This window comes from Chenopodium quinoa, unplaced genomic scaffold (genome assembly GCF_001683475.1).
Source record: "Chenopodium quinoa cultivar QQ74 unplaced genomic scaffold, ASM168347v1, whole genome shotgun sequence".
Lineage (NCBI taxonomy): Eukaryota > Viridiplantae > Streptophyta > Magnoliopsida > Caryophyllales > Amaranthaceae > Chenopodium > Chenopodium quinoa.
This window is the reverse complement of record NW_018742204.1, coordinates 17,419,073-17,530,279: the sequence shown is the minus strand read 5'-3', so window position 1 is coordinate 17,530,279 and position 111,207 is coordinate 17,419,073. Positions and strand designations below refer to the sequence as shown.

The window sequence follows — 111,207 nt, the reverse complement described above, 5'->3', positions numbered from 1 at the left end:
TTAACAACCTATGAGTTAAAAGCCAACAAACATTGGCGAATAAAGGGGAACAACCGGTACCAACCGCTTGATACCTCTACTACTCTGTTACTTGGCGACTAGGTAACAATCATGTTTACTTGGTCAAACCACTTTCCTACTTGGTTAATTTTACAAATGACAGGACCGCCTGCCTAAAGGGGATCCAGTCTTTAAAATGGTTCGAATACCGATTGGATAAATGGCCGACTGATCGTCTAGCCTGGAAACAGACAACCAGTCGTCCAGGGGCATAGGCGGCGTGACTAACTATCCGTACCTGTCTGCAACTATCGGCCATGTAAAACAGTCGGTATAGTGTACAATTGGATATCAGAATATTCAATACTTAAACAAATTTGAAGCAAAACAAAAATATTCATTAAAAGGAAGCCGGTCATTAAAGACCGGCAAAATATTCAGAGCCCCGGTCCCCTGGCCGGGTAAATACAAACAAACGGCACGCAGGCCGTGGAAAGAAGACATAAAGCTTAAGAAGGGGGCAGATCTTCAATATTAGCAGCTGCCGCCTGGTCAGCACTCTTCTTGCTGGACTCGGCTTCAGCTGCATCCTTCTTTGATGCATTACCCCCAAGCGGCACAAGCGCCACTACCGGCTGCTCCTCCTCCTCCAACGCCTCTTCCTCAGCAGCCGCCAGGATCTCTTGATTATATCTATCAGAACACTGGCGGTACGTTTTTTCCCATGAGGCAAAGTCGGCATTGGGGAAGAGGCGGCCCCAAGTCATGCGCTGGATTGGAGCAGAGTCTTCCATCATCTCCCGGACCAACTCTTTCTTTTCTTGCTCGGCCTTTTCCAGAGCTCCTGAGTAAGACTCTTCTCCTGGGTCACCAGGCGTACCTTTACGCTCGCCAAGGATTTCTCCAAGGTTTCGTATGAGGACATCTTTTGGCGAAGAGGTCTCAGCTCGGCCTTGAGGTTGTTGATGGTCGCCTCCAGCTCGCTATTCCTCTTCTGGGCCGCCTCTAACTGAGCCCGGATAGCGGCGGTAGCCTGCGCCTGATAATAAAGAATATCGATGGTCAGAACTTCATTTTGGGAAATTTGAAACATTGCCTTATCACAGTCAGAGGCGGCCATAGCTTTTGCAGCCTTTACCTCTTTGTTCTTCCGGTCAAGCGGCTTGCGAAGGTCGTTCACTCGGAGCAGGGCCTAAGTAAAAAGGGGAACAGGCGTCAGTTTCCAGATAAAAAAGAAAACAGGCGTCCTGGAATTCAAATACTAAAAAATATGCTAAGTATACCTCAGCAAGGACCCCTGCAATCCCGTCTAGGTCAAGGGTGCCGACACCCCTGACCGCCTCCCTTTCAGCTGGAGGAACGACCTTGAACATAGACTTGGCCACCTCGACCAAGTCAGGCTCCTGAGGGCCGCCTGCATCAAGCATAAACAAACGGATTAGACCTAGTAAAGGAGGGAGCAAGTCTAAAATTTACAAGGACAATTTCATACTTCTAGGTGGCCCAGCTGGAGTTTTAGAAGAAGTGGCCGGCTGTTTCTCAGCCGCCACATGTTTCCTGGCAGAACCAGGAGAGCTCGCAACAGTCGTCTTCCGGGCCTTGGTGTCCGGCTGTTGGGAAGAAGAAGCTCTTGGAGCGCCCGTCTTAAAAAGAAGAAAAGAGTCAGTATATGCATAAACACAACTCCAAAAAAGAGGGTGAAAGGTTCGAAGCCTACCAAGGGTGCCCCCTTGTTGGGGGAGTCGGTTGAAGACTGTTGCATGATGGAGGCCCGCAACATGGCCGCCGCAGTCTTGGAGGCGGTAATTTTGCTCATGGTGTCCGCTGCAAAAAACAAATAGCAAAGTTAATAAAAGTCATAACAAGAAATGCATGGAACAACAGAGTATTCGACAAGCCGGCTACCTCTTGAGCACCGACTGCTGAGGCCACAGGCGGCCAAAAAGTACTCGTCGTAGAGCCATTTGAAGCTCGGGACGCAGTGCAGGGGTACTTGCTCTCGTACCCCTGAAGTAGAGTTCACCTTCGACTCTACTTTGAAGAGTCCTTTATCTAGGATCTCTTTCTTAGCCTTGGGGGGAACAGGCGGCATGCTGCGGCCGCCTGCAAGAAGGGGCGGATTCCTGTTCCACCTGTTGAAGCGCTTGTTCAGCTCTGTGTCTGAACTCTCAATGATAAGGAAGGTGCTCCGCCAGTCCTTCCATTTGTTTGCTTTACCTCTCGTCATGAGGTAGCCCCTGTGGCTCGTCAATTGATACCAGCCGGTACCGCCTGCCTTAGGGGTCCGGCTGAGGTAGTTCATGTGGGCGAAAGCATCGAAGTTCGGCTCCACCCCGTGCAGTTCGCACCCGGCCACATAGCCGAGTACGTTGACCCAGGATTTTGGGGCTAACTGCCATAACCCCAACTCATACCCATCCAAGATCCGCTGAACAACCGGATGTAGTGGGAAGCGCAGCCCAGCCTTGATGGCTGCCTCGTAGCAGCCAAAGCATGCGCCATCATAATTGGTACCAGCCGGCCAGACGACTGTGTCTTTTGGATTCGACACGAACACTAAAAAGTCGGGGCCCATTGTGTGGTTTGCGATAAAGCTCTCCACTTTCTCTTGCATGGCCGTGATCCGGCCCCGAGGTACCGTGCAGTAGTAGGGGGTATTTTGCTCTCGGTGAGAGGCGGATGGCTCCGCCCAATCGTCCCCCTTCTCAACTGCGTGAGAAAGCCTCGCCTCTTGTAGGCGACTGTTTTTCTCTTCTGTGTCCAGGGAAGCATGACCAGAAGAGCTAGACTCGGAATCGTCCTCTGACGAGTCCGAAGAGGACGACTCCTCCCCTCTCCGGAGGGGCCCGCCTCCTCTCCTTTAAAAGGAGCAGGAGAGAATGTAGAATTGTCAACTGTAAAATGGGAAGGGGTCACTTTGACTCCTCCCTCAGAACTGCCGGCTTTCAAGCCGCTTTGTTTCACTTCCACATTTGGCGCCTGGTCAGATGTTTCACTAATCGGCACCCTGTGGGAGGAGCCGTCTGAGTTTGAGATCCTAACAGTCTTTTTTGTTCTGGCCATCATGCTCTGCATAGACACAGATACAGTCGGACTTTGTATAAAGGGAAAAGATGGGTCCAGAAAAGGGCAGGCGGCACTCCTAGTCCTAGATTCAGCCGTCCCCGGTGACTGGCTGATCACTAACCTAGGTCGTGTCGTGTGCTTCCGTGGTGCCATTTCAAAAAAGAATAAAGTAAAGAGAAAATTAAGAGTAAGAGAACCGACGGTTACCTGAACGAGTGACGATTGATGAAGTTCTGAAAATCCTTTGCAGTCGGCTTGTCAGAGCAGGCGGTAGGCAGAAAGGGTCCAAAATGTCAGAGCAAGTTCAGGGGTCCGAATGTTCTCTCACAAAGTTTTCAAGTGTGAAAATGACCGAAGTCAACACTCCTTTATATAGGCGAAGTGAGAAGGCGAAGGGTCACTTCCAGAATTCAAAATTTTGGCGGGAGAATCTCTCGGCCTCTCGCCGAGTGACACCTGTAGCAGGCCGTCGCTTGTTACAGGGCGATACCTGTCACAGGTAACACGTGACCAGTCACGTGCCACCTGTGAGGGGCAAATGATTAGGGGATTTTTCCCACCAATCACCATCTGACAAGTGGACCAATCAGGTTCCGCCATGTGTCCGTCACATGGGCCAATAGGAGCCTGCCACGTGTCAAGCAATGATCCGTCCACTATGGACCAATTACGACACGACACGTGTCCTTCCCATGACACCTGGGATAACCGGTCACCTAGGCCCAACTTCCGAGGGAAGTCCAATCAGCCCAAGGTTAACCTAAACCTAGATTGGCACGTTTCCCGAGGTTATAAATACCTCCCTTAATCCTCATTAAGGGGGATTACGCAAAAAAACGCAGATTACACACCTTAAACACTCTCACCTAGAGAGACCCAATCACTTTAATTTCCGCATTAATTACTCCTTAATCAAGTACTAACTTGACCGTCGGAGGCGGATCTCCAATCATCCGGAGCATCCGTTTGTTTTGCAGGTACAGGCGTCCGGTTCCAGTCTCGGAATTGTAACTCTCCCGCAGGACATCAGAAAACCCCGAAACACTAGGGATGACAGTGGATCGGGTTAAATGGGAGACCCGCCAAGTGGGGGCGGGGATGGGTATAAAATGTGTACCCGCCATGAGTGATGGGGTGGGTATGGATTTTAGAGTAGACCCGCCCCATATCCGCCCCGCCCCGCCCCGTACCCACCTTATACCCGCACTATATTTCTTTTAGAAGAGTTGAGAATTTATGAAACTTGATACCCCTTGAGACCCAATAAGCTTGAATAGTGAAAGTCCTAATTTTCTTAACCTAATTTGATATAATCGTCATTAATGTAATACAATAGATCATCATGGCAAAAGGGTTTGAGACAATTTTGGGGCGTGTATGATGTGGGTATGAATATCCAAGTGGGTGATGGGGCGGGGATGAATCCCATGGTGTACCTGGTGGGGCGGGTATGGATGTGGATATTGTACCCACCATGGGTGGTAGGGCGGGGATGGGTATAAGATTTTTAGGCGGGTATGGGTATGGAGGTACCATCATTCGCATCCGACCCGCCCCATTGCTATCCCTACGAAGTACTCTACATAATTTTCCAGATAAAAAAAGTATTGTATATATTTGTGTATTTATTTTCTGTCTAGTTTTTATATGAGTAAGCACTTAAGATTGAAGGTTGAAAGAAAGATTGAAGGTTTGTATATAATTAATTACAAGTCTAAATTGTTTCTAATCAACACTATTCAAATCTTTAATGGTAAATTGTTGAATCATACATTCATATCCAAGGTATTGAAATTTTTAATTTTTCTTACAATTCATTGTACTCCGTATAATAAAGAGAAAAAAAAATGTACTACGTATGTCTTTTAAATAAGCATTTTATATCTATTTTGGTTAACATAAGTCAATGTGAGGTGAACAAAGTATAATATACCAAAGGATAATTGTCATTAAAACCCCAATAAATTAGTGTATGAATGTCATTCACTATGCTTTACCTTCAAAAGAATTAAGTTCAAAAATAGTTAATAATATAAGGAAAATTTCACAAGAATAATCCCAACCTTTGTCTAATTCTCCCAAAATAATCCAACTTTTCGATTAAATCTTTTTAATTAATTTAAGATTTTTTTTATATGAAGATCATTCATCGGATATTTGAATATAATTCCTAATATCATAAGATAATTTTTTTTTTAATTTTAACACTAAAGTTATCTTTCGTAGATTTATTTATTTTACGTGACGCTTGAATTTAAAATGCCAAACCTTATTCTTTAATTTTGCTTAATATAAAATAAATGACAAATCATTTTATTTATTGATTAAAATAAGTCCTTTGTAAATGCGTTTTTTTATATACTCGTTCTGTTTCCAAATGTTAGTCTCATCTAAAATTTTTTAACTATTAAAAAAATTAGGGGAATCTTCTAAATTTCTCTTTGTGTATAAGGAAAAACATAGTGATATGAGATTTAGTTTTATTCGTTTCGATGAGTACATTTTTAATATCTAATTTTTATAATATTTGCTAGGGAGAGATTAAAGATATTTACGATCAAAGATTTACATCCATATATGTAAAAAAGTTAATTATTAGTTTTTTAAATAATTTAAATTTTAATTGTTCACTATTCGTTATTTTTACCTAGGTGGCAAAATTCTTAAATCTTATTTGTCACTTTTTCCTAGGTGGCAAGTGAATTTTTTAATTCTAAAATAAATTAGGAAATTTTGTTTTTTACCAAATCACAAAAACACGAAAATCTGTTTTACCACCTCCAAAAAAAAAATATTACTTTACCACCTCATAAAAAAACACGAATATAGGTTTTACCACCACTTATCGGTTTCCATCCAAAAATTCCGTTAAGTGTGGCCCACAGTAACACGTGTCAGCATTTTATTTGTTAAAAAAAAAGAGAAATTAAAAAAAAAACAAAAAAAACCTAAAACTACTCCAGCCACCACCACCCGCGTCGCACCACCATTCCCAACCCACCTGAACCCTCCCCGTCCCTTTCCCGCAACCAAAACACCCCCAAAAACCACCAAACCCAAAACCCTCCTTCCCTAATACGGTCACGATTTCAGCCACAAATGGCCGAAATCGGCTGGTTTTGGGGCTGAGTGGCCTTAACCGGCTGATTTCGGCCATTTGTGGCCGGAATCGTGGCTGTTTTGGGGGAATTCGTGGTCATTGAAGGTTGTGGGTTGGTGGTTTTTGGGTCGATTGCGGTTGCGGGAGAAGGAAGGGGGCGTTCAGGTGGGTTGGGAGAGGGAGGGGGTGGAGCCGCGCCGCCGGTGGTAGGTTCGGGGGGGCAGTCGTGGGTTGGGTGGTGGCGCTGTGGTGGTGGCTGGGTAGTTTTAGGTTTTTTTTTATTTTTATTTTTTTTTTCTTTTTCTTTTTTATTTTTTTTCTTTTTTTGGCCAATAATAACACGACACGTAGCTTTATGGGCCCACTTAACGGATTCCTAAACGGAATTAGTTAAGTGGTGGTAAAACCTATTTTCGTGTTTTTTATGAGGTGGTAAAGTAATACTTTTTTTTGGGAGGTGATAAAGGAGATTTTCGTGTTTTTGTGAGGTGGTAAAAAACAAAATTGCCAATAAATTATTAATCTAAAATTTCATTGATCAAAATAATACCTTTTCTTATGTGATGCGTCGAATGCTTCCGAAAAATGCCTACTTTATTTATATAATATTAGATTTTCTCCTAACAACCCCAGCAGGTCACCTTACCCTTTTCAACCGGTTACCATTCACGTGGCAATTTCTGATTGGTCAAATTTTTATTTTTAATTTAAATAATAAATTTAAATTCTAATTTATTTTTTTTAAAAAAAACAAAAACTTTTATCTCCTTCCCCTCTGTTTGTTTCCCTCTCCTCTTCCTTCCTCCATTATCACCCACCAACACCACTCAACAAACCATCATAGTACTACAAGCACCACTACCTAGAACCACCACAAACAACCACCGACATCACCACTCACCACAACATCCATGACCCACCCACAACCGAAAACAACACCCACAACATCAATGGCTTACGGCCACCCAATTCAGCCCAAAATTCAATTGAGAGGGAGAAAAGAGAAGGAAATTGGTGGGAGTTGGGGTTTCGTGTTCTGGGTAGGTTGTTGATGTTTAAAGGTTTTGATGATGAGGAACTTAAGTTACAACAAACTCATCTCATAAAGACTTTTCAAGTGTTTGTGCAGCCTAGGTGAAATTGATCTTGGATATGGAAGAAGTAACTAAAGCTGAGAAGACTTGAAGGAGTTCTTTATCAAGAAAGTTATTCAATATAAAAGAAGAGTTCCCTAACAAGAACTGAGTTCCCTCACAGGAACGTTCCTTCACAGGAACTTGAAGATTGCTGACTAAGATCTTTGGAGGAACTTAGTAAGCGTGGAGCCCAAGTAAACCTACCAGAACAAGAGTACAGCGCAGCAATGTTTTAGTTAAGATTTTATCTTCTAGATTCATTGTTAAATATGTTAAGTAGGATATGTATGAAACTTATTAGAAGCGTGATAGTTAGCTTGGAAAATAAATTAAAATCGGAAAAGATAAAAGATAGAAATCGGAAAAAGATTTTCTTTATATATTTATCTCTTAAAATCAGTTTGTTAAAAAGATATTATGCTTTTTAATTCAATATTTCTATCTTATTTTCTGAAAAGATTTTCTTCAAAGGATTTAATTAAAAAAACCGTGTTTTAAGATAAGTTAAGTTTTACTTATTTATCTTTATGAAAACCTACTGTTTATACAGGTAATACTCGTATAAATAGTAGAGTATAACACGAGCCTAGGTTTTTGTGAGTTTTATGCGTGAAGAATTTACAGAGTGATAGTCGTATAAGTTTTCCAAGCTTATCATACTGTTATATTAGTTTCGGGTCTCATGCATAGCTTGCCTATCATATACTAGGTGTTAATTCTTGTATTTGGTTTCGGGTTTATTAGGGTGAGAGTATTTTTTATCATTGTATACAGAGAGAGCTTCTGGTGAGAAGGGGGAAGATCTGTACTTAGGGAGTACGAGAGAGCTTCTGGTGAGAAGGGGGAGATCTGTACTTAGGGAGTACGAGAGAGTTTGAGTGTGGGACTCAAACTGGGAAGAACAGTGATCTGTTCTGTAGCAAGTTCACTTGGAAACTTGTGAGTAGAGGCTGAATTATAATAGGTTGTAACTTGGTGTTTGCCCTATTATAGTGGAAGTATTTGTGTTTGAAATCCCTAAGGTAGGGTCGAGGTTTTACTTCTAGTTGGGCACTAGAAGGTTTCCTCGTAAAATCTGTGTGCATCGCAAGTTCCTATTTTGTTCTGTTTTATATTTGCAAAATTATTATTTTAGGAACTCAACTACAATTCACCCCCCTCTTGTAGTGTTCATCTCAATTAACAATTGGTATCAGAGCACGGTTCTCACGTGCAAGCAGATAATTTTGTTGAGTAAGTTCCTGGAGAGATGAATTACAAGGAGAAACTTGAAGAAGGGTACTCTACCCAACGTCCACCTATGTTCAACGGTAAGTTTTATGCCTACTGGAAGAACAGGATGGAGATATTCATCAAGGCCGAAAATTACCAGGTTTGGCGTGTAATTGAAACTGGTGATTTTGAAATAACTTAAACCATTGACAAGCATGAGGTAGTTTCTAAATCTATTTCTGATTATGATAAAGAAGATTATCAGAAACTTAAAATGAACGCTTTAGCTATAAAGTATCTGCACTGTGGACTTGGACCCCATGAACATAATCGTATCATGGGATGCAAGTCTGCCAAACAGATTTGGGATTTGTTACAGGTAACTCATGAAGGTACTAACGAGGTAAAACGTTCTAAAATAGATTTATTGATGTCTAGGTATGAAAGGTTTGAAATGCAATCCAAAGAAACCATAGAAGAGATGTTTACTAGATTTAATGATATTATTAATGAATTGAACTCCCTTGGCAGGCAAATTCCTATTGACGAACAGGCAAGAAAAATCCTGAGAAGCCTACCACAAGATGAACGCTGGAGATCCAAGGTTACTGCCATGCAGGAAGCTAAGGACTTTACTAATTTCAATATGGAACAACTAGCTGGATCATTAATGACTCATGAACTTCATCTGAGTTCCAACACTGAAAGTTCTAGAAATAAAGGTTTGGCACTCAAGGCTGAAGACTCAAAAGGATCAGATGTTGATGAAGAAGAGATGGCTATGCTAGTGAGGAAATTTAAGAAGATGATGAACAATAGGAAGTTTGACAGGAACAAGAAGTATACAAGTTCCAGAAACACAACGTGTTTCAAGTGCGGATCAAAGGATCACTTTATCAAAGATTGTCCCGTTCAGGATGGAGAGAAAGGAAAGACTAAAGGCAAGGAGCAATCCAAGGAGTCAAGAGTCTACAAGCCTTACTTCACCAAGGACAATGTTAAGAAAGCCATTCTTGCTGCTTGGGGAGATACAGATTCAGAAGAAGAAGAGGAGGATCAACCATCAGAAGAAACTGCTCATTTATGTCTAATGGCAAAAACTGATGAAGATGCCAAGCTAAAGGAGCTTGAGTCTGAGGTATGGTTCTCTTACAATCAATTAAAACATCTGTCTAAAGAGAATCTAATAGATACTGTTTTGGAAATCCAAGAAGATCTAAAAAATTGCATAGATCCAAACATCTAAGTGATAAAGCTATGATAACTTACAAAGAGAACAGTGAATGGGTTGATAACATGAAGTGTGACATTCAATACAGGTTCTTCAGTCTGTTTGATGACAATAAAATTCTAAAAGAGACTCTAGAGAACTTAAAACAAGATAACATACTCTTGAATGTGGAATTGTCTTTGTTAAAACTAAGTGTTGATACTCCTAACTCTGAAGTTCCTCCACCGACTGATTATCCGAATTTTGAAAAATTGAAACATGATTTGGAAGAGTTAAAAATGGATAAGGCACGTCTTGAGGGGGAACTTGAGAGGGCTAGGAAAGGTAAACAACCAATAGATTATAGAGTTCCTAATTGGATCACTAAGGCTCAAACTAAGAATACTGAAGGTTTAGGTTTTAAAAAGAAGTTCCAGAAAGAAAAGAAGTATGTCAACTTGCCCAGTAGCATTGTTTGTTATTTCTGTGGCAATACAGGGCATAAGCAAGCTAAGTGTCCTAAGAAAGAACAAAGTACTCAGAAGAATATCAAACATGTAAAACAAATCTGGGTAAAGTAAAATGAATCAACCCATGTTACACAGGAACCCAAGGAAACCTGGGTTCCTGACTCTAATGTTTAAATTCTTCTTGCAGGTTTCAGTGAGGGGGAACAACACTTGGTACCTCGACAGTGGTTGTTCTAAGCACATGACTGGAGATAAAACTAGATTTCTCTCACTGGACGCCTACTATGGTGGAACTGTGACCTTTGGTGATAATATGAAAGGTGATATAATTGCTATTGGCAAGATAGGAAGGTCACGTTCCCATGCTATTGATAATGTATTTTTGGTCGAGGGCCTCAAGCACAATTTGTTAAGTATTTCTCAGTTTTGTGACAAAGGTAACTCTGTTAGCTTTACTTCAAATAAGTGTAGAATCATCCACAATGACACTGGGAACATTATTTTAGAAGGAACTCGAAAAGGGAACACATATGTTGTGGATCTTAACGAGGTTCCTAACAGTAGTTTAACATGTCTTAGTGTTATTGAGGATGATCCTCTTTTATGGCACAAAAGATTTGGCCATGCAAGCTTTTCTTTACTGGATAAATTAAGATCTAAGAACTTAGTGGAAGGACTTCCTTGCATTAAGTTCATGTATGACAAAGTGTGCGAAGCTTGTGCTAAAGGTAAACAGACCCGAATTTCTTTCAAGTCAAAAAGGATGGTAAGTACCAAAAGACCTTTGGAACTCATTCATATGGATCTCTGTGGTCCAATGAGAATCCAAAGTAGAAGTGGTAAGAAATATGTAATGGTTATTGTTGATGATTTTTCAAGGTTCACTTAGGTTTTCTTTCTTGTAAGTAAGGATGAAACGTTTGACGAGTTTGTTGCTTTTGTTAAGAAAGAACAGAGAAGAACAGGTAATCAGTTGATACATCTTAGATCTGACCATGGAACAGAATTTGAGAATTCAAAATTTGATGAATTTTGTGCTGAGTATGGTATGAATCACAATTTCTCTGCCCCAAGAACTCCACAACAAAATGGAGTAGTGGAACGCAAGAATAGGAGTCTTGAAGACATGGCAAGAACAATGCTGATATCAAGCAGGCTGCCTAGAAATTTCTGGGCTGAGGTAGTGAACACAGCATGTTATATATTGAACAGAGTATCTGTTAGGGCCATCACCAACAAAACTCCTTATGAACTTATGAAAGGGAGAAAACCTAATATTTCTTACTTTAGATCTTTTGGTTGTAAATGTTTTGTTCACAATAATGGTAAAAGAAACTTGGGAAAGTTTGATGAATGTAGTGATGAGGCAGTTTTCCTAGGATATGCCTCAAATAGTAAAGCTTATAGAGTTTATAATAAAAGAACAATGTGTGTTGAGGAGTCTGTACATATTATATTTGATGAGATTGAAAACTTGGTTGATGTACAGGATTATGATGATGATTTCGAGATTGGACTTGTGCGTAAGCAAAATCCAGATGAGGAATCGGTATCACTGCAGAAACAACAAGTTGAAATTACAGAAGTAACAAATCCTGAAGCAAATGTTGAACCAGAGTTGGAGAATGCACCAGGAACTCAACTTCAAAAGCAGAGTGAAAATCATAATGAAGGCCAAAATGTGGAAACTCCTGAAGAAGTTCAACTTGAGTTCCAGAATCAAGTTCCTACAGAAGAACCAGTCAACAATAATGAAGAGAGGATGTATCCAATCAAAGATTTCACTCCAAGGCCCTGGAAATATCAGAAATCTCATCCAGTTGACACAATCATGAGTGACATCACAAAAGGAACTCAAACCAGATCTCAGCTTAGGAACTTCTGTGCATTCAATGCATTCCTTTCTTCCATGGAACCTAAAAATTATGTTGAGGCTTTAACTGACGCAGACTGGATTAATGCTATGCAAGCTGAACTAAATGAATTTGAAAGAAATAAAGTTTGGCATCTGGAACCTAGACCTAAAGACAAGAATTCCATTGGACTAAAATGGGTATTCAGAAACAAACTAGATGAACATGGTATTATTGTCAGGAAAAAAGCTAGAATAGTTGTACAAGGTTTCAACCAGCAAGAAGGAATTGACTATGAAGAAACATTTTCACCTGTAGCTAGTTTAGAAGCTATTCGTTTACTTATTGCTTTTGCTGCTTATATGGGTTTTAGGCTGTACCAGATGGATGTCAAATGTGCATTCTTAAATGGATACTTAAATGAGGAAGTCTATGTGGAACAGCCTCCTGGATTTGAAAATCCAGAGTTCCCAAACCATGTCTATAAGCTTGACAAGGCTCTTTATGGGTTAAAGCAAGCTCCTAGAGCATGGTATGAAAGATTATTTAAGTTCCTTTTGGCTAATGGTTTTAAACGTGGAAAAATTGATAAAACATTGTTTTTAAAGTCAAATGGAACTGATATCTTAGTTGTACAAATTTATGTTGATGATATTTTATTTGGTGCAACTAACGAATCTCTGTGCAAGTATTTTGCTGACCTTATGAGCGGAGAATTTGAAATGAGTATGACTGGAGAATTAAATTTCTTTCTTGGTTTGCAAATTAAGCAAACTGAAGAGGGAATTATGATTCATCAGCAAAAATATATTAAGGAACTGATCAAGAAATACAAGTTAGAAAATGCCAAAACCAACAATACTCCTATGGGAATTGCTACTAGATTGGATGATGATCCATCTGGAACTTGCATTGATCAATCTATGTATCGAGGTATGATAGGCTCACTACTTTATCTAACAGCTAGTAGACTTGACATATCTTTTAGTGTAGGTCTGTGTGCCAGGTTCCAAGCAAATCCAAAGGAGTCTCACTTGACAGCAGTAAAAAGAATCCTTAGATACTTGAAAGGAACTGACGATTTGAGTCTCTTCTATCCTAGAAGTGATTCTTTTAATTTGAATAGTTTTACAGATGCTGACTATGCAGGTGACTTGGTAAATAGGAAAAGCACTTCAGCTATGGTACAGTTTTTAGGACCTTGTTTAGTTTCTTGGGGTTCCAAGAAGCAAAACACAGTTGCTTTATCTACAGCAGAAGCTGAGTATGTAGCTGCAGCAGCATGTTGCTCACAAGTCTTATGGATAAAACAACAGGTCAGAGATTTTGGTATTATTTTTGATTGTGTGCCTATTTATTGTGATAATACAAGTGCTATATGTATTTCTAAAGATCCAGTTCAACACTCAAAGGTAAAACATATCCACATTAGGCATCACTTTCTTAAAGATAATGTGGAGCAAGGGAATATTAAGTTAGAATTTTGCCAAACTGAAAATCAAATTGCTGATATTCTAACCAAGCCCTTGAACAGAGAAAGATTTGAGAAATTGAGACTGGAACTTGGAATGATCAAGCTGAAGTACTAGCCTCTGAAGTTCCAAGATATGGCAAAGTCAAAAATATTGTAAATAGAGCAAAAAGAACTTCTACCACAAACTTGGTGTGATAAACATAGCTAAAGTGTCACCGTTGTTAACTGCCAAAGGTAAGTTCATTAAATTGCTCAACGGCTTAAGTTATTAAATTTGTACATTGCATACATGTTGAAAGCGTGTTCCAATTGTGTTTTATAGAAACTTCATTCAAGATTAACTGAATTTGGAAATTTAAAATTTTTGAAAGATTCATCCAGTGTTTAAATTTTGAAAAATTAATTGAATTTGTTCAATTAATAACTAAACAGTGAAAACTTCCTAAATTCTCTCACACCGCTTCATTTATTATAAAAGCAAATTTTCACCCACTTCTTTCACCTCACTGTCACATCGAATTTACTCCCTCTCAGTAAAACTTTGAAAACCCCTTTAAAACCCTTCCTTAAGCTTCAATGGTGATCATTGCTGAGTTTGTTTCCTCTGAAGAATCCCAAAGTCCAGAAAACTCCATTCAGGAAGAATCATCTCCTTTAGCCATGGTAAACTACAAAGCATCTTCTACCTCTCAAACACCTTCTGAAAACCCTAAGAAATCTCCTCCAAAACCAAAAGAAGTAGAGAGTAAAATCGATCAAGGGGATTCCTCTGTCTCGAATGTTCTTCAAAAATTAAAGGAATGGAAGGAAAGAAAACAAAGTGTAAAGTCTCTGGAAGAGCACATTGAGGAAGTTGATAAATTTGAGAAAGAGAAAAACCCGGAAGAGACAACAGAGGAGAACAGAGAAGAAGAAGAAATAAGCGAGGGAGAAGAGGAAGAAAAAGAAGAGGAGAACTACTCAGAAAAGGAAGAATCGGAAAAGGAAGATGAAGAAGAGGAGGTAACTGATCAAGAGGAACTTGAATCAATGGCAGGAAGGTATGTAGTAGGTCATCGTCTTGACGCTGTGTGGTGTAGGAAAGCAAGATTTTTAGAGTTTCTTGATCTAATTAAATTTCAAGGTTGGGAATTTCTGTTGACTAGGGTTTCATCAAATTACTTGTATCCTGCTGCTATGAATGAATTTTGCCAGAATTTTCAGGCAAAATTGGGAATAATAACGAGCATGGTGAATGATGTAAAAATTGAATTGGACCTAGAAACTCTAGGTAAAATTCTAAAAGCTCCTACTGAAGGTTTTGATACTTACTTGAAGGGAAAGGGTAGTATCAATGTAGGAAATTTCATGGCTGGGGATATAGTAGAGGAATTAGGAGGACAGAGGGGTAAGAAGGTCATGAGTCATAATGATCTAAGCCCTCTAAATAAGCTACTGTTTAATTTGGTGAAAAAGACTATTCTGCCTAGGACTGCTAAGAAGGGGGAGGCATGCTTAATGGATATGGTTGTAATCTTCTGCATTTCAAAGAAGATTAAGGTGAACTTTTCTTCTTTGATGTATCAGCATCTAGCTCATTGTGTTCCAAGTAGGACAAAAGTGGGGTATGGAGCCATTTTGTCTACTGTTTTTGAAAATGCAGGAGTGATCTTAAAAGGAAAATATGGGGCTTTGAATGAGAAGCCAGAAAATGTGATCAATGAGGAAACCCTTGTTGGGTTAAGTCTGGAAGTAGTACAGGGAAAAATTCAGAAATTAGAGAAAGGAGAGAAAAAGAAAGAGAGAGTTACAGGGAAGAGGAAGGAAAAGGCTATGTTAGAACAGCCTGTAAGGAAGAGTAGGAGGATTTCTGCCAGTAGTGTTCCTCAAACTAGCATGGAACAACCACTGGAATTGGATGTCGAGGAGAATATCCTTGAAGGGAAAGTTGCTGAGTTGGCCGACAGAATGGAGAGGGTAGAGAGTCAAATGAAGGACTCTGCTGGAAAACTTCATGTGCTGTCACTTGAAAAATTAGTCCAGGAGAAGGGGAAGGAGTTAAAGGAACTCAAGAGAATGATGCTCAAACAGACCAAGGACCTTCAAGAACAGAAGGAGTTCCAGGAGAAAGAAATTCACAAGGCTCTACAGGAACATAAGGAGGAGTTCCTGGTGAAGTTCAAGGGGGTTGAAGAAAAGTTGGAGGCCTCTGCAAAGCAAACAAAGGAGGACTTCAACAAGATTCTGGAGTTTCTTGAAACCTAGCCTACCCCATCTCAAATCCAGCCTACCCCATCTCAAAATCAGCCTAGCTTTTTCTCTCACTGTCTTAGTTATGAACATATTTAATTTTCGTTTTTAATATTTGAACAATTGATTTTGATTGTAAATTTTTAAAATTGTTCATCTGGAGGCTAAGTATTTTGGCTTTTAATGAAAAGTTGGAACTCTTGCTTATACTTGTGTGTTTTGTATATTTTGAACACTTATGCTGAAGAGTAGATCTTACTTGAGGTTGTTTAGCAGCGCTGCTTTTAGTTTCCCACACTCGATGAATTGCTTGTGGGGCTGTTGGTGGATGTTTCATAAACTTGAAAATACAGGACTTTTTGATAATGCCAAAAGGGGGAAAAAAAGAAGCAAACATGGAGGCTGAAGTTGTTCTGGGTTCCGGTTGAGAAAGTATCATAACTTTCTCAGTTTCGTTTACTTTTAGTTTACTTATCTTACTTTTTGTTTTTGTTTTATTTCTGTTGTGTGTTTATTTTCTGTCAATAAATTTAAAATACAAAAATACGACCTTTTATTTTGTTTTAACTTTCTCAAGAGTTTGCTTAAGTTTGTCATCATCAAAAAGGGGGAAATTGTTGATGTTTAAAGGTTTTGATGATGAGGAACTTAAGTTACATCAAACTCATCTCATAAAGACTTTTCAAGTGTTTGTGCAGCCTAGGTGAAATTGATCTTGGAGATAGAAGAAGTAACTAAAGCTGAGAAGACTTGAAGGAGTACTTTATCAAGAAAGTTATTCAATAGAAAAGAAAAGTTCCCTAACAGGAACTGAGTTCCCTAACAGGAACTGAGTTCCCTAACAGGAACTGAGTTCCCTCACAGGAACGTTCCTTCACAGGAACTTGAAGATTGCTGACTAAGATCTTTGGAGGAACTTAGTAAGCGTGGAGCCCAAGTAAACCTACCAGAACAAGAGTACAGCGCAGCAATGTTTTAGTTAAGATTTTATCTTCTAGATTCATTGTTAAATATGTTAAGTAGGATATGCATGAAACTTATTAGAAGCGTGATAGTTAGCTTAGAAAATAAATTAAAATCGGAAAAGATAAAAGATAGAAATCGGAAAAAGATTTTCTTTAAATATTTATCTCTTAAAATCAGTTTGTTAAAAAGATATTATGCTTTTTAATTCAATATTTCTATCTTATTTTCTGAAAAGATTTTCTTCAAAGGATTTAATTAAAAAAACCGTGTTTTAAGATAAGTTAAGTTTTACTTATTTATCTTTATGAAAACCTACTGTTTATACAGGTAATACTCATATAAATAGTAGAGAATAACACGAGCCTAGGTTTTTGTGAGTTTTATGCGTGAAGAATTTACAGAGTGATAGTCGTATAAGTTTTCCAAGCTTATCATACTGTTATATTAGTTTCGGTTCTCATGCATAGCTTGCCTATCATATACTAGGTGTTAATTCTTGTATTTGGTTTCGGGTTTATTAGGGTGAGAGTATTTTTTATCATTGTATACAGAGAGAGCTTCTGGTGAGAAGGGGGAAGATCTGTACTTAGGGAGTACGAGAGAGCTTCTGGTGAGAAGGGGGAGATCTGTACTTAGGGAGTACGAGAGAGTTTGAGTGTGGGACTCAAACTGGGAAGAACAGTGATCTGTTCTGTAGCAAGTTCACTTGGAAACTTGTGAGTAGAGGCTGAATTATAATAGGTTGTAACTTGGTGTTTGCCCTATTATAGTGGAAGTATTTGTGTTTGAAATCCCTAAGGTAGGGTCGAGGTTTTACTTCTAGTTGGGCACTAGAATGTTTCCTCGTAAAATCTGTGTGCATCGCAAGTTCCTATTTTGTTCTGTTTTATATTTGCAAAATTATTATTTAAGAACTCAACTACAATTCACCCCCCTCTTGTAGTGTTCATCTCAATAAACATAGGTAGAATTAGGGTTTCGGGTATGGGTTGGGGTGGGTTGGTGAATTCGGGTATGGCCGTATACAATTAGGTGGGATTGGTGGTTGTGAGTTTGACGGGAGTGGGTTTGGGTGGGGTTAGTGGTGGCGGATCGGAGGTGGTGGTGGTGGCTAAGTTACGGGCAGATTGCGAGGTTGTGGCACGTGGAGGGCTGGTCGACAGGAAGAGGAGGTGCTAGTGGGGCGGGCTGGTTGATGGGAAAATGGGTTAGGCTGACAATGAGGTGAGGTTGTGCACGGTGGCGGCAAGGTTGAGAGAGGTGAAGGAGCCATTGTTAATGGCTGGAAGCTTGAAATAGTGTTGAAGAGGGGAGAAGGAAGAAGGCAGGGGAAGTTAATTAAGGAAAATAAAAAAAATTAAAAAAAAAATAAAAAAGTAACCTGAAGTTCAGGTAACCGGTCAAAAAGGCTCGGTAAGAGAAGATAAGTAGTAAACTTAGGATTATTCAAGGTTATTCAAAAGGTTGGATTATTTTGGGAGAACAAGCTAAAAGTTGGATTATTCTTGTGAAATTTTCCTTAATATAATACATCTAATAAATTAGTTTTAAGGCCTTACAAGTAACGAGGGCCTGTTCTCATTCGTTTATTTTCAGTTCAGTTTAATTCAACTCTAATAAGTTCAGTTCAGTTCAGATAGCTCCTAATTTCCTTCTCTTATAAAGCATTCAGTTCAGTTCAGTTCAAGTCTAATAAATTTAGTTCAGTTCAGTTTAGTTTAGTTCAGTTCAACTGAGTTCAGTCAATGAAAACAGGCCCTGAGTTGCGAACGAAAATTAGGTGGAAAATTCACCATTATCTATTTTGCTTTCATCTTTTGAGTTTTTTTCTTCAATATACTTCCTCCGTTTTTTTAATACTTGCAACACTTTATTAAAATGGAAATGTCACAATACTTGCAACACATCATAAATAGAAAGTTATTTTAGGGAATAATTATACTATTTCTCTTATTTAAAGCACACGGCCCATTAAATTGCACTACTAACAAGTAACAACCACTCATCCTATTTTAAAGTGTATTATATCATGTGAGCCCCATATTTTTTAAATACCGTGAAAAAGTGTGTGTTACAACTATTAAAAAGCGGAGGAATTACTATCCACAATCTTAGGTGTCGTTTGGTTTCTATGGGAAATTACTTCCCATAGGAATTTGTATTTCATGGGAATTAAATTCCTACATCAAAATCATGGGAATTGTATAAAGTTGTTTGGTTGGCATGAGGGAAGTTGCAAATCATGGGAAGTTTGACTTACCTGGGGGGGTTAGGTAATTAATTTCCCATATTTTGTGGGAAGTCACAATTCCCATGAATTTACAATTCCGTCATTTACACTTTTTATTGTCAACCAAACAACTCATGTATTTTCAAATTCCTATAATTTTCCACTTCCCCCATTTTCTTTGTGTAACCAAACAACCCCTTACAATATTAGTCAATCCAGGCAAGAGCGCTATTTATTTCCCTTTATTCCTAAAAGTTAGTACTTTCTCATTTTTAAAATGTTGGGTATATATGGCTACTTTGAAAAGTTTTTTTTTTTGATAAAAGTTTTAATGTAACGTGATATGCGGGATGATGTTATTATTATAATAGTACTCTCTCCGTCCCATAATTACAAACAAATAATTCTAAAAAGTACGGTTGTTAAGGATAATAGAAAAAGTAGAAGAATATTGTATGAAAAAAGATAAAAAGTGAAGAATGTTGTATGGGGAAAATAAAAAGTAGAGAATATTGTATAGAAAAGTTAAAAAGTAAGTAATGATTTTTTAGGTATATGTGTATTTTGTATGAAAAAAGAAAAAGTAACTAATGATTTTTTAGATATGTGTGTAATTTGTATGGAAAAGCTAAAAAGTAAGTAATGATTAGGTGTTAGTTTTAGTAATAGGAAGAACATTTTGAGACATCCAAAATAGTATATTTGCCTGTAATTAAGGGACGGAGGGAGTACAATATAATTATTGGATCATGATTTGCATGATGTTATCATTATACTGATTGCATTTTAAAATGATGTTCCTGTTCCGTAAATCGATGCAAATTTTTACTCATCTTTGACCGCAAAAATCTTTAATCTCACACTAGCAAAAATTATAAAACTTAGATATCAATAATCTACTCACTAAGACGAATCAAACTAGATCCCATATGACTATATTTGTTATTATAGATTAAGAGAAATTTAGAAAATTTTCTCTTTAAAAAAGTCAAAGATTCCAAACAAAAATATCATTGTGGAACGGAAGGAGTAACTATCATTATATACCAAATTATTTATTTTTAAAATTGTACTCCGTATATACCAAATTATCTCATCCATTTTGATATGATTAAATTAATAAATGATTATCTGTTGGACATATATGATTAAAAATACATAAAACGTACGGAGTAGTAAATATATACTGTATTCTAAGGCTAGGTCGTCCATACAATCCGTATTTGTGTACAAGATTCAAGCCATACAATACAAGTATACAACTTTTTATGTCACACATCAATTTTTAACAATGTTTGCACGGATTCACCAATCCACATAATGTGGTAAAGCGAAATAATTAGCTTGGGTACATATTAGGGAAGAGGTATTGCGATGGTTGGGGACATGGAGCATGGTCCGGTGTAGTTCAAGTAGGACCATGAATTGGTGTCCACAAGTATAGAAAACAGAATCAGATACTCCCTTGTGACCTTGTGTGGATGGGAAGATAATGATCGCTGACCCAATGTTTTGTTTCGACTTTGGAGCTTTCAGGGACACTTTCCTTCACAACAGATCCGCAGCATCACATTCTAATTCAGGCCAAGCAGAACAATAATATCTACCGTGTCCACAAATCTCAACATCAGAGTGATAAACACGAACAAACAGTTCACAAAGCAAAAAGCGCATAGCATAATCCTACAATTTCTCCGTCTAGAACCAGGTAGTTGCCCATATCTATCCATCTGTATTAATATGATCCATAAGCTTTAACATCAATCTACCTGGCAAGACACAACATTAACATTGCAGCGACTGTCAAGAACCAATATACTAACAGATATAAGCTGAAATTGAAATGCAAAGTAAGGAGATAAAAGGAAAAGATAACTAGCCATTTTACTTTCATCAGAGGCTCTTTTATTTTTACAAAAATATTTTACGGTAATATGATTGGAAAACAATGAGCAACGGATAACATAATCTTACAAGTAAAACTATGGAGGGAATTGAAGAATAAGGGAGGAGAAAAAGGGGGTATTAGGACTGTTAAGAGTAGGAAGGAAAACGTGACATCCCTTCATTTCAAAATTTCAAAAGGAAAATGATTTCTGCTGTTTAGAAAAATATGTCCCACCTTTAAGAAAATTGTTTACCACCGTTCATAAGCCAAACAGCAAAAAGTGGGAAAATATTTTTCGTCAAAACAAACAGAACCAAGTGCAGCAACATCCACATTCCAAATAGAGCTACAACATCAAAATTTCTTAGCAAGAAAACAAACACGCATAATCAATGCTGGCTGTACAAAATTTCATGTATTGAAGCATATACCTCCATTTCTCTATATTTCAAACACCTGTATGCCAAAGTAACCAACCACCTTTTCTTCCAATGCTCATATGCTACGAGTCTAACAAATATAAGTTTCCTCACCTTCCCAGCAACTCAAATTTAATTATCTCCACATCAATCAATTTCAAACCCCAATCCCAATTTGAACACAATTATATTGTCCCGACAATAATTTAATTCTAGTTCCTTTTTCAGAAGCTTCTCCAACCTTACAACATAGCATTTCCTCATAACCCTCCGGTCCCATAGAACCTTCAAATCTGATAGATATGAAATGAGCACCCCTAACCCATATGAAAGTTTTAAGGATATCATCATATCAAGGAAAAAGAAGAATAAACCGAAAGCTGTGAAGACGGACAAACTGGAAGTAATTAACTTTTGAGGGGTCTTGATTAGCAGCTAAAAAATAAAGCACACAGAAAAACGTGAGCAGCATTAGAGAGAGCCCTCAATAAGTAATTTGTTTGACACTGTGACAATGGAAATAGGTATACAATGAAAGAGAGACATAGCACTGTTTGTACACAAAAGAGAAGGACGAAAGGGAGGGAGAGGAATCCAAAGGAAAGAGCTTGAGGTGGGGGAATGCCGGAATGGGAGGCTTGCTGCGCCCTATCCTAATTCTTGTAGTAAGCTCCAAGGAGACTACCAAGACTTTCAAATGCCAATAATGTAGGGTGGTGGATAGTATTCAAACCCACAAAGATTTTAGATAAATTTAAATGATCTGTAAGAATTCAAATTTGAGACCTTGTAACTTTGGAAGTGATAAATTTGGGGGCACTTAAATTTAAAGATTAAAAAATCAAATTAGTCAAAGTTTAATTCATCCCCCTCGGCCCTCACCTATAGTATCCCAGTCAGTTATATTTAATTTGCAAAAGTTATATGCACTAAACATCAACTACGTTCTACGTATATAAGATTGTTAGACTCGGATTTTTCAATAAGGGCATCTCCAATGAAATGTACACTACTAAACCTACCTAAACAACGCTTGACCTGCTTAAACCATTGGAGATGAATCTAAAGATTTTCTACCTTCAGCTATCCTACCCAAAGAAGCTAGATCAAAGCCCTCTACTTGGATTATGAATCAAAAAGTCTGTTTATTTTTGGAGATTCATACAGCTATGCAAGCATCAAGCATAATAGATCAATTATTATGTATTTAATTCATTGGCAACTTATGCTTCAGACATACATGAAACTTATGAATTCAACTTCATGGAATGGCTTCAGCAACAAGGTTTCCTAAAAACCAAATTTCGACCTAAGAATCCTCCACAATCACACTTCATAATTTCTTTCTAGGCCAACAAAGTCTTTCTAGATTGTAAAAAAAAAAAAGGGCATGCTGGAAATCTATGAAATTTATCCATCCATCAACCGGATACATGTTGAAAATTATAATGCTTTTAATTACTTAGCAACTAGCAAAGATGATGAAATTAGAGGAATCATCTACTCTGAAAAGGGTACACAAAGCATTGTACCATATTCATAAATCAACACAGAACGCAATAATCTTTTCACTTTCCATGCTTTTTATGAAATATGTAGACTTAATAATGGTCGTTATAATGGCAAAAATACATTCCTAAACCAATCTCTTCGCCTCTTCTCAATCACGAATTCATATTAATCTGATTTACAGTTGTTTGAACTTATTATAACAATAGAATTGTAAATTGGACATGAAAACCAGTATATTTCCTAAACTAAACTAATCTAATTTTAAGTTGCCGAACTAGTCTAATCTGACCTTGTGCAATTATACAGACCAATATTATATGAATTGATTGGGATTAGAGTGAACAGAAACACATAGTTCAACTTCAATTAATACAACTAAGATATACTTGATTGGTATTTCATTTAAATTTCTCAGCCAAAACCACAATGTTTGAATGGTACTTGTATCCAATAAAATGCAATAATTCGTTCACACAAACCACAGAATTGCAACTTACTTACACATTTACACAATTTTCAAACAAAGAATAAGCTAATAAATCACAAAATATTGACAATTCATCACAAAAAATATAAAGTTGGAAAATTGAATAAATGAAAGAATAGCGACCATAATTAAGGAGGAGGATTAGCAGAAGAATCACGGGATTTGTAGAATTGAGAATAGCGACGCTCTGGATTCTTGGGTTTAGAAGATTTTTTACGCAATCCAAAGATTTCTTGTACCAATGGAACATGAACTAGCACCAATTTCCACGCCATCCACCAACCTGCAATTTGAGATCATTCATCAATTAATCAATCAATTAACCTTAATATTGTAATTTCTCAGATGATTAATTGATCAAAATTCAAAAAATTGATTCTTTAATTGCAGTTGAATTGATATACCTAAGCAGAGGACGGAGAGAACAAAGAGAAGAGCGAAGAAAGGACGTAGGAAGAAGAGAAGAAGGTAATCCCAGGAAGAGAGGGAAATTGAATTTGGAGGAACCTCCATTGACATGAATTCTTCTTGTATTTTCAAAATTTTAGGCTTCAATAAATTTGTGATTTCAGATTTTTGTTGTCGAGTTGTTTATTTTTACACAATTGTTGAGTTGCTGAAGAACTCTAACGAATGCAAAATTTACACTAAAAAATAGTAAAAAGTTAAGAAATCATCAAAATATAAACACTAATAATACTGATTTACGCGTATTTTTGTCATGAATTTCTAATTTTATACAATTTCCAAGAGTATACTTAGGGCTACATATAACATTACCCTTTTATTTTATTTAATTTTTTTTTTACGGTTTTTTCACCATATACCCTGAATTTCAACGAATGCAAAAATATATATATATTTTTTATTACGGTTTTTTCACCATACACCCTTGAGGCCTTGAGTTTTAACTTAATTTATTATATACCATTGAAATTTTTTAAATTCATCATATGATCATCAGTTTCATGAAAATATCACCACATACGATTTTCCGTTAATTTTGTATTAGAGATGGGCATGGGTCGGGCTTTTCGCGGGCGGCCAGACACAAAAATGGCACGGCATGGCACGATGACCGAGAAGTGGGCCGTGTCGTGAACACAATTTTGAAAATTTGGCACGTGCACGAATCTGCGAGCACGACACATGACACGTCCAAGTACGGCATGCGGCACGCCAGGCACAGCGCAGCCCATGCAAAACGAATACTCATTTCGCTGCTTCAAACAAATTAATAATAAAAATAACATAAATAATAAAGAACTATAATAATAAAAAGAACAATAATAATATAATAATAAAATAACATACACATAAGTTAATAAAATTATTTAAATAGTGTATCCATTTTAAAAGTTGTTCAAAAAACTATATCGATTTTTTTAAATAAAAAAAAAACACGGGCGACAAGTGTGGCCTGGCACGGCACGATGCCCACCTCTACTATGTATGTTAGTCAAGTTAAGTTTGCTAATTGATTCTTATTTGAATTATTTAATTAAAATAATTAAAAAAATTTAAAAACAAATTTTTTTTTTAGAAAACCACGATTCCCCAAACCTAGCCACCCCAACAGTGCCTCCTACCCGCTGCTGGTGCCCATACCCTTCTCCCCGCGCCGATGCCGCACCCCTTCCCCTCTATATTTCCTCTTCAAAAAACAATTCCGATCAAAACTCCAAGCCTAACCGTAACCTCAAACGATGTTCAATTTCTTCAAATAAATCATAGATAATTTTTTAAAGTTGGGGAAAGAATTATCTCAATTTTTCTTCAATTTGAGAGGAGGGGAATTCAGGTTGTTTTGTTAAAGCAAGGGAGTGAGATTTTGTAGATTTCGTGGGTTAGGGTTTGGTTGGTGGCACGACGAGGGAAGGGAAAGGGTCAACTAAGGATTAAAGGTAAGGGGTGGGTCGCCTGGCGATGGAGGACCAGTATGGACGATCACCGGGGTGGGGAAGGGGTTGTTAGTAAGTGAAAGGGTGGCTAGGTGGTAAATTGGTGGTAGGGTTGTGGAGATCAGGGAAAGGAACGAAGGAAAGGGAGAGGGGTGAGGGTTGGGGTTGGGGTTGTCACTGGTGATGGGCGCCGGCCAGCTGGGGCTGGCTGGCAAACAGCAATTTGGCTAGGATGATGATGGTTTTTTTTAAAAAAAAAAAAAAATTGTTTTTTAAAAGTTTTTTTTTATTATTATTAAAGTAAGTAATTAAATAATATTAATAAGAACCAATAAGTGACATACTGACAGTCATGTGGCACAATTAACCTTAATGGCTAAAGTCATTAACTCTGGTATATTGTGACTTTTTCGTGAAATGGAATGATATATGGTGAATTTGAAAATTTTTGATGGTATATGGTGAATTATGTAAAAACTCAGGGGTATATGATGAAAAAACCGTTTTTTTTAATTGTTTTTTGTTTAACTAGTATTTAGGGCCGAGCGATGCCGCGGGTTATTATATGGGGTTTACTTTTAATAAATGTTTAATTAACGCAGCGAATCGGAAAAATGTGGGTAAAATTACTGTTTAGTGCTTATCTTGAATGTCTAATTTAAAAATATTCCTAGCATTATTATTTATGTTACGAAGGTTCAATTGGCCCCAGAATCATTGGAGCCTCGGTGGGGGTAAGGGAAGGGATTTTGTTCATGGTGAGGCTCGAACCTCGCACCCCGAGGATGTGAGGCAACCACCTAGGCCATTGCACCACGAGCTCTTCCTAGTATATTGAAGGTAACAAATTAAAAACATTATGAAGAATTAAATCCACAATTCTAAACAATAATATTAGTTTGGTCTAGAATATTTTTAAGCTTTTAAACTAGGTTAGGTCGAAGACCGACAATATAAATTTCTTAAATTGGAGACAGCTTCGATTATGATTTTTGAACAATCCTATTTTAGATTAGTGAAAATAAGGTCGAGGACTAAGGAAAAGTCAAAGTTATAAGATATAGATGAACTATTTTTACAATGTTACTAATTACTGGAATTTTAAATTCTGACCAAACGAATTAAAATTTATAAGAGTGATATACTCCACAAGGGGTTTTATCACAAATTTGCACATAATCATTATTTATTAACATCAAATTAGCCGTTAGAGATGAATACTAAGCATCCTAAAACATTATGGCCTGTACTGTTCAGCTTAATTTTTGTTCAGTTCAGTTTAGTTCATTTCCTAATTTTCTTCTCTCAAAAACAATTCATTTCAGCTCTATTCAGTTCAACTTAGCTCCAATCAGTTCAGTTCAGTGCAGTAAATCGGAATATGCCCTTAGTATTGCATATATACATTATTTGAAATGTAAGAAAAATTGCTCTATCGAACTTATATTCCACATAGTTAACCCAACCGAGTTAGTTGGCCAAACACCTTGAGAATTAGCGATTATTGTATCAAATTACTGCATACACTTTCTAGTAGATTACATTTCAATTTACGTACAAAAGTGTTGGGGATTTTCTAGTAAACAAGGGTCACAAAGAAATGGAAATGAAATTATAGGAAAAAAATCTTCGAGGTGTGAACGAGATCATTTTCTTAAAAGTATAATTCAGACCCTATACTACAACCGTGTATTACGCACGGAAATTACTTAGGAGATACAACAAAGAATAATTACTATCAACTGTAGGACGATAGCGATTCAATGTTATTAAAATGTTTGTGATTTTGTGAAAATGAACACCTTGATAAGATAGAAGTTATATTTCATCTGACAACCACCATTCATCATATAAGGAATTTCTCATACATATATATACTACCTCCACTCACTACAAGAAAACAGGTCATTTCCGACAGAACCCTTCCGACGGACAAGAAAATCCGTCGGAAAGTACGAAATTTCCGACGGATTATAACCCGTTTCCGACGAAATTTAATTTTTTTTTTTTTTTTAAAAAAAGGAAAAAACCCCAAAACCCTAATAATAAAACGGCGCCCCAACCCCCCTCATTCACAATCCGCCTCCCTCCTCTCATCTCTTCCTCTTTTGATCTTCTCCTCCCTTTCTCTCTCCTCACGCTCTCTCTCTCTCCTCCTCCTCCTACTCTTCTCACACTTTCTCTCTCCTCTCCTCCTTCTCCTTACTCTCTTCTCAGCCAAGCTTTACTCTCTTCTCAAGCAAACTCTCCTCCTTTTATGTCGTTTATGGTGATGTTAGTCAAATTAATGGTTTTTAAGGTCAAATTCGACCATGAAAATCCTAGATCTAGGGTTTTCGTGGTCGAATTTGGCCTTGTTAAACCAAGTTCGTGGTTAATTTTGAAGTTTTTTTATCTTAAGGTACGTTCTAATTTTTAATTTTGATTTTTTATTTAATTTTTGGATGATTTTCGGTGGTGGTGGATCTAAATTTGGGTTATTTTCGGTGGTGGCTGTGGTCTGGGTCGTATTATGGTGATTTTCGTGGTGGTTGTGGTTTGGTTAGTGTATTCGGTCAGGGTGGTGTGGGTTTTGGTGGGGTTTTTTAGGGGTGGGTAGTGTGGGTTCGGTTGGGTTCGGTTAGGGGTGGCTGGGTTTTGGGTTGGGGTGGCTGGGTTTTGGGTAATTAGGTGGTGTGGGTTTGGTGGGGTGGCTGGGTTTTGGGTAATTGGGTGGTGTGAGTTTGGTTGGGTGGCTGGGTTTTGGGTTGGGTGGTGTGGGTTTGGTGGGGTTCGGTCAAGGGTGGATGTGGGTTGGGGTTTTGGTGTGGTGTTTCGGTAAAGGTGGGTAGGCTGTGGTGTGGTTGAGAGGGGCGTCTTGGGTGGTTGGAGGTGGTGATACGTCGTGCCAGTGGTGGCACGGCGTATTTTTTTTAATTTCCTGAAATTATTTTCCGACGGAATTTCCGTCGGCAATTTCCGACGAATTTTAAATTCCGTCGGAAATTTCCAACGGATTATGCCGGTACAGGAAAATCACTAACGACGGAAAATTTCGTCGGAAATTCCGTCGGAAAAGTGTTTCCGACATTTTCGTCGGAAAAGTGTTTCCGACAAAATTTTAGTCGGAAAAGGTCATTTTTCCTACAAACACTTCTCCGACGACGACTTCCGATGGAATTCCGTCGGAAACAAGTTTTCCAACGGAATTAAGGGTGTTTGCGACAGATTTTTTCCGTCGGAAATGGACGAAATTCTAGTAGTGACTTCACATTACTCGCAACAAAGTACATGTTTGCGGAGGCCAAGGCAAAAGATTGAAAGGGTGATTATTGAAAAATAAGGGTATATGCTTAACTATTAATCCTACCCAAAAAAAAAAAAAAACAAATTCAACCTTAATTAATTAAATAACCCACCACCACGACACCACCACCTGGCATCACCGAAACCAACCACCACCCGACAGCACCGAAACCACCCACCACCTAGCACCACCGGAATCACCAACCACCACCACCGGAACCACCTACCACGACCCATCACCACCGACGCACCAACACCACCAACGCAACAACAACACCATCACCACCGACGCACCAACACAACCATCACTACCGACGCACCAACACTATCATCACTGACGCACCAACACCACCAACACCACTGATGCACCAAGCACCATCTACAACCGAGCACCACCACCAACCCTTGAACCCACAGGAAAACCCACGAAACACGAAAACACAAAAACCCTTGAATCCACCACCACCAATCAAAACTCCAAACCTTCAATCAAACCCAGAACACCAATTAAACTCACAACCGAAACCGAAACCAAAACCAAACCCACCAACGAAATCAAAACCAAAACCTTACCCTCAATCAAACCCACGAAACCACCGCACCCATGAACCTAGAAACCACGAACAAACCTTCGACGAACCCACAAACCATTCTCTATCATCAATTAAAGCTTTAATTGTGCAAATTAATCCATCAAAACTCTTCAAATCTCTAGATCTAGAGTTTTGATGGTTAAATTTGACAATATAACCTTCAAATTTGGGTTTCATCGCCAAAGAGGAAAGAAAAGGCAAAAGAAGAGAGAGAAAACAGAGGCGGCGATGTAGGTGGTGGTTGCCATTGAAGATGGTGGCTGTGGTGGTCGGTGGCTGTGTCGGTGGTGATGGTGGTGGTTGTCATTGAAGGTGGTGGATTATGAAGGAAGAGAGAGAAAACTTATGAAGGAAGATGTTGAATGTAATGGAGGAGGGAAATGAATTAGGATGAATGTAGTGTTAAGTTAAAATTAATTAACCTTAGGGATTATTGTAATAAGAATAGATTTATAAATTAAATAGGATTTTTTTTTTTTTATAAAAGTAAGGGTATAAGTGTCATTTTGTAGGTAAACAGTTACTAAAAAAGGAAAGAAAGTGAGTTGTTGCAAGTAATGTGAAGCGGCCAAAAAAGGAAGTTGTTGCGAGTAATGTGAAGCAGAGGTAGTATATAAGATAGTAGCTTAGTAACAAACGTAACAATGCATTAAGTCATGCATTAAACAATGCTTTAAGCTATGCATTGAACAATGTATTAATACATACATAATACAACGCATCAAACATCAAATTTTAAGATATGCATTAAACAATGCTTTAATACACTAAGTTATAATGCATTAAGGGCATGTTCTCATACGTTTATTTTCAGTTCAGTTCAGCTCAGTTCAGTTCAACTCCTAATTTCCTTATCTTATAAAATATTCAGTTCAGTTCAGTTCAGCTGAATTCAGTCAATGAGAACAGACCCTAAGTACGTAACCGCCCAACTAGTTCAAGAGAAATCAAAACTGAAACGGTAAGTAGTAACAAATTGCAATAATAGTGACGAATTAGCCACTTTCTTCCTTTCTCTTAGGGCATCGATCCACAATAGAACAAACCTTTAAGAGGATATGGGGAGCTCGCAACTCTCTTGTGATTCAGAATGAAGGCCAGAACCCTGAGCAAGTTGTCAGCTATGCTTCGAAGGTTAGTGAGGAAGTTAGTGATGAGATTAATAAAGGTAGTGTTCCTACTTGATTCTACTTCCGTCAATGTCTGAGGGCTGGTAATGGTTTACCGTCCAATTGCTCACCTACACAGCCAATACAAATTAGCTAACCCGGGGGTTATCCGGGAATAACCACTCCGATGCTAAAGTTAGTACCTTTGTGAGAAGAAAGTGAAAGAAGAGAGAGAAAATGTTTTAGAGAGAGAGAGAGATTCTACCTCAAAATGAGAATTTGTTTGGGTATTTATAGGAACGCAACCAAGCAGGTGCCACCTATACAGATAGGTGGCACACCGACCTTGGTACTAGCAGGTGCTTACGCGGCACTAAGCAGCCCTCCACGTGTCAGTGGGACATGCCACGTTCAGAGAAGCAGCTCTCCACGTGGTAAAGACTAATGCCGGTAAGGACATGAATTATTCAATAATTAACCATTTCTTTAAACTGCAAGGCACTCTTTTACCGGCATGTTATGATACTACCGGTATATCCCGTACAACTAGCCCCCCAAGTGAGGACGTTAGTAAAACTGGCGTGCTCACTTGTGATGGAACATGGTGGTGGTATGTACAAAGCAGCATACAAGCATGCTTAGAAAACAAACAGAAAATCTACGATTTGCCCCCCAAGCGAGCAAATTGACGGTAGTAATTTTTTCAATAAATCAACAAGAAAAAATCTACGATTTGCCCCCCAAGTGAGCAAATTGACGGTAGTAATTTACTCAATAAATCAACAAGAAAAAATCTACGATTTGCCCCCCAAGTGAGCAAATTGACGGTAGTAACTTTGGTCAATAAAGCATGGAAAAAATGTCGACATGGTTATTGTGAATTAAATATGAAACCGAAAATAGGCGGTAAAACGATTTGTTGTTTATTTAAAAATTTATCCCCCATGATTTGGCGGGAAAATGTAATAAGGTAATGGGGCACGTGTCAGTCATCGAAGCAGGTTAATTTTGAAAAGGTGTTTATCACAGCCGTTGGATTGCATGCAGTAAATGTCACATCAACCGCTTCATTTGGACAGTATAAATAGCTTATTTCGCACTTTGACCCTTCATTTCCTTTGCGAAAAAATTTCGAAAAATTTCTACTTCACTTCGCTCGTACTGCGCTTATATTTCTGCGATTCAAGGCTCATTTTGTCAAGGGTTTGTTCAGTTGTGTTGTGACTGGTGTTTGTAAACGGAGGACACTTAATTTCCGAGTTACGCTTCAAGAGTTGAGTTCAAAAAGAGGTAAAAAACCCTAACTCTCTTTTCGATTTTTCGTTGGTTTGTGGTTAAGTAGTTTTACGTTTATTTCATTGTTTGTGAATGTCTGGTTCTGGAATGCATGCGAATACGGGTAAAGCCAATGAGGCTGAACGCTGTACCCCCTTAACTTCTATAGAAGAAAGAGAAGCTTATTACCGTCATAAATTTCTGGCTGACGCCGAGAAGGCTTTGTACCCTACCAACCCCAATATCCCAGAGGACACAGAGATTACCGACGTTGATCCTATTAGTGTTCAATATCATTTAAGGTCAAACTTGGACTTGTTTAATCAATACGACACTAATATTGACAGGATGCCGAGAACCAAACATACCAGTTTCCAACGTGAGGTTGGTGAAAGCAGTATACCTGCTGTTAATGAAGAAGTTGGTGACCCTGAGCATGAAGCTTCGGATATCCGAGAAGAAGATATCCGGTCTGTTGAGGAAAGCCTAGACCGTCAAGAAAGTGGGGGTGATAGCATCGGTAATGAAAATGCAGAGGGATCAGAAAATCTTGAGGGAGGAGATGATGAGGAGGAAGGCGACGAGACCGACGAGGAAATTGTTGCGGATTTCAATGTTGCTGCTCAGATCGCAGACGAAGAACGTCTCGACGAGGAATATGACTTAGACCAAGATGATGCAAAATATCTGGTACCACAAGAAATCCCTAGCAGTTATGAGATAAATGACTGCGTCGTGGATCCAGTATGGTTGCAGACAGCGACCGAGAAATATAACTGTCAACATGGTAAACGCTTCTACCGTCTACCTGACGGATATGAACTCAGATTATTGGGCACAGGTCAAACGGCCTTGGACTGTCCTCCCGGCCATATCGTCGTATATGCCAAACATTTTGAATTTGGCTTACGGTTTCCGCTTCACCACTATATTGAAAAAATATTTCGGGCTTGGAATGTATCTATTGCACAGTTAACGCCTCCAACCATTCGCAACATAGTCTCTCTTGTCTGGGTAATGATCTTCATGGACTTTCCCCTTACCTTGAACCTTTTTAGGAGGCTACATTGGATAAAGAGAGACAGCCAATCACCTGGGTGGTGGTCTTTGTTTACTGCTCTCGGTAAATGCACAGTGTGGCCGAAATTGACCAGTTGCAAGAACTGGAAGAATGAATTTTATTTTATGAGTGTGCCTGACGATTTTACCGTCCGTAGGACATTTCATCATCCACACAGCATGTTCGAGACCATACGGTCGAGAGCGTTAGGACCGATGGAGAAAAAGGCTTTTAAATGGTTTAATTGTACATATGTTAGGGCTGGTAAGAAGAATAAAGCTGTTCCGGGGGTGTGGCTGCCCCATTGTAATTATATACTGGGCAACGCCCCTCTATCTCATGTCGGTCTCTGCCATACCGATGCATTTGGTATGGAAATGTTATTAAATTATCTTTACATGTATTTAAATTTATCTTTACTGTTTGCGCACTTTGTCGATAATAATTTCTATAAGTACCCTGCCTGTCCTCTCTTACCTGCATGCATGTTCCTTAACACACTATATATATACATAGTAATTCTTTCGTTTTCGTTTTTTTCGTTTTTTTTTACCTTTATAATGTTTATTTTCGACGTTCCTTATCGGTTGTGTCTCTCGCCAGGTATTGATAAACTCGACTTCAGCCGGCTAGGCTTGCATCCTGACGGGCGAGTGAAACAACAGTGCCCCGATCGGCCAAGGAAGTCATACGACACTCTCCCCGTCTTTGCCACTAGAGCCAGCAAAAGAAAAAAACAAGAGTACAAGACATGGCTCCTACTGACCGCGCTACCAAACCTCGCACCCTAGCTGTGAAAAAGGGTGGAGGAAATGCGTCAAAGGGGACATCTGAGTCCTCCGACCGAGAACAACAACAACAACAAAAAAAAAACAAAACATCATGACAATGAGGCGGCATCCTTCGAATAGGATGCACAAGGGATCTGGCCGGAAGGGGTAGTTAACCTGGAGGATGAGACCGAAACCCAACCGCTGAGATAACTGACAGTCACCTTAAGGGACCCGACTGCTTCTAGTGCCGACATCGACAAGCCTCCTCCCAAGGAGACTCCGGCGGTCGTTTCGACGCGCTCTGGCGGTCTCAGCAAGGGCGCTTTCGTCCCTGCCCTTGTCAGCGACTTCATTGAGATTCCACACGTCAGAATCCCGGAAGGAGTTGCTGAGGAATTAGCTGTACCGTTCGGTGCTGCCGGTGATCCATGGCATCCCCGAATTAATGTTAATCGTGGGGAGTCCGTTCTCAGTGACGACCCTAACACTGGCGGGAGCATGGGGTGGAGAATGCTGAAGGATTTGGCAACTCCAGCCGACAGGCCAGCCAATCGCATTGCCGCTCCCTGTGGCCAGATTATGAACAATATGCTCCGGGTAAGTCATCATTATTACCTTTAGGTGCCTGTCATTTCTACGTTATATCATTATTACTGATGAAAATTTCTGTTACCGTCAATTTAGACCGTCAACTCTGTTGTCGAGGTGGTGCACATGTACCAGCATTATCAGCGCGCCGCCGATAATGCCGAGACTAGGCTGAAGAAGGCTGATGACGCTTGCAAGCTCGTCGTCAAGGAGCGCGACAAGGTTAGATTTGATGTAAAGACCTTGCAAAAGCAAGTGTCTGAGCTGAACAGGAAGCTGACGGACCAGGAGCTATTGCAAAAGAAGGTAGCCAGCCTCGAGCAGATCCTGAAGGACGAGAGGGATGCTAAGGCTAAGCTGGCCAGCCAAGTTGAGGAGATGGAGCGCGACAAGCCGGGAATCAGGTGCCGAGCCGTTAATCGGTTCCTGCAGACCGACCTCTATGCCAACTTGCTAGTTGACCGGTACACTGCCGGCAGGGTCTCTGCGCATCGCTGTGTGTGCAAAGCGAAGGGGTGGGATTCGACGAAATGGCAGGCCGTCAAGAAGGCCTTTAACGAAGAAATGAACCACTCTCCTACCAGCTATGAGAGTGAGTACTTTGACGAGCTCCCCCGCATGCTGTGATAACCAATTTAGACCCACGTGAGTTGCCGGAAGTGGAGTTTGATGACACCCTTATCAGTAGCCCTATTGCCATTCATGCTGGCAAAGATGGGTCTGCCGGTCCCTCCAGTAAAGAAGCTGAAAAAGAGCCTGTTAACGCGGGTGAATCAACCAAGGAGGCCGACACGAATTAATCAGGAGGGCAGTCATCTCTGGGCTGTAATATTCATGCTTGTCTGTATCTGTTTTATGCTTCAAACAATTATATCCGTCTGTATTATGTCACATTTTTTCTTTCAATCGTTTTGAACATTTTATTTGCGTATGTATGTACTCGGTACAATTTATTTCTTTCAATCCTTACCGTAATCCTTACTGCCGTGATTATTTTGTTTATGCTATGGTCGTTATTTTACCTTTTAACTAACATTTAATGATTGCCCTCCTTGAATCGCGTTTTAGTTACTCCTTGATTTTTAACATGAATTTACGTTTTCGGCTTTCAAAATTACACTTTTTGGTATTTTATTTGCAATTTAAAATTTTTGGAGGACCTAAATTACACTTCTTACCAATAATACTTTATTATCAATATTTCTAAGATATACCTACATCTTACCAATAATACTTTATTATCGGTATCTCTAAGATATACCCTACCAATAATACTCCTCGAGTTTTTCGGCAGAATTTATTCGTAAACAAATTCTGGGAAAACTCTAGAATGCCTGTGCCGAATATCGGATATAAATCATACCGAGATAAAGTATCCTACCTTTGTCAGGCTGAGCAAAGGCAGTGGATCAGACCGCTCTTTCAACTCCCCTTGAGGTCCATTATCATTATTATTATATATTTTTTATATTCCCTCACTTGAACGACCGAGTCAGCTAGCTAGGCTGTGATCAGATCGTATCGAAAGTAGGTAATACGATTGTATTTCATAAGTGTTGAAATAGATTACAATACTAGCAAATGCCGTTAACATACGTGTGACAACATGGCATCAAATAGATACATAAAATAGAACATATTTACGTTTCACATGAAATATTTCTTTAATGCACTAGCGTTCCAAACATTCTTCAGGGGAACACCTTCAAGTGTCATTAGCCGATAAGACCCTTGCCTAAGTGTTTCATATATTTGGTAAGGCCCCTCCCAAGTTGCAGTGAATTTACCCTCTACGTTCCCTTTACCGGTCGCGGCTGTCCTATGCAGAACTAAATCACCATCTTCCATGGGCCGATAATTGACGCGCCGATTATAAGCATGGCTCATTCGGTTTTTGTATGCCGCAGACTTTATGGCAGCTGTCAACCTTACTTCCGGTAGGAAATCCAATTGCTGTCGAAGCAGCAAATCATTTTGACTTTCACAGAAGTGTTGTACCCGAAAAGAAGGTAAGCCCACTTCCGCCGGAACCACAACCTCGGAGCCGAAAGCGAGGTTAAAAGGAGATTCCCCTGTTGTTTCCCTTGTTGTCGTACGATTTGCCCAAAAAATTTCAGGTATCAGATCTGCCCACAAGCCTTTAGCGTCTTCTACCTTTTTCTTAACTGCCCCTAGTATTTGCTTGTTAGCGGCCTCAGCTTGGCCATTTGACTGCGGGTGACATACCGCCGCGTACGCAAACTTGACTTTGTATATGCTTAAAAAGTCTTTTACCGGGCTGCAACAAAATTGTGAACCGTGATCAAACACCATTGCTGTCGGCAATCCGAATCGCGTAAAGATGCTTTTCCAGATAAACTTCTTTACCTCACCCGTTGTAATCTTTGCTATCGGCTCTGCTTCTATCCATTTGGTGAAGTAGTCTGTCCCCACAATCAAGAACTTACGGCCACCTGTTGCTGACGTAAACGGCCCAATAATGTCCATCCCCCACTGAGCAAATGGGATTGGGTTAAGAATGGGTGTTAGATCATTTGGAGGTTGGTTAATCACCGGCCCGTACTTTTGGCATTTGTCACATTTTTTCGCATATTCCATGGTATCCGCATTCATTGTCGGCCAATAGTAGCCCCGTTTCATTGCTTCTAAGGACATTGACCGACCCCCCGCATGATTACCGCAATCACCCTCGTGTATTTCTTCTATCAGCCTTGCCGACTCATAAGCCGTTATACATCTTCGTAGCGGTAATGAAAACCCCCGCTTATACAACAAGCCTCGGAACATGATAAACCAAACACTGTCTTTCTGAACCTTTCTTGCCTCCGTCTTGTCAACAGGAAGAACATTATGTACCTTGTAAGCCAAGATATCATCATACCATTCTCGTCCCGCAGTCGTGCAACATACGTCTTTAGGAGGTTGTTCGTCAATACTTCTTTCTTTCAAAACCTCCACCATAACTGTCCTTTCTAAGTCATTGAAGCTTGAACTTGCGAGTTTAGCCAAGGCGTCTGCCTGTGTGTTCATTGCCCGAGGAACCAACTTGATTTCGAAGTATTCTAGACCAGAAGTAACACTCTTGAGTTTTGCAAAATATGCCGTCATACTTGGCTCTCGAGTTTCTTAAGTGCCGTTAAACTGATTTGCCACTAATTGAGAGTCAGTTGTCATCTTAATGCGCTTTGCTTCCGCATATATGCACATCTGTATCCATGCTAACGATGCTTCATATTCTGCCTCATTGTTCGAGGCTTTGAACTTGAACTTAACGGCATACTCGAACACATCTCCCTGGGGAGAGATCATAATTACCCCAGCCCCTGAGCCGGTTGAAGCAGATGAACCGTCAACTGATACCTTCCACGTGCCGGCATCATCCTCTTCTTCATAATATGACGTTTCGACAATGAAGTCAGACAAAGCCTGGGCTTTGATTGATACCCTTGGCTTATATGTAATAACATATTCAGATAATTCAATCGCCCATTTAAGCAAGCGGCCAGACGTTTCCATCTTTTGCAAAGATTTCTCTAACGGCTGATTCGTTAAGATATCAATTGCATGCGCATCAAAGTAAGGACGCAATTTTCGTGCAGCCACAACTACTGCATACGCGATCTTCTCTACTACCGGATACCTTTTCTCGACAGCATTTAAAACGTTGCTCACGAAGTAAATTGGCAGTTGGATCTTTTGCCGCTCTACTAGGAGCACTGGTGCTACCGTCTTTGCTGAGGCCGAGATATAAAGCTGTAACGTTTCTCCTTGTTCCGGCCTTGCGATGGTGGGTAAGGACCTCAAATGATTTTTCACAGCCTGGAACGCCTTAGATTGGTCCTTCCCCCATTCAAACAGCTTGTTTTGTCGCAAAATTACAAAGAATGGTAGGGCTTTATCAGCTGACTTGCTGATGAATCTTGTTAACGCAGCCATTCGACTGGTGAGCTTTTGTATATCTTTTATACACTTTGGTTCTGGCAAGCTAAGAATCGCCTCAATCTTATCAGGGTTAGCGTCTATACCCCTTTCGCTCACCATGAAACCGAGAAACTTTCTTGATCGGACGCCGAACACACATTTCTCCGGGTTTAACTTCATCCGGTAGCGACGAAGGGTTTCAAAAGTTTCTCTCAAATCAGCGACGTGATCCGTAGCCAAACGTCTTTTCACAATTGAATCGTCCACGTACACTTCTACATTCCTTCCTTTTTGGTTCGCAAATACCTTGTCGACCAGTTTCTGATATGTGGCCCCTGCATTTCTCAATCCAAACGGCATAGCCCTGTAACAAAAAACTCCGGAATCGGTAATGAATGCCGCCTTGGTCCGATCCGGCTCATATAAATTGACCTGATGATACCCAGAGAAAGCGTCCATGAAGCTCAGTAGCGCGTGACCGGAAGTTGAATCTACCAATCTATCTATCCTCGGCAAAGGATAGCAATCTTTCGGACAGGCTATGTTCAAGTCCGTAAAGTCCACGCACATTCTCCACTTCCCTAACGGCTTCTTTACCATGACCACATTCGCTAACCATTCAGGATATGTGCAGGGTTCGATAAAACCGGCCGCTAGCAATTTGTTCTCCTCTGATTGAATAGCCTCCATTTTCTCTGTTGAAAAGTTCCTTTTTTTCTGTCGAACAGGTCTTGCTCTCCTGTCGACATTGAGCTTGTGCACTATGACGTCGGGATGTATCCCGGGCATCTCGTCTGCCGAGAAAGCGAATACGTCAGCACTTTCTCGCAAAAATTCCACCAAATGGCAGCGCGTGTCGACATCCATATCGGATCCCACACGCACTACCCTACAGGGCACTCCGGGCTGCAACTCGATCTCGACAGTCTCGCCTCCCGGGGAAGGACGTGGAGCAGTTACCGGCCTAGTATCAAAATTTTCCATAGCCAAGTCATGCGTGGAAGGAATTCGTTCTCGCTTGGCTGGTGTCCGTTCACCAGCTGGCTGTCGGCCTGGTTGCTTCAGTGCCGATACATAACACTCCCTTGCCATATTCTGACTACCCCGTACGCGCTCTGTTGTTCCCGCGTTGGATACATATACCATGGTTAAGTGGTACGTTGATACCACATCTTGCACGTCATGAATTAAAGGTCTACCGACAATGGCGTTGTAAGCGGATGGCACATCAATCACCAAAAACTCTACCATGACATCTCTTACTGCTGGACCCTCTCCCATTCGAACCTGAAGAACAATGCTACCTTCAGGTCGTACCGTCGATCCGTTGAAGCCTATCACGGGATAGGACACTGGCGTCAAGTATTTTTGGCCAATCCTCATGGCATCAAAAGCCCTAGAAAATAGAATATTTGCGGAACTTCTGCCGTCAATGAGTGTCCGTTTGATATCTGCTCCATTTACCGTCAATATCAGCACCAACGGATCATCATGAGGGTAAACTATTCCCTTAGCATCCTCCTCCGTGAAAGATATCGAAAGCATGGAAGAAGGCCGAGGTCGTTCCTCTACGCTCAAAGCGTTCACTAGGTGCCGGTATTCCGACAAACTCTTCTTGGCCCCGCTTACGGAACCTCCGTATACCGGCCCTCCCGTGATAACGTCGATTGTTATTTTACGTCCTGTCGGATTACCTCCCTGTCTGAACGTTTTCGCATGATTCTGCCTGTAAGTATCATCTTGCATTGACTGTTCCCCCTGCTTTCGGTACTCGGTTTGCCTAGGCTGTGAATTTTGCTGTCGGCTGGGACCTACCTGAGTACGATACTGGGATAATCGTCCCTTCCTTATAAGATCCTCAATGTTCTCTTTTAGCTGAACACATTCTTCGGTGTAATGACCAACATCTTTGTGAAACATGCAATACTTCTTCACGTCCCGACCCTTCGTTATCATCGGTGCCGGTCGACTCCAATCTTCTCTATTCTGGTTTATTGAATATATTGCCGCTCTCGGGGTGTTTAACTGCGTATAACTACTGTAACGACCCAATCCCCTTGTCGGCCTTCCGGATCGCTGCTGGCCTTACGGCAGCGCCCTGCTTACCCCACCCATCTGGGAATTCGAGCTATTATCACCTTGCCTTCTGGAGAGCTCTGCCGACGATATCTGACGGCTTGTTTTTAGCAGCTCCTCACTTTTTATGTATTCGTGAGCTTTGGCAAATGCTACCCCAAAGTTTGGGAAACACTTTCGCGACATATATTTTTTGAAGTCGTTGTCACCTAGCCCATTCATCAATGCCATCACGGCAATCTCTTGCTGCAATTTCGGTATAGTGTTAGCTTCATTATTGAAGCGTCTAATGAAATCTCTGAGCGACTCATCCTTTCGTTGTTGAATAGCCATGAGCTCGCCAGATGTCCTTTGTCTCGCACTATTACTTATGTACTGACCTGTGAACAACTCCACCAGGGTCTCAAAGCAGTCAATTGATCCCGGCTCTAAGTTGGAGAACCAATCCGAGGCTGCGCCGGTAAGAGTCGTAGGGAAAACTTTACACCACACAGCATCGGTGTCTGTATAAAGAAACATATGACTTTCAAACGCGGCCACATACCGCTTTGGATCCCCCTTACCGTCATACGTACAGGACGGCATCTTTATTTTCTCCATTTGCTGGTCGAGTACCTCTTGTGTGAACGGAGATATTCTGGGCCTGATGATTGCCCTGACTGCCCGCCTTTCCGGGCCACTAGAGATCTCATGCCGATAAGAACCTGAATCTCCCACCTGGGCGCCTTGTGTGAGTTGGCGCTCGGTTGGTGTGGTCTCTTGGCCACGGCTTCTTGACGGTTGTTGTTGTCCCGCCTGGTTGAACTGACTCTCCAAATTGACTATCAGCGGCTTTGTCGGTACCTTATCCCATATTCCCCCTGCCGTTAACTCGGCTTCCTTTCTTTTCTTAGACATAGCCCGCATGACCTTGGCCGTTATCTCCAGCTCCTCCAGGGTAAACCCCTCCAAGGGATCTGGGGTCACTGCTCTGCTACGGTCAGGTGTTATGGGCCTATTCATTGTGTTACCGTGAAGGAGATGAGTTTCATCTTCGACCATGATTTTTGGTACTATGGTTTTATTCGTGTTAGCATTAAGGACATTGTTATCGTATTGCCGGTTATCAACTTCTGGTACCGGTACTGAAGTTCCCTTACTTCCTTCCATGACTGTGAGAGGTCCTGTTGGACGATAGAAGTTATTACTATCCCCTCCTTCTAGCGCCAATTGTTCCTGCTTGATTCTACTTCCGTCAATGTCTGAGGGCTGGTAATGGTTTACCGTCCAATTGTTCACCTACACAGCCAATACAGATTAGCTAACCCGGGGGTTATCCGGGAATAACCACTCCGATGCTAAAGTTAGTACCTTTGTGAGAAGAAAGTGAAAGAAGAGAGAGAAAATGTTTTAGAGAGAGAGAGAGAGATTCTACCTCTGAAATGAGAATTTGTTTGGGTATTTATAGGAACGCAACCAAGCAGGTGCCACCTATACAGATAGGTGGCACACCGACCTTGGTACTAGCAGGTGCTTACGCGACACTAAGCAGCCCTCCACGTGTCAGTGGGACATGCCACGTTCCGAGAAGCAGCTCTCCACATGGTAGAGACTAATGCCGGTAAGGACATGAATTATTCAATAATTAACCATTTCTTTAAACTGCAAGGCACTCTTTTACCGGCATGTTATGATACTACCGGTATATCCCGTACAGGTAGTTCTTCTGCTCTTGCTGGTGGCAGTGTGTATCAAGTGGCGTGGTCTGCTCCACCTAGGGGATGCCATAAGGTTAATACAGATGCAGGGCAAATTTCAGGGAGGGGAGCTGGTCTTGGGGCTGTAGTGCGAGACGAGAGAGGTGAGATTATGGCCTGTGCAGTGGTGCAATCTGTGGACTGCTGGGAACCGAGTATAGCCGAAGCAAAGGCCATTATGGTAGGGATGGATCTTGCAAGGGAGATGGGGCTGCGGAAGTTGGTGGTTGAAAGTGATTGCCTTCAAGTTGTTCAAGCTTTGCGTGAGAAGACGATGGGTGCCAGTGAGCTATTCTTAATTCTTGAAGATATTTTAGATCTTTGTAGTAGTTTTGATTATATTAGGTGGTCTTTTGTGAAGAGAGAGGGAAATAAGTTAGCTCATGCTTTAGCCCATTTCCAACCATGGGAATTGGGGAAGCGTATGTGGAGTGATACATTCCCCTCTCAGTTTGTTAATCTTGCCATGCCTGATTTAAGTAATTGAGTTTAGCCCTTTTGGGGTTTGTTTCAAAAAAAAAAAAAAAAAATTGTTTACTTAACACGTCATCATTACACAAACCTTTTCCCTTACAAACCTTTAATCAACAATAGATAAACCTATTTATAGATTTATGTAGGGGACCCACGACTATCAATACAACTCATTAAATTCATCCCAAAAAAAAGTAAAGAAAAAAAAAAGAAAAGCTTAAAATTTTTGCCAACTAAGCAAGTACAAACCGGTTTGTCTACACAAACCTCTCCACAACAAGAGGTTTGTTCACAAACCTCTAAATTGTTCCCACAAACCTCTTATTGCTATTGCCCTTAGTTAGTTGTATACTGCTACCTTAATCATATGTTGTCTAAATTATAATACCTTAACCAAATGACTTAAAATTAACATAACACAAATAATAATCAACTAAATACTTTAAATGCTCCAACAAAAAGTATTGTATATACTCCTCAATACCCTCCTCCAAAAAAAAAAATAAAAAACCTTTAACATTTCCACCCATAAAATCTTTAACAAATAAATAAACCCTTGGGGGTATAATGGGGATGAGGAAAGTGTAGGTAGGACTTGGGAGTAGAAGTGTAGAACTTGAGAGCAAGATCCGGTGGAGTATGCGTAGGGCCACAAAATAGAAGTGTAAAGAATCAGATTCTCACTTTAAGTAGAATTAGATAGGATGATGCCAAGATAAAGATAATGATACATGACTCACCTATTTGTTTGGACATTAAAGCTTTCTGCTACACTCTCCAGTCTCCACTATTTAAGTGATAAGATGCCACTCCCACTTTATTTTTATATTTTGTCAAATATTTGCTTTTTTTTAGTAAATCCTTTTTGAGTTTTGTGACCCCGTGTTTCCACTTGTTGCCCATTATATGCGGCTACTCTTTGTTTTTCATATCGTTAGTAACTTGTTTAGGGTCTGTTCTGATTTATTGAATTGAGTTGAACTAAACTAAATTGATTGAAGCTAAATTAAACTGAACTAAATAGAGTTGAAATGAATTATTTATGAGAGAACTCAACTGAATTTAAGCTGAAGAGAATATGCCCTTAGTGTTATTCACAATAATGACAACTATAGTTATTTTTTTTTTTTTTGAGACAAATCAATTCATTAATAAAAAGCCATCCGGCATCTACAAATGAAATCTAAATTAACAAGTACATAAAATTGAATCAAATTAGGTTAATAATGACAACTATAGTTAATTAGTTATTAGCTTATAGGGACTTTTTTTTTTCATCATTGTAGGGAGAGGGACATTACTTGGGAACTAGATCTTCACGGCTTTATGGGTTCTGTATTTGCAAGAAAGTCATCCCTAACACCTTCATTTTGGTGTGATTCAAATACAAACTTATAAAATAGTATATAAAATTATTAACTAATCATGAGGTTCAACCATCAGCTTATAAAATATGATATTAACATAGTTGAAATTCATGATTGGTTTATATTCTCTGTTAATTATGAAACAAATCAAATCTTGCTTGGTTGTGTATATGGGTGTTAGGGATGTGAACGGCCAAAACATTTTCTTTTTTAAAAAAAAAACTCTCCATTTGCTTCTAGTTGCAACACTTGACAATTTATACTCCCCTCCACTAGGATTTCACTTGATAAGCCTGGGTTTGGAGAGGAGTTCGATTCCGCACCATATTATTATCTCGGATGTTGCTTGGAAGGATGATGGGAATCGCGCGGGTTTGGGTTGGTCTTTGCTCAAAACAACACACAATGACAATGTTGGGAAGGGGGGATATGATTTTGGGTCGGCAGTTTTGGCAGTCCATGCGGAGGCTCTGACTTGTTTGAAAAGCCTCAAATGGGTGTTAAAGGTTCATTTAACTTCGATTGAAGTTTACAACGATTCCTTTAACTTGGTTAGTATGTTACAAGATGATTGCTCACAAGACATTCGGCTTGTCTGGACGCTTCAGGAGATAAGCAACAGGGGCAAGTTGTTTACATCTTGTACTATTCGGAAGGTGGACAGGGATATGGTGGTCGATCCTCACAATAAAGCTCAGTTAGCCATTGGGTTGGCTTTATCCTTTGAAGATATAATTGTAATTTAGTTAGTTTTCTCTTTTCTTGTTTGTTTACATGATATCAAAAAAAAAAAAAAAAAAAAAAAAAAAAAAAAAAAAAAAAAAAAAAACAATTTACATTATGTTCATTAATTGTTATCCCAACTTTAGAGTATTATTTTTAAGACATAAAAAATTCTAAATTAGTAGATAACAATTAAAGGACGTAATATTATTTATCATACAATATCTGGTGCATTGCATGGATACACTTTATTCATAACAAAAAAATTTCTTTGGATCACCATTCTTTATTCACTCTTCTTGACAGATTCCTACCACAGTACCACCCTTAATTATTGGCAATGAAGCTGCCAAAAATAGGTGATGCTTGCACCTTAAAATATTCATAGACACACGTCACACAAATCAAATCAATATAAGTAATCTAATTCTCGTATAAATAAACTAATAAAAAGCTATAAAGTAGATAAAATAAAAGATTCAAAGTTGAATAATGCACCCCTTTCAACAGTTGAACTTCCTAGAAGGATCAGAGTATCATATCACGGATACAAAGCTCAAGGAAAAGAGGAAAGCAACACAAGTCCAATCAGATTAGGTTAATTATTTTTGGCACAATCATGAAAGTTTTCCAAATACCATGTCACTTTCCTATGTTAAAATAGAAATAAAGGAGACCAAGAAAATATTATGTCATCCATCAACTAAAAACAGTGTTTAAATCTACATATAATAGAGTTTGAAAATAGCCTATATATAAATCGCTTGCACAAACTTTAAAAAAAATCGGGTGTATAATAATTATTGTACATCCACTATAAAGATAGACTAGATTAATTAAAAATTACCCCTAAAATAAATAAAAGTTACCCTAATATGCATAAAAGTAATCCAATACAAATAAAAATTGTTAGTAAGGAATCACATTTTAAATAACTAAAAATCAATTATTAGTGATTAAATGTAATTAAATTACCATTATAAAACTTTTCTTATTGTCTATTTATACTACCTCCGTTAATAGTTATGTGCAACTTTTGCCATTTTTGTCCGCTCGGGGTTATGTGCAACTTTCCATTTTCTTTCTATTTGTAGTAAAAAAAATAAGGGCAATTTTGCCCTTAATTAATTTTTTTTTTAATCAATACCCTTATTATAACCTAAATTAAACTAATCAGATTCACCTAATCTAATTATTACCTCCTTTTATCTTCCAATTCCCCCCTTCTCTCTTCATTTACTCACATTTCCAACTACCAAAATTAATTTCTGATGAATCTTTCTCCTTATATGTTCTGGAGAGTTCTTAAGATGAACCCTAGTTCATCTTCTGGGTTATTCTCTCTCCTCTGTTCTTGCGATTTTCTCAATTGTTCACTCCAGATCTACTCTCCTCTTCTTCTATCTTTCTCAATCAAAGTCCCTCCATGAAAATGGTGAACTTAGATCCTTTAAAGGATGCATATATGGCTACGGCTGACAAGGGAGAGGAGAATTTGATCTTAAACCTCATGCACTGCTTCGAGGTTGGATCTCCTTATCCTCGTCAATTTTACGAGTCAAGTGAGACGGGTCCCTATTGTTCTCTGTACATTTACAGAGCCCTTGGTCAAGTCCTCAAAAGCATTGATGAGGAAGAAAGAGCGAAGAAGGAGGAGGGTGAAGGTGAGTCCCGTCGTAAATCGCTTGATTTCTCTGAGATGGCTGTAGATCTGGTTGCTGAGCCTGGTGAGGGAAGTGCTGTTGTGCCCACTAAGCGTAGATCTAAGAGGGAAAGGCCCCCCCAAGAGTTAAGGCTACTAGGAAGGCTACGCGTGTTGCTCTGAGAAGGATGCGTGGCCTCCCTGACCACGAGTTTATTGTGCTGTCTTCTGATGAGGAGCCTGATGAGGAACCTCCAGCCAAGAAACTAGAAGTGCCCTCTTGTTCTGTTCCTGTTGTGACGTGCTATGTGAGGCGGATGAACCCTACGGTTCAACCCTCTGAGTAGCTGCACTCGTAACGCTTCCTAACCCTAACTTGTTTAATTTTTGTTACTGAGTACCTTTTTTAAGTTGATTGTGTATGCTTATGACATGAATTGTTTATGGTGGTTCTGTTATGCACATGGATTTGATTATGTTATGATGGTTCTATTCTGTTCTGATGTTGGATATGGTTTTGCTGCTTTTGTCCTTTTTATGTTGGATATTATGTTTGATATGGTTATGGTGCTTCTGTCCTTTTTATGTTGGATATTATGTTGGATTCTGGTGAGGACTGGGATTGCTTTCTGGTTTGGTTGCCTTCTGTGTTGGATATTGATTAGTTCATGGTCATGTTTGGTTGCCAAATGTGTTGGATATTGATAAGTTGATGGTCATGTTTGGTTGCCTTCTGTGTTGGATATTGATTAGTTGATGGTCATGTTTGGTTCCCTATTTTGTTGGATATTGATTAGTTGATGGTCATGTTTGGTTGCCTTCTGTTTTGGATAAATTGTTTTTAGATGTTCTGGTTTGGTTATGTTTATCATGGATATGATTAATTTATGATGCATTTTATGGGTTGGATAATGATTGGTTGATGTTGTAATCATGGCTTATGGCATATGGGAATTTGATTGTTGAATGATGACCCTTTATGATGGTTTGTTGAGTTCGGTGTTTGGGTAGTTGTGTGAAAAATGTTCTCAATTATCATAGTGTAGAGAACATTTTGTAATGGAGTTCCCTTCACATGCCCCTTGTTGTTGTTATTGTACAGTCCCCATTTTAATAGACTATAGTGTTGTAATTGAATCCAAATGATGAAAGGGACTCCTATGAAATACTATTTGAACAAAGGTATAGCTCCACCAATCACTATATTGTGATTGATGTTGAGGTAACCATGTTTGAAGAGTTGTGTATAAAAAAAAAAAAAAATTGATCTCCTGATGGATTCATGTGATTAAGTACTTCCATTAACTTGAAAATATGGCTACAAAAAGCCTGTTACAAATGCACTAGAACTAAACCACCACTGCCTTTTTGTTGTGTGTTTCAAAATCCTAGCATACAAAATACACCTAACCACTTATTGATTGGTTCCAAAAAATAACAAAACAAAAGTGAAATTTAACATATCATTGTTCACTCCTAAGTGGTTATGTGTGGCAGACTGGCAGTATTTGGTTGTTGTCTGTGTCTCTTTGTAACTAGTCTGCATCTACCTCCATGTCTTCTGTTTCTGCTTCATGATTTCCCTGGGGTGCTGGAACATTGTGTTCAGGTATTCCACAGCTTCCAACACTATACTCCTGTCCACTTCAATCTGATTTGGGAGAATGCCTAAATTCTCCAGCTTTAACAATGATGCTTGTGTTTCATCTTGTTGAGTTTGATTGTTGTTGTTAATGGTTGTGTCTTCTATTTCTGCCTCTTCTTGCATGTTCCCATTGTCTGAGTTGTATGCTTCAAAATCTGCATCTTGCATCTGCTCTTCATAATCATAGTACAACTCTGCAATTTCTTCCTCTGAAATTAAGTGTTCAATGTCGAAAAAAGGGTCTTCATCTATGGCTGCCATGTCTTCTGTTTCTTTTGTTCACTTGTAGATTGCTGTAGATGGTGAAGGGGGGTGGGCTGATGAAGGTTTTTGATGAGATGATGCTGCCCTCAAGCTGATGCCTTGATGATTTGAAGACTAACTTTTGTTTAGCACTAATTTTAGATTAGGAGTAATTTTTTGGGTTGTATGTGGGCTAAACGTATGTAATTAGTGCTAACTTTTGGTGGATTTGATCTATCTTTTGAACAAACATGGTTATGTAATTATTGAGAAGCATTCAATGCTTCATGAATGATGGAGGCTGCTATTTATAAGCCTCATAAATGTTGATATGAAATCAGAAAACTTGGTAGTTTAGCATTATTTTTTTTTTTTTTTTTTTTTTTTTTTTTTTTGTAAAGTTAGAGGGAATTTTAAATTTCCCAAATTCAAAATTTTTGTGAAATTTTGGGGGGGGGGGGGGGAATAAACCCCTCCAAAAAAATCTGATTTCCCCTCCATATTTGCAAGTGGGGGGAACCAGCTTTATCTCTCCACTCACTTTAATTAACTCCCTTAACTCCCTCTAATCCTTGCCCTCCATCTTTTGCCTTGGTAACCCGTAAACATGTGCAAAGTTGCACATAACTATTAACGGAGGGTGTATAAAAATTGTATTATGTTAAACGTTATCCAAAAAAAGGCAAAATGTTACCCTAAAATTAGGTAAAAGTTACCCTATACTGCTCGATGTACAGTAAAATTAGTGTAAACCGGGTGTATACAAAAGTTTTTAAATCTCTTGTATGAGCTGAACAATTTGTTCAACATTCATCAGATCTATGCAATATAATATGGGTCTAAGCGCCGACAGAATATTAGGTCGAAAATATTATTAAGTAATTAACTCTGAAATACAAAGCTTAGCCCTCAAAGAGAAGACATTTAATTTGTTTTGGGAGGAAGTATAAGTAAATTACCTTTAAAATTTGAGGTGCTAAACAACATGGGTATAGCTCAAAACATGAGATGATAACTGAAAAATGATATGGATTGATTCGGCTCATACAAAGAGATTGCGATGATACAAACAGGCTAAGCTTAATACTAGCAGAAGCAACCCTATTGCTGTTTTTGCTGTGGCTCACAAGTCACACCAGCACTAAGCAGGAAAGCATTTGGGCAATTCGGCCACCCTAATTGACTAAGCATTTTTATATTCCTGAAACCTAATAGCATAAGAATCTGATCTACAAGAATCATGTCTGATAACAAAATGTGTTGAAAATAATATCACAAGGTGTGTTTAATCTGTGTGACCCTGCTCCATAATAAAACTTGTTTTTCATGATACATACAAATTCATAGGAACTATACAAGAAAAATTGGTTGTAGATTGTATCCATGATTTGTAGAGTGATTGAACTACCATTTCAGGTTTAGTATACACTACAACTTACAAGTTATGACATAGCAGCCTCACAGCAGCTGTAAATAGATACTAAAGTGCATTCATCAGCCATCTCGGCAACGCCAATGATGCCTTCATCCCAAGCCTACTCAAGAACAAGGCATATAGGATGTGTAGAAGAAACACGAAGAAGCAACAATTTAGCAAGAGCTGCCAGAAAAAGCGAGTGTAAGCTCGATGGCTATGTCATACAGAATTAAGAAATGATTTTTTTTTCTCTTTATTTGATACTTGAATGGATCTAGAAGTCTTACCAGAGTACCAAATATAGCATATATAGTATTCATTGATGGAACTGTATTAAATCCTAATGAGTTGAGTATCAAGGTGAGGGTAGCATGTACATTTACTGTGATCTGCAACACAGGATAACGCTGTTAAGGTGCACTCTTTTGTCTGACCACAAGAAGGAGTTCTATAGGAAGGAATCACCTAATAACGTACCAAAGCAAGTATGTTTTCCCTTATCAAGAACGAGGTTGTTACAACATAACCCAAGGCTCCTATTGCTCGCACCTGCATCTCAAACAAAAAAAAGTTTTCCTTATCAATGCAACAACTGAAAGTAAAGCTTAACAAACTCGGAAACAAAACTTTTCAGGCAAAGGTGGGAAAGAGCCATACCAGTGTGCACAAGAAGATCGAAAGCCTCCATTTGACTTGTAGCCTAAGCAACCAAATCCCGAAAATAAACGTAAAAATACAAAGAAAAAAGAATGACAAAAAGAAATGGGAATGCAGCAGACACAAAAGAATAGAGACAATAGACTAAAGCATAGTTACTTAACGAGACGCGCTAGTATGAGATTGTGTAAAGCCATAAAGGTTTGAAATTCTCTATCTAATTTGTTAAGTTAGGCAAAATTGTACTACTTTTATGATATAATTCGTCTTTATCGGATTGTGGTTTGTTGAAAGGCCGCTCAGGGGGGGGGGGATTAGGTAACTCTGGACCGAAGATACAGGAGTTTCAACAGACATAAAAAAAATAGATTAATACAGTAATGCCTAAAGTAATCGCATTCTTTTTTATAGCAAGTGTTGTATAATAGAAAAAAAATGTACACCAATAAAAGATGTCAAAAGTAAGAATTAAGCACCTAGGTAACATGACAATACAGCATCAGTTCCTAGCAAGCATGCTAAGCAAGAGTATTCTGATACCTTTTTTATTCCAAGCCAAAAATATTGAAGCAAATTTGCAAAACCAACAAAAAGAATGGCATCAGGAAATTGAAATGAACAATCTTATTTTACTACGGAGTACTTTAAGAAAAAGAGTCTTCATTTTCCCCATTCCAGAGAAGCAATGGGGTATTTTCAACAGTCGGAGCATTATAGAAAGCTAATTTTTTTGTCGTTTCCCTCAGTTCAACAATAAATTCCTGTATCTGTTCTTGATTCCGCCATTGCATTTCTCACCAGAGAAGAACAATCAGGGAAGGTACTTAAGTTGTCTACCCAGAGTCCCAGATACAGTTTTAATCTTAGCGATGCTTATTGGCTTGCGGATAACTGGATGCATATATATGAAAGGTCCAACAAAATGAACTTTTATCAGCCAGAAAGAACAATGAAGTCTCTTCCAGTCATAGACCAGAAATGGAGCAAAGTCCAGGTGAAGGACAGATGATAAAGCAAGGGGTCAATAGTCATGAGAGTGCCGAAGAAAACAAGATAAAGCCATATACCTCCACAAAGAGCCCATGGTGAATCCAAGTAATCCATGCATTAACTGCAATAAATGAAACCATAACTTTTTGTATTAAGACGCACAAGCCCATAAGCACAGTATCATGTATAATCGTTAAAATTTATGAAAATTGACCACAGTGAGTACTAAGTATGGTCTTTAAGCTCCTCCAACAAAAGTACACTTGCAGTCATGCCAAAACATGACTTGACGGTGTCAAACAAGGTTGGTTTCCCCTCCACCAGCTGACACCAAGTCGCCAAGTCAAATGCCGGAAATGTCTACCACTTTTTGCAGCAAAATTGACACATAGTTTCTTCAAATCACTTGGATTTATGGTTTCCTCATCTTTATTTTGTGGGTTATTAGTTTATTATACTATCCTTTGATAAAATTTGTTGAGGGGTTATATTTTGTTGGGGAATCTTGTGAACTGAGGTTTGTTTCATAGAGCTGTCAAGCATCTCATATGAATTATAATCTTGGTGAAAATGATACCAATGAGCAATAGCCAAAAGATGATGAATTTTCTGCAGTTTAGAGATGACAAGTGATCAGATCGTGTAGTTATGAATAAAACAGAGAAATTCCTTGTGTAAACAAGGAAATAATGACCAATCTTTTGAGAAGTAGTACAGCTGTACAAGCAATCAAGTTTCTTTCTTTTATTTCAAAAGGAGGAAAAGCCATATTCTGCATCTTATGATTCTTACCACAGCTTTGAACTTATATTTAGCTATACATGTGCAATCATGCTCAATAATTTGTCAAAAGCTGTAGATCTTTATTTTCAAGTGTTGCATATTGATTATTACAACGCTAAAGCAATTATATAAAGCAATTCAGGTTTTCTTCAATTGGCAACCTTAGAGAAGGCACACATTGACATGTTTATTGTAGTGTTTGGAAGTTGAAAACAGTGGTAAGGGATATACAAAGTGTTGAGACTTGAGAGTTTCAAAAACAAATACAAGTCACAGAAGATTCAGAGGATGATGAAGGTGTAAAGATGAGGGAGTGACTAGCACACTCTTATTGGGTAAGGTAAGAGTAGCAAGGATTTTTTTTTTTTTTTTTTTTTTTTTTGCTAGTCTGACAAGTATGGGAGTCTTTGATGAGCTATCAGGGCAAAAGAATAAAAGCATCTTGAAGAGTTAATCATCATAATGGATATAGTGGATATTTCCAGCGAGGGTGGAAGCAAGCAAGAAATAAAGATAAGTGAGGTGCGGGAGATGTAGGCTCAAACAAACAGATGATAAAAGGTGGGATACACACGCAGACCACACTTATATTACAGAATGAAAATGATAGCCTCAACAATTATATTGTACGGGAGGATTCAAAATGTAAAAGTCCCCAACCATGTGTGTGGAAAGGGACAGTTTACAATGACTGCTTGATAAGTTATGAACCTCCCAATCTCAAGCTTGGTTTCAGTAAGTCATCAAAGAGGGATAAAAAATGAGTTTAGATATATACACAAACTGTGTATTTTGCAGGGGTCGAGGAAACAGAAATTCTAAATTATTATACTAAATAAAGAAATGTGATGAGGAGGAAATCAAGAATCACTTCTCTGATAGTAACAAGACTCATTACATTACTAAGCTCCTTAGCTTGTAAAAGTGACTAACTGTTTCACTTAATTTGCATTAGTGTAACTAAACAATTAAAGGAGGAAATAAAAGAAAAGCTGATGGAAGAAGTAAAACATATCAAGACAAGTCCGCTTTTAAAAGTTGTAGCCTAATCCAAAGGATTACCTATTACGGTATTACCCTATACTTTAGAATCTAGGTCATCACAATTTTAATTCCGCAGGTGTGAATACAAGAAAATAAGCAGGTACAAGTACAGCAAACATAAAAAAGAATATTTGATTTTACCACATAGGTTAATGCTTTCACAGGCCCTGACAGCACAAGTAATAGCACTGCTGTTGCAACCTATATGAGCAAAGAAACTAAATACATTACAACTGAAAGATAGATCATCAACAGCAGAAAAATTTACAATAATAAGGTGCAAAACTGCAAATGAGATTGTACCATTGTTTTACGCCCAGCAGCAATACCCCAACGCATGGAAGTGATTACTATTGGCAATGCGAAAAAGCATCCAAAATAATTCTGCACAAACCAACAGCGAACTGAGAGTCTCTTTGGATAATTATAAGAATATAAGTTTAGAGCATGCTGGAGAAATTGTTTCAAGCATTTTCCAAATGAGAAGAATCGTTTACAGACAAAAGTAATTCTAAGTAAACGTTGACTACAACACTTAAGTGAGAAGAACTCGACTGGAAAGCATTAGAGTAAGAACTGAGAAGCCACAAAACAGAAACCACTTGATGGGGATATGACCTTTTCTGGCTGGGAGAAAAAGTGGTGTGTTAGAAGTTGAATATGATAGATGATATCATACTGAACTTAGTTCGACAAAGTACAACTTTCCTCATGTCTACTCGATTATGGATGCATCCAGATACAGAATCACCAATTTAGCAATAAATTACGCAGCCCTTATTTTGATTGCCAGTACTCGTTGGGTTATAGATCAATGACAGGTTAGTTCAAAGAAATAACTGAATATCTCTCCTCTCACATTTTTCCTTTACTATTTATGCCCCTGCCTCGCCAAAAGGCCATCCAGTCCTCCTTTACTTCCCCTTCTCACGATCAGCTTCCCTGTAGTAGTAATTTTGTATTACTGGCTTACTGCAAGTCTCAGAATTTTTATTTCTTCTCTTTCATACAACAATTCTTTGTTTGATTCAGCTTATCTTGTCAAAACCTTGTCTTATTTTAACTCATTTTATTAGCAATTATCTTATCTATGTACTTTCTTTTTTCTATTAAGTTACACCATTTCTCTAAAATGGAAATATCATAATAATTGCACCATTCATTTTATTAAGTATGAATTTTTCTATGGAATAACCTATATACTCCTACTTTTCACATGAGACTAATACCTACTTGCCATAATTCATGTACTTTTCTTTGTTTACAGGCCCCTTCGTATGCCCCTACTTTTTCTCCTAAATTATTGTGCCAAAAAGAAATAGTGCAACTAAATAAGAAAACAAAGGAAGTATGAAATTGTTTGAAGACAATTTATTTTGACTGAAAATAAGTCTAAATAGATTAAAATAACTTGAACCAAACGAATTAAATGGGGCCTTACTCTCCCTTCTCCAGGACAAAAACCCACCTCATACTACCTCTCTTTAACTTCATATATCCCTTCTCAATCTGACAGAACTAGTAATCAAGCACAGTAATGATGCAAAATTTACCAATAATGAGGAAAGCAACTTAGATATATGCTTATTTCTATCAACATGTTTGTAACATTAAACTAAAGAATGCTCACAAAACGCACCACAAGAGGTCCATCTGACTACAGCCATACAGGACTAAGTAGCAACTTGTTCAGCTTAACATCACCATCGCCCATAGAAAACTGTAAACAACCGATTCTGCAAGAACTCATGCCATAAACCCTCTGGACTACATATGCTAGCTCTTATCTCCATTATAACATGTGTTTGAACTTCTTAACAATCAATTGTAATGCTTAAATCATGATGGATGATTGGATGCAAGAGTTTACATGCATTATTGCAATGTCAAAGTTATGGAACAACACCCTAAAATATACATTAATCCTATCTACCAATGTTTGACTGACAGCACTTTTTACAAATGATTGCATAAAACTGAAGGCACACTAAGGCAATTGGGTCCTGCACTCTTGCTGTGCCTAGGTGCCTCTTGTACACGCTTTAGTGCACCTCATTGAAGAAAGGCCACAACAGACCTTTTTAAAACCTGACTAATGCGCTTCACCAAGACAAAAATAATCGCTCTACCCCAATTGCCTAGCACATCAGCACCTAGGCGCCCCTTAGGCACACTTCTTCATAGACTGGGAGCACGTGTGTTTCAGACCATTGATAAATCATAATACCATTACCCTAGTGCAAGTCAATTTTCTGAACAATATAGGTATATTAAAAAAGGTTGGTATAGTAGGAGTGTCTGCTGTGGTACACTTGTACTAACTCTTTACGGAGGTTTTTGGCACAAGTACACAGCTAGCCATTGAAATAGTAAAGTAAATTAAAGAACCACTATCCTAAATAGCTTTTAAAACACTACCCCAAAAGCCAAACTCAGCTTAAAATTACTTTGCCCAACACTATTAATGGTATGAACTTTTGAGTCATTTGATTTACTCCAAAGATAATGAACGAAAACAACCATATTCTAAATGTTTAAGGGGAGGGGTCATTAGATTTAACATGTTGGAAATGGAATGAAATGGAATAGAACCTCACCCTGATTGTGCGATTTAAAGAACTCCATACCTATTTGTACATGTTTGGTTCAATTTTAGAACTTTTTTTGTTTTCCCCTGTTCCTAGTGTTTGGTTGATCCGTTCACTTTTGAACACGCTTGATAAGGGGTGTTTTTTTTCTTTGGTTGGAAAATGGAAACATATTCAATTAAACCATTAAAGTATCCAAGTGTTTGGGTAACAATTACCATTACCTAGGGCCTAGGGGACATGGTTTCCATCAATTTGTTACCTCTATAAAACCTAAGGTAACAATTAGCCTTACCCTCCTCAAACAAAATGAAAGAGTTAAGTTTAAGTGATTCATTTTCATAGTTAAATCAAACAAATGGAAAGCTAAGAGTTAAATGGTTCCTTTTTCCCCCTCTTATTTGTTTCCTTTCCATTCTGTTCCAATGTTCATACCAAACGATCTCTTATGATGGAACCCATATATGCTTACAGGAAATATAGTGATATATTCTAAAATTGAGCAAACATTTTTTCCTGGGAACACAGTCTAATTCATGCTTCCAATGAAGTGATAAAATAAATTCACAGTACAACAATGAAATTGATAAGACTGAGTCTAATAAACTGAGCAAACACTCCTATGACCAATGGCCGTTCTCGGCGACAAGAATCACAAGATCAATCCACAAGTGAATTAGATAGTCACTGCAATTCAGCTCTGTCAATCAATATAATCACCCCAGAATCGTATAATTATTCAAATAAAATTAACGTATGTATAGCACTTGCATAAATTCGAACTGAACTGATAATTGTTTATTGCATAAACTTCCAATTACACTATACCACAAAAATAACCTGGAATTAACACAAATTGAAGTAAACCCAGAACACAATTACACAAATATGCACAGCAAACCAATCTCTAAATTCAGGAACAATATTTACTGCAATAAACAATCTTAACATAATCGTAAAACCCAATTAAAAAAAAAAAAAAAAAACCTAACCTCAATAGCAAGAGAATTACTGAGAAGATAAGTCAATCCAGCAACAGCAGCAAACATGGCACACTCCACTAATCTCAGCGTTTTCTGATAAACTGGACTATCAGAGGCCAAATCTTCAAGACACCCAGAATCATCTTCATCATTTAACCTTTCTTGTTCATTGCCCCAGAAAGAAGGAACAATGTCTTCAACCTTGAAAGCTGCTCTGGGTTTGAAGGAGGAAGAAGAGAGAGAAAATGAAGCTGGAAAAGCATTGTAATGGCGGAAGAATTTGATGGGTTTGGGATTGAAAGAGGGGAATTGAGAGTGAAGAAGGAAGGGAGGAGGTGAGTAGAGAGGAGAGTGATAATGGTGGAGTTTCAATAATTTGTTCATTTTTAAAAATTTGATGAAAATCTTCCATTATCACAACAAAGTAATGCTTGGTTCCAGTTGAGGGAGGAGGGGTTCGGCCCGTTTTAAGAATGTCGTCTTTCTCAGCTCACTAGGCGAACCTTGTATGGAACAACCCGACCAGGTTAGCGGGCTAGACACTTTGTGAATTCAATTGTTTGATTTTTTTTTTTTTAACAACAATTGCTTGTGTATGCATACATGAATTGCAAATGAAGACCCTTCTTTTTTTTTTGAATTAAAGGTGCTATTAAATAAAATTAGTTAATTACAACAGCAGTGTTTGTAGCTAGTACATCACCAGCAAAATCAGTAGCATAACTACCAGTTGCATAATTACCATCTTTAGCAAGTTGTAAGATACAGACAGGGGGGGATTAATCAAAATACATTTTTCGTTCAACACCCCTAACAAGCACCTAGCTTCCTTCGCCAAAATGTCACCACTTCATTCGTGCTTCTCTGTTCAAAGTGCATACCCAGCAGGTGGAGCTCCTGTAGCAGGTCCCTGCAATTTGTAATACAATTAGAGATGTTCGCACTAATTTGATCCTGTTTGATTTCATCTACTGCTCTTTTTGCATCCGAACACAACATGGCGTTCTTCCATCCTCTTTCTTTGATCCATTGAAGGCTAAGTTGTATGGCCTTTAACTCCGCATCATGGCTTGAGGGAGCATAACCCTTCCAAATGAAGCCTTCCACCCATTCCCCAAGGTTGTTGCGGCATACTACAGCACATCCTGTTTGGAGTGTGGCTGGGAGGAATGAGGCATCACAATTGATTTTTAGCAAGGGGGAGGGAGGAGGGGACCATGCTATAGTCGAGGGCTTTTGACTTTCTGGGATATTTCTAGAGTAGAAATACTCATAAGCAGCCCATGAGCATTGGCGGACTGTGAAGGAGATAGGAGAGTTGATTTTAGAGAAGATCCAATCGTTTCTTCTCTTCCATATGTGCCACAAAGCAAAACAGAAATTAACATCCGAAGGGATGTTATTATTAGCTGGTGAGCTGCACTCCAAATTTTTTGTGATCCAATCAGCCCAGGATAGGTTTATGTGCAGCATTGTCGGGCAAGGCATGAGATCCCAAAATTCTTTGGCTCTAGGACAGTGTATGAAGATGTGGCTACAAGATTCTTCCATGGAGGGACAGAAAGTACAGGTTGGCTGTATTTGTGGGATACGGTTATGTAGATTTGAGTTACTTGGTAACCTTTCCCAGAGCAGCTGCCAGAGAAAGTATCGAATTTTAGGAAAGGTGGGAGCTTTCCAAACCCTTTTCCAGTTAAAGGAGGAGAGTTGGAAATTGGGCTTTGTTAGGTGTAGTAGCTCTGTGTTTGCTTTGTTGGAATCAAATTTGTTTCTGTAGGTCCACAACGAGAAAGAGGAATCAGGGGAGTTGGATAAAGAGATGGTAGAAAGAATATAGAATAGAGACTCAGGGATAGGGAAAGAAAGAAGTATTTCCATTTGGTCTTTGGTTTGAGAGCTTAAGGAGGGGATATCACCCAGCTTTAGAGGTTTGTGGATTGGCCCAATGAAATAGTGACGCAGAGGTTTGTTATAGAGCCATTTGTCTTCCCAGATATCAATGAGGTTTCCATCTCCAACTTCCCATGCTAAGCTTCTTTGGAAAAGATTCCACCCTTTCCCAACTCCTCTCCATATATATGAACCTTTGTGAAAAGGACTGGGATTGGTTTTCCTATCTATGTATTTTTCTCTAAGGATCAAAGAAGCCCACCCCTTATTGTTATAAATAGCCCAACAAAGTCTTGCAAATGATATGGAATTAAGGTGTTCATGCTTGGTAAAACCTAGTCCCCCATAATCTTTTGGGAGATAAAGTTTCTCCCAAGCAATCCAAGAGATTTTCCTCGAGCTAGTTGCCTCCCCCCCCCCCCCCCCAAAAAAAAAAAAAAAAAATCTTGAACAGATTGAATCAAGTTGTTTGCAAATGTATTGAGGAAAAAGAAGAGATTGCATGTAATATCTTGGGATGGCTTGTAAGGTAGACTGGATGAAAATGGCTCTTCCCGCCTTTGTCAAAGACTTTGCTTTCCACGAGGATAATCTTCCCCCAACCTTATCAATTATGAACTGGAATTTCCTTTTTGAGGGCTTTTTTGATGAGAGAGGGAAGCCTAAATACTTTCCTAGGTCTGAAGTGGCAGTTATGTTTAGCTCTTGTTCAAACTCATCAATCATAGCTCTCGGGGCATTTGGTGAGAAAAATATGGAGCTTTTCTGATTATTCATTCTTTGCCCTGAGATTTTGAAGAAATGATTAAGAGTGTCGGATAAGGAAGACCCTTCATTCTGTATTTTTGCAATAGATTTGGAAAGATTTCAACATAATCTATCCATTTAATTGCAATGCATTAGTTTGACCTAAACATATATAGCTAAAAAAGACTAATTATATATACATTTTTTTGATATTGTGTATTTATGCTAATAAATACTCCGTATTAAACAACATTTTACAAGATAACGTTTGTTTTTAATTCATCAATGTAATACGATAGTGGAAGTGAGAATAAAGAGTGAAAAAGGCATATTGTATTAATTATTATAAAACGGAGAAAGTACTTGTTTGTAAGAGCAGAAAAAAGAATTTTATGCAATTGAACGTATTTTGAGGTATATTATCGTATTTCAATATTTTGTTTGCATGTTGGAAAACAAATAAAACCAAAAAAAAGTACACATTTTGCAAATGACAACCTTTTAATTCTATTTTGCAATATACTTCCTCCGTTTTCTTTTACATGCAACACTTCCCTAAAAAGGAAATGTCACAATACTTAAAGGAAAGATACTTTAGGGAAAAACTATACTATTTCCCTTATTTAAAGCACATGGCCCCACTAAATTACACTCCTAACAACCACTCATCCTATTTTTAAGTTTGTTATATCATGTAAACCCCACCTTTCTTAATTACCGCGCTAAATAGTGTGTTGCATCTAAAAGAAAACGGAGGAAGTACAACTTAAAAGTAAACTCAACCTTTAAAACTAAAACCAAGAACCGGATTTTGGATTCTAGTCATTTTAACAAAAATGTAAATATTGTATGAATAAGGATGTTATTATACACTGTAGTTTCTTGAAATCATATAATTTTCAATGTTATTTTGCAATAAACTGAATAAATACAAGTAATACAATTTGGTTAAAATAGTAAGATTAGACTTTCCATTTTGTTCTTGTTGCTCTCATGTAACATCCTAGATACTTCCTTCTTTTGAAAACCTTGTTTTGCCCTTTAATAATTTCGAATAAGGAAATGAGTAATACATTATCGCCACCGTGATAACGGTTAATGCATTTTATCAAAGACACACAGTGAAAGTCTTTTCAAAATAATTCAAAACAAAGTCAAAATCCAACAAAATAAATTCAAGGTCAAATCATGTCAAACAAAATCCAAAATAATTTAAATCAAAGTACAACAAAGTTAAACCTCCAACTTTGAACTATTGGAGGCCCTTTAAACCAACCAAATCTTCAAAAACGAGTATGTTAGTACCAACCGTCGAATAAATATTTATAAGTCATAAAATTCACATAAACGAGTACGTAGTTTAGAGAAACATGATTATCTCTTTGCTCAATCCCCAATAAAATATATGCAGCATGAGCTTCCCCCTGTTAATATGACATATTAATGTTATATGTTAATATGATGGCATTTTCGTTATTATTGATGCATCTTGCATTATTTTATTGTTTTCTGGGTTTGTAGCTGACATGGCAGAAAACTTGCGACGTTAGACATCGTTAGTGCAAGGTTAACGCTGAATTTCAATTCCGTTTTGTCTTGAACTTGGGAATCACAAGATCTCCTCTTGGAGGAAGTTGGAGAACACGACCACCAAGCTCTCCCCCTTTCTTCTCTTCTCCATTTTTGTCAAAGCCTGAGAGAGTGACTTATGAATGTGATGACTGGAGTCCTCAACCCAGCTTGAGAGAGCGTGCTGGGTGTTCTGAAACTCAATTTATAATCACTTATCTAACTAACTATTTCAATTTAATGTACAATTTCAACTCAATTTGTTTCCATACCTGTTAGTGCAATTCAATTCATAATTACCAATTAAGTTTTGTTAATTACTACTCAATCTACTTAATTACACGGCAATTAATTTCAATTCAATTCACAATTATTCATCTAATCCCTATTCATGCCCGAATCATGCCACAATTATGAAGCCTAATAATGAAATTAACAAAACTTAATCAACGCAACCTATACAAAAGTTCATGGAGAATCACAATTATTCAACAAAACCAATCCAAATTAACAGTTACGACGAATTTCATACATCTACCTCATATGAACAAATTCAGGCGAAAAATCACACAAATCGAGTATAACCCTAGCTGTACATAACTCCCAACACCTACCAGTGATGCATTCAACTGGCCTAGTTATTCCAACCAGTACCGCCGCAAGTCACCCAATTCGAAAATTCATAATCATTCCCTTAGATCGCCTCCAATTGTTGGGTAATCGATTACGAAACTGGGATTGAAATTCAAAAATAAAAGACAAAACTGAAACGGTGTAACTGTCAACGACACGGGTCTCCAAATAACTACGTCCATTGGAACTTTCTCAAACCCCGTACGAGTTAACGAACGTTAGTGCCCAATTACTCCCCTTTCTTATGTTGACGTTATTACCCTTACTAAAGGATTTGAAATGTTGTTTACACCCCCATATAAATGAAACTCGTTTATATGACATATTAACAAGGCTTTTCTCTATGCAGCATCACCTGAAATGCTTCACTTTAATTTATGATGTCCCTACCACTCGCTATAATTGGGTCATCGTAAGGCCAAGGTAAAAACATGACTTAACACACAGTACGAAATCAACAAAACTCACTACAAAAATTTGGCCTTTTAGCAACAGGTGAAATCCGTTGCTAATTGCTAAAAATCTGTCGCTGGACATAGCTAGCTACGGATATATCGACGGAATCACTCCATTGATAAAAACCTTGTCGCTAAATGAATTTAGAGACGGGAAAAAAAATTCGTCGCTGGACTTGAAAAAAAAAAATTCGTCGCTGGATTTAGCAACGGAAAAAATAAATCCGTCGTTAGACTTAGCAACGGAAAAATAAATCCTTTGCTAGATTCAACAACGGAAAAAAAACATTTTGAATCTAAAAAAGAGCTGCTATTTGAGTCGACCTCACTCGGGTCAACGCGACTCCGCTTTCCATGTAACGCTCCTTGAATCTCCTATCGCAAGATTGCTGTTAGTAGGAGTCGAACCCGTGACCTCAATGTCAAATAGTGAAACTCTTACCAACTATACCAAATGTTATTTGTTTACTTTTACGTACATAATTGATAATAAATGAAAGAAATATTAGAGACGGAATTTAAAATCCGTCTCTAGTTTAGTAACGGAATTTAAAATCAGTTTCTAATTTAGTGACGGATTTAAACATCTGTTTCTAGTTTAGAGACGGATTGAAAATCCGTTTCTAGTTTAGAGATGAATTTAACTTACATAATTCGTCTCTAATGTAATATTTTACATAATTAGTTTTAAAAATTATCTAGAGACGGAATCAAAAATCCGTCGCTCATATTAGCAACGGAAAAAAAAATCCGTCTCTAACTTAGCAATGGAAAAAAAAATCCGTTGCTAACTTAGCAACGGAAAAATAATCCGTCTCTAAATTTAGCAACGGAAAATAAATCCGTTGCTAAATTCAGCAACGGAAAAAAAAACCGTTGCTAATTTAGTAACGGAAAAAAATTCCGTTTCTAATTTAGAGACGGATTTTCAATTCCTTTGCTAATTTAGCGACGGAATTTTTAATTTCGTCTCTAATTTAGAAACGAATTTTTAAATTCCGTCTCTAAATTAATTTAGAGACGGATTTTTTGATTCCGTCTCTAATTTAGAAACGGATAAAATTCCGTCGTTAGAATTCCGTTTCTATATGGACATTTTTTTTGTAGTGATTGAGTACATAAACATAAAGGAAATCACACTTAGCAATATAAAAAACTTACCAGAAAACTTTAAGTTTAACATACAAATCACAATCTACGACTAAACTAAATTATTTATTTATATTCAATGATTTACGCATCGAATGAGTTTTCCACTCAAATTTTCCATAACATGGGAGCTAATCGTGCTAGTACCAATATAGGTCGCTTATAAGTGACGGATGTCCTATGCATAATATAAAAGGAAATATAGCGTTTGTACCCTCAGGATAAGTTATGATAAAATATTAAGTCACACAATACCCCCCTAAGTTCACATTCAAGGTATATATATATATATATACGTTCCAAGAGATTTGGTGCGTATCTTCTTTTGCTTTATGTGATTTACATTTTAACAATTGTGACGTCTCATACACAAATAATTCAATCAACTGAATATAATCGTTCAAGCAATCAATAATTCCAAATTATTCGTGTGATAAATAATAAGTTAATGTTGAACTATTTTTAAAGTAACCTCGGTGTATAAAAGTACTCTCGATTATGGCATCTACAATGCTAATTTATCAAACACAAAAAAAAAACATTTATATACAAACATAATTAAAAAAGACAACCTAGAATCATAAAGAATGATCGCAGAAAGAGAAAAAAAAAATGGCTGAGGAACAATTGGGTACATTGGTGAATGGTGATCAAAGGAAAGAAAAATACAGAGTATATAATTAAAAAATAGTACTAGACTATATACGAAAAAGAATGAAAATTGTAAATACAAAAAGGCAAGGATGGGTCGTGTGTTTAACTGGGCTTCAATCAAGGATGGGCCGAGCTTGATGTTTTAGTCCAGAATCCAACTTCATTTCGATGTATTAGATACATTTCTGTATTGCTTTCGTAGACTTTTCTTTATGTTTTCAAGGCTTTAATTAAACGCAATTATTGTGCTACTATCAATCAAGTGTTCACTAGAGATTTTTTGTAAAATCAATTAAGCTCTAATTGAATGAAATCTAAAGGTCTTCTACCCGATGTTGTTTTGCTTTTATGTTTGTGAACGTTTTGACTTGATCGCAAGCCTCAATCATCCACACTCCGTGGCCGATAGACGTGAGCATCTTTTGAGATACTGTTGTCCGCTTGTGTTGCTTTGTGCTCACAAGTCTCCTTTTCGCACAACGCTTATGTTTTCAAGGCTTTAATTAAAAGCAATTATTGTGCTACTATCAATCAAGTGTTCACTAGAGATTTTTTGTAAAATTAATTAATCTCTAATTGAATGAAATCTAAAGGTCTTCTAACCGATGTTGTTTTGCTTTTATGTTTGTGAACGTTTTGACTTGATCGCAAGCCTCAATCATCCACACTCCGTGGCCGATAGACGTGAGCATCTTTTGAGATATTGTTGTTCGCTTGTGTTGCTTTGTGCTCACAAGTATCCTTTTCGCACAACGCTTGCATCTTTGCTGCCAAAAGGCAGGAGCGTGTCACACGATCCGATGTCAAAATACTTAGACTATGATACACATGTTGGGCTCAAGTGGGCCTAAAAATGAGTGTAGGGTCTAGCTCGACTCATATCACCAAAACTAGGCCGAGGCCCAATACACAATCCAATATTGTACTAACCGTACGGGGCTTGGCTAGTATTAAAGTGTGGCGGTCTAAGTTTGACAACCATATTTAGTGTTTGATCAAGTTAGGACATTGAATTGAAACGAAAAACGTATGGGGATGTAAGTATTTCTATCTTACACTGTTGTATGTTAACCAATGAGGTAATGACAAAAGGGATTGATAGAGTATAAAACATATTCCTTGACCTTAACCATCAGCTTAAGCTTTTGGTTGAGATGGTCATCTAACATGGTATCGGAGCCAGCGTGACACAAAAGTCACGGGTTTGAATCTCATCCGCCCCTCCTTCAAAGTGGAATTGATTTGCACCAGGTATGAGTGAGTCGTGTTACATACACATTTTTAGCCCAAAAGGTCTTTCATGTGAGGGGGAGTGATAGAGTATAAAACATATCCTGAGTCTCAACCATCAACTTAAGCTTAGACGCCTCTTTTATATATATATATATAGGGGGAGGCTCTCGTGAGAATTTTTCTTATGTGAGAACACTCTTTATGTTCTAAATTTTTACTTGTATGTTCTAAATTTTAAATCTGATGTTCTAAACTTTTCCTTAGGTGTTCTAAATTAAATCAAATGTTCTAATTTAGTATTCACATGTTCTAAACCATAAATTAGTTAAGTTTAATATCATAAATTTTAAATAACTTGTTCCAAAATTTTAACTTATATGTTCTAAATTTTAAAATGTGTGTTCTAAGATTTTTAATTATATGTTCCAGATTTTAAAGCGTATGTTCTATATTTTTACTCGGGCTAAATTAGAAAAAAAAACACCTGTTAAAAGACCTAATTTTGTTTTTAACACCTTAAGATTTCGAAGTTTAATTATAACACCTGTTAAAAAATAAAAATTTTGCTTTCACCACCTAAATTGGAACAACGTTAGAGGATCTGTTAGCTGGGCCCACAATAACGACTATTTTTTCCAAACTGCTTTATATAGTTACGACATCCTTCACTAATGTAGAATTGTTGAGCTGATTACACAAAATTGCTTCACATTTTGCGAATTCTAACAAATTGGCGAAATTGTTTGATTTTACCATCATTGTTTGGGGGACGAAGATATCAAATCAGGTAATTGCGTCAATAGCACTTTAGAAACCCTAATTTATCTTTCAAAAATAAGGCGTAAATTAATCTATATGTTGTTGACTTAAATGCATAATTCAGGTCGTATCTGGCAATAGTCATGTAATTCGTAAATAGTTAGGGTTCATTGTGTGTTAATTGTGCTGTAATTTGCGAGAAAATGAAATTAGGGTTCATTGTAGAAATAATTTGGGGGTTTTGATTTGTAGGAGTGACTGTTTAATTCCCTTGGTTCAATTGTATTTTTTTCATAGTACGAATGGTTTTGCTTATTATGGATGGCAAATTGGTGCAGGAAATGTCTTCTACAAGTTTCTCACCTTCAAAGGAGAAGAAGTGCAAATGTGGTGTTCCCTTTGCAAAGCTTACCAGTTGGACAAGGGAGAACCCTGGTCGTAAGTTCAGAACATGCAAGTTCTACGATCCTGTAACTGAGAGCAGAGGTTGTAAAGCATTTGAATGGGTGGATGAACAAGATGGGACAGCCTGGCAAACAGAGGTGATCAACAATTTGTTGCTAGATAAGAAACTGTTGAAGGGGGAAATTAGTGATTACAAGAGGGAAGTTGATGATCTTGGTGGACAGTTGAGGTGTTTGCTGAATGAAGTGGACAGGCTGAAAATGAAATGCAAGGCTTTAAACTCTGACAGGAACAAGATGAACAGAGAGATGCATGGAAGGAATGCTAGATCAGATCACTCTGTTCTTAGTCTTGCTGTTGGGATTAGTTTGGTCATATTAGTGATCCTTCTTATTAGGGGGTTTGTAATGCATTAAGTATAACTTGTAATGCTAGTAATTGCATGAAACAGTAATATGGTAATGTAATGATTTATAAGTGGCAGTGAACCACTATTGCAAGCAAACTAATGTACACAATTATGAAAGCAAAGAACTAAGTAAGTACCTAAGTAGTTGATATTGCATTTAAGTTGTTGATCAAATTTGTTGTTGCAGTGCCTAACAAAATTGGCTGGTAAAGCCTTAAAGCAAAGTATTAATTTAACAAAACAGGATCCTTGTCCTATACCCAAAAGTAAAGCTACAAATATTGCAACTGATTGTTCAGAAAATACAACCAACAACTAAAGTTCAGAAAAACAATTCAAACATCATTGTGTCAGCCCTCCTTGTCTGGAAGTCAGCAGCTTAGCCCTCCTTGTCTGCACTCCAGTAGCATTGGGTTCAGGTTGGCTGGAAGAGGGGGTGGTGTGATGCTTGGCTTGTGGCTGCCCTTGTTGACTGTGTGAACCTTTCCTCTTACTCAATGGTTCACAGCCAGGTTGCTCTTGGGGAAAAGTCCTATTCCCAATGCTGTTTGGACCAGCCCCTATTGCACTCTGTTTATTAAACACAAATACCAATAAACAAGTATCAACATCCAATTTCATCATAAATTTTAAAAGAAAAGTTACAAATCCAACAGCATACCTTCTTAGCAGCTTTGATCTCCCTCTTCTTTCTTTGCTCAACTACCCAAGGTGAATTTAAAGGAGGCCTTCCTGCAGTTCTCTGCTCAGTTGGTTCAGGTTCATGTGGGCCCTTGCAAGTCTTGGGATAGTGGCCAAATCCACCACAAATCCTACACTGACTTTTCCTCCTCTTTCTTCCCTGCTCCCCTCCTGTTGCAGATGTTCCCTCCCCAGGTTCCAGCTTCCTCTTCTTCTGTTTAGGTCTTCCAGGCTGCTGTTTGAATGCTGGTGGATGAGGCTCTCTCATGTTCACTCTCTCCCAATGCTTTGGGCCTGGCATAGGTTGAATTGCAGGCTCATATGCTGCTCTGTAAGTGTCCATAGTGTAATAAGGGTGGACAAACTGCTCAGCATCAACCCTCTGATCCATTATGCATGCAAATGCATGAATACATGGGATGCCTGTTAATTGCCAGTGATTGCAGGAACAAGACCAATTTGGCAAGTCAACTAGAACCTGGTCATCATTCAGCTGCACTTCATAAGTGTCATCCCTGGCAGCTTCAATTATGCAATTCCTAGCCACATAGCTCATCCTCTGAAATAGCTTATGCACATATGGAGTGATGTTGGTTGTGATTTCCTTGGAGTCCTCCCACTTCTCATTATTTCTCCTCATCATGTACCTCCTCATCCATTCCATTTGGGTGAGGATAGGTTTGTCTCTTGCATCTCTGATAACAGAGTTGAAAGTCTCACACATGTTGTTTAGTAACATGTTGGACCTGCAACTGTCACTGAATGCATGTCTGCACCAGTGATGAGTGGGGATGTTCTCCAAATAATTGTAAGCATCCTCATCAAGCTCCCTAATCTGTTGCATGGCTATCTGAAACTCAACCTACAACCACAACAGGAACATTATCATGAAAGAATAACATACACAACTGTTGTTGCTCTTATTTTGCTTTTATACACAACAGGAACATTATTACATGAAGTAGGTACATGAACAGGAACAATATCATGCATTTACTTATTCAAAATAATTTAAGGTCACCTAGAGACTTACAAATGTTGTTGCTCTTGCAGCACTCCAAAAGAGCTCTTTGAAAACTGATCCAGTGAACTTCAACTTGAAATTTGCCCAAATGTGCCTAACACAGAACCTAGTCTCTGCATTAGGCACAACTTCAGACAGAGCTTCAACCAGTCCCTGTTTAACATCATCAACAATTACTTGTCACACTTCAAACAATAAAGAACAGGACAGAAAATAAGACTACAATAATCAAAACAAAATATTACCTTCTGCCTGTCTGACATGAAGGTGAAGCCTGCCCCATCTGCACTTCCAATGCATTGCATCAAGGATTCCAGAAACCAGACCCAAGTCTCCCTGTTTTCAACCTCACAAGTTGCCCAAGCAATGGGGTAAATGCTGTTGTTCCCATCCTTGGAGACTGCAACTAAAATCTGGCCTGGATAACCTCCTTTCAAGTGGCAACCATCTACCCCTATAATTGGCCTACAACCCTTCAAGAACCCATCCTTCAAAGGCCTTAAACAAATAAACATCCTCATAAACAAGGGAGGCTCAGGCTTTTCAATGCCATCAATCACAACATTACAACCAGACCCAGGGTTGTATTTCAGTACAGCCTTCCCATAATCCCATACCCTAGCATATTGCTCTCTTGCTGAACCAAAAATGATCAACTTAGCTCTACATCTTGCCATCCAAGCCCTGTAGTAGGTCACCTCTACCCCCAAGTCATGAAGCACCCTATCCTTGATTTGCTTAACCTTCCATGATGGGTTAGTTCTGAAATCCTCAAGATACCTCTCAGCAATGAACTCTGCTGTGACCTTCTTGTTCTCCCTGCTTCTCACACATTTATGCTCCAACTTCATGGTTTTTATTTGCCAAGTCTGTTGTCTTTTTAACTTAGTAGCATGGATCTTGAAACTACACTTCACTCCACCCCTGCATATACACAAAGGCATCCTACTTGTCTTTGTGTCAAACTTGCACCCACACCTATTCCTACACTGAATAGTAATCCTAGTACTATCATTGTGTAAAAAATAGTACTCATACCTATTATGTATGGCATGCACTCTTAAAGTTTTCCTCAACACTGCAGCATTGCTAAACCTAAGCCTATGAACAAGTACAACAGGCTTTGAGAAGTCAGATTTGTCATTAAACCATGGACTTTTGTCCTCTTCATCAGATGAACCATCCAAGCTCCTTAGGTCATCTGATTCTCCCTCAATTTCTTCTTGTAGTTGTACCTCATTCACATCCAAGTTATCTGTCAACCTTGCCTTTGGATCCTTGGAAACCCCCTCATCATGTACATCAAACTGCTTCCCAAGACTTCTTGTTACCTTAGCTAAAATTTCTTCAGAATTCTGCACAAACCACCTCTCATCCCCACTGTCATACTCCTCCTCTCCAGGCTCCCAAGTTATGTCAATCTCACTCCCATCACTTGAAGAAAAATCATCTTCCCTCCCAGTCTCACTGCCCTCACTACTATCCTCAAAAATCAATCCTTTGCCTACAGATTTTTTTTTTCCCTTTCCCTTATCCAACACCTTCACACTGCCAGAACCCCTTTCAAGCTTAGCTTTACCCTTTTGTTTCCCCTTACTCAACAACTTCCCTTTACCAGGAACCCCCTTAATCTCAGCAGAAACCCCTTCAACCCTTTCTATCCCCTGTCTAGATCTAGGTTTAGGAGATTCTTCACCCTCCCTCACCTTAGGCTCATTTTTGTTAATTCTTGGGCTCTTCCTAACTACAGCAGGCTTACCTGAACTTTTCTTCCCCTTTCTCTTAGCCTTTACTGGAGTGGACTGGGCCTGGATCTCATGTATGGGCCTTAATGTTTCATTAGCAGTCACAAATACTTCAACATACCCTTCCCCATTCACTGTCTCCAGCAGCCCCTTCACTTCCTCTTCATTTACTAACTCCCTTCTCCCTGTGTTAAAGGTCCTACCTCTTTCTTTATACCAAAGTCTGTAGTTAGGTGGGACATGGACATTAAAGTTCACAAACCCATGCACAGCAGCTACCCTCAAATAATGCAAATCTATCTTATCCACTACCACATCCCTCCTCCAATAACATAACCCACCACACCAACAAAGCAAATGCTTTGATTTTGACACTTGTTTAGTAACAAAAGCACCCCCTACTCTAAATACTATATCAATTAATCCATCTTCGTTGTCGGCCATTTTTCTACCTAATAAACAAATGCAAAGCAAATTTATAAAACCCAACATAGCTAACCCCATTACACAGTCAACCGCAATACTTTAATCAACAAAATCAAACATATTTAAACCAACACAATGACAAACCAGTCAACAGTCAATAAAATCAATGATTTAAACTAAATAATTCACACATTACACTAAATCATACTTAATTTAATCAAATTCAACTTTAATTACAAATTAACCCATTTTACTGTTCTTAGGGTTCCTAATTTTTTTTCCCAAATTACCCTACTACACCCACACAAATGGCATAATGCAGCACACAGTACTTGTTGAAAACTACCTTAAAGGGTTCGAAAGGTACCTGTATTGGAATCTTACTCCTGTTGCTGTCAGAATCCACGAAAAAGTCCAAGCTTTTTGGATGTTGGAAATGGCTGACGGAATCTCGCTGACTTGTTTCGCTCCAATATTGACACCTCCTCTTCCAACTCAATTTCTCAATCACAATAATCAGTATAGGGTTTGAATGTTCGCAGTAATTTTGGTTGTTCAAGATTTGCAGACGAAATTCAATGAAGCAAAATTAGTTGGGTGGTAATAAATGACAGAGAAGATAAATTCGAATTGAAGGGGATGGAATTTGGAGGGTAAACGACTATGTGGGCCCCACCAAAAAATTCCGTCACAGTTTCTGTTATCTGGTGGTGAAAGCAAAATTTTTATTTTTTAACAGGTGTTATAATTAAACTTCGAAATCTTAAGGTGTTAAAAACAAAATTAGGTCTTTTAACAGGTGTTATTTTCTAATTTAGCCTTTTTACTCGTATGCTCTAAATTTTTTACTCACACTTTCTATATTCTATATTTGTTTGTTCTAAATTTTTATTCACATGTTCATAATCTTAAATCAAATGTTCTAAATTTTACTCATATGTTTAAAATTTCATAAAGCAGATTTTATAAATTTTTAATCACTTGTTCTAATTCTTAAATCAAATGTTCTAAACATATTACTCACTTAGATGTTCTAAATTATTACTCAGATGTTCTAAATTTTAATTTCAGACGCATGTTCTAAATTTTTACTCGTATGTTCTAAATTTAAAATCAGTTCTCATATAAGTATGAATTCTCACATATGAACTTATTCTCACCGGATCACTCCCCTATATATATATATATATATATATATATATATATATTTATTTATTTTATTTTCCTTTTCTTTTGTCACGGATATATTACAATAATAATATGATTAATAACATGATTGACTAGTTTTTCCAAGCAAGGAGATTAACTTCGACAAGCTCCTCCAGTTACACATACAGTCACACACTGTATAACAAGTTACCAACTCATAGATTACTTGTTAACAATTTTACTACTCCGTAGTATAAATCAATTGTTTTTTGTAAGAATAAAGTTTAAGTGATACGAAGTAACTATTAACGCAACATTTTCATAGAATATACGTAGTATGTATATAGTAATTGGTTTTGTAATACGGAGCAATGGGAGCATACATAGTTTTGTTAGATTGCAACGTTTCAATAACAAGACTAGCGTAGGATCATGCGTGGTTCTTGGGCGTGCGGATCCTGTAATTTATGACCATCATGTCAATTATCAGAGCCACAAACGTGCATCAGCTACCTGAAGATTGCCCTACCATTTATTTTTTTAAAAGAAAATTATAAATAGGTAGTAAATTAATTTAATGTAATTGTCCAATCAGCTTTTTACTTTTCATAAATAAATCAACAATTGGACATGCTAATTAGACAATTAAGCTGATTTATCAACAAACTTGTTACGGAATACTTGATAAACATATAAGCAAATAAGCTTATAATTATTGTACGTCGGATAATCTTAATTTCTACTCATATCTTTTATACCCTTTTGTAATCTATGTTGCTCTAGTTATGGAATTATGAATTTACCATGAATTTATAACTCTATTCACTTCATCTTTATACAATAAGACTAATTTATTTCAATAAGCTTATATAACACCTTGTATAACAATATACTTCGTATAAAATAAGAGTTGATAAATTAAAACGAGGTAAAATTAGATAAGTTTAGGACTTATAAATACTCCGTAAAATAATACGGAGAACTTTATATAAGACAAATGAAATTAAGGGGAAGAGAACATAACAATATAACAATATACATGTAACAATATACATGTACCTAACTCGTGGGTCTCAATACGATCCTATACCATGATTGATTTGATGACAAAAGCTTCATTAGTGCAATGTGATCCATCTTTTCTTGATTCATCAACTAATTAATTAATGAATAATAAATTTAACATTATAGTTCGTCAATGTAGTAGTTTCATTATCTAACTCTATTATTAATTGATGAAAGTACTCCGTTTATTGCATCACTAGCTAGGAGATGATTTTCTTTTGCAAAGTATTCATATTATGTTGTTAAGAAATTGAAAATTAATTATACATTTTGTTGATAGGTAAGAAGAAAATATCTTAGAAGACCCTCCTCTTGAATGCTACACGCTTACACCTAGCAAATTATTAATTTATTAGTACAAATCCAGATAATTATCATAACTAATAACTACCCTTATAGCTTGTGTAGTTACGTTTTGCCAAACGGAGCCATTAACTATCAAATCTATAACTCTATGCTTCCCTAGACCCTATATAAATGTGTTGAATCTTCCATTAAAGTGTTTTAGCTTAATTAATAAGTTGAAAACAAATTTGGTATAAAAAGAGATTTAACCCTGTAGTTAAGGTTCTGGGTCACTTTGGCTTTTAAGAATTCAACTTAAAATAGTATTTGTAAAACATTACTCCGTAATAAATTTGCATGTCAATAAATATCTCGATATGCGTGATATAACATGGTATAAGACCAAGATGTTTGTGATTTTTTAATTTTATTTTATATTTGTTGTTGCCAATTTTAACTTCAAATTTGATCCTAAAGGGTCAAAATGATTTTAAAACATTAAACGAGCCATTTTCTCGACCTGAATATAATGACACGGAAATCAAGATATTTCTCAACACATTATAATTTTCTTTTATCGATATCGATAAAGAAAATGACCCTAATCATAACTCAACCAATCCTCAATCACAATTTTTTTAGCTTAGTATTCCGTATTTGCAAACCACACACTTAAAAGGCTTTGTGTCAAAACTTTGTTTGTGAATAATATACGCATAATATACGGAGAAGTACGTACTAGAGGTGTCAATTCGGATAACCGGATGGTGTTTGGGTCGGGTCTATTCGGGTCGGGTATGTTCAGATCGGATATATTCGGGTCAAAATTATTCTCTTAACTCGGATCGGGTCAGGTCAAATTCGGGTCGGATCAAATTCGGGTTATGGTCAATCGATTCCAGGTCGGATATGGGTCGGGTCAACTCCAGTTCGGTTCACTTTCGGTTCGGGTTCAAAACGAGTTTAACCAGGTTATTTCGAGTCGGATGGATTTGGGTCGGGTTGATTTCGATTCGGTCACGTTTGGTTTGATTAAGATAAGGTTTGATCCGTACCGTTGATTCATTATTATTTAATTTTAATTCAATTCCTTTTTTTGTTTGGCTGGATTTTGCTCAAGTTGACCAAATTCATATCCAAATAAGGTTATTTTTAAACTAGAGTTATTATTGAGTTTTTACCTTATTATTGGGTTAATATCAAGTCGTATAATATATTTTAATCTTTTGATTATTAATTACGAATTACGTAATTTAAGTTTTCTCATTTGATCAAGTTATGTGTAATTTTTATCTTTGAGGCAAATTGAAATTGAATAATTATCGATGACTAATCATACCTATATAAGTGAAATGATAAATAATGAGCTAGTGATATATTGACAAATGATAGTTACATATATGGTGGTATATAGTATACAAATAAGAATGTCATCTTTGTAAGGTTATTATAAATCTTCAATTGTACAATCTTCAATGTCATCTTTTAGATGAGACCCGAATATAAAGCTTAGAAAGTATGTTTATATAACTGGTATGTACATGAAGTAAACTTGTTACTCCGCATTATTTTTTTTGTAGTAAATAAGTTAACTTATTTAGAATTAGTAAATATAGTAGTATAAGAACTGGAATAAAAAAAGTCAATAATTAATTGTGGTCAGGTTAAATTCGGATCGGGTAAAAATCAAATCGAGTTAAAATCGGGTCGGGTTGATATCAGTAACAGATCGGATTAGATCGGTTATTTTTCGGGTTAATTTTGGATCAGGTTGAGCTCGGGTTGGGTAAAATCGATTCGATTTAAGTTCAGGTCAGATCAAATTGGATTTGGGTTGTGTTCATTTCGGATCAAATTGGAGCCGGATTAAGTTCAAATCGGGTCAGGTTCGGATTCAGGTCGAGTTCGATTCGGTTACAGATCGGATTTGAGTCTTAATTTTTTCGGATTAAATTGGATCGGTTACAACTCAAAACGGATAATTTTTTTCAGATCGGTTTGATTTTGACACTTCTAGTACGTACTTACGTAGCCTATCTATGTGGGCAACAACGATGAGGTGTTGTCTCTTTCTCATAAATAGACAAGACATATGTCACTTCAATTTAACTTTCAACCCACACGCAAAATGTTGCTTGGAATGCTTGCTATGCTATGCTGCTCAATTGCTCATGCAAAGCAATTCATGCATTTTGTGGCCTTGTGGGATAAGTGATGCTATTAAAGTATACCGCTATTTTACTAAATATCACTGAGCACTTTAGAACTACACCAAATGTCATCAGATTTTTCACAATTTACCAAATGTCACCCAGTTTTTTAAAAATTCACCGAGTGCTATTAATGACTAACGGCCGTTAACTCCGTTAGTCATTAGGTTTAATCATGATACATATCATGATATGATTGGATCATTTATCTTAATTCAAAAAAAAAAAATTTAAAAAAACCCCAAATTTTCCCAGCCACCTACCCACTACCGCCAAACCATAGCCCCTCCACTTATCTCGCCGGAAAACGGTCGGCAACCCCTTTAACCACCAACAATCGGTCGGCCGGTCCTTTAGCACCCGGTGAATCTTCAATTATGGGGTAGGGTTTGGCGGTGGTGGGTAGGTGGCTGGGAAAATTTTGGGTTTTTTTTTGTTTTTTTTTTCTTTTTAATTTTTACAAAATTTAGATAAATGAACCAATCATATCATGACATAACTGAGTTAACGACTATTAGTCAGTAATGACAATCGGTGAATTTAATAAAAACTGGGTGACATTTGGTAAATTTTGAAAATCTTGATGGCATTTGATGAATTATTAAAGTGCTTAGTGACATTTGGTGAAATAGCGGTAAAGTATACATTGTTGTCATGTATATTGTGCACTCTCTCCAGGATAAATAAATTTGTATTTCTATGATATTATCCCAATCATCATTACCTAACATCTTTCTTTAGGCAATTATTGTTCTTATGATTAATATACATATCAGTATTTTGCTTGAGTAGTATATAGCGATACACGTTATATATTGTAGAATTTTCGTAGTAAAGTCTTCTCGTATGGTCAGCATAAGTGAGAGCACAAGGAAATTCAAGTATATCGAGTTTTCTAGATAGAGAACGTGATATTTTGAGAGAATTTTATAGAATGTACAAAGCTAATTGCATTTCTGATTAATAGAGGATTGTACCTAGGGTATACTTATACGGATTAATATCGTTTGTACACATTATTTATTCCACCCAATAAAAGTGATATTATTACTTATTAGAGATGTTAATGGGGCAAGTGACAGAATGTACACATTATTTATTGGTCTCTCTCATTTACAGTGTTATAGAAGATGGAGGGCAAAGAGTGCCATTGCACGGGCCTCAATTTGATATTTTTTTTAAAAAATTTCTAGTATTTAAATAATACTATATCTCTAATTATCACACTATATTTAATACCAGTACTATAAACATTATGATTTTTAGCTATTATGAATGATTTGTTGAAGGTTGAATTGATTTTTAGGGATTCTTGAAGAAATGAATGGATGGTACATTATTGGTTGATTTTAAATTTTAGAGCTTTAATTTGCAAAAGAAATAATATCATGTTAAATTTTATGTAGTACGACTTTAATTATTAGGGGCTCAATTTGTGTAAATAGCATAAAGCCTCTAAGATGTTTAAGACACTCCTGTTCATCTTCACCTCAAATTTTCATCCTCATCTCTACTTATCTACCCTATTTATGATATAGGTAAACAACTTATTCCACCCCATCCCCTCTCTCACCCTCACCCTCACCCTCACCCTCACCCTCACTAAGTACAAAACAAAACTTATTCTTGTACCACTACACCACCCATATCTACCTTATCCGCCCTAATAAAATTCACCTCACGTGTCAAGTTTAATCTAATTTCAACACATATTATAAGAACTACATAAAAATTAAAAACATAATACATAGATAGATTTGTATTTCAATGACTTATACTCCGTATCATTTATTAAATTTTGATAAATAAAGATAAATATGTAAAATTAATAGATTTTAATAAATGAATTGATCTCACATAAAATTCTCCACCCGCCCTATCATCCATGATAGATAGATATAAATATGATTTTTATATCTACCTCCACCCCATTGATCACCCACCTAGTCTTCACCATCCCTACCTTAATGGGGTAAATGTGAAGCGGGTTTGTATTAAAATCCGCCCCGCTAACATTACTATTACTATACACAAACTATTTTTTTTTTTTTTTTATTTTTTTTATTTTTTTTTTTGAGGCCACTATACACAAACTATATAGTTAATAGTTACGACTAATTAGTTTTCTTAGTTTACAAAATATGGAATATTACTGTGTATACTCGTAATTTTCTAAAGTAGTTTGTTGCATAATTATGTTAATGATCTTACTTGAAAGTGTTTTTCTTTTACACTCTAATTTATAAATAGTAATCAAACACTATCATAATCTTCTTACTTAAACCACATAATAATAATAATAATAAGTAGGAAGAATTTCATGAAAAAAAGGAATTCGTTAATACATTAATTTCGAACCTATCAAGTTTGGCTAAAGTAACGTTTGTAAATTAAATTTTGTATACATCCGATGAACAGTAATTGGGGGTCATTTTTAGAATTTTTTGGGTCACTTTTATAATTTTTTGGGTAACTTTTATCAATAAAAAATAAATACGTTATAACTTATTTACGTCCGGGTAACTTTTATTCATAAAATGGTAAATTTGGTTAATTTTAGGGTAACTTTATCGGATTTACATATTTTATTCTATATATCCAATTTATTTAAAAGTTTGTTTTTTAAAAAAATTACTATATAACTAAAATAAATGAAGTTCGACAAAATTAAGTTTAAGAACACCACTTTCACTGTTTTACTCTACTATCCCTTTCATATTTTCCTTTCCACTTTAAAAGTTAAAACCCCAAATTCTCTGTCTTTTTGCTTTTCCTCTTTTTGATCATAAAATCTCAACAACCCATTTCAAAATCTTGTCTTAATACTCCAATTTGCAGCAGTTTCACAACCCAAAATAGTAATTTTTTCCATCATACAAACCATGAAAGACAGGGGAAAAAGAGAGCTAGAACCATATAATAACAATGGAGATTGCTTTGATGAAAAATTCCCAGATTTTCCCTGCAAAAAACACCCAACTTCATCATCTTCTTCTGGTGGAATTTGTGCTTATTGTCTTACTGATAGACTAGTTCAGTTAGTCTGCCAACAATGTGGGGAACAAAAGATAACTTCTTGTTCTTGTTCTGATATCATCTCAACTTCAAATTCAAGTTCTTCTGATGTTGGAAGAATCTCATTCTTGCTTGAGAATGAGAAGAAGGGTGGTCCTGAGATTTCGGGTTCGAAACCGAAACACGAGCAAAGGTCATCACAATTCAGCAATGTATACACTGATGAATTTGCCCATCTGAAAAGATGCAGCAGCATTGCTCTGAATGACAGTAAGAGATCAGAAACAGCAGGAAAGTTCTGGAAGATTAAGAGGTTGTTTAGGAAGAAAAGAGACAAGATTAATCAGATTAAGATTAATGAGGAGAATTATGAATGTAATGGGGTTTCAAGATCAAGATCACTTAGCAGTTTTAGAGGGTTTTATGATACTGATGAAATTGGAGGGTTTCCTGTTTCTTATTCTGCTGCAAGAGCTTCTAATGTAAGCACTGGAAATTTCATGTTAGATTCTGCTAAAAGAAGCTGTTTTAGTGAATCTGAAGCAAGAATTAGCAACTTTGATTATTGTGATTCCTCCAATTTGGTTGGTCCAAATAAGAATAGTAATATATTTTCATTAAAGGAGACTGAATTTGTGAGTTCTGATGATCCTGCATTTATAGATTTGAAACTGAATGATAATACTAGTATGTCATCATCAGATTATTCAAAGGTGCCTGATCTTGCTGCTATGAGGCGAAACGGGCTCGGGTTATCGATGAAGGAGTTCGGGTTTCGAAGGGTGGATGTTTTGGTGCATGAGATGTTCAGCAATGGAGGGGGATCATGTAGGATTAGTGGTAGTGTTAGGGAAAGGGAATTGAAGAAATGCAGAAAGAATAACAAGGTTTGGAAATGGTTTTTCAGGCCTCAGAATAGTTCTGCTAAATTTGATGATCATGATTTTAAGTCTTGAATAAATATTGTTCTTTATGTAAATCATTTATTTATTTCCTAGTTTCTATATTTCCATCAACAATCAAATGGGGATTGTTTTGTGTCATTAATTCCCCTGTTTCATCTTGTGAATGCATTTTTGTTCTTTGCAAGAATTTCATTAACTTTTTTCATATTTTGATTACTACATAGTTAGGTTGCATTACTTAGTCCAAGACTTGGATCAAATTTTAGATACAAACATATGTCTATATTTTTTGTTGTAAAGAGAGCTATGTAAACGAAATTAGATTCAAGCACCGTCCTGATAACTTTAATCAACTAAGATAATTGGCATCCACACATATGAGATATATTTCAATTTTGCTTAGCATTATTATACTATGTATCATTTGTGAATGTGTAAACGCTATTCATGGTAACAGTAAAGTCTTCATGTTGATACTCGATCAAGACCTGAGATCAAATTACGTCTTGATAGAGCTTAATCAAATTACGTCTTGATAGAGCTTAATAGTAAGTGGTCAATATATCATTTGAAATCATATTTTTGACTTTTGCCAATCTTTATATGATTTGGAGGGTGTAAAAGTAAGTAAAAAATTCGGTGAGAACAAAAAAAAGGTATGGTTGGCATACACATAGATGCTGGACAGCATTATAGTATAAGCTCTTAAATTATGACTTAAAGAGTTATGATTATCAGAAAAACACAATTATGAAAAAAAAAATAAAGTGTGTGTCTGAAGATTTGCTAAGGTAAAAGCATGTCAGAGAAGAAAAGCTCTTGCGGCTTAAGGTCTAAGGAAGAAGTTGTCTTTCTGTAATATGTCTAAGACTGGTCTTATGCTGTCTGTTGTACCACTGACAATGTAATTGGTTTTACAAAATTGAAGACAGAAAGACATGTATTATGTTGGTTGAATTTTCTTGCTGTTACTATCATTAATAGTAATCATGCATGCATCTAGTGAGTTTCTTTTATATGCTTTTTGCTAAGGTAGTCATACAATAGACCTAAGTCATTTCAAACAAGTGAAATAACGTAAATGTCGGGTTTATTTGCAAACTGACAATTTATATATGATTTGGGTGACTAAACCTGTTGTAAACCTTGTACGAAGTATTTGAGAAGATGGAGATGTATACTTCATATATCATATCTGTATTTTAATTGAATTTGAGCTTCTTTTTTTTTTTTTTTTTTTTAATAGAAGGGGTACCATTCTACCTTAAAATATTTTATTTTATGTAGTTTTCATATTATACTTATCAACTAACAAATAAAATTTCAGACATCAAAAAGTCAATATATATAAACTTTTTATTTTTCTACTGTATTACATCAGTACATGTAAGCAAGTTAAGCTGACTTATTATTATCATAAAACATTCAAACCTCAACCCTCTAACAACAGAATGTAGAACTAGTAATAAAAGTTCTAGCATGAAAAAGATACAAATAAATATATGTCAATGAACTAGTGGCTTGTTAATTTGTTATTATATGTTTAGACAACTTTGAGCTCATTCTCAATAATACATGATCAATCACAAATATATTGCATTAACAATTGTTTCACATAAATCTGTTTTAACATCAGCAAAAACAGAAAAATCGACGAATACAAGACTAATCAGATTGAGTTTAATTGAAATGTATGTTACAAGACCGCTTTCCCTATACAAGAGTCATCCTGAGTTACTGTCTATACCACCAGTAGAAGGACCAGGTTCTGGTTATTTAGTACTTCAGAATGATGAAGACATTGAGTATGTCCACTCAATTTCCGGTCCTAAGGCGTTACTTAAGGACTTGCCTTTTCCTCAAAACAAGATTCTTACAGTATGTTACACTTATTCATACGGCGGACCAAGTGGTGATCATACTGAGAAGCATAAGACCTTATTCATACCTATCATCAATCAACCCTTGTCTTCGAATTGCTACTATGTGATGATGGCAGATAGAAACTGCAAAGGGTAAGTTAACAAAGTTTTCATCATATTACTATTTGGTTAGAATATTATCCAACATAAACTTCTAGTCATACTATAACTCAAGTAGATTAATCAGATAAATTTTCTTGTATTATCTATGTTTTTTTTATCACCATTTAACATTGTGACTTTGCATTTAAATGACATTTGCTAAGTTCCATTCTGTATTTGAATGTCACCAAATTGTCAGTCTTGCATTTTATAACACGAATGACTATTAAGCTTTCGGCTTGGTTGTCACAACAACATAAAAGTTGAAACATAAGTTGTCTAATGACAATATATACAAAGTACGAGTATATAGATTTAAGGTCAAATGAGAAGAGTGATCTGATTTTAGTGAGAAACCTGCAAAAGTTATATATTACCAACTTCAAATAAGTTATTTTTTCTGAAATGTATAGATTGGCATGCAAAAGTTCAAAAGAGGAAGATACAGAAACTTGCTGTTTGTTCTGCAGTAGCATAACAGATAAAGAACCAGAAAAACTCAACCCCCATAACATCTGCCAAATGTTTGAAATCTTCAAAACAAGGACTAGCCGCTTTTCTGCAAGGTCTGTTCATCCTGAGGGTATTCCTCCAAAGTTCCTGAGGGAACAAGGATGGAGGATCAACCACTTGAAAACCAAGATTATGATAGGTGAGGCAGATGGCCTTAATTCAGTACTTCGATCTCAGCTTCCAGATTTTTATTTCCCTTTATCTACCGAGCATTCAAAGTCAGTGACAGTTGGAAAATGGTATTGTCCTTTCATGTTTGTTGTGGAGGGATCACTAAAAGAACAAATGGAAAGGTCGACGTTTTATGAAATAACACTAGAACAGTAATGGGAGAGGATATATTCATGTAAAAGAGTTGAAGTAGGAGGCGATAATTCAGTGTCTGTAAGTGTTGTACTGCCTACTGAACTTGTCAAGATATCTTGGATGGATGCTGTTTCTGAAAGAGATGAGGCTCACAACATAATGTGGTATTGGGTTATTAGTGAAATGGGATTGCAATCGAGGATAGGACTAAGTTTGGTGGTCATTGAAAGAATGAAGTGGGAGCAAGAACGAGTAGGGTGGGTTGATGGGAACGAAAAGCAAGTGATGGTTGCGAGAATTGAGACATATACCGGAAGTGATTTGTGGAAAAAGTTTGGTTGTTATGTGCTTTTTGAACGATTCGTGCTAAAAAGACTAGATGGGAGCTTAGTGTTAACCTATGAGTTCAAGCATACTCATAAGATCAGAGGCAAATGGGAATGAATATTCTTCACTAAACTTGATTGTTCTGTCCTTGAAAAATGATTAAGACAAGTACAAGAGACAAAAGATCTGTTAAGTATTATGCGTGTGGCAAATGGTATGAAAGATGTGATTTGTTTTCTTCAACTGTAAAATAGTAACTTCACTGGTTTTAATTACTTGATAAATGAATGTATAAGCATTGTGTACAAACAAATTATGGTTCAACTGATATATTCAAGCTCTGGTATATTTTGTGCTGCATAATGTCGTATCCTGTGCTTTCAAAAGCCACTGCTACTGATTTAGACAGGGAGGCTATGGAATTTACGAGCTTCACGCTGCAAGAGTAACATATAAAGAAGAGATGAGCAAACTTCATACAATGTCTAAAATTTTCCAAATTTACAATGACTAATGCTTCAGTTTTTTTAACCAGATCAATTAGCATGTCATTCTTCCTTGATTTGGTATGCTGTAAGATAAAAAACTGATGAGCCTTTGATATATTATAACAGGTAATAATTAACATTTGCTACGTATTTTCATTCTATGAAACGTTTCTAGTTGTTGTGCAGCAACAAAAATCGAAGTCTTTAGAAACAAACATACACGACGTGATTTATGAAGTGAATGGTGATGGTGGTAAGTAAAGGCCAATAGTGACAAACATACACGACGTGATTTTACAAAAGTTATATAAGACAAAGTCTATGTGCCATTTCCTTCTTCATCAACCAGGAAAATTAAAAATTCAATAATTATTATCATGACAAGTAATTAACAATATTCTACTTGTATAATTATAGCCATAAAGTTGTGAAAGTCATCTATTTACTTTATTTTTGTACAAATATGTATTCAACAGAACATCAGGTCCAACTTTGTTGAAGACAAAATGTATGTAACAAGGCTTCTGTCTCTGTATAGGAAGTCCCCTGAGGCTCTTGCTCAGCCACCTCCTGAAGGTCCAAATTCCGGCTACCTCGTATTGCAAGATGAAGATTCCACATCAACTACATGTTTCGGGTTGTGCAACAACTCGTTTACAACAAATCTCCCTTTTCCACAGAACAAGTCCCCCATTATTCAGCACAAAAGTGACAAAAATACCACTAACTACCCTTTGTTCTTGATACCTGTTATTAATCAACCCTTATCATCTCATCAATATTATGCCATCAAGAATGAAGGCAATCATAAAGGGTATGTATGGATTATTAAAAAAAAACCTATGTTATTAGCTACTAGATTGTTCAATCTGTCATTATTGCGAGTTTTGAGTTTCCACTTCTTTCGCAACAAGAAAAAATATGCCAATACTGAACATTCAGTACTCTTTGTTGTTTCTTTTTGTTGGATTAAATTGTTTGTTATATGGTTTTACTGTCAGGGAGGCTTATACAAGTTCGACGGAGGACAACAGGCAGACAAGCTGTTTCTGCATCAGCAACATCAGAGATAAAAAAACAAAAGAACTGAATCCTATTGACAAAAAACAACAGTTTGAGTTTTCATTCACTACAAAGTGTGGAAATTCTATGTTTCGCGTCAAATCTGTAGCATCTTATTGTCATCCTCCAACGTTCATGAGAAATGGAGGGTGGAGACTATGGAATTCAGATCAAAAAAATTTCACACTTGGTGTAGCTGATGGACTAAATTATGCTCTACGTGCTCGTCTTCCTGACTTTAACTTCTTACCATCAGAAGAATGTTCCAAAGTACTATTGGTAGGTGAATGGTATACTCCTTTCATGTTTGTCAAAGAAAGGACACCAAAAGAACAGGTAAAAAGGTCTATGTTCTATGAGGTAAAACTCGAGCAAATATGGAAGAGGATTTATTACCACAAAAACAATGGTACTGAAGGAAATATTGTGTCTTTTAATGTTACTATTCCTACTCAAAGAGTTAAGGTTAATGGAAAGGAAGCCGTGGAAATTAGTAATGAGACTAATGACAGGGCTAGTGCAGGGGTGCAGTGGTTTCGAGTAATAGACAACTACAACGGTGATGGTAGTAGAATTGGGTTAAGTTCATTGATTGTAGAGCGAATGATGTGGGAACAAGAAAGAGTTGGATGGTCTAATAACACGGAAAAGCAAGCAAATATAGCTCGAGTAGAGGAATATAGAACATATGATGGTACATATAAGATGTTTGCTTGTTATATGCTAGTTGAGAGATTTGTGTTCAAAAGAATGGATGGAAGCATTGCTTTAAGTTTTGATTTTAATCACACACATCAATTGAGGATTAAATGGGTTGATGTTTGGACCATTTTTGACAAGTAAATTGATGTGTTGTGAGTTTGAATTAGTCCATAGCTTACAATTGCACATACAATTTGTAAAACTGAGAATAAATTGAGGAATTTGTATAGGCTTATTTAATGATAATAATTCTTATCCTTCAATATTCTTAAGAGCAAAATCTTATGAAAAAAAAAAAATTAGCAGTTTCAAGAGAAAAATCTTATGATGTTAGTATAATTCTTAATTCTTATCCTTCAAAAATTTTAAGAGCAAAATCTTATGATAAGTAATTATGGTATAATGGCAGTTTAGAGCAAAATCTTATGATGTTCAAATCTACAACTAAAGGTTGTGTAATGGGCCGGGGAAGACAGAAGTCCAGAATCCACCGAGTGTTTGGGCTTTGGTCAACCTTTGCCTCATCATTTTGTATAATTTGTTACAACTTACAATGCTATAAGGCCTGTTTTGATCAGCTCAACCCAATTCCATCAGAATCCTGGCTCCCTCACACACCCGGTATCACACCTTATGAACCGACTTAGCTCACAGAGCTATCAAATCGAGATTGCAGGTTGTTAGGTTTGGGTCTAATAGAGTTATGTCAGCACGTCATGCTAAATCATTATGTCTATGCAGCAGCGCAGACCAAAATCCAATTTAGTCACTTCAAATCTAGAAGAGTAATTTTCAAGTCATTTCAGCTATTGAAACCTTCAAATTACAAACTAGTCGAGCATGGCCGTGTAAATTAGCTACCACTTACAGTTGGGTATGGGTCAAGGAGTGTTTGAGTCGGACATGAATATGGCTCGACATGACACATCCAATATAAGGTAGGTATGTTAGTGGGCCATGAACTATCCATATATATCATTTTTCAATTTTTGGCAAGATTTTGACATAAGCTCGAGCATTGCGGTCTGAGCACCACATCAACATGCTTGCTGACCAAAAATTTAAAAAATTATTAAGGGTTCATTAGCATAGCACAATGTGTGGTCCAAGTCATGCACAAGCCCCAATTTTGAAGGATCAACACAATGTTTTTTTTGGCTCTTATAAGTTTGATCGTGCACACAACTTGGATAAGCTCATCCACAAGCCTCAATGTTAGGCAGGTTTATTTGGATAAGTTCATGTACAAATATGGAACTATCCAATACCTACTATGCACTTTATAACCATTACTTATTAAGTATTTAAGTTCATGTACATAAGATATAAATTTCATCTTTAATAGCCATTGTAATCACAATTACATAAGTAATTTAAACTTGGCTAATCCATTGATGTTTGGCTATAGGAAGTCCAATGCACATATATACATGACCTTTGATATGGATAATTAGGTATTATACTCACAACTAAGGTTATGTACATAAGATATTTAATTTCAGACAATCCATTGATGATTTGGCTATAGAAAATCCAATGACCTTTGATATAGATAATTAGGTAGTATACTCACAATTAAGTTTATGTACATAAGATATTTAATTTTAGCTAATCCATTGATGATTTGGCTATAGAAAATCCAATACACATACATGACCATTAATTTGATAAATAAGTAGGCATCTTATAATCATAAGTTCCTCTTACAATATATCTTTTGGATAGGTGAATTTTTTTTGTAGGATACATAGATGATTGCTTGGTGAATTTAGTACCTTTTTACCTATGCACCTTTCTTTTTTTTTTTTTTTTAATTCATTTTAATTAACGTAAAAATAATATTAATTAAATACTAATTTTATACATTCTATTTCATTTCAATTATGTCCTAGAATTACAATACAACTAAAATAATTAGAGAATTATTAATGCTAATTTTGTATAAGTTATTTAGACTTAATAAAACTGTCAAGAAAAAATGGAATCAATTAAGATACCGTTTTACTATATTGAATTCACATCAAATTTAGAAAATGTTGTCAGTTTATTTAGTTTTTTTACACCTCCTAGCAAATTATATGTTGTACATCTTATAATGCCAATTTGTCAAATATTAGTAAGAACACATGCCAATGCGTGCCCTCCAAAAAGTTACCCAAATCATCACAAAAATAATTAATCTACCAAGTTTACAAATACTAATTGTCATATTATTATTTATATTAAATATAGGAATGCTTATTTTGTTTTATTACTTTTTAGCATGTCTTAGTAAGTTATATTCTGTAAATTATAAAATATCAAAATTACTTGAAAAATCTAGTATGATAAACACCACATGACAATGCGCTCTCTCCAAAAAGTACAAAAATCATCATATAAATGTAATATTCATTGTCATATTACAACACAACCCTCTATATAGACACTAAACACTCTGGAGGGGTAATTCGAAACACACTATTTAGTCTCAAATTATTCCATCCCTCAAATTAAAAAAAAAACACACTTACCCCCAAAGTCCAATTGCTCCCTTCGAATATATACCTTCTTTTGCAAATCAAAACAATTAAAAAAAAAACAAACATATGGAAGAAACCTTTGTCCTAATAGTGGGAGCAGGTCCTGCAGGACTAGGCATTGCTGCATGCTTAACCAAAAAATCTATTCCTTACGTTGTTCTTGAAAAGGAAGATTGTTGTGCTTCTCTTTGGAAGAAACGCGCTTATGACCGATGCCATCTTCATCTAGCAAAAGAATTTTGCTCATTACCCCATAAGCCCCATGCACCACAAGCTAAGAAATATATGAGTAAGAATGATTTCATAGAATACATTGATGATTATGTTTTCGAATTTGATATTAGGCCACGATACTTTCACTATGTTGAATCTGCATCATTTGATGAAGCCAAGGGGAAATGGCTAGTTGAAGCTAAGGACACTTTTGTGAAAACATCTAAATTGTTCGTCGCGAGTTTTTTGGTAGTCGCAACAGGTGAAAATGGCAAGGCTTACATCCCTAATATCCCCGGTTTGAAGGATTTTAAAGGAGATGTATTGCACTCTAGTGAATATAAGTCTGGTCGTGAATTTCAAGACAAAGATGTGTTGGTCGTTGGTTGTGGTAATTCTGGGATGGAAATTAGTTATGATTTGTGTAATTCAGGAGCCAACACTTCAATTATTATTAGAAACCCAGTAAGTTTTTTTTTTAATCACATTTTTTATCTTGTAAACATAGGAAACATAAATAAACCATACTCATGTATTATTCTTTTATTGTTGTTGGTTCATATATATAGGTTCATGTGGTTGCAAGAGAAATGATCTTTGTAGGGATGCACTTGCTAAAGTACTTTAGTTTATCAACAGTGGACGCTCTAGTCACTCTTGCTAGCTACTTGAAATACGGGAATTTATCAAATTATGGAATCTATCGACCAAATGAAGGCCCTTTTTTGCTTAAGGCAACAAAGGGAAGAAGCCCGGTTATTGATGTGGGAACTATTGCCAAAATTCAATCTGGAGAAATTAAGGTAAATTCTTTTAATTATTTATTTGTCAATAAATTTTTGTGGTTCAAATTTTATTTCATCCCTTGGATAATTTTTTGTTTCATTGTATGGGGACAAAATGGACAATCTTGAATAATGTTATATTGTTATTGTAATAAATTACTAAGTACCATGAATATCTTCATATATATAAAAAGTACCATCAAATTTATCATATGTTGTATTTTATTTGCAAATTTCTTAACTGTCTTTTTCAATATATTTGTGAAACTTATAGGTTTTACCGGGGATTGAGAGCATTAATAAGAGCAAAGTCATATTTGAAGATAAAGTTGAATTAAACTTTGATGCAATAATATTTGCAACAGGATTCAAAAGCACGGCTTGTGAATGGCTTACGGTATGCACACTTTTACCTCAAGTTTATGTAACTTAAGTAATAATCCAATCTTAGTATTACACACATGTATGCACACATAGATAGACATTAATCATATTATTTATGCATTATTTTTCTCTTGGGTTTACCTTATCAATAAGTATAATATATTAATTTAACATACACTTAATAATGAAGTTTTTTTTTTTTTTTATCTTTTTATTTTTACTTATAGGATTATGATTTTATACTAAAGAACGATGGTTTTCCAAAGAATCGTTTACCAAATCACTGGAAAGGAAAGAATAAATTATATTGTGCTGGATTATCAAGGATGGGATTACAAGGTGTTTCAAAGGATGCCATAGCGATTGCCAACGATATTGAGATGGTTTTAAGAACTGTGATTTAATCAGTGAAGATATTTAACTTTTATATGTATCTTAGTGGTTAGTGCTGAGTTTTCTAGAATAATTTATTTTCCTACTTTGCTTTTTAAGCTGTTACGCACTTACGCCCCATAGGCGGGTGCAAATTAAATCTAAAATACATGTTTCTATCAAATAAATTTCTAAATTAATAGATTTTTCTATTACATATTCATCATCTAACTTATGCTTTTAGCATTATTATTATTGTTAAAAGGAAGGATCTTAATCAATCAATCAATAATCAATAACTATATAGTAAAATACACACCAGCAATGACTCGTGTCAATTTCTGGTGTGTCTTTAATATATTTTTTTTAATAATTAATTACTTTTATTTTGAAGGAATTTATTTTTTAAAAAAGTTTGTTTTTGTTAACTATATAAATGAGCAATAATATTTACTAATTTTTATGCAAATACAAAATTAATTATGGAATAATAAGGAAATATATAATCTTTTTCAAGAAGGTGTGATTTTGGTGAAATATTTTTTAAAAATTTGATCTTGATAAAATATTCCATGTTACTTCAATTTTGTTCAAGATTAACAATTTTTATAATTTATGCTATAATTAAATTAATTTGTCAAAAGAAGATATGGGGTAATTAAAATAACCGTGTATGACACGGGCCTAACCTAGTTTACACTAAAGTATAAGCCACCTTCTTAATAATGTTTTAAAGATAAAAGTTGATGTAGGGATATGTTTTTCAATTTACTCAAGTTAATATTTGCTTATTTAAGAATTAATTTTTAGATCAAATTATATTATATACTACCTCTGTTATATATTAGTTGCAACTTTGGAATATTTTATATCTAAGAAATAATATTCCAAAGTTGCAACTAATTTTAACGAAGGTAGTATATTACGTCGAAATAAGTTGAGATTGTTTTTTTTTTATTTTTTATTTTTTATAATTAGGGCTTGTTTATCGTTTAAGATCTTTAATTTTGATGTTACTAAAATTATATATATAAAATCCATATTTGGAAAGTGCATATTATAGTGAATCTACTTATTTAACATTATATCGGATTAGAGCAAGTGAAATGAAGCACGAATACAATCTAGTCCATTTTATACAATAAGTATTTATTGTCCCGGACGATGCCCCATCATTATAATTTATAACTTTGATGTTTAATGCTATATATAGTCCTAAGGGAGGTAGTATTAATGAAATATATTCATTAATTATATTAACTTATATGCGATTTTATCCTGCATTCCTAAACTAATATATCAAGGAAAGATATTTAGTAGTTATTTATAGTCCTAATTAAGGGCTACATGTAGCATTACCCAAAATTTATTAATACTATACTTTGGCCCTGATTGTCATTGAGAGCCTAATTCATTAGTTGTTTGTATGAATTAATTGATTATAATAATTTTTTTTAAAATCTTGCATTAATAATGTATAGGATAAATCAAATATTTGTAATTTTAATGTTAATACTACTAAATATCAACAAAAAAAATACAATTATACAAAGTAGATTATATATTATTGTGCAAATTCTAATGAGCTACATTTTAAAAGAATTTAAATAGTGTGGTTATACATATGAAGAGTTTTTTTTCAAGGAAAGTAAAATATTATTCCCTCTTTTTTTTTTTTGCACTATGGGCAAACTTTATGTGAGAGCTGTATAAGTCATATGGTGCAAAAAAAAAAAAAAAAAAAAAAAAGGTATTGAGGGAAGAATGATGACACTTAGGGTGACACAAAACACTCATGTGGCACCTAAAACATATCAAGGGAAAAAGAATGACACATGGTTGTATCATATTAGAATGTTGTCTTTTTGAGTTTTAATAACGTTGTAGATGTTGTGCTATCAACCTCCATAAACAACAAAGGGATAAAATTGCATTATAAAGTACGTTGTATCCATAGTCATTGTTCATCCATCTGAGAGCATCAACAATGAATAGGATATCTCTCCTTTTAGCCTTCCTTCATTTTATTGCTTAAAGGATCCTTTGATCTTTATTAATATTGAGCATACTAAAAGGGTCATTTTAGCAAAATGAAATGTTATAATCCTCTTGGCGAAGAGGAAAGAACTCCTCAACATGCGTACAATCTAACGGGGAAATACTAGTTGATCTTCATGATCAACAAAAATTGTCAATCATAAGGGTGTAAATGAGATTTCCATCATTAAATTAGGGATGGTATGGTAAATTTGCCATTGACAGTTGGCATTCTTGCCATATCACTACTCCAGCTCACAGTCACACAATTCACGCCGTTAACATAACATTTTCCATAAACTTTCTCTCTCCTCACTCTTCTCAAACTCTCAACAATGGAGGTAACTTCCAAGAGAAGAGCTCACTCAATCGGCGATCGATGTCAAACGTGAAAGCATTCCACCACCATCACAACCACAACCATCATCACAACCACCGTCATGTATATTTCATCTCCTCTCTTTGCCATAGACGACCTCACTTCTACCATTAACGACCCATCTTCGAAAATCAAGCTCAATGGAGGGAGCTTGAATGGAGGACATGGTCACCCCTACCCTTAGGGGTTGACCATGCCATTAATTTCACCCTTTATTCATAGGGTTTTCGTTTAAGATTGGGGAAGGTTGGTGGATTTTGGGGAATCATCAATGGTGGTGTCGGGAAAGCTTCAAAGGTTGTGGAGATGGGAAAGCTAGCTTCAATGGTGGAATGGAGGTTGATGAAGCTTTAATGGAGCAAGAAAGAGTACGAAGCTTTTCAATGGTTAACCCAATTGCGGTTACCGCGTCAAATAAAATGATGTTTCATCTTGCCGATTCATCAAGTGGGGGTCACAAAAGCTGAGGTGGAGATTATGATTGACAAATTTTGTCAATCATGAAGATTAACTGGGCAAGCCCCCAATCTAACCCACATTTTGGTATCATAATTACCTTATAAGAACTACTCTCACTTTAACCTCCATTCTTATCCTCTACCGCCTCCACCGTCCTACCTTTTCTCAACCCCTGCTCGCCGGTGACTAGCGCTCTTTGCCTAGTCGTCATTGGCTAGCCCAGTTCTCCTATCCGTTTCCTTTCTATTTTTTTTTTTCATTTTTTCGTTTTTTGCTCTGTTGGTGAAGAATTTAGAGGTCCTCTTCGGTGGTTCCGTTTTATTAGGTTCATCGTCAAGTGTTTTGCGGCTAGCTTCAACGAATTAATTAAGAACCAAAGGCTAGTCTTAACGCCGCCGTCGAAAGGAATTTCGTTAATTAATTCCCGACGGTAAAGGTGAAGTTAAGGTTAGGGTTTCCTCGTGTATCCAAGGTTAGGTTAATTGAGGGGTTCTTTGTGTTGTCGTTGACGATTGTTCTTGGTATTAGGTTGAGTTTCTGCCGGTGAGGTTTTATTAATTTTTCGTTGCTTTTTCCTCTATTCTCATGTAAGTTTGAGCTTGTTTTGTTTTAGCTCTTGTTTTTGGTTTTGCTTTAGTTTATTTATGAGCTTGTTTCCTTTTAGTTGTTTTTGGTGTTGCTTTGTATTTATGTTGCTGTTTAAGTTTCTTGTTTTGTTGGTTGGGTTTTGGTTTTTAAATGATCCTCTTTCTCAGCTTGGCCCTGAGTTAGAGTTTCTTAGAATAGTTCTAGCATTGCAAGTTAATGAAGTGTTGTCGTGGTCTTTTGAGCCTTGTTGGTTGGCTTTATGGTTTGTAAGATTAAGTTTTCTCTTATTAGATGGATTGGTGGTCTTACAAATAGCCTTGTCGAGGTGTGTGGTTTTGAGGGAAGAGTTTGGTTTGCGGGTCTTGTTGCTAGGTTATGGGATGATAGGGAATTCAGGCAATTGCTATCATCCCTTTGTTAGTTTGGGTGATGACAAGGTCAATCATCGATGTTAATCAATGTCTTGAAGGAGGCTACCCATCTTTGATGTTTGGTTAAGCAAATAAAGTCCTCCATTTTCTTGCATTCTCTGTTGGTAGAGTTGCAAGAAGAGAACCTGCATGTGGATGCACTGTTTCTCATAGTGTCGTTAGGATATATGACTCTATAGGTTTGGTTCCGATCCCATACTCTAAGGATGCATATTTGCTTTTTAATCCCTAGGAGTGGATTGGTGTCACAGGTCTATTCTTTAGCAACAAGGTGCATATTTCGTGTCCTTCCATTTCCCAATAATTTCCATCACGATTTCCCTTCGCTGTCAATGCCAAGTTGGGTTCTCTTTAATGTTTATGATCTGCGCTCTTGGTCCATCTCGACTGCTTCAGCCAATTCGGCCTCTCTTGGTCCATAGTTTGGATGTGGGTTGGTTCTCTTGGTTGTTCGGGCTTCGCAGCTATTCGTATGCCACAAGACCTTTTCAGTATTTTGTTCTCTTCGTTCTTCTTGTAATAGTTCTTAGAGTGTGTAGGTTGTTTTGTGTTCTTGTATTAGTTTATGTTTAGGTTGTAATTCTGTTTTTCTTTAATAGTTTTTTTGTCACAAAAAAAAAACACACACACACACACACATTTTGGTGTTTAAGAAAATTCTAGAGTATATATTGAGATAATGGGTAGTGATGTGGAGGAAGAAAATGTGATGTATCAAACGGAGGAAAGGGGAGAAAATGAAAGAGGATATATATATCCTCCATTCCTTTCCATTGTTCATGCTCTTCCAAGTGAATTTTCCTTTTTCCTTCAATAGGAAATTAGCACAATAAAATCAAAAATAATATTCCACTAAGATATTCCATGTGCTATATTTTTTCAAGAAAGGTTGGCTTAGAAAATCACTTAAATATCTTAGTAATTAAGTTTCAATGCATGTTTTCCATATAAAGAAATATAGTACTACGAGTAGTGATCAATAAGCCATGAGCCATGACTATCAAGATACTTGGTAAAATAGAATTGTCAACTTGTCATCATCATATCCTTATTTTCCTATCTAACAACTCTTATTTCTTTAAGTATTTAGCTTCGATCAAACCTTAGCATTTACTAATATATAATTAAGCTACTTCTAATCTAAAACAGAACAAGTCAATTAAGCAATCTATGAACAAGTCACTGACCATCCAAGAAAAAAATGAGGCAGAAAATTAAAAAACTTGAAACAGCAACTATATAACATGGTAAGCTGGTACCTGATATATACAGACAAGAAGATGGTACACAATTTATACATCAGTTGAAAAGAATAGTTGATAACACCGTGAATCTGTTACAAAACAACCATGTATGTAACTAGACCTATTTCTTTTTACAGTAAATCCCCTGATTCGCTCTCAGTTCCACCCCCTGAAGGTCCGAATTCGGGTTACCTTGTTATCCAAGACGATGGTTCATTGATGCCTTCCTGTTTTGGTCAGTCTAAGAGCCTCGGCATCAACGACTTGCCTCTTCCATCTAACAAGATACTTTTTACTGATGATGGGGATCAAATCCTTGCTGTTCCTGTTATCAATCAGACACTTTCTTCAAATCGATACTACGTTATCAAGGCACATAAGAAGCACAAAGGGTAAGCATTAGATATGAATACATATAAAATATGAACATATATGAGCATATTTACTGTCATATTTGCAATGGTACTTCATAAGTTCATAATACTTTAGATGCTTATTTCTTACAAAGCTTGTTTTGCTTTTTTGGTTTGATTGTTTGGAAATAGAGAAGCGTATGCTTGTTCAAAGGAAGAAGGTAAAGGCATAAGTTGCGGAGGGAGTTATATTCAAGATGTGACACCTAAACCCTTGGATCCTATAGATATATATCAGCAGTTTGAGTTTGAGTACTCGATGAAAGTTACCTGCAACACTGAAAGCAGAGGATTTATAGTTAAATCCATTGCTCCTGATGGTCATGCTCCGAGATTTTTAAGAAACAAATCACCTACACTCATTCAAAGATCAACTACAAACTCCAAGGATTTCATATATGAAGAAGCCAATGGCCTTAATAGTTCACTGCGCGAACAACTTCCTGACTTCAACTTCCCCTTGTCTCGTGGAGCTTCAGAACCTGTTTGTGTTGGTAAATGGTACTGTCCTTTCATGTTTATTCATGAGGGAAAGATGAAAGATCAAATAAAGGATTCAGTGTACTATGAGATGACACTTGAACAACGGTGGGAGAGGATTTTCATAACTGACAGTAGTTATAACCAAGGCAATAATAATAAGGTGATGATGGATGTTGTTGTTCGAACACAAGAGTTTGCAGTAGGGGGAAAGGATGCTGTTATAGATGAGAGAACTTCAGACAATAAGGCGGTTTGGTTTCAGACCATTGGTAACGTGGGAGAACAACAAAGTGTTGGGTTGAATAAGTTGATTTTTGAAAGAATGTTATGGGAGCAAGAAAGAGTTGGATGGGTTAATGGGAAGGAAAAGCAAGTGAGGATGATTAGAGATGAGGAGTATGGAGGAATCGGATGGTGGGCAAGATTTGGGTGTTATGTTCTTGTCGAAAGATTTGTTCTAAAAAGAATTGATGGAACTGTGATTTTAACTTGTGATTTCAAGCACACTCGTCAAATTAAGACCAACTGGGAGTAGTAACTATTATGCTTAGTTTGTTTAAGCATCATAATATATACTATGTTCATGCAAAATATAAGTTTTAATCTCAATTGTATATTTCCTGCTCATGCAGATTATGCTCATATATACATACATAAAACTACTATTTTCTTTATCATCAAATGCTGAGTTGTGCTCGAGCTTGGGCAGCTCCGCTCAGCTAGAACAAATTCAAGTTTGAGTTTAACAGCTCGAGTACTCAACTTGAGTGAGTAATGATCTCCTAATGTTAAAGCTAAGAAAATGAACCTTAAAGCAGTAAAGCCATAAAATTACAGTTATATATTGGACTTCTCAGTTTCTCACCAACATTTTAAGACTTAATCTTACAATTACTCATATATCATAAAAACTCAGCTTATGTTGCTTTATGTATTACAAAGGAACTTGTTCAAAAGCTTCTCAAGCCGAACACAAGTAGCTCACTAACAGGGTAGGCTGACTATCATAGGTTGATTTTGGATTTGTAACTTCTTGAATCAACTAACATCTGCTAGCAAAATGAAGTCTATTCTAACCCATATAAGACTAAAAACAGGGGAACAAAATTATAATCTCTGAATCTACCCTACGGGATAATAATAATAAGATAAATCAAATACGGAGTTTCATTTATATAACAAACTCAAAAGTGTCATTTCCATATATTCATGTTAGACATCCAATAGAATCAGGAAAGTGTTCAGACTATACCTTATTATGTTCTGTTTGCTCATTCATCTTCACTACAAGGGGCAATCCCTTCATTCTTCACAGAGTCTTTGTCGCCGTCTGAATTCTGAGCTGGTTCCTCATCACCATGAATCTGAGTACTGAAGCCAGAGGCTGCAAGAGTGCAAGTTAGGTTGATTACCATGAATACCATCTGAAGTTTCAATTTTGCTCAAGTCGTCTTCATTTAATTACACATTGTCAACACATCTCCTGGAACAGGATGGTGTACAAGATTTGGATGTTATGTTCTTGTGTACTAAAAACAATTGATCAAAGTGTGATATACCTTGTTAATTTAAGCACACTAATAAAAAACTATTGTAACCATATCTGATTAATAACAGGAGAACAAAATTTTAATCTCTGAGTACCTCATGACTAAAGAAGAAAAATCAAATACTTCAATTATATAACAAACTCAAAACTATCATATTAGTCTACAATTTTTATTATATTCATGTTAGACATGAGACATCTAATAAAATCATGAAACTCTTTAAACAGTCATACTATATAGCACCTCATGTTCTGTGTGCTTATTCGTCTTCACTATCATAGTGACAAAGAGATTGAAGTCCACTGGCAGTATCTTCCTTCTTCACAGCATCACTGTCGCCGCCTGATTTCTGAACTCGTTTCCTCGTCACCATGAATCTGACTGCCGGAGCCTTAGACTGCAAGACAGGTTGCTTAACATCTGAAGTCACAAATTTACTCGAATCGACTTCAGAAACTTTCTGTTTCTTCACACAGACATTATCAGCAATCTCATCACTGTCATCATCATCATCATCAATCCGAAGCACATACACATCCTTCTCAGACCGTGCACCAAACATCGATTTAACAAGCGCCTCATCATCCTCTTCATCCACCATCTTTTCCTCACCCCTCCGCCTCAACTCCTCCAGCAATGTATCCACACTAACTCCCCCACGCCTCGCCTGCACAGACTTCAACTCCTCAACCCTTGCCAACAAATCCATCTCTCGTTTCGACTCCAACATTCTAGTCTCCAACCCCTTCATTACATCCCCTGTGTCTTCCGACTCCACATCCTCTCGAATTCGACAATGCTCGAAAAGCCGCGTTGCACCAGCCTCAATTACATAATCAGAGTTCTGAGGATCAGTCTTCTTAACAATTTCGGCCGAGCAATTCGTACAATTGAAATAGAATCTAAAACATTTAATCCCTAAATATGTTTTTTCTATATCTTCCTTCCTGGCATTGAATTTAGTGCCTGCATACATGTAATTCCCACAAAAATTGCAGCGAATACTCATTGGCAACATTGTTCGAACTTTCATTTGTTGATTTTTCGGTTTTCTTCGTCTTGGAATTTTACTGGGATCGAAATTTGGCGGGTAATACTTGTTTAACACTTTCCTTTCTCCCATATTTGATTATCAAATCAGGCTGATTACAATCAATAGTTGAATAATCGAGTTAAGAAGAACCCTAAATTGAGTGTAATGAGGATGAAGTTTGACTATAAAACCTAGATTGTGATTTTTGTGAAATTGAAATTTGATGGTTATAAAAAGAAACCTGACATCTTAGCTGCTTAAATAGTTAACTGGAAGATAGAAATATCAAAGGAAAACGTGTTGGGCACGAAACTCAGAGAGATACGTAGTAGATAAAGATTTTCTTTTTTGTTTCCAAAAAAAAAAAAGACAAATCAAAGTTATTGCGCGCTTAATATTCCACTTGAAAGTGGGGGGTGGATGAGATTCAAAACCGTGACCTTTATGTTACACTGGCTCTGATACTATGTCACGAAATGATTTTTCCGTAGTATCATTAGAGTAAAGGAAGCGTATATATACAATCCTAACAAGAGATTAGGGCTCATGAGATAGGCCCGTTAGCTATACAAAATACACACTAAATATAGGCCCTAATAAGAATAAAAAACACGATACAATATGATATAAGCGGTATAATTTTTGCAACCCCTACTAACACACATGAGAATGTTGCATCCTTCAATTCCTTAGAAACCTTACGTTACGAATCATCAAACGAACCATGAATTATATAATTACCAACATTCATAGAGCTTAGTATCAATACGAAGTCGATAATAAACATCGTCTTCAACAGCATCAGTCGTAAAGGTAGCAACACCCCTAGCCATGAAGAAGTCACAGTTCCTCCAATAACAGAAATGTCCCTAGTCTTTTTCGTTGAAGGGTTAGCCCCTGCAAAATTTAATGACCCTTTATGCTTAGTCGAGTTGAACACGAAAGAGAATCCAAACCAAGATGTAAACACGTCTTTCTTGTCGTAAAAGTAGAACCCTTGGGCGCGCCCTACTTGGGTTGAGTGAAAATCATTTGTAAGTGTAGTAGGATTGTCGAAAACTATAAAATCTCCAAAGTGATTTTGCCTTGCTAAAATGGTTTTGTTAGCCCAAGCGGGCGCTCCTATGATGGCTGAAGTGGCATTTTTGGCATTCTTGCCGTTGTAGAGTACGTCATGGAAGTAGTAAACCATCCTCTTGCATGGTTTCCTAGGCCTTTGGGTGATTTTTTGGGGGTGTTTAAGTGCATTAGAGAGATTTGTTAGTGAAAAAGAGAAAGAAAAAGAGTAGGGAAAATATAAATGATGATTTGAGTGCCATTTTCCTTGTTTTTTTAGGAATACATGGAAATGTGTATACAAGAGAAGAGTACCTATATTTGTGTGGAAAATCATATCTAGGCAAGGCTGTTATTATTTCCTTGTACTCCGTATCACCTAAGCTATCCCTAAGCTATACCCTATCAATACATTTCCTTTTTTTTTTTTAATTAGAAGAGAAATAGAGAATCAAAGCTTTCTTCATTTCCTAAACATTTAAGTAATCTTTCTAAAATTAAAAGATATTGAGTTCATGATCTTTTTAAAAATAATTATACAGATTCTTTTAAACCTATGTCTAAGCTAGTTTAGCATAAATTAATTATTATTGTTTTTTTATAAAGGAAATATACAAGAAGTTAGGCTAGTCTTCTCTCAAGAGTATAACCCAACCTATTTGAAGCAATAAAAAAGAAAATTTACTATCTAATTAAAAAGGGATCAATATCCTGGTGCGTTTGCATGAAATGACCTAAAGAAGCAACACAATATGCTGCTCTATTGCCCTCTCTATAGATGTGCCTAGACTTGACGGAAGAGAAAAGACGAAGGAGCTCCCTAATATCTTCCAGTAGTAACTTAATCATCCATGGACATTGAGCTTTACCCTGCAAAATATTAATTATAAGTAAGTTATCACCTTCAATAAAAATATGGGAAACATTGTGGGACCATGCAAGTAAAGGCCATTACCAAGGGCAGTAGCCTCGGCAATAAGAGGTGTATTTGTGCCAATATTATAAGACCCACTACAAATATGATTACACAAGTGGTCTCTGATAACTACACATGCAGCACCTGAGGCATCACGTATAGAGCCGTCAAAATTTATCTTAACAACACCATGACGAGGAGGAGACCAAGGGGCTAACTGATTATCCATAGAATCCAAACAAGAGAGCAACTTCCATTCATGAAAGATTTTTTGGGCACAGGATAAGATGGCCATAGAAGAGAAATTCATGTTCTAAAAGACAATTGAGTTTCTAGTTTGCCAAATACTCCACATAGAAGTAATAATCTTAATCCAGAAAAAGAAAAATTCCGAAAAGATGATAAAAATTAGGAAATTTTGTAAGAAATCACCCGTGAAAAACACATTTTTGTCAAAAACCTCCGGGAAAAAATTTGTTGTCTGTGACCACCCATTTAAAAAAAATTTGTTGTCAGATGCCACTAGAGTCTATATTCCGGCATTGACTCTCAACTCCGGCGTTGACCACAGCCTAATGACACCCTCCTTGCCTTTTTTCCTCCTCGAAATTTCTGGAGTTCCCTCCATTATCTCTCTCATCTCTCTCTTCTTTCTCTCTCAAGACTAAATCTTTCATTCCCATAACCTATTTCTTACCCCCTTTTACCGAATCAATTACCATAAAAAACGATTGCAAATTTTAACAACAAATTGCAAAATCAATAGCAGAAAAAGAAAAAAAAACAATTAAACAAATTGGGCAATCAACATCAAATTTCAGCACAAAACCTATAAAATTAGTAGCAAATTAAATACAAAAAAACAACGAATTAATATAAAATTGCATATAAGCATAATGAAGGAAAATTAGAGATACCCAGATGAAATTAAAGAGTAAAAAAAAAAAAAAAAACCAAACAAGGGAATTTTTGCAGCAAAGGAGAAACGACTTCTCGAAGAACCCAAGAAATAACAAGAGAAGCACCAAAGAGTTAACAGACCACAATAAGCAATCACGAATTCACTGTTTCAACTACTAGCAATTACTCAATTCACCTTCGCAATTGAGGAGGATGTCCAATCTTTCTGTAATTTCCAAAGGGATTAATGGTTGGAGGAGAAAGATAATGGAGGGAACTCCAGAAATTTCGAGGAGGATAAAAAGGCAGAGAGGGAGTCATTAAAAGTCACGTGGCTGTGTCCACGCCGGAGTTGAGAGTCAATGCCGTAATATAAACTCTAGTGGCATTTGACAACAATTTATTTTAAATGGGTGGTCACAGACAACAAATTTTTTTCCGAGTGGTTTTTGACAAAAATGTGTTTTTCACGGGTGGTTTTTAACAAAATTTTATAAAAATTATTATGAAGAGGAACATGACCTAGCCAATTAGTAGTAGGTCGGGTTAGCAGTCCAAAAACGTTTCGTAAACAAAAATGAAAGGAATAAATGATCCTGTGTTTCAAGATGGAAATTACGTAAAGGACATGTACTAGGAATGACCAACTGACGATGAACAAGATTAGCTCTAGTAGGAAGATCGTTATGAAGAAGTTGCCAAACAAAAATTTTAAATTTTGGGGAGATATCTAATTTCCAAATCCAAGCAAATTCTCACTTAGTGTGGGAAGATATGTTATGGGCTAACCAAGTAGCATATTTTACAGTAAAATCGACAAACCCCACCAAGGTTCATCTTCGATAGACGAGGAAGGAATAGGGATACTTTGAATAATTTGGACTAAATTAATAGAAACAAGAAGAGACAGGGCTGTAAGATCCCACTTATTAGTGTCCGTAATAAAATGAGTGAGATCTAGATTATGGATATCTGAAATATCTAAATTTTAACATAGAAATAATATTTTCAGAAGAGCGCCAATTATCCAATTAGAAAAGAACACTAGCGCCATTACCAATTTTCCAATGAAGTCCTTTAAGAAGAAGAGGGCAAATTTGGAGAATCTTTCTCCAAATCCAAGAGTCCTTCGGCTGAGGCTTATACTCAAAAAGGTATGTTTACTAAGATACTTTGCGGTCACCGAACGTACCCAGAGGTTGTTTGGGTTTGAGATTATTTCCATCCTAACTTGGCTAAAAAAAGCCGAATTCACAGCTTCAGTCTTACGCAAGCCTAAACCACCATAACTTTTAGGTTGCCAAATTTTATCCCAAGAAATCATGGGGATTCTATTTTTTTGTGGAGACTATTTCCAAAAAAAAATTCTATTAATCTGTTCCAATGAGATAGTGATACTTTTAGGAAGGCGGGCTTGACAACATAGTATAGGACACCACTCTAATAATTAGCTATGTACAAACAATATATAGTCGTAGACAAATAAATAAACAATAAAATTATGTGCTACAGGCTTACATCCTTACAGGTAATGTCCTATTAATAGTTAGGTTAATTCCTTATACACAAACAGAATTTAAAGTTTATCTTTATTTTTTTTTGGATCAAACAGGTTTTTGAAAACAAAATTTACGGTTTCTTCTCTATTCTCCAATTTGCCTCATGAACCAAGATTTTCGAAAATTTGATAATATATATTCTCAAATACATATAATATAATGGCTGATTTTGCATCCTTTGATTGTGGTAATCCGATTAACATATATTGTTTATTTTAGGATTAAAACGAACATGAATTTGTATGAACCCTGATTTTGAACTATTCAAATTTCGCATAGAATGCATATATTCATTCTTTATTAATTTAATGTGCGATTGTATTATAGATATTGAGTGAAAATGATTATGATGACGATGGTTATTTTCATTCATTGATGAAGACATTGAAGAACAACATTTTTTATTTAAAATTTCTTAATTCAATCTGTATTTTTGATTTTATTGATAATTGATTTTAGTTAAATGATCATGAAAAAAATATAGATTTTCGAAAATGAAAAAATAATTTTTGAAAATAAAAAATGAATTAAAGAAAGAAAAAAAAAAAAAGTTTGACCAAACATTAAAAAAATGAAAAAAAAACTCAACCAATGAGAATTAAGAATAATGGTGGTCATTTTAAGAAAGACCATTGAAAATCATCCATTAATATTTTGATTATGGATTATGCCATCTTTTTAATTTGCTGCTTTTGTCAACAAATGAGGGATGACTTCTTATAAAAAAAAAACAAATGAGGGATGACTATGTGATTAAAAGACTAAATTAATCTGCAACTAAATTTCCCATTGAATGGTCAGCAAATTAATCTAGCTGACTGTTGACACCGAAATTTTGTTAATTATTAGGTGTCAAATATATGTAAATAAGGAGATAATATCAAAAATTATAAGATATTTATCTTCTGAATCTCATAGATTATTATCTTTTACTCTACGACACTCTATATTAAGAAGGTCGTTTATAGGGTTTAAGGAGGCTTAGATGGAACAAGTCACAAAGACCCCATCTCCTCCCTACTACCAAACATTGTAGGTGTAAAGTATGGATTAAGCCGACAAGACCCCGTCCTATAAACAAATATCAAAACCTAGCCCTTTAGAGAGAGGAATCAAGAGATCTACGAGATTTGTAACCCACAAATTATCAATGAAAATCATTGTTCCCGTATATTTTCTACCTCTTTATAGAGGTGTCCACCGTGCGAGTCGTGCGAGCTGGGTTAGGGTTAGGTGGGTCGCGGGTTGGGGTTTCATGACACACGGCACGACACACGTAGGGTAGGGTGGGCCGGGTCGTGGGTTGGGTCGGAGAAGTTGGACACACCAGGGTTAGGTTCGTGGGTTAGACGAGTCGTGGGTGGGTCGAGCTGGGTTTGTGGGTTAGACGGATCGTGGGTGGGTCGAGCTGGGTTTGTGGGTTAGACGGGTCATGGGTGGGTCGAGCTAGGTTCGTGGGTTAGACGGGTCAAGGTGGGTTAGTGAGTTAGGGTGGGTCGAAGGGTGGGTTAGTGGGTTAGGGTCGGGTGGGTTTGTGGGTTAGGTGGGTTAGGGTCGGGTGGGTTAGTGGGTTAGGGTCGGGTGGGTTTGTGGGTTAGGTGGGTTAGGGTCGGGTGGGTTTGTGGGTTAGGGTCGGGTGGGTTCGTGGGTTAGGGTCGGGTGGGTTGTGTGGTGTTTTAATTTTTACAAAATTAACAATTTGATGGCTTGCTCTTAATTAAGATGCCTACGTATCCTTATATTATAAAATAAGGAATCAAAGCCAGCGTAGTTCTTATATTGTACTTCTTTTGAAATTTGGGGGGGGGGGCTTGGACCTATCTTTAGAAAACTAAAATTTAATTTTGCAATTAAATTGTAATTTTCGAAAAATAAGTTGCCTACGTATCCCGAAAGAATCAAAGCCCACGTAGTTCTTAGCGTACCTGATTTAGACTTTTCTAGCCACCCATGTTTGTTGCATCATCATCCCCGGAAGCTGCATCATCCGTTGACGACTCCAATATCATCACATGATCATCTTCATCGTCTTCGTCTTCCTTTAAACCTTGAGTTCTTCTTTCAGCTTGATCCCAATCTTTCTTACAAACACAAATTTGAATGCTTTCCGGAGTTAAGCGAGATCTTTTTTCATCTAACACTCTTCTACCTGCACTAAAAGCAGACTCGGAAGCAACAGATGAAGCGGGAACTGCAAGTATATCTTTTGCAATTCTCGCCAATATAGGAAAACTTTTTTTATGTTCTTGCCACCATTTTATAATTTGAAAGTTGTTGTTGGTCTCATGTTGATATGACAAATAATCATTAATAGCAAGTGTTGAAGAAGATGATGATGAGAATGATGTAGATGCTTTGTGTTTTTTTTTCATAACTTTATCAAGAAAACCAAATCTAGAATCGGAAGTGCTAGTAGTAGTTGGTGTTGCCAAATCAAAACCATAAATAGATGCATAATGATCATAAAGGTCTCCCAAAACAGATTTGCATTTGTTAATATATTCACTAACATCATAATCGATACTTAAACTTGTATAATAAAATTCTAAAAGATTTTCCAAACCTTCAGCTTTGACACCGGGGTCAAGAATAGCAGCAATTCCATAAATGATTGGAAATTCACTAAAATAAGTATGCCACTTACGTTTCATGCTATCAAGAACGGGACGAAGTCCATCAATCTTCATATGCTCTTCGATGGTGTGAACAACTTTAACACACTCAATTATGACTAAATGAACGTTAGGCTCATAAATATAAGAGAAAATATGAGTTGCACTATCAAAAGCATTTAAAACATCACGAACAAAAGAAGCATTAGTCCAATGACTTTCGGTTATTAACTCAGTAGGATCAACACGAGTCTCATTGTAAAGTTGGGTCAAAATATCACGATACTTTATAGCATCACTCAACAACTTGAAAGTAGAATTCCAACGGGTAGGGGTATCAATAGACCATTGTCTTTGCTTAAGACCTCTCTCTTTACACATAGCTATGTACTTTCTTCTAACTGACTGAGTAATCCTAATCCATTTTATAACTGTTCTAATTGGGTTTAGCAATGGTTGCAGCTCAGCGAGACCCTCTTGAACAGACAAATTCAAAATATGAGCACAACATCTAACATGCAAGAGACTACCACCCAACAACAAATTCAACTCGGAGTCATTTTTCAAATAGTCAATACACTTTGTGTTTGCAGTTGCATTATCAAGAGACAAAGAAAAAACTTTATTATTCAAGTGAAATTCTTTTAAACAATCCAAAATACGAACTTTGATGTTAAAACCGGTATGCCTTTCTTCCATAGCTTGAAAACATAGTATACGTTTTTGAATAAACCAATCATCATCCACCCAATGAGCAGTAATGCAAAGAAAAGGTTCGCCAAAACTAGAAGTCCATGTATCACTTGTAAAACTAACACGACCATCAAAAGTACGAAATAATTCAATCAAACCACTCCTATACTTATAATAAGAAGTTTGTGTATAACGTCTTAGGGTATTTCGGGGGACACGAGTAAATGCAGGTTGTAATGCAACTTTATTAAAATGCTCAACGTTTGCATTTTCACCGTAACTAAAAGGGTATTCATTAGCAATAACTAAAGTACTCATTTCATCAATCATTCTATCTTTATTATAAATGAAAGGTGTACCTCCGCCGGGTTGGTTCATGTATCCACCCAATTGTGTTTGGACTCCACCCCCCGAAGGACGGGGGCCATTTTCGAACAAGTCGTGTTTATTTTGCAAATGCCGACTCAAGGTTCCGGTTCCATCTCCCGTTTTCCAATTATATGACTTGACATTTGCACCTAGCGCCTTGCAAACTAGGCATGTACACGTGAACCTCTTTGGTTGACCAGGTTGCCATCCCGGGGGTGTGACCTCAACTCGTTCAAAATGTTTCCACACCCAAGAAAAATGTGCTCGACCTCTACTTTCACCGCCACCACCTTTCATAAATCAAATTATTAAAATTAATTTTTAAATGCTATTCATGAAAATAAGCTTTTAAATTTTAAATATTTTAATTATACTTATTTAAACGCATTTTTCATGGTAATTAACTAATTGTAAATCATAGAAAATTGGAAACTAAACTAACTTTATAATCATTAATAATAGTTTTTTTAAATATTCATAACAATAAAAATTTAATTAGAAATTACCTTGAGATGAAGGTTGAGATGTTGGTTGCGATGGAGGTGGCATAGTTGAACTTGATGATTGGTGGGACTCGTGGGAGAAATGTTGTGGTGGAGACGTTTGAATATTTTGCCTATCTCCTAAACCATAATCTCCATATTCATTGACAAATTGGTTTAAATTTTCCGTATTAATTTCATACGAAAAATTTGCACCACCACTCCTTTGGCTACCACTTCGACCACCACTTTGACTCCTTCCCATTCCTCCTCTTGAGCTCATTTTTTTTTTGTATGATTACTAATTATAATATGGAGAAGAACTTTTTTTTTTTAGAATCTTAAGAATACTAATAATAATATTAAGGAGATTTTTTTTAACAAAAATATAACTCTATATAACACTTGAGAATTTGAGAACAATAAGAATTTTTAAGTAAGAGAGAAAGAAAGCTTGAATTTGTGTGGAAATTTGAGTGAAATGGAATTGGTATTTATAGGAAAAATAGAATGGATGATCATACACTTAAAAAACTAGCCGTTAGATACAAAAAACTAGCCGTTAGATACAAAAAACTAGCCGTTTTTTTTTAAAAATGGATGTTAGGCCGTGCGGGCCGTGCGGGTCGTGCGAATTGTGCGGGCTGTGCGGGCCGTGCGGGTTGTGCGGGCCGTGCGGGTTGTGCCGGCCGTGCGGGTTGGGTGGGTCATGCGTGCGGGTTGGGTGGGTCATGCGTGCGGGTTAGGTGGGTTGGCTCGTGCGGGTTGGGTGGGTCATTCGTGCGGGTGGGCCGTGCGGGCTGGGTTGTGCCAGGTGGGTCGGGTTAGGTGGGTTCACGGGCTAGGTGTGTCGAATTAAATGAGTCAAAACGGGTTGTGCGATTTGGGTCGAATCAAACGGGTTAAACTGAGCTGGGTTGAAATGGGTTGTGTCGAAAATTTTGGACCCACGACACAACCCGGATTAAATCCGAGCTGTGCCGGGCTGTGCCGGATTGAAACCGGGTCGGACCCACGTGACCCACCAGCCGTGCGAGTTAGGGTGGGCTGGGTCCAACCCGGCCCACTGGCCACCTCTACCTCTTTATTTGTATATTGCAGGTTTGAATTTTTATGGTTTACAAATTGGCACGCCCAGTGGGACAATTTTCGCTCTTCATCTCCACTCTTCAAGTTTCAAAACTTGTAGATTTAATGGGGGCATACCAAATTTTCTTTCAAATTCTACAAGAAAATTTCGAGACCAAGTTGCATCCGATATCAAACCTCCACAACAGGTCTCGAGGGGGCATTTGTTGACACCGAAATTTTGTTAATTATTAGGTGTCAGATATATGTAAATAAGGAGATAATATCAAAAATTATAAGATATTTATCTTCTGAATCTCATACATTATTATCTTTTACTCTACGATACTCTATATTAAGAAGGTCGTTTATAGGGTTTAAGGAGGCTTAGATGGAACAAGTCACAAAGACCCCATCTCCTCCCTACTACCAAACATTGTAGGTATAAAGTATGGATTAAGCCGACAAGGCCCCGTCTTATAAACAAATATCAAGACCTAGCCCTTTGAAGAGAGGAATCAAGAGATCTACGAGATTTGTAACCCACAAATTATCAATGAAAATCATTGTTTCCGTATATTTTCTACCTCTTTATTTGTATATTGCAGGTTTGAATTTTTATGGTTTACACTGACAATTTTATTTTATTTTATTTTTTATTTTTTTGACAAATGTTAGTGAATAAAAGAGACTGAAACTTTGGAAGCGTACAAGCTGAATACTACGGAGTATATAAGGTTTTTTTTTTTTTTTGGCTAGGGAGTATATAATTGTTCTCCATGCTGAATCATCACAAAAGGTTACTAAATTAGCGGTCTCCAAAAAGGGAAAATGACAATAAAAAAGTTTTAAAGAGGGATGGAGCATGGAGTACTTAAGTCAAATTGTAGATAATAATGTTTTTCTGTCACATACTTCCTCTATTTTTTTAATTGCAGCATTTTTATTTTCACGGTCTTATAAACAAATTTTTAAAGAGGAGCTAGAGAGAAAAATAAGAGGAATCCATGTGGATAGGAGAGAAAGAAATGTCAAAGAAAAAGTGTTGCAACTAAAAAAAACGCAAGATGTATATAATTTGTACAGGAACAAAAATTAGCCCGAAAAAATAATAAGGTTAATAGTAATAAATTTAAATTATTATTTTTTTTGGGTGTTTCACTCAGTTCACCTCTAGGGCTAATCTGGTTTGGGGACCAGTTCTGGGTGGTTAGGTTCCAAATTATTATTAATAGAGTTGCATCCCATCTGACTTGGCTCAACTTGACTTAAATCATTTCGATCGAATAATAATAGAGTAGAGCAGGACTCATGAGCAGTTCTAAAGATCGGGGCCTAACTTGACTCAAACTAAGCTATACCATTCAAACAAAATGTTTGTTATACCACGTCTTTCCATTGCTATATTTTTTGTAGTTAATTCCCTTACTAGTCAACAAATCAGACATTTCAAATCGATGCAGTAGTTTATTACCAAATCATATCGCATCCAGTAATCCAAAATATATTAAAGTACACAAACTTTCAAAAGGTAAAACAATTAAAAGTACACAATTTCACTCATTGTTAAAATTCAAATGATCTTGGTTACACACAATTATGGTGAATAAAATGCAACAAACTTTCTAGAAATGTTGCACCCTTAAAAGCCTTACGCAAACCATGAATTATATAATTACCAACATTCATAGAGCTTAACATCAGTACGAAGTCGAAAATAAACATCATCTTCGAAAGCATCAGTCACCAATGTAGCAACACCCCTAGCCATGAAGAAATCACCAGTTCCTCCAATAACAGAGATGTCCCTAGCCTTGTTTGTCGACGGGTTAGCCCCTGCAAAGTTTAACGACCCCTTATGCTCAGTAGAGTTGAACACGAAAGAGAATCCGAACCAAGATGTAAACACGTCCTTCTTGTCGTATAAGTAGAACCCTTGGGCGCGCCCTACTGGGGTGGAGTGAAAATCATTTGTAAGTGTAATAGGATCGTCGAAAACCACTACATCACCAAACCGATTTTGGCCGGCAAAAATGGTTCTGTTACCCCAAGCGGGCGCTGCTACGATGGCTGAAGTGGCATTTTTGGCATTCTTGCCGTTGTAGACTACGTCATGGAAGTAGTAAACCATCCTCTTGCATGGTTTTCTAGGCCTTTGGGTGGTTTTTTGGGGGTTTTTCAATGCATTTGAGAGGTTTGTTAGTGAAAATAGAAAGAAAAAGAGAAGAGAAATTGTTAATGATTTGATGAGTGCCATTTGCCTTGTGTTTGAGGAAAAGATAGAAATGTGTATACAATAGAAGAGTGCGTATATTTGTGGGGAAAATAATATCTAGACAAGGCTGTTTATATAGTGTGCTCTAGGCCTCTAGGGTCAAGATAAGCAATCAAACATTTTAGGGAGTAATTCTCTTTCGAGGGAGCCTCCGTTAATTTTCAAGATAAACAAAAATCGTTTATTTAGTGATATTTCTGTAAATAAATTAACAAAATATCCTTATCAGCATTATATTTTCTTAAATAAATTGACATTTGTGGGACCTACATTTATAAACGTTGTTGATTTGTTTACAAAAATACCACTAGAGAAAATACTTTTTGTTTATCATGAAGATAAACTTGTATTTTATCCTTCAAAGCTTCCCATAGCCCTACATATATACTTCAAAATAATAATTGACCATTTAGGACCCCACGTCTTTTATGATTCTTATATATTAATAAAAAGACGTTATGTTGGAGTATTCCCAAGACATACTAATGTATCAATCATGCTAAAGAAATAAATGATAAATTCGTAATTGGTTAGGATTACAGATGACGTTACATTTAAATCAAAATAATTTAAGTACCTCCATGTAAGAAAGGATCCCCCCCCCCCACACACAGTTATTATAGTAAACGGAGAAGATAAATGATTGGATCACCATTCCATTTTTGTTAGGGCAGAGAATTACAATATGAGGAAAGAGATAATATAACTAACAACTACACACATGAAACATAAGAGTAGGGGTGGCAATATCATCCAAACACAATGGAAAACCATCCACCTTTTTCAAATATATCGATAAAATATGAAATTAAGCCGGTGATAGTGTTAGGATATATTGTTAAGTTAGATATATTTTGTGAATATATTTGTATATATATTTTGTTAAGAGTTTTTGGCAAGTTGAGTTAATGTTGTAAGCCTATATAATTAACGGTAAAGGGTCATTAAGAAATTTTCCCCTAAAATTCTTGTGGGTTTAACATGGTATCAAGATCCCTCTAATTTAAAGTTTTTTTAACGTTCTTTTTTTTCCATTTTTTTCCTGAACACAAACCCTAGTTTTTGTTCTTCTTGATTTTTTTCCTAGTTTTGCTTCCGCTTTTTGTTGCTAGTTTATTGTGTTGTGATGACTGGTGGTGGTGACGATATTTCGCCTCCCAAGGCCCCTCGTTATGAATCGTTTTATGCCTACTATCTCCATCAGAGTGAAAGTACGGGGGCTGTGATTAGCCCTATTATGCTGAAAGGAGATAACTATGGGGCACCCCAGTTGCTCTTCTTGAGAAACAAGAAGAGTTTCTCCAGTGGAAATTATGTAATAAAAACGCTTTGGGAATTGTAAACAAATAGTATTATAATTTGAATATTTGTTGGTTGTGGGTTCCACTAATCTGGTGAGGTGGACCATTGTAGACAGTGAAATTAACGTCGTTTCTTCAACATTTGTCAAAGTTATATCTACCCCCACCATAGAAATATCATCATTCAATTTACCAAAAAAAAAAAAATCATCATTCATATTCACCGATTTTCAGATCGGAGCAAACCAACAATTCCAGATCTGAAAATTGTCTTTCACCTCCACCGACAACACCATCACCTTCCTCTTTCGTCTTTCACCTCCACCGACAATAAACACCAACACCATCTTCCTCTTTCGTCAAATCGTCTACATCAACCACAACCACCATCATCGGCGGCAAACATAGGCGGCTCGCCGCCAAAATCAAATGAAAAACCCTATAACAAAGGGTAAAATTTATGGCATGGTCAACCCAAAGGGTAAGGGTGATCGTCCTCCATCGAAGCTTCGCCGCCAAAGCTCGAATTCCTCCATTGAATGGCGGCTTCGCCGCCTGAATTTAACGAAAAACCCTAAAGAAAATATTGAAATTAAGGGTATGTTTAACCCCTTATGTATAGGTGTTAGGCGCTTCTGAGCTTTCCCTCCTCCATTGAAGCTCTTACATACGAAGTCTGATCACCGCCGCAAACAACACCGCTTTGGGTTGTCCAAGTTTTATGAACAGAGATGGAGGAGGAACTCTGAAGGAGGTAAAAATTACAAGTTAAAACACTGAACATTCCGTCAAAATTGAGACTTAACGGCTTTTATCAATGAAAATATGCAGTCATACTAAAATGTTAGTTATACCCTCATATCCCAGCAAAAACGGACCAAATTACCCTCATGAGAAACGCTCCTTGTTTCTCAAGAAGAGAAACTGGGAATTACCCAGATAACTATGAGGAGTGTTCTCGTTCTTTATGCAATAATCTTCTTGCATGCTAAGAGAAAACTTGGTTTTACATATTGATGGAGATACTGAGGTGTCAGGCAAGGAATCTCTGAATATTGATAAATATGGTACTGTTAACTCTATGCTCAATGCTTGGATTGTGAATACCTTGGATGTTTCAGTGCGTTG

At 36.9% G+C, this 111,207-nt stretch overlaps 11 protein-coding genes, 1 long non-coding RNA gene and 2 pseudogenes across 14 annotated transcripts; 6 read left to right on the top strand and 8 right to left on the bottom strand.

The window, feature by feature from the left end:
* Positions 1 to 20,054: 20,054 nt before the first annotated feature.
* Positions 20,055 to 23,896, bottom strand: LOC110720692. Its single transcript, XR_002511347.1, has 3 exons — positions 23,657 to 23,896; positions 23,376 to 23,535; positions 20,055 to 20,715 (listed from the first exon to the last, which is right to left on the bottom strand). It is a non-coding gene; the product is annotated as an uncharacterized LOC110720692 (long non-coding RNA).
* A 13,066-nt stretch (positions 23,897 to 36,962) lies between these two features.
* Positions 36,963 to 39,713, bottom strand: LOC110737289. The gene has a single exon (XM_021917664.1). The coding sequence runs from the start codon at positions 39,711 to 39,713 to the stop codon at positions 36,963 to 36,965; it is 2,751 nt and encodes a 916-aa protein (XP_021773356.1).
* A 9,198-nt stretch (positions 39,714 to 48,911) lies between these two features.
* On the bottom strand, positions 48,912 to 56,790 carry LOC110720682. Its single transcript, XM_021899739.1, has 8 exons — positions 56,135 to 56,790; positions 52,858 to 52,938; positions 52,696 to 52,755; positions 50,805 to 50,848; positions 49,738 to 49,780; positions 49,558 to 49,629; positions 49,368 to 49,469; positions 48,912 to 49,263 (listed from the first exon to the last, which is right to left on the bottom strand). The coding sequence occupies exons 1-8, from the start codon at positions 56,507 to 56,509 to the stop codon at positions 49,144 to 49,146; spliced, it is 897 nt and encodes a 298-aa protein (XP_021755431.1). The 5' UTR covers positions 56,510 to 56,790; the 3' UTR covers positions 48,912 to 49,143.
* Positions 56,791 to 65,516: 8,726 nt separating this feature from the next.
* Positions 65,517 to 66,347, top strand: LOC110737199. Its single transcript, XM_021917595.1, has 2 exons — positions 65,517 to 65,990; positions 66,216 to 66,347. Exons 1-2 carry the CDS (start codon positions 65,517 to 65,519, stop codon positions 66,345 to 66,347), a joined length of 606 nt encoding a protein of 201 aa, XP_021773287.1.
* On the bottom strand, positions 66,160 to 68,770 carry LOC110720677. Its single transcript, XM_021899732.1, has 4 exons — positions 67,979 to 68,770; positions 67,743 to 67,886; positions 66,690 to 67,571; positions 66,160 to 66,598 (listed from the first exon to the last, which is right to left on the bottom strand). Exons 1-4 carry the CDS (start codon positions 68,675 to 68,677, stop codon positions 66,371 to 66,373), a joined length of 1,953 nt encoding a protein of 650 aa, XP_021755424.1. The 5' UTR covers positions 68,678 to 68,770; the 3' UTR covers positions 66,160 to 66,370.
* Positions 68,736 to 70,721, bottom strand: LOC110737113. Its single transcript, XM_021917517.1, has 3 exons — positions 70,272 to 70,721; positions 68,792 to 69,930; positions 68,736 to 68,741 (listed from the first exon to the last, which is right to left on the bottom strand). The coding sequence occupies exons 2-3, from the start codon at positions 69,920 to 69,922 to the stop codon at positions 68,736 to 68,738; spliced, it is 1,137 nt and encodes a 378-aa protein (XP_021773209.1). The 5' UTR covers positions 69,923 to 69,930; positions 70,272 to 70,721.
* Positions 70,722 to 77,495: 6,774 nt separating this feature from the next.
* LOC110737027 lies at positions 77,496 to 78,584 on the top strand. The gene has a single exon (XM_021917416.1). The coding sequence runs from the start codon at positions 77,496 to 77,498 to the stop codon at positions 78,582 to 78,584; it is 1,089 nt and encodes a 362-aa protein (XP_021773108.1).
* A 1,638-nt stretch (positions 78,585 to 80,222) lies between these two features.
* LOC110736943 lies at positions 80,223 to 81,860 on the top strand (annotated as a pseudogene).
* Positions 81,861 to 82,065: 205 nt separating this feature from the next.
* LOC110736854 lies at positions 82,066 to 84,096 on the top strand. Its single transcript, XM_021917217.1, has 4 exons — positions 82,066 to 82,148; positions 82,239 to 82,269; positions 82,668 to 83,005; positions 83,193 to 84,096. The coding sequence occupies exons 1-4, from the start codon at positions 82,066 to 82,068 to the stop codon at positions 84,094 to 84,096; spliced, it is 1,356 nt and encodes a 451-aa protein (XP_021772909.1).
* A 1,594-nt stretch (positions 84,097 to 85,690) lies between these two features.
* Positions 85,691 to 88,452, top strand: LOC110694583 (probable indole-3-pyruvate monooxygenase YUCCA10). Its single transcript, XM_021871771.1, has 4 exons — positions 85,691 to 87,155; positions 87,260 to 87,493; positions 87,750 to 87,872; positions 88,087 to 88,452. The coding sequence occupies exons 1-4, from the start codon at positions 86,544 to 86,546 to the stop codon at positions 88,261 to 88,263; spliced, it is 1,146 nt and encodes a 381-aa protein (XP_021727463.1). The 5' UTR covers positions 85,691 to 86,543; the 3' UTR covers positions 88,264 to 88,452.
* Positions 88,453 to 90,497: 2,045 nt separating this feature from the next.
* Positions 90,498 to 94,947, top strand: LOC110720652. Of its 3 annotated transcripts, none has more exons than XM_021899715.1 (3): positions 90,499 to 91,649; positions 93,507 to 93,761; positions 93,915 to 94,947. In XM_021899715.1, exons 2-3 carry the CDS (start codon positions 93,589 to 93,591, stop codon positions 94,798 to 94,800), a joined length of 1,059 nt encoding a protein of 352 aa, XP_021755407.1. In that variant the 5' UTR covers positions 90,499 to 91,649; positions 93,507 to 93,588; the 3' UTR covers positions 94,801 to 94,947. The 3 variants fall into 3 exon arrangements, with proteins under 3 accessions (XP_021755400.1, XP_021755407.1, XP_021755403.1); XM_021899711.1 differs by having other exon boundaries at positions 90,499 to 93,372; XM_021899708.1 differs by having other exon boundaries at positions 90,498 to 93,761.
* Positions 93,611 to 97,186, bottom strand: LOC110720668 (coiled-coil domain-containing protein 94 homolog). The gene is made up of 3 exons (XM_021899725.1): positions 96,059 to 97,186; positions 95,518 to 95,649; positions 93,611 to 93,694 (listed from the first exon to the last, which is right to left on the bottom strand). Exon 1 carries the CDS (start codon positions 96,936 to 96,938, stop codon positions 96,075 to 96,077), a length of 864 nt encoding a protein of 287 aa, XP_021755417.1. The 5' UTR covers positions 96,939 to 97,186; the 3' UTR covers positions 93,611 to 93,694; positions 95,518 to 95,649; positions 96,059 to 96,074.
* Positions 97,187 to 97,585: 399 nt separating this feature from the next.
* On the bottom strand, positions 97,586 to 98,271 carry LOC110694490 (annotated as a pseudogene).
* A 9,737-nt stretch (positions 98,272 to 108,008) lies between these two features.
* LOC110694406 (disease resistance response protein 206-like) lies at positions 108,009 to 108,833 on the bottom strand. Its single transcript, XM_021871603.1, has one exon. The coding sequence runs from the start codon at positions 108,758 to 108,760 to the stop codon at positions 108,179 to 108,181; it is 582 nt and encodes a 193-aa protein (XP_021727295.1). The 5' UTR covers positions 108,761 to 108,833; the 3' UTR covers positions 108,009 to 108,178.
* Between the last annotated feature and the right edge of the window lie 2,374 nt (positions 108,834 to 111,207).

Excerpts from the sequence above, each read along its gene's own strand:
- LOC110736854 (XM_021917217.1), top strand. The coding sequence starts at position 82,066 with ATGTCGTATCCTGTGCTTTCAAAAGCCACTGCTACTGATTTAGACAGG. Across the intron at positions 82,149-82,238 it reads ACGAGCTTCACGCTGCAAGA|ATCAATTAGCATGTCATTCT; the intron begins GTAACATATAAA and ends TTTTTTAACCAG. Across the intron at positions 83,006-83,192 it reads AATGAAGGCAATCATAAAGG|GGAGGCTTATACAAGTTCGA; the intron begins GTATGTATGGAT and ends TTTTACTGTCAG.
- LOC110737027 (XM_021917416.1), top strand. The coding sequence starts at position 77,496 with ATGAAAGACAGGGGAAAAAGAGAGCTAGAACCATATAATAACAATGGA.
- LOC110720677 (XM_021899732.1), bottom strand. The coding sequence starts at position 68,677 with ATGCCTTTGTGTATATGCAGGGGTGGAGTGAAGTGTAGTTTCAAGATC. Across the intron at positions 67,887-67,978 it reads TCATGTCAGACAGGCAGAAG|GGACTGGTTGAAGCTCTGTC; the intron begins GTAATATTTTGT and ends GATGTTAAACAG. Across the intron at positions 66,599-66,689 it reads AGATCAAAGCTGCTAAGAAG|AGTGCAATAGGGGCTGGTCC; the intron begins GTATGCTGTTGG and ends TTTAATAAACAG.
- LOC110737199 (XM_021917595.1), top strand. The coding sequence starts at position 65,517 with ATGGTTTTGCTTATTATGGATGGCAAATTGGTGCAGGAAATGTCTTCT. Across the intron at positions 65,991-66,215 it reads TTGCTGTTGGGATTAGTTTG|TGCCTAACAAAATTGGCTGG; the intron begins GTCATATTAGTG and ends TTGTTGTTGCAG.
- LOC110737113 (XM_021917517.1), bottom strand. The coding sequence starts at position 69,922 with ATGGCCGACAACGAAGATGGATTAATTGATATAGTATTTAGAGTAGGG.
- LOC110694583 (XM_021871771.1), top strand. The coding sequence starts at position 86,544 with ATGGAAGAAACCTTTGTCCTAATAGTGGGAGCAGGTCCTGCAGGACTA. Across the intron at positions 87,494-87,749 it reads TTCAATCTGGAGAAATTAAG|GTTTTACCGGGGATTGAGAG; the intron begins GTAAATTCTTTT and ends TGAAACTTATAG. Across the intron at positions 87,873-88,086 it reads CGGCTTGTGAATGGCTTACG|GATTATGATTTTATACTAAA; the intron begins GTATGCACACTT and ends TTTTACTTATAG.
- LOC110737289 (XM_021917664.1), bottom strand. The coding sequence starts at position 39,713 with ATGATAACGAAGGGTCGGGACGTGAAGAAGTATTGCATGTTTCACAAA.
- LOC110694406 (XM_021871603.1), bottom strand. The coding sequence starts at position 108,760 with ATGGCACTCATCAAATCATTAACAATTTCTCTTCTCTTTTTCTTTCTA.
- LOC110720668 (XM_021899725.1), bottom strand. The coding sequence starts at position 96,938 with ATGGGAGAAAGGAAAGTGTTAAACAAGTATTACCCGCCAAATTTCGAT.
- LOC110720682 (XM_021899739.1), bottom strand. The coding sequence starts at position 56,509 with ATGAACAAATTATTGAAACTCCACCATTATCACTCTCCTCTCTACTCA. Across the intron at positions 49,781-50,804 it reads ACCATGGGCTCTTTGTGGAG|GCTACAAGTCAAATGGAGGC; the intron begins GTATATGGCTTT and ends TTGGTTGCTTAG. Across the intron at positions 49,264-49,367 it reads ATGCTATATTTGGTACTCTG|CTCTTGCTAAATTGTTGCTT; the intron begins GTAAGACTTCTA and ends TTTTTCTGGCAG.
- LOC110720652 (XM_021899708.1), top strand. The coding sequence starts at position 93,475 with ATGTATGTAACTAGACCTATTTCTTTTTACAGTAAATCCCCTGATTCG. Across the intron at positions 93,762-93,914 it reads GCACATAAGAAGCACAAAGG|AGAAGCGTATGCTTGTTCAA; the intron begins GTAAGCATTAGA and ends GTTTGGAAATAG.